This window comes from Aythya fuligula, chromosome 1 (assembly GCF_009819795.1).
Source record: "Aythya fuligula isolate bAytFul2 chromosome 1, bAytFul2.pri, whole genome shotgun sequence".
NCBI classification, from domain to species: domain Eukaryota; kingdom Metazoa; phylum Chordata; class Aves; order Anseriformes; family Anatidae; genus Aythya; species Aythya fuligula.
The window spans coordinates 83811254-83955432 of NC_045559.1; the positions used below are offsets into that span (position 1 = coordinate 83811254).

At 41.3% G+C, this 144179-nt stretch overlaps 1 protein-coding gene across 1 annotated transcript; it reads left to right on the plus strand.

Annotated features, from left to right (window-relative positions):
- Positions 1–9120: 9120 nt before the first annotated feature.
- TBX15 (T-box transcription factor 15) lies at positions 9121–105342 on the plus strand. Its single transcript, XM_032201564.1, has 8 exons — positions 9121–9322; positions 67240–67453; positions 78456–78557; positions 80866–81037; positions 81467–81634; positions 85004–85068; positions 92143–92240; positions 104341–105342. The coding sequence occupies exons 1-8, from the start codon at positions 9121–9123 to the stop codon at positions 105123–105125; spliced, it is 1806 nt and encodes a 601-aa protein (XP_032057455.1). The 3' UTR covers positions 105126–105342.
- Positions 105343–144179: the final 38837 nt, after the last annotated feature.

Below are 144179 nucleotides of genomic sequence, written 5' to 3' on the forward strand. Positions count from 1 at the left end.
CGTGCGGAGCTTGGCTGCGGGCGTTTATTTGGCTAAGGGAGATCAAATGCGAGGAAGAAGCGGGGACGGACCCCAGAGACGCTGGTCCAGTCACTCTGCCATCTCAAAAACAGCACCGGCCCCCCGGGCCGACTCTCCGGTGGTTCAGTGCCAGCGCTGCTCGTCTTGAACCCTGCCAGTATACGGGTGATTTTCCCCCTGAGCAGTCTCTGCCCTTGGTTTGCCTTTCCATCCCGGAGGTGTCGTCTCGGCTCAGCCCCGCTTTCCCTGCAGCCCCCTCATCGTGCCCCTGCGGGGCTGTTTCCCGAGGCTGCTCCCCGCCTGCCCGCTCGGGATGTGCGCAGGATGCTCCGTCCTAGACCCCAGCAGCCCCCGCCAGCTGCCTAGACCGATGGGAGCCGCTGGCACCACGAAAACCTCTCTGCCATGCTGCGGCCGTGCGCGGTCCCGTGACACGGGGAGCCAGGGGCACGGGTGTCCCCCCCGCAGCCTCGGTGGGGAGCTACGAGCGAAGAAATCCTTGGTCTACAGGGGGAGAAGGCATCCCGGTACCGCTAGAGGTGGCCCTCCTCTGGGAAATGGGAGGTGCGACAGCGCTGACCAGCGGGTGAAGTGGCGAGGGAGGCTGGGGGGATCTGTCGGGACCGTACAAAACGATGTGTTTGTTTAAAGGGAGAAGTGGGGCAGGGAGTGGGGGGATAAAGTAGGGGGTGGGTGTATAGAGACAGAAACGAGATGCTGACACTGAGGAGTCGTAGGGAGACATCAACAATTGGTGCCTATAGACCACATCAAAGGACTGCAGAGCAACAATAAAATGCCTTGAAATACTTCTTAATGCAATGTTTGCATTGGGCAAGTCCACAAATGACGCCGGTTTTGCCATCACAGGGGAAAGAAAGCAGCAGATGAGGAGGTTTAGCCAACATTCCTCTGAAACCCGGCTTTAGAGAGAAAAGAGGAGAAGGGAGAGGGAGAGAGAGAGACTTTTATAATCCTGAAAGGCAAGAAGAGAAACCACATCAACGGACAGCGAGCAAATGCAGCAGGGCAGCATTATCAAGACACAGGGGGATCTTAGCAAATAGTCTGATCTGCAACAACACATCTGTAAAGAAGAAAACTTCAATTCCTTGTTATTACGGGGACATCTTTGACTCGGGCTGTCACTCGGCCCTGCTGTTTTAAAAGACGAAGCCACGCTTGTCCCCCCTTGCTTGGGGAGCTGCGGGTACCCAGGGCCTGGGGCTCTTCCCAGCCCCTGGAGAGCTTTTCTCTGGCGGGGCGGCCCACGGTGCAGGGGGGGAGCGGGGGGCAAATGTGTGTGCTGGCGAGGGAAAGCCTCCCGGTTCCGGTCAGCCCCTGCCAAAGAAGCAGTCACACTCAGACGAGCGTTTAATTGCTATTGTGTTTTTTTGTTTTCCGAAGGCAGGGCTCCTATTCCCCGAGCGCGGCTGCAGTGTGGCACAGGCTGGCTTTGGCTGGTTGCTGTGCGGCAGCTCCAGCCGCGCCGATCCCGGCTCACCGAAGCCCAAAGTCGGCGGCAGCACCTCTTGCTCGCCTGCCATCCCCGCACGAAGGATGCGGGAGGCTGAACGTCCTCCTGCACGGACAGCGGGGCCGAGCTCCGCAGCCAGGTCTCCCTCGCTGGGCTCTCCCCCTCCCCTGTCGCCCCCCCCCTCTTTAAAATCTCTGGGCCCTTTCTGTCCCACCCAAATCTCCCACCCAGCCCTCAGCCAGCGCTTGAGTTCCCCAGCCAGCCCCCCCGCTGCTGAAGCCAACCTCTCACGGATCCCCCCGACGGCTGCGCCCACCTGAGGAAGCCTCGGGAAGCGCTCCGGGGCTGCCCCCCCCCCCCCCCCCCAACTGCTGCCCGGGGGGGGGCTTCGCTCTCCCAGCCGCAGGGGTCTCAGCATTTGGCCCCGGTGGTCAGCAGCTGGCTGCTGCCTCCCGCCCGCAAAACCTTGCTTGCCGAGCGCCCGAAGGGCTGCACCGCGGGCGGGGGGGGGGCCCTCTGCAGGCTGGGGTCCGTGCCCCCCATCTCACCCCTGCTGCCCCTGCTCCGGTGCTGCCACACGTCCTTGGTGACTCTGTGCCCTGCCAGCGGGGACGCGCAGGGAGCGTGCACGGGGGCAGGGAGAGGCCTTGAAGCGGGGAATGTCCTCCGGGACCGGCCGCACACGCTCCGGGGTCTCGGGGTCGCAGTTTTGCGGTGATGCCTCCTCCTCCGGGAGACGGAGGAGAAGATAAATCCTCCCGATACGGTGATAGAAAGTGACCCAGGGGAAAAACAACCAGCACCGAGCGGGATTCCCCGTTTGCTGAGAGCCCCCGGCAGCGGCCGTGCTGCCGCGGAGAGGAAAGGTTCGCTCTCCTTTCGTTTCAAAGGTTTCGATCTTCGAATCGGGGGAACAAAAGTTAAAATAATAATAGATAAAAATCTCCCTATTAGGCGGGCAAGCCACACTGCAAACGGTAGAAGCAGACCGCCCCGGGATAATCCAGGGTTTCGTCCCGGATAGTCCAGTCCCCGGCAGCTTTTTGGTGACTGGAAACTAATAAAAAAGGCAATCACAGCTCGAGTAATAATAATAAACCTGGGTAAATTCCGGGCGCGGAGCGAGGTTTGCGGTGCAGGAGGGGAGCCCGGGCTGGGGCCCGGCGCGGCGGTGATGGGCACCGCGGACTTTCCTTTCCCTCCCGCCCCGTCCCGGCCGGCCCCGACGGACCACGGCCGGCCCGTGAGGATCGGAGCTGGGATTTTGGCGTGTCTTGTTTACACAGCGGCCGCATTTCACGTGGAAAAGGACGGAAAGAAGCAGGGTCTGAATATCTAGGGTTGTGCCGCATACGTTGCCCGAAGCAAAGGCCGGGGACCGCTCTCCTGCTTTTGCGGCCGTGCCCGGCGCTGATAGCACGGCGCGGAAAATGCCTACTTTCGACAGCAGAGTGATCACATCCTTCAGCCCCCCCCGCTCTTTTGAAAAGCCCCATTAAAGTCTGTCTAGTTTTAGGATCGGCGCTAAACGGGATTGTTTACAGTATAACACACCATGTCTGAGGTAGGGGAGCGCACAGACCTCTCTTGGTTCAAAGAGCTGTGCCTTGAAGAAAAAACATAATCCCCTTATATTTATTTTTTTGACTGAACACACATTGAAATGCTCTGCGCAGCTCGGCTTTCTTCCTTGGAAAAGCGGACTTCGGATCCCGTCTCGGTAACAAGGGGCCGGTTGTCCGCCTACGGTGCCCCATACGAGAGCCATTGTGTGCGAGACCCGCAGCGTTTCCTGGGGTCGCCGTCTGTTCGGCGTGTGCTAGGTGTGGGGACAGGGGGGAAGGCGGCTTCCAGGTGAGGGGAAAGCTCGCTTGGTCCGTCCCCTTGCAGCTGGGGTGGCTGCGAGGTGCTGGTGGACCCCACGCGTGGGAGAAGCACCGCATCTCCCTACCTACCACAGCGAGTCCCCTGTGCCTGTGGGTTTGGGAGACGAGGTGTGCATGGCGCTGGGGGGAAAAAAATAATAGTAAAAATAAAAATGGAAAAAAAAAAATCCAGCCAAAATTGTAATAGCGGCAATAACCTGTAGCTCTTCAGCGCACCGCCGTGTAAAATGCTGTTCGCTGTCGGCGTGGGTTTTCCCCTTTTTCTTTCCCTCTGCCACGGCGGTAAAGCAGAGCTCGGCCGGGAGCAACTACCTCGGGACAGAAACTTCCTCGCCGGCTGCGCTTGGGCAGCCCCGGCCCCATTCCCCCGACGGGACCGTGCTCAGCGGCGTAGCCGTGCTAAGCCCCCCGGCCCCTGGGAGATGCTCGCCTCTTGGCCCGCAGCCTTCGCGGGGGCCGCTCCAGCGGAAAATCTCCGGTGGCCTGGGGTCGGCTCGCGTGTCCTGGCTCTGATGGTAAATCTGGCTAAAGCTCCTAGGTCAGGATCTTGTCCAGATACAGCCCCGCTGCCGTTTTTTCCTCTGCTTTTTTCCAAGGTTCCCTTACCCTCTAGGCTTTCTCCTCCAAATCCCCGCCAGGGCGGTTTATTTCTTGGGGAAAAAAAAATATATAAAAAAGAAAAAAAAAAAGAAAGAAAGGAAGAAAAACGACCGAACAAACACCGAGGACCGTTCTGAGATCTTTTTTAGTCCCTTCCCGCCCTGAGTACACCTGCAAATGGGGGGCAGGGGCAAGGAATGGGAGGCCACCAGGAAACCTCGGAGACCCACTGCGGATGGGGTCGGGGGGCCAGGGGGGAGAGCAGAGAGGCCGCGGAGCCCAGCCTCCCCTTCCCCTCTGCGCCGGGCCTTCCTCACCCCGCCGTGCCAGCCCTCCTCGGGGGGAGAGATAAAAGTGTCAGGAAGGTAACGAGGTGGGTGGCGAGCTCGGAGGGGCCGGGAGCTGCGCCGCTGCCTTCCCGGGGAGGGGAGACCCCCGCTCCCCCCCGGTCTTGCTGCCCCCGGCCCTGCCCTTGGCCTCTCGCCACCCGAGAGCAGCGGCCACGGGAATTCACCTGCCAAGGGAGACCTCAGCACGGGGCAGGTAGAAAATCTTCAGAGGAAAGAGTAGGAGGGTGGGGGGATTAAAACATAAGGGGCAGCGGGAGCAGCAGCAGCCACCCCCGGGTCGCCTGTGGGGTGGGAGCGGGGTGTCCCAGGAGGGTGCGCCCCGAGGCTGTGCCGGGGACTGCAGAGCTCCGGGAGCGAGGAGCAGGGGAAGCGAATGGGGATTTTTTTTTGTTCGAGCAGCGATAGCTGAAAGCCGCGAACACTCCGAAACCCCGAAAGCCGAACGAAGAGGGCTTGTAGACAGAAAAAAAAAAAAAATGAAGAAAGAAAAAAATATCAGGAGCCTCACTTATCGATCTGGGTTGTTCTGAAGTTTAGGGTGGTAAATACAAAAATGCACGGCTCTTAACCCTGCCTTCGCTGTTCAAAGTTAGTAGCTAGCAAGTCAGAGAGCTCCCTACCCGGGACCTTCGCCTTTGTGAGGGGAACCTGCTTTGTTTGAATTATTCATCGTAATTGCCTATTTCCAAACAGCTCCACGGGGAGGCTCCGAAATGCAGTCAGGTCTGCAATCAGCTCCCGCGAAGAAGCGACGCCTGGAGCTGGAGGAACTCCGGGGCCACTTTGAGCTCCCCATTCCCGTCCCCTCCCGGAGCACGGTGGCTGGGTTGGGGTGCGGGGCAGGCCCAGGGACACGGGGCATTTTGCTGCCTGACGCCCAGGAAAGCTGGCGATGCGCTTCTGCTCTGCCTGCTCTCCTCCTGCCGCCCGGAAAGCAGGAGAGCCAGAAATAATGCTAACGTGCCTTGGGCTGTGGTGCCCAAACAAGAGAGGGAGAAGTCCTGGTAAAATGGAGGGAAAGTAGTGGCTGTTTTTTACAACCCAAGTGTATAATCGGATTTTTTTTTTCTCTCCTGATAGAAAGCAGATAAATTTATGAAGGGAGAGCTAAGAGAATAATTACAGGGTGAAGGTAGTTAAATTTTATTTCGAGTCCCAAAGGCAAAACCTGACATTTTATTGCAAACATCTGGAAGGCTTAAGAGACTGGCATGGTGTTTGTTTAAACACTAATAGAGATTTTTATTCTGTAAAACACAAACAAAGCCCATTTAAAAACACTCGAGACTGTAAATATTTTGCGGTGGTTCAATTCTCCAAGCCTGAGAAAACCGGGGAAACGGGAGGGGAGGGGAACGAATCGACGGCGTAATGGGGGTATAATTATGAATTAGTTAATAATACGCAACAATACCGTTTGTGTAGACCATAAAAATAAATTGCAGGCGCATTTTTTTTTTTTTCGCAGTCGCAGTAAATGACCCCGCGCAGCCCGGGAACATCACCTCGCTCGCGTTTCCAGGCGGCCACTCTGTTCGCCTTAAACTCGCCTCTTACGAGAGAGCCAGCCCCGAAATCCTCCGGTCCGTTTTAAAAGGACGATCGGCGTTGCGTTAAAGTCCAGTAAATCACTCGCTCGCGTTATCAGACAGCATTCAGCCCGCACCCGCTGACTAGTTTTAACATTGTTTTCAATTACTAACTTAAAAAAAAAAAAAAAAAATCCCCTAGATCTGGCTAAAGGACCTTCGATAACGTTTCCCTTGTTGTGCGGCAGGGCTTGAAACTGGCTCCGCTCAGGCTCTGCGAGCAGAACATCTGGACAGCACTCCCACCCCGCAGCCGGCTCCCCTTATTTCTCTCTTTTGCAAATATTTCCATACATAAACAAATATTTTCAGGCTCGCTCGGCGACAACCGGGAAGCAGGAGTGAATGATTTCTTTATAAACCCCAGGGCCTGGCCCTGCGACCCTTGCTCCCGCCACTTTATTCCAGGGAGCAGTTTCCTGGATTTAATGGGAGCTACCCCTGCGTGTGCGGGTCTGGAAGAAAGGCCAGGCAAAGGGGGTGCTTTCTTCTCCAGGGGTCAGAGCGGGATCTGAGCGTCGCGGCTGAGCCCGGGACGGCTCCAGGCCGACCCCAGATTTCCAGCGGGGGGTCACGGGCAGAAAACTCCTGCGAGGGGGCAGCCCCGTCCCTTCCCCGGGCGCATCTCGTCGCTGCCCTTCGCCCCGCTGGCACCGGCAGCGGGCGGGCGAGCCCTGGGGCTGCGGCGGGGAGGGAGAGGCTCGCCCCCGGCCGCCGCTGCCAGGACCGTGGGGAGCTGCCCTCCAGCCCCCGGCAAAGGGATCTGCTCCCTGGGGCCTGGCCGGTCAGGGGGCGTGTTGGCACGGGAGCTCGGTCGCGTTTCTGCTGCGAAGCCTCCGTCCGTCCCGGCTGGGCGGACAGACGGACGGACGGCAGCGCCCGGCGGTAAGAGATGCGAAAAGGGCTCGGGGCTGCTTTAAACCGGCGACCCGTAAAACCACACTTAAACCCGGGAAAATTGTCTTTCTGAGCTCATACATCAGCCCCCGAATTTCGTTTAAATCGCCCTGCCTTTCCAACACCATTTCCTCTCGCTAAAACGCTATAAATAATCCTCTGTTTTCTTGGGCTCCCTTTCTAAATTCTCCCTCCAGCCTCTATAAAAGCCTCCCTCGCCGCCTGTCTCCCAGGCGGGTGTTTCCGAGGCTTTCGGAAATAGAGAAACGGGTTTTTGTTTGGGAGGCACTCCTTCGCCGTGGGACACGCAGCCGAGGGACCGGGGCGAAAGCCGTGCGCCCTTCCCCGTCTCCCCGCTCCTCGGCCGGTCCCGGAGCCCGCTTTAAAACGCGAGCTCCTTCCAAGTGCCTTTCTCTTTCGTTCCCCTCTCCCCCGGCTCTCCGGGCTCCCCTCGGCCCTGCTGGGGGGCACCCCCGTGCCGGGGGGGTGCCGTGCCCTGCGCCGAGCCCTCTGCGAGCGACCTGTCAAAGGCGATGCTCCGGAGGGGAGGGGAAAGGAGCGGCGGGGGTGGGGGGGAAGGGGGGAGTGTAGGGCGGGTGATGGGGACGCACAAAACCTGCTCCTCGGCCTAGATAACGACGCTCAGCTTTCTCGGGATTTCCCGAAGAAATCGCTCCTTTCTCGCCCCAAAATCTCTCGCCCCGGCAGGCTGGGGCCGTGCCTGCGCCACCCCGCGCTTTAGGCCGGGAGGGACGTCCGAGCGGCTCTGCAGCACCCCGCAAACACAGTGGGGAGGCTGGGGTAAACGAACTGATCCCCCACATGCCCCCTTCCCTCCTGTCCCTCCTCTATGCCCCCGCGCCTCCGGGGAGCATTTGGGAGCCACCGACCCGAAATAATCTCTTCCTCAGTCTGCCGTGCGCTCTCTCCCACTTTTCCAGAGTTGCTCGATCCATACTAATTCCGCCCTTTGCTATATCATTATTTATTGTTTATTTTGAACCTCTCTCTACTCGATCCTTGGGATCGATTTAACCCCCGGCGGCTTTCCCCGCTACGTTTTCCCTGGACGGTGTTTTGCTTGGCTTCACGTATTTTTCGGTGGTCCGATCGCGGTGCTTCCTTCCCCTTTCCAAATGCAGCCCCGGTTTTCCTTTTCACTGCGATCCCCCAGCGCCCCGCACGACCCAGGGGTGTGTGAGCAGCCCGAAGGGTTTGGGGGCAGAGCGAACAGAGGGAGCCGAAATGAAATGTTGGATACCATCCAGGCAGCTGCCCGGGATTTGTACCTAGAGGATTTGTTCTCTCTGGAGCTGAAGTTGCGAAAAGAAACGGAGAAATAAATAAATAAATAAATAAATAAAAGACCACGACCCCTCCTTCCAAAGGCTCCCCGTGCCGGTGGTGCCGGGTCTGGGTGTCTGCCCCCCCGCAGCCCGGCCAAGCACCGTGCTGAAGTTTCGCTTCAACACACGCAAAAGTCTCCGCTGCTGGGCCAAACACCGGCAAGCTCTCGGAAAACACAGCACGAATGACGCTTTAAAAACACCCCCAGGTTTTCAAGCCCCTTTCGAGTACTTTTTGTTTGTTTGTTTGTTTTTATATACGTATATAATTTGAGGGGGGTTGGTTACCAGAAGCCCCTAGGAAACGTGGGTGCGGCGGAGAGAAGCGCCGGAGCTGTTCCCTCGCTGCGTTTAGGGCTATGTGCTTCCTAACAGCTCCCCGCTCTTCAAAGAGTTAATTCTCCCGGCCGGTGCTCCAGGACTCAGATGGCCAAAATTCCTAGCCCCGAAGCCCGAGTCTCCCTCCCTTCCCCATTGGGTTGCAGCTTTTGGGTTTCTCCCGATCTCTCCCTCCGATTGGCCGGGGACATTTTTTTTAATTTTTTTTTTCCTTGACAGGCGCACGCAGCCTGCCCAACTCTCGGAGGAAAAAAAAAAAAAAAAAAAAAAAGAAAGAAAAAAAAACACAGAAGTTTGGATCAATCAGAGAGAGACAGAAGGAAAGGGGAGAAGGAAAAAAAAAAAAAAAAAAAAAAAAAAAAGATGAAATCCAGCCTGCAGCCCCTCTGAGCAAGTGCTGGGGACCTGGGCTGTGCACACCCTCCCGGCTCTGCCTACGGAGTATCTGCAGCCTCATGTAGTTCCTTCAGGAGACTGAGGGCTGGTTCTTCTTGGGGGTGCAGCTGGGGAGGGGTGGGGGGAGAAAGAGGCGAGAGGCTCTGCCTCTGGTCCCCGAGCTCTGCGCTCCCAGCCACTGGTTGCTCATCTGCCCAAGGGTCCGGGCTGGGGGATAAGATGAGTGAGAGGCGAAGATCGGCGGTGGCCCTCAGCTCCCGAGCGCACGCTTTCTCGGTAGAAGCCTTGATTGGGACAAATAAAAAGAGGAAACTCCGAGACTGGGAGGACAAGGGGCTGGATTTGTCCATGGAAAGCCTCAGCCCCAATGGCCAGCTAGGGGACAATGAAGACCCGACTCAGTGCCTGGACCTCAACCCCGGTTAGTGCAACTCCTTTCTGCTCTCAGTGCCCCCCAGCCCCTCTCCCTTCCCCGGGCCGGGGCTGCCCCCGCTCCGCCGGGCTGCGGCTCCACGAGAACATCCGGGGCTGGGGGGGGGGGGGGACGGGACGGGATGACACGTTTTGCGGCGATTTCTCGGGTTTTGTTATTATTATCATTACCGTTATATTATTTTAGCTTTACAGGGAGTTTTCTCTTCCTCACCGCGGCTCTTTCCCCCCCCGACTCCTTGATCTCCCGGGAGCGGAGCGCACCCCCCCGTCTCCTCCTCCCTTTCTCCTCCCTTTCCGCGCCTGCAGGGTCGCGGTGGTGCTTCCCGGCTGTCCCGGGACACGCGTTTCGCCCTGTCCCGGAGCTCCCCGACCGGCTGAGTGCCCACTGGGTCGGGGGACACAGCCCCCAAACCCCACCGGGAGGGGACCCGATCCTTCCCTCGGCGCTGGGATCGGGTTCGCCGGGGCTGAGCGCAGCGGCCGGGATGGGGCCGGTGGCGACGGGGGAGGGAGGAACCGGGGCATGGGGAGCAGCGCCGGGGCCGCGGACACTGGTCCGACTGCAAGATGTCTGGGGGGACAGAGCACGAGACTCCCCTTAAAAAAAAAATAAAAAATACTATTTTATTTGAAAGGGAGCCTGTAGCGTGGAGCGATCATTTGGCTGGAGCAAAGCCCTAGAGCTGCTCAGCCCCCCCGTCCCCTGTTCTTTTCTCCCCGGGCTGCCCCCGCCGCCCCCCGGTCCCCGGCCCCGCTCCCAAGCGCTGCGAAACGGGACGGAGCCAGCGGCGCTGCTCCCGCAAGTTGCATTGTGCGGAGAAAAAGGGACTTCAAATATTTCCTCTTTACGTCTTTTTTTATACTTGGGGTGCGGGAGGGAAAGGTCAAGCGATTTTTGTTCGCCACCCCATAAGAGAAAGGGCAGCGGTCTCCTCCACTCGCCCCAAATCCACTCCACCGCACTCAGAGAAGAAAATACCTTTAATATATATATATATATATATATATGCTTATATATATATATATGCTATTTTATATATATGTTATTTTTGCATGAGATTCCCCGCGACATTACTGTACCAGCTGCCTAAAACCCGCCGTGAAAAACAGAGAGATCGACGAGGAAAAAAAAAAAAAAAAAAAAGACTGTTGTAAAAAATCTGTTAAGTGTTTTTGAAGGGAGCGAAAGACCGGGAACTGCGGAGACCTCGCCCCGCTCCGCTCTCAAGGAACGGCATTTCATTTTGCTTGTAACAGCAGCAGCTCTTCCCCGTGCATATCGTAAGGAGACGGAGGTAAAATCTTCCGCCTGGTACCCCTCGCTCAGCGGAGCGACGGGCATGAAGGAGAACGGACAAAAGGGATCAAAATAGCAAACGTCAAATAGGAAAAAAAAAAAAAAAAAAAAAAGCTTCAAAGTGTTCCTCGTCCAAAATCATAAATACACCAACGAAACGACAAAAATCGGCTTTGCAATAACAGAGCAGACAGGCGCATTAGTCTTCCTCATTTTATTTATTTTATTATTTTTATTTTTAGAATCGTTTCTCATTAATTTCCACCCTCTACGGGATATATTTTTTCTTCGTTGATCTACAAGTTTAATTTTCTCATTTCTCCATAAATTCGAAAAAAAAAAAAAGGAACGGAAAACTCCCCTCTGCGCCAGACTGGAGAGCGGGAGAGAATAGCTGCTAAAATGCCTGAAACCTTAGAAAGCAAACGTGATGTTTTTCATAAAGCAAAGGAAATCAAGAACAGTTTGAGAAATCATTTTTTAGGAGGTTGATAGACTTTAAATAAAGTTCCCGACTGTAATTTGCGCAGTCACTTCATTAAACCCAAAGCCTCCGCAGCGTACCTTTGCTGCTGGGTGAAAATTGATTAGCGGCCATATAATGGCCACCAAATTCCATCTTTACAAGACCCAATTAAGAACAAACTTTACACCTAAAGTATTTAAAACTTGCCAAATCTCCAGCGATATGCCAAAAATTGGAAAGGGGAGTTTTTCTAGCGTCCCAAACGATCGAAACTCAGAATCGCTGCTCTGGGTAGGAAATACCACAGGGCTGCTCTTTATGCTGGAGATATTATTGGTACGGGCGGGTTTACAGAGAGGCCCCATGGATCACAGGGACCACTGGAAAAGTAGGGATTGATTTTGCGTGGGAAACAACAAATCGGTCCAGCCCGATTTATCGAACCCTTCCCCAAAACGGGATTTGAACTGACGAGGGGCCGCAAAGTCGAAATTCATTTGCCCCAGGGAACCAAACCCCATCCGAGGAAGACGAAGGCTTCATCCTCGTCTTTCTGCTCCGGGCGTGGAGATTTCTCCCCGGCACGGCTCCGGCTCCTTTGCCACGTCTCGCACGGGTTTCCCCATGCCCCACGGCCGCAGGGAGCAGCGCTTTGCCCGTGGGGGGGCCCGGGAGCCTCCCGGCAGAGGCGAGGGGAAGGTGCCGGGCTGGGGGTGGCGTGGGGAAAGGTGAGAGGAGCGAGCGAATAAATGGCTTAGGTTTGTAAAAAAAAAAAAAACATCTCCAGCACATCCGAGTGATTTACGCCCCGGCCGTGAATCTCGTCACCAGAGCTAACGTGCTGTTTTACGAGGCTCGTTTAAAAAGGAGGATAAGGCCGGATTTTAATCACGTGTGCGGATTTTAATCACGAAGCCGCGGAAAGGAGCGCGGGATGGCGGCGGCTTCAAACCCCCCGACCCCGACCCCGTTCAGGGGAGCACCCCGCGAAGCGCGGCTGCTCTCCCGGGCGGTGGGGAGAGGACACACTTCGGGGGCACAGAGCATAGGGTGGGGAATAAAAATTCACAATTTCTCGCCCTCATGTTCCGCACAAAGGGAGAAACCCGGCGGTGTGCACGGAAACGAATTTCGCTGGTCCAGCCTTCGCATCACTCACCCCATCCTTATTTTTTTTTATCGCGTTTTAAAAAAAAAAAAAAAAAAAAAAAAAAAAACACGCGGTTTACAAAAAAAAAAAAAAACCACACACATTTTCTAGAGTTTTATTTTTGTCGGTCTGCGAAGACATCGCGTTACAAATGGTTTTTCGTTCCGTGTGTCGTCTGAAGCGCCGTTAATCAACTGCCTCGAGGCTTTGCAGAGAGGGGAAACAATCCGGCATGCACGGGAGGAGCTGCAACGTGTTTAGCACAGCCACTCATCCGTAAGACCAGCATCACGTCGAGGTCCGAGAGCCTGAGCGAGCCGCGCGTTGCTGGCAAGAGCGAGCCCTCCGCTCCTTTCCTTGCGGCTCGAAGCTCTGCCTCGGCCCGGAGGTGAGGCAGAACTGGCCGTCCTGCCCTGCCCGCACTCCGCTGCGGAGCCTCGCTCCTCCCGCACTGCGCAGAGGAGCTGGGGCAAGAGCGGGGGCCGGCGGCGGGCCGGGGGCGCCCGGAGGTGCGGGGCTGGGGGCGCCCGGAGCCCTCCAGGCGCTGGAGAGGGCAGGCGCGTCGGAAGAGTGGAAGAAATGCGGTTTTTTGTTTGGTTGGTTGTTTAAATATACATGCTTTTGAAGGTTCGTGTTGATGAACACCTATTTTTTGACCAGTGGCTGCTCAATAGGGAGCGGCCAGGTTCGCTAGCTTCTCGCTGAAGCTTTTGTTGGAGTGCTCGGTGGATGGGGCGAGAGTCTCAAGAGCTGGCAGAGGGCTTTTTGGCACTTCTTTCCTGCGGTGGGGTGATTTGGTGTTATCAATAATACTAAATTTAATACCAAATTGCGGTGCTTGAGACTCACTGATGAGAAATGTTCCCTACCCCCGAGGCGTAAGTCGGAGAGCCTTAGCTTAGTTTTGGGCAGAAATGCTGGAGAAGGGGCTTTATTTACCCGACGCCTTTCTATCAAACGTGCTTGTGCGTGAATTCACTCCACCTGCTGGGCTTCCCTCCCGAAAAGGGGGTACCGAGGGGCAGTATCTGCGCATCCCATGGTAGGAAATGTGAAAACCCGACCCTTGTCAATCCCCCGGGCCGCAGGGCTGGTGCTTGTGCCCTTCCTGGCCGGGGTCCGAGGTCCGGGCAAGTGCGGTCAGCGCTGACCTGGGAGCCCGAGGAGCCACCGGGAGGCAAGGATTTGGCTCTGCGGCGGTGCGCGTCCTGATGAATCGCTGAACTCCTGCCGCTGGGTCTGTTCAGCTCGTCCTGCAAAGAGGTGAACTGCCCGCCCTGCAGTCGGGCGGCCCGTGAGAGAGAGCATCCCGGGGACAAACCTGGCAGAGCAGCAGAGCACTCGAGAAGAGGCGGCACGTCAAACAATGCCTCCCTTTCTTTTAGAGGTATTTTATATCTACACCATTCTTACGCAGGTTTGTTCCATCTGCGGGGAAGGGGAAAGCTGTTATTTCCAAAGACATTTCTTGTCTTTGACAAGAACTTTGGGAGAATCCAAAAAGCTTCTGTTACAAGCAAAAGTCAAGTAATTCCTTACAAACCATCAATCACTTCTCCCTCCTCCCACTTGGGACTGAGCGCTTATATCAAATATCAGCCCGGCTAGCCTCTCCTCAGGCAGAAGTGTCCTGCTTTATCTATATCTGTCTTTAAAGAAAACTGATGCTTTTTTCAGATGGAAAAGTCGAAAGACACCTTCCAAGAGTGCTACTTCCAGGAAAGAGCATTTGCATTGTTTTACAACACAGTCAGTGCCGCTTAAGTCACCCCTGTTCACAGAGATCAGTATTCCTGTTTTAATCAGCTGACTTCTAGTATGACTCTATGCCTGCAGTCTTATGTCTTCAAACTTCGAAGATTTTTTTTTTTTTTAATGTATTTTTTTTTTCTGCATCGTGGTCTAGATTAATAAGCTTACAGTAGTTTAAAAATGTACTAAAATCAATCTGAGAACACTCGGAAAATTTCTGGGTGTATTGAGAACAGATCATATGGCGTTTACATCAGTCCCTGTTGTAAGTAAAATCTGTTCAAGTGCAATTTAAATCACCCCTAGTGTCTGTATTGAGATCCGTAGTTTGCACTGGTGACATAAAATCAAGCTCAGCGAAAGAGGCTTAAGTTTTCTAAAACTGACAATGTTTTAGAGATCAATAGTTTCCCAGACAGGCTAAGCTCGCTAGTGCCTGTTGAGGGAATTACAGGATTTTGTACTTGCTCTTAGCTTTCTGACATCTCACTGAACAATGTGGTTACTTTGCAGTAATGGGCTGGGAAGCAATGCTTAAATCCAGACAGAGAAAGCACGGTGGATTTTCAGGCAGGTGATCAGGATGTGGTAGCTCTGTCCCCCCGGGAGGAGTGATGGTGGGCACCTTGGTGTACGGGGAAGCAGCTGGGAGCTCCGCAGAGCTCTGGTGCCCAGCCTTGCCCAGGGTAAGGCTGAGATTTTTTTTTTTCCTTTCTCCTTTCTTTCTTTTTTTCTTTTTTCTTTTTTTTTTTTTTTTTTTTTTTTTTTTTTTTCCTTCATCAAATAGATTTATGTAGCTCTTTGCTGCTTAGCTCCAACGCAGGTTAGAATAGATGACAACTCCAACCTTCATGCTTGCTAAGCACCTGCTCTCTCAGAATACAAAGTGTTCCCTGTGGCAATAGCCATAGCACACTTTGGTGAAGAGGGCTATGGAAAGATACAGTGGTGTTATGGTAACATTAAATGGAAATCACCTTGGAAGCCGAGTAAGAAATTTTAAAACTGACAGGAAATGCAGTGCCAGTTCAAGTTCCAGCAACAATATTCATGCATCTTTTAATTGCGTATTCTGCAAGATCAGAATACAATGAATTAGTAAATCAATCCAAGAAGTGACAAAAGCACTTGTTACAATAATATTTCCATTTGCCATTTGCTCATTTGAGCTATCTATCTGAAAGTATTGTGAAGATGGTGAAAGGACTGTTCGAAACAAACCCGTGACAATAAATTGTCCAATGTTTGTTGTATATGTGTAAGTGCAAAATTACAGCTGCTAGAGGGTAGGCTGGACATAGCAAATGTCTTGGGTCAGCACACACGCTGATTCACAGCACCAGAGGAATTCAGGGGGGGATCTCCTGCCTGGAGCTGAATCAATGAAGGATTTTGCATGTGGAGATTGAACTAAAAGAAAGTGAAAATTCTTTCCCTCTTTCCCTCTTTCTCTCTTTCTCTCTCTCTTGTTCTCTCATTCTTTATCTCTTCCTTCCTTCCTAGAAAAATTCAGATTTTGGTCAATCTTTAAAAATTTATTTTTATATAATCAAACTGCTTCACATTTTTGAATTATGCAAACATTTTTAACACGGTTCTCCAAAACTCCTTGTTTAATTAAAAAAAAAAAAAAAATTAAAAATGAATTTTAAAATTATTTTGCAACTGAAAAATACAACATTTTGATTTAACAAATAATGAAATCAAGCATTTGGGCATTTTAAACCACTTACTAGTTTTTCTTCTCTTAACAATGTTATTTGCCAAACTCTGCACAAATAAGTTAATTTCTCCAAAGACACATTTTCTCGGTCAATTCACTGTAATAAAGAAAAAAAAGTCCAGCTAAACTCTGGCAGTGTGGAATTCAGTCCCTGTTACAGTGGACAGTTTCACTGTTGTTTTTCTGCACCTGCTCATTCTTCTTAAGGCTTCTATTTTTTTGTGAAGTATAGAAAATAGTCAAGTATTGTTAAATGGACATTTTCAGTGGTGTCTACACATGTAGTTCTTGGAAAAGAGTTTGGGAAGAGTATTTAACCAGCTGGTTAAAAACTGACACAAATTACAGGAATTTGCAATGTCGTAAGACACTTCCAATGCTTTTTGTTCTTAATTTGACAGATACATGATAAATAAAAGAACAAACGCGGGGCAAATCATGTATAGCACATATAAAGGTGCTATATCCTATAGCATTTTTATTGGAATTCACAGCAAAAATAGTTTGAAAATCGCTGGGCCAGAGCACATAGAATAATTATGAATGACTTACAGTTCTGCAACTCCATGCTGTTACTGGACTCACTCTTGACTAGCATGAACATTTTTCCCATGACCAATGAATTAACAAAACCAAGCCTGTAATTTTTGAAGCTTTGGAAAATAGAGAACTGTCTGATCAGAAATCTACCCAAAAACTGAAGGGAAAACTGAAGACACCAGACTGTCTTTGCTTTTAATGAGAGTAAAGAACTGTGTATCAGAGACATCTTAAGAAACTACATCAGCTAGTAGCAGTATTCCTGATTAAGATATCGAAAGTGTTGATTGACTGTGTGGATGCTTACAAAGAGAAAATAATTCTGAGGAAATATAAGGTAATCTTTAGTGATATACGGTGCGCAGGATGAATAGGTCAGGGAGTCTTCAAAAACAGGTTCTTGTTGTTTTATCCCAGAAATGTCTGCAGAACAGTTCTGTAGGTTTGGATTTGCTGAGGAGGAGGGGACCTTGGAAACAGACGGAGAGATTCACAGATGGATTTTTTTTTTCACCAATCTACCCCACTTGACAGTCCTCCATCCCACTGAGGTGATTCTTTAAAAGATCAGTTATTAATTGTGCATAGGTGCTACTGTCATTATTTTTATTATTATCACTTAGTCTAATGAAAAAAATATCCCAGAACTGCCTTGCCATCTCTTTGTCAGCTTTGTATGTAAATGCTCTTTGCACTGGTGAAATGAAAATGTATTTTTATTGTGCTTTAAGCAGTTGTTCTTATCAGGGTGAAAAGGCAGTAGGGGAAGACCTGTTGAGTATTCCCTTGTACCTGCTCAGACCTTGACAGAAACACTCTCGCTGTGTTTTTTTTTTTTTTTTTTTTTTTTTAAAAAAAAGCAGGCTTTGTCTATGAAGTCTGGATTCTGCTGCTGATGCCCTAACTTGTAATAAAATATCGTGCAATAATTGGTTTGGGTGATCCTAAATTTCTGGTTGATACATCCTTTTGCAAATACGTGATTGTTCCTGAGTTTGTTCTTTTATTTATCAAGTATCTGCCAGATTGTGAACAAAGACACTGGAAGTGTCCTATGACACTGCAAAATATAATAATGCAAAGGGTATGTGGAAGCAGACTTAGGCAGTTGCTAAACTAGGGCCTAAATCCTGAAAGATGTTCAGCATCTACATTTCAAAGCACTTTATGGTGCTGACTTTTGAGAGCTCGGCTTCTGTGACCTTGTTTTCAGTGGCATGGAGAATGTGCAATGGCCATGGAGATCTGAAACCCCAGCTTCATTCTGGCTCTTCTGCTCTGGGATGCCCAAGCTGGGCAGTCACGGCCAGAAAGCAACCTCCCCACATCAGAGCTGTCAGGACTGGGATCACTGTGTCTTATGAGTGGGAGCATCTTCTTAATCTGTTGGAATACTGCTACTGTCTGTTAGAATAAAATAATCGTGATTGTGAGGTTAACGCCAGGATGATCACTTCTATGCTGTGGGAGGACCATGTTTTCCTTTCATCTTCAGTTTTCTGTCAAATGTTTGATGGAATGAACGCTGTCAGGCTGGATCAGATAAAGGCTTCTGATTATGCCTGTCTTTGCAATTTCTAAGGGTTCTTGCATTTTTGTTGTGTAATATAATACAGTAGTGCTCCATACAAGGTGGCAAGGGTGTTATTTTTAAACCGAGAAGCTGTTTTTTTGCTTCAGAAAACTTAATCTGTTTATGCTGGAGGGGTGCAGAAAGACCGGAAAATGTAGAATACGACGCATGGCTGTGGGTGCCTAATGGTTTTTATTTCACTTCAGAATTTAAAAGACAAATAGAAGATTTATTATGGTAGGATTTGGGGGTTTCCCTCTGCCAGGCTCCTTGGAGCAAATTAAAAAAAAAGTCTTCAGTTATCATCAAATAGCTCCAGAAAAGTCTCCATCTGCCTAGTGGCAAGGCAGTCATGTTACTCACTTCAGTGCTGCAGAGCATTACCCACACATGACTGTAACATCAGAGTGCTGCTGTGCAGGTCCCTGCAGCCCTGGCTGAGTGGCAGAAAGCTTGCTTTGCCCTTGCGGAGACTGTTGAGATTATTCTGTACATAGCAATTCTGTTTATTCCAGGACTCAGGAAATTGCGCCTGGGCTGGGGAAAGGGAGGGTGGCCGTGGAGATTGCCAGCAGTGTGCAGCTACAGAAATGGTCAATAATTAATAGCTTTTGTGGAAATACAGCCATATAATGAAGCTTGAGGAAAAAAATCCCCTTCTGCTCCTTGGAATGAAAGATTTGATTGTAAGGTGGCATGTTATTAAGAGTGTTTCCAGATTGATTGCTTGAGTAACATTAAGGTGCTGAGCATCATTTATCCAGAGTAATTGGGGAATAATTGATTTTTTAAAAAATGGAGAGAGGGTTGACTACACACAGGACACGCTAGCAAGTAACCTGGTGCAGTTGTAGCCTTTAACCAAAGAGCGTATGAGTCCCAAAAGGGAATGGAAAATGCCTGGGGTGTTTGTTGCCTCTGTCCTCTTGCCGTGTGGCACAAGGGATGTCACGTGCCAGTGAATGGACTTGGTGGCCGCTTCCTTCTAGTACCGATATGTGCTTGTGCATGAGCTTTGCAGGGATAAAATGGTCATGAAATAAGGGAGAGGAGATAACAGCAGCAAAGGAGGAAAAAATGGTAGAAAAAGGGAGTGCTGTTGGGAAGGAGATAGAGAAACAAAGCAGAAAAGGTCAGAGGAAGAAAGGGAGTGTTCAGGGTTTCATTTTCTACCCCAGCAGCTAGCTGCGGCACGAGGAGAAATTAGAGACTTTTCAGACTTACTGCTTGCATGTGGGTAGTCTCATGTTTTCTTCCCCCAAAATATTGAATGGCATAGCTCCTTGAGATGCAATATACAGTTATGGTCCAAAAGAGTTTCTGAAGGTGTTGGAAAGCAACTGAATATATTATACCAGACAAATGCGCAATCATTTGGTTAGCTTAGATATGTAAGAGGCCTGTGGAAAAAGAGAAAACCCCTCAAAGAGGCAGAAAATTTCAGGAAGAAAGAAAGAAAGAAAGAAAGAAAGAAAGAAACAAAAAAAGCTAACACAACCAATTAAGTTTTCTTCTCATGGTCATTGTTCACCATGTTTTGATGTGAAAAAATCAGGCATTTCAGGAGAAATTAGAAAATTAATGCTTTTAAAATAGGCATTTTCCCTTACAGTGAACTCCATAGGAGTTTTCTTTAGAATAGTATTTTAAATCCTGCTCATTACTTTTATTTAGGACTTCAGCCTTTTTATAATCAATATATGTTTCACATGAAATTATTTTAGGTTTACGTTATCTTGCTGGTGCATTGGCTGTACAATATTGATTTTCTTTTTGTATAAAAATCTGATATTTCTGTTCTTTATATTATACACATTTTAATTATCAGCATACAGAGGAGTTTTCAGTTCCCTTCAGAATGTGTCACTCATTCTTGCAATGCTACTTACTATATAGATAGACCTACAGGCAATTTATGATTGCTAATTAAATTATGCGTAGGGCACTTACTATTGTTAAGGAAGTAATTAAACTTATGACAATCAACTACTACAGATAATTCAGGCTCTCCCTCTGCTCTAAATTTCTACTTGTTATTGTGTTTATTTGTGTGTCTTTCCTGGGGGTGAGGGTGGAGGGAGGACGAAGGCATCTTTTTTGTACTGCAGCAGAATTTATTGGAAATGTTGCTCTTTCATGTAGACCGATGAGGGCCTCATAATCTAAATGAAGAATTATGAATAGTAATAAAGTTTTCTTATTACAATGATTTCTAGCCGAATGAAAATATTTAATCAAGAATTGACCCTTAATTATTTTATTTATGAAAATTCAGTCACTTGCTGAGTATTCATGAAAATGTTTGATAGTCCTGAACCAAACAGTTGCTACTCACTATAGCAATGACACAGTGATGTTTGTTCTACAGATAAATGGGAAGGAAAAGCTTATTATTAACATGGTCATCAAATGAAGCATATACTAGTTATTCTGATTTTTTTTTTTTTTTTTTTTGTTTCTTGAAAAATGCAAGTGTTTCTCATTTTTTTTTTTTCAAAAATTTCTCATGTTTTTCAAATTTTTGCCATGTTTTCCCCTTCCCTTTTTCTTTATGGCAGAGTCACAGTCAACATTTTCTGACTTGTCTGAGCCATGACGTAAATCACTTTTTCTTGTATAAATCGGGATGCTTATCTCACATTATTGGTGAGGCAAGAGATGATTCATTGTTAGCATTTGGGATGTTACACATACTTAGGCTGTTGACTATTTGGAACAGCCCAATTTTCTGTTTTGCTTGCGTTTAACATTACTGTAGAGTGTCAATCCACATCGAGGGCTTTTGGACATTGCAGTTGTAAAAAGAATAATATTTTGAAGGTGTTGCTGGTTAGTCACCTTCCTTTAATAAGACAGCATTTACACCAGCCGTTTACACTGTGGTTGGCTAAATTTTTTCCCATGTACATACTGAGATGTGATCTTCATTTAGTGTGCCAGACTTTGCTGCTTTGAGCACAACATGTCAAATGTTCTTAACTCTTCCCTGCTATCTCTGTCATGAGGAGAACGGGGACTTCAACCAGAATTTGTCACTATTCTACTTGTGGGCTGAGTTTGACATCATTTAATAAAAAATTCAAAGGGACCCCTGATGATATTGGAGCAAGAACTCAGAATTCAGCTCAGGGGAAACCTTAAGTGAAGAATGAAGAAATAATGAAAGTACAGATTTTTGAAGTAGAACAGAGGTCTTGTGTTGTTTCAGTGCACAATGAATCATAGGTTAGATCTTCATTTTATAAAGGAATATTCTGTGAAATATAGTGGAAAATTCCTGAGATATGTTTCCCCTTAATCTATCTCAAACACTGGCAGAAAAAACGTTACATCTAATATATCTTAAAAATAAGCAAGGGAAGAGAAAGCAGTAATTTCTCATTTGTGAATGCAGAGAGCAATCTGAAACAAGAGGGCTGAGTCTGCAGAGCTCCGTTATATCTTTCTCTTCATGTTCCTTCTTTGGTTAAAAGTAACAGAATTCCCAATTCAAATTGTTGGCCCCAAATGCTTCCTGATTTAGTAAGAAAATAGTAGGAATCAGTCAGTAATTGAGCCCTGTACATGCTGTGTTTTCAAAACTGGAGATCTAACAGTTTTGTTCTCTTCAATTAGACTTTGACTACACTTGCACAGATACAATAGTTATTTTTTTTATGAGGGCACAACTTATTTTAAATTTTCCATTTCTTTTGTTTTTCTTCAGAGGAATCCATAGATGCCTCTTTTTTTGGGGGGGGCTAAATTCAGCAAACAGCTGAGAACTCTAGCCCATTCTATTATTGTATTTAAATAGAAGCTTAACAGTGGCAATGACTTTTTCCAAATACCTAATGTTACCCATATTTAGTGAATGCAGTTCTCTCTCTTTCTCTCTCTCTCTGATTTCTTTTTGTTAAGAACTGGGAATTTTTTGCATGAAAGAAATTCTTGCTGCACTTACCAGTTCAGTAAAAGTGACTGTCCAAGAGTGAACAGCAAATCATCTGGGTTCACATACCATTTTACTTGTCATACAATTTCTTTAAGTAGTCTGCAAGTCTCTCTATATAGGTAGACTTTTAAATTTTGAATGTATATCTATGTATATATTTGAATCAGATTGTAGGCTAATCATTTTCTGGGCTGAGTAAAGTCCTGGATTTAAACTTTTAACTTATTTTAAACATTTTAGAGATCTCTATCTTTTATGTTCCTGTTTTGTACTTACAGTTTACTATGGCAATAACTATTCAATACTAGTACTATGTTTGATGGCTGGAAGTTGGAGACTCCTACTCTGGAAGAAGTTTCAGGCATTTGGTAATGAAAGCAACTTCCATTTCTTTCCTGCAATGGCATTCATTTTCCTGTGGAATTTGAACACCTGTTTTTGTCTAGGGCAGCAAAGCATTGCCTCGTTTTTCAGTGGGAGAAGCATTGTTTTATCCATCAATTTATCCATTTTAGTTTGCAGCAAGTAACTAAAGTAAGGACCTAGGACATGAATGTCAAACTGTCTGCTGTGTTTGGTGGGAGCCTCTCAGCAACAACAGTATTCCCATGGATCCAGCAGATATATTCGCAGCAGCAAGGGTTTCCCTCAAGGCAAAAGTGGGGGTGAAATTCTCTCTTAGAAGGGCAATTCAAAAAATTCCCCGTGTTAAACAGAAGTGCAAAAACCTCTTTTAATGAAAGACAGATTTCAAGCGTTTGCCTAAGATTATCACTCCGCTAAACTGAAGCAGAGCAGCAGAAATTCCTGCATCATTTACATCCCTTGAGCAAGGCAAGGGCAAAAGCTGGAGGGAAAATATTCAATGGTATGGGAGCAAACAGCTGTGAAGAGGAAAAAGCTATGCTTTTAGTAGCTGAATCTCTTACCAAAAGAAAATAATAGTTTAGTAAAAGCCAAGCTAAGCAAACCGTGGTCTGTGCCATACCATAAATCCTTAAAGGGACACCCTTGACTTGCACTTAAGAAAGCCTGATCTGTTCTGAAATCTTCCAACTTCCGCCAACACTCCCTTTAAATATACTGGCTGGCATTTAAAAGTGTATTAAACTTTAATTTTCTTTCCTGGGATCTTTCCTGCTCCCCTCATTGTGTTTGCAAAGGTGGTTTCTGTTAGCCAGTTTCCTCCTTGATATCTGAGGCCCTGATCCTGCCAAAATGTATTCATGTCCTTCATTGCTGAGAGTCTCCCATTGAAATCACTCCCAGCAGGAAAGGTGAGCTCATATTTATGTGTTTGTAGGATCAGCGCCTAATTGTAGGGGAAATGGAAATTGCACAGAGTTCTGTCAGTGGCACAAAGTAAGCAATACAGGATGTAGAGTGAAATATATTTCTTTAATTCTTAAATTATAGAAACTCTAGATGTGATGTGTAACTATAGAAAGAGACAGACCCTTCAGAGAGGAATGTAATTTTTCATCTTGTAAGTATATAGTTTTAAGCAGAACTAGCCATTAAAATGGTGTGTATCGAAATGATTGTATCTGTGAGGTGAGGAATCAGTTCCTTTATTTTCATTCTGTATTTTCCTTTCAACATAAAACTGTTGAGCCCTTTTGTTGCTTGACGTTGAACACCAGTGGGACCTTGATTTTCGTTCTCTTGGTGTGTGATATAATTTTGCATATTTAACAGTTCTGATGCAGGAACTTAAGTTCATTTAGAAACTGCCAGTTTTTATAAACCTTCCATGGTGGCAGCACAAGACAGAATGTTAAGCAAAGTGAAACTGTGTCCAGTCCTATGTCCTTACTCAGAAAAGTTGTCTCACTAAAGTCGCTGGGAGCTGGAAAATACATCAGCTGCAATTTATGCATTTACTTGAAGCTATAAGCTTAAATTGCATATGAAATTGAAAAAAAAAAAAAAAGTATGATATTGGCATACATGACCATAATGCAAAATTCTAGTCCAGCATACTAACTTTAAACTGTGCCAGAGCTGATTGAGTGTAAACCCGCTGTCATCTGGCAGATCTGGGTACAGACAGTGCACAAAATTACATCAGACCCAACATGACAATCAGCAATAATAGGGGACTGAGATGTTAGGTGGGATTTTTTTTTTTTTTTTTTTTTTTTTTTTTTTTTCCTGTGTATCAACTTGAGATAAAAGCTGAGGAAAGGAGTTTTAACATTACACAGTTTTTGGGCTTCATTTGCAGGAAATTTATGGAGAAATGAAGCAATCTTTATGCCCAGTTGTCTCTTCTAGTGTAGTAGTGCAGCTGTTTTATTGAGAGCCATTTGCAGAACACAGACAAGACGTTAGTATTTAGACCTTGTAAAATAAGCATTTTCTCTGTCTCGGCATGTCCTGCCTAGATGAGTACACAGAGCAAGAAGCTAAGACTGTCTTGCAGCTGGGGTGTTAATTTGTACTCTTTTTTCTTGGTTTAGCCATTGATTTTCACAGAATTTACAGAAATTGTATCCCTTTGAGACCTCTGTCCCTCTGTCAAACTTGCTTGAAGCTGACCAGTGAGTCAGTCTGGACCTGTGGGTCCAGAAAATTAAGAGGAAAGGGAAAACTGGCCAGCTGATGGAACCCTGTGAGCCTCATTTCCAAAGAAATATAACCAAAATATTTGATGCATAGATGAACAATCTCTCCTCTCAGATTTTTCATCCGAGTGTTCAAAGAAGATGCTTTAGGCTAGAGTTATTTTATGTGCTTATGAAAGGACAGTGAAAAAAAAAAGTTTCACACTTCCACACAGCTTTTGTTTGTGCAGATTCATTCTTCAATGTTTAGATCTGAGTGCCACTTTAGGAGACAAAACCAATTGGATAATGCTAGTGCACTGCTGGTAAAAGGGTACCCACTGAGTGTCTGTGACCTTTTGTTCCTGACATAGATTTTCTAAACAAATGATTTCCTTTTTACAATATTTGATCTCCTTTCATAATATTTGGCAAGTACAGAAATAGTTAATGGAGTGCAGCATACCATGATTAGCCATCAAATCAGCACCTGAAGATATAAACAAAATGCCCAAACTCATTACTCCTATTTTAGGTTCTGCAGATTCACACAGATGTCCATAACATGTCCTGCAGATCTGCCCAGATGCATGCCCTGATGGCGAGGGTGAAGGGGGGTGAGGACAGCAAGGAGCTGAGCTTGGCTTCAGGTCCTGCCACTTACAGGCTGCTTGATCTGTCAGCCCCAAGCCAAGATGTATAGGAACCTGTTCTTTTTGTTTCAGGCAGCATTTGAGTATTCCATCAGTGATATATAAATAAGTGATAAGTAAAACTCTGTATGTATGACCCATTATCCTATAACTAAAATGTACTCAAATATGGCGAAATTAAGAATACCATCTGAATGCAGTACTTCAGGCTTAATTTTTGCTTTGAGAAGTTCAGTGTATTAAATTGTATTATTAAAACAGTCTTGAGTTTTACTGAATGTCATTTTAATTGCTTATTTTTTTTTCTGGGAGAAGTTTTGAGTTGTCACATATTCAACTGATGCACTGTAACATTGTCTTAATGTAAACTCAGACAGTCCATTCAGGAACATTTTCCTGGAGATGGATGTGCCTTTACCACTGCTTTGTCCCTTGGGATGCTTTAGATGGTCTGACAAGTCAGAGGGAAATGTTTCCCCTTATTTGGTAAATGCTAACATTTTTCTAATGATAATGCAGAATAAACTTGCATTTTTTTTTTTTTTTCCGGTGGTTTTCTATAAATAGCTAGATCCCATGAGAGAAAATCTCCCTGGCAAGGAAACCCAGATTAAGAACCCATTTACCACATAAGACTAATTTAAGCCCTGCATTAAGGGTTTAGTGCAGTTTGTTGGCTCCTCCATGGAGCACTGGATATGAATTTCACCAGAATATTTATAGATACAACATTCCTCCTTTGTATCACCATCTGCTCACCAACTCTGTTTCTCTAGCTGAGCTTCAGGGTCTGTACCAATGTCAGCGGAAGCTTTAAAATCTGCCATTAAAATAGCAACAACAGCAAAGATCTGCTGTTAAAATAATAGCAACAACATCCCTCTGTGGGATGCTCGGGAACACACGACTATGGACAGGCCTGATCCAGCATTCCTTTCCTGCCCTGGGATCTTTTTGGGGAATAAAAATAAATAAATAAATAAAATGCCTGGGCTGGTTCCATTTGTGTACGGAGAGCTGAAATATGGAACTACTTTCTCCTATTGTCCTTCTGGTTGAACACTAGGGAGAGAGTGGAACAATGCATGGAAATGCCACAGAGGAAATGTAAAGAAATGCTCAGCAGATGAATTCAATATAAACAGAGCTAAAGCCAAGGATAATATTAATTTACATTTTTTTTGTTTGTTTGTTTTCAAATGGCTGTCCATATAATTGCAACTAAGCCAGCTTCCACACCTATTCCAGTTAATGGTAGCAAAATTAAGTTCTTATATTCAATAGCTGTGGGACTGAGTTTATGGATCACTTGCCAAACACACTGAAAACACAACTACAGCTGAGAGCAAGAAAGCAGAATGTAAAAAATGAAAGTAATAAATAGAAGTAAAATATTTTGCTGTTTTGTTTGTTTGATTGTTTTTTACTTGATTGTTAGGGAAAGCCATTGTTGATTGTATTTGTTTGGTCCATGAATTAGTTGGTTTTTTTTTGAGGAGTCTGGGTGGCCAATTATATAGAAGAAGTTGGGAAATGTTCCTGGATAACATTTCAGCACATGTAAGTGACTAATGCATTCGTATTGTACTCTGCAACATGACTTCCTAGAGCATTTTAATATTTGACTAGCATAACATCAGAAACAGTGTAATTCCTGACATGAAAATAGGATCATAGTGGCTAGTATGAAAGAAAAATATGACCACAGTGATCAGTTATATACCCTGAGAAGCTTTACTTTTCAAATTTGATTTAAAACATAGCATGATGCTACTTTAAGAAGGCAATCTAAAATACAGGTTAATGCACCTTGTCAAATAGAAAGGAACTAGGGGCTTTAAAAATTACTTTATTTTTTTTTTTTTCTTCACAGAAGAAGAATTTAGGAAAAAGGGACTAAGTTAACCACAACAAAAGGATGGAAAGGAAAAAAATTCAAGATGAAAGCTGTCTTTGGATGAGTTCCTATCTAGAAAAGTGCACAAGTGACTTTTAACCATGAGAGTTAAATGTGTAACATCAATGGGGTGTGAGAGGTGTCTTTGTGGACCTCTGTGGACCTTGACATTAGTGCAAAGTGTCACACTGCCTGTTGAATAGGTTGCTCCCATGCTATTTTGAATAAGTCCTGCTTTAATCACCATACCCATTAATGTGTTTGCAGCACTTGGCTTTTAATTGTCTATTAGAAGGAAACTAATGCTAATATTCTTAATAGCTGTCATCTGGGTGTGGGATATGGTAAAGGATTTCTTCTCTGGTGCAGCAAGACCTGTGATCTCCCAGCCTAAAAATAAGAAATTCTTTCAGTTTACATGTTGGAATTGAAGGAGGTCTGCTGAATTTGTTGCAACTACTTGATGAATAATCAAAAAGAGTTCTGTGTCTTGTTGTGCAGTCACTATGAAGGGTAAAGCTCAGTGTAGGAGGAAGCATAAGAACTAAATCTAGAGGACCAAGACTGCTATTAGGTGTCAGCTGTATATCAGTAATGTGACTGCATGGAAAATATTAGTGATAATTGATAACTAGTCATTTCAGAACAGCGACCTTGCTATTGGTGGTGTTTAATCTTAAAAACACTCAAGACCCTGCTCAGCTATTGCATGGTATGAATAGACATTTGCAGTTTCATGGCATATTAAGAATATATAATAAATATATATAATATATATATTTAAGAATTAAATAGCAAAAAGTAACACAAAATGACAGCATTTTAAAAGAGAAACTGAATAATGCTCTAACAATGGTGAAGAGTAGTGAGAATACCATCTTTGTAAGAAGTCCTTCCCTGTTGTGCAGGAGTTTTTATATTACTCCCACTACACATTCCTAGAGCACAGTTGGTAAAGCAAATATCAGAAGAAGGTGTGAATTGGTAGTGTTTCTTCTGTAAGAGGGAGAAGGGCTGCTGCAGTTTGTTTTAATCCAAACTGTGCAAGTCTGTCAGCAACAATAAATGGAAATGAACAAGAGACCAAAACAAGGGGGTAAAGTAAGAGATCTCCATAAGATAAGGGAGCCCAATTTATTATTTTTAATGACAGGCATATGGAAGAGACACTTCTACAACAGTAGTAACAAGAAACAGTCTACCATTTAATAACTGTAGAAGATATCATTTATTTTTATGGCAGGTCAAGAGCCCAATCCAAAAAACAGATGAAACTTTGCTTTCATGAACTCAGCAGGCCAGACCCATACAACACAAGTCACTTCTGCAGTTGGGCCTTTCTTTGAACTCAGTTGTATCTGCCTTTGCACTACCAGGCACATGAAGCCTCAGGGTTCTAGGGAAAGAAATCTTTAAAAAATTACTGTTGAGAAAAAGTAAGATGAAAAGGAGAGTGGGGAAGTAGTACAAAGGAAAACAAAGGCAAAATCCACATTCTTGTGGCTATAAATCAATTCCAGTGACCTGAGTGAATTTTCACTTGTTGACACTATGTGAGACTGACCCAGAAAGACAGAAGTATGAAAGCAGTAGCCAACTGGGCAGAACAGCAGTGAGATAGGCATTATCTGTGTAATCTGAGATAAATTCCTTTTATTTTTGTTCAATAAAAGCAAGAATTGCACAGTGCAAGCCATACGGATGAGGTCAGGCTCTGCAGCATCTCTGTGTGCCTATGACTTCCTGTCAGTAATCTAAAAGAGCTTGAGACATGACTTTAATCTGACCTAGCACATCTACTGTATTTTAATTTCTTAGTCTATTAAGACAATAAAGGATCACTTCTACTCATCCTGAGGTTTGGCAGAGAAGAAAAACGGGATGAAATGCCCAGAAAATGTTTGCTGGACAGACCTATCCATTTTGTCAAGGATGTGCCTGTCTGGCTAGGAAGAAGTATCCATTATTAAAACAGCTTATTTGGTCTGCTCCTTTGTGCTTATTCCTGGCCAATTTAAGCTTCTTTCTGTTCAGCTGGTTTCCTAGTATCTCTTCCCTAAAAGTCCAGTGTCTCCTTTTTGTTTCAGATCTCCCTTTCTCTGCTTTTTTCACCATACTCTTAGACCATCTTGCCTACAGCAACATTACTGTTGATAATTCTGTCCAGATGTTGTCTGGCACATAATCTTTAGGCCAGGCACTTCCTAAGATATTTACCTTCCATTAAACAAAAATAAAGACAATTTTTTATTTAGACAACTAAAAACAACACACCAAAACACAGCTACAGCAAACAGAAATTGCAAAACAGAATATTCAAGCTTCATGAAAATATTAGCATGATACAACTCACATAAGGTAAAAATTATGCCTGTTAACAAACATTAAAACACACATATGCAAAATGAATAATTTATTTCTTATATAATATTTTATTATGCATATATAATCATTCATACATAAATAGTATTATTCATTAATGGCCAAGAAAAAAAAGTACTGATTAGGGACTTGGACTCATTACCTCGTGATTTTCTGCCTTTTGTGTATGCAAAGAGTTGAAGTTGTATTTACAAACATCTTACCTTCTTCTGACTCCTTTCTAGAAATGTGGCCTTGATGGTGTTCTCCATCTCTCTTGCCAAGGTCTTCCAGAATTAGCAGGCTGCAGCTTTAAGCGGGAAAGTACTGGTTAAAGGAGGAGAAATGGTATCTTCCACATTTGATCATTTCACACTTAGGGTCTTGCAGCAAGACGAATATCCTCTCTTTCTTCTGCACAAGGTAGATTCAATGTGAGGAGTAGCCCAAAAGGTCCAGGGGGTGTTGCTGCTTGCCACAGGAACTAGGGCTCTTGTTAGGTCCACTCAGAATATTTGGGTTTGGTACAAACCAGGATGGTAGAAAAGAAGCATGTCTCACATGAGGTCCTCCAGTGGGAAAAGCCACCATTACAGAATATATGTTGAACTGTTACTGCTTCAATGCAGAAGTATATTTTATTAAAGTTTTCTTTGAGCAAATCATACTGGCAAGATGAATAGCCTATGTATTCCCCCACTCATTCTCTGTGCTGATGTATCTACTTCTTCATTAGAATTACAAATATTTTCAATTTATTCATTTTTTTCCTTGAGTTCATATATAGCAGTTACTCAGAAGGGCAAAAATGCCAGATGAGAGCTCTTATGTGGTTATTGCTGATGGCTATGACTGATAGAAAAGAGGAATTCTTTCTTTGTTATCACAAATCTCTTCATAAGATTTGACACCCTTTTCAGAAAGAGTTAATCTAAATGGGTGACAGCTGTCATAATGCAAAGGGATATATACATTAGATTGAGTGAAGAACGGTTTATTTCTAACCAAGATGGTAAATGTAAAAAGATGAAGGGAAACTTTTTTTAACTTTTTTAAAATTATTTTTTTTTCCTATTTATCTGTGTATACCAAGGTAGGCCAAATAAAGAACTATAAATTTTTTGTTGTTGTTCTTAATCTCTTTCTTATGCAGCAGTAATCTCAGAAATTTCTTCATGCTGTTCTCATTCTGCATCAATCTATGAATATAGCTTTGCCCACAAGTATAAAACATACTTCAGCTGGGTTCCTTATTTCAACTGAGCTCTGAAATAATATGCCACGCTTTTAGGCCTGTAAGACTTCCCATTGTGGGAGGCCTCAACAGTACCAAGCTGTTGGATTTTGGCTCTGTGTATTGCCAGATGAATTTCATGACAACAGCTTTTCAAGTCTTTAAAGTGATGTCTGGTACACACAAGTAAGCAATGAAATAGGAAAAGAAGGTGAGGGGGTATGTTCATTTTCACATTTTTTTTTTTTTTTTTTTGCCCATCTCAGGAATCTCTGTTCTTGTCCTATTTCTTAAAGCTTTTTAAAAAATCTAGTTTATTTTAAACTTTATATGTTGGACCAGATTAATATCGCATTACATTGTAAAAGACCTGAACTATCCAGGTATCTCACTGAATCTTTAATGCCCAATAGGTTCATATCTGAACTTTTTTTTTTTTTTTTTTTTTTTTGGGGGGGGGGGGGGGGGGGGGGGAATGCAGAAATGCAACACTTTTATCTTGACTAACAATTTTATGTATAGAAGCTGAGCTATACCTGCATGTTTCAAACTATACTGCTTATAAGGCATCCTGCACAGAAAGTTTCACAAAAGGTTATCACAGGCCCTGCCTCTGATCCATCTTCTAGTTGTTTTGTTCTGAGAATTCTGACTGGGGCCTTGTGGCCAAAGCAAGCAGCTCTGAGCTTTTGGCAAGACTTTGTCAACTGTCTTCCCCTTGAAGACATCCAATCCATGAATAGACAAGCAGTAGGATCTTTATCAAGCATAATGCAAATCCTCAACATATTTTCAAAATCATAGTTTTAATGATGTGACTATAAATTCCCATTATATTTATTCAAATACTCTTCTATACCCAGAGATAAGATCTCCAACCTATACCATTTTTAAGCTTTACAGCTCTCTGTGTTTTAAGTTTTTCATTTTTTTAATTGTTCTGGAAGATGGACTCTACTTTGCACAATCTTGATAAATAGGTTTAATGACACAATATTTGGTCATAACCCATCTGTTTCTGCTGCCTCTTTTACATTCAGGATTTCAATAATATTACTACCTCCCATCTGTTAAGTGGGTTATCCAAGAATTCTGTATGTCTTGTGTGATTCTGTAGGACAGAAGTCCTTCAATCGGTTTAGAAGTTGTTGGATTTTGGAGAGTTGACCTGTAGTCAATAACTATTTTGGTCTCAAATCACCCAGTGTCTCTTCTCAACATGTTACCAAATGTCCTTTGCCATCCCTTTAAAGGAATTGTCATATTACTTTTTTTTTTTTTTTAAATTTATTAAAAAATATTTAAAAATTAAAAAAAAAAAAAGTTCACCATCTTTCCCTTACATAGCATTTTTTTTTCTACATTTGTCTTTAGGTTGGCTCTGTTTTACAGATTTGTGGGAAATCCAGTCCCTCCAATCCATTTAGATTTTTTTACAAAATTTTTAGAACTTTTCTGTTTATCTCAGACTGAAAGGGATTCGTCAAGCCCTCTTCTTCACTGGTTCTTGGCTTGATTAAATTTTTACTGGTAACTTTAATATTAATCTTTGCTTTATAAGCATGCCACAGAATTTTCTTATTTCAATGAGCTTAATGTTTTCTGCTAGATAACTGAAATATTTCTTTTGCTGGGGTTATAAACAGAGTTGTAGCCAGTTGAAGTTAATATAATTTGTTTTAAAATACAGTCCTTAAAAACTGTGCACAAGGAGGGAGGGTATTTACTGACTACTTCCAGGGAGATCAAGGTAACATGATTTAACAAGATTTTTGTGACAGAGAACACATCAGTTCTGGAAAATGGATAACATGATTGATGATAATAAGTGAGCTTACACACTCCCTTACTCACTGAATTGATATCCCCTGAGCTATGAGCATTACCACCTTCCAAAATCATCAGAATCTAACAAGGTGACTAGCTTTGTTACCTTCTTCTGGGCAAATCCTGATCAATGTGACCTATCAAGGGTTGGATTTATGAACTGACTAAAATTGTCTGTCCTATCTTCAATTAAATATTCTTAAAAAAAATGAAAAGAAAGGAAATGGAGAGAAGGAAGGCAGGAAGGCAGAGAAAGAAGGCAGGAAGGCAGGAAGGCAGGAAGGCAGGAAGGAAGGAAGGAAGGAAGGAAGGAAGGAAGGAAGGAAGGAAAAGAAAGTTGTCCTTGGGTGGAATGGTATGGAGTACACATTCTTTAAAATTATCCTTCAGAAGTCTTTGATCAGAATATATCTGCCATCTTCAAACACCACTCTTTTAGGATGAAAAGACGATATTTGACTAATAAAACTGCCACTCCTTTTCCTTTTGATGGCTTGAGGAGCAATATGATATCTGTTCTCATATTGCATCTCAAGCAGCTTTCATCATTGGTCTGCAAAGGAGGTTCTTGTAATTGCACAGTAGTGTTATTATAATTTTCATTTGTTTCTCTTTTCCCAAAGCTGGTCAACCATTTAATGTTTAATGATATCATCTGAATTGGTTCATCTGTTCTGCAAAGTTTCCAGCCACTGCTTTTCTAAAATACTTTAAGTATGTTATTCTACTCTGTTGAGCTGATACTTTTATAACCAATTCAATCCTATCCTTTGCAATTGCAGATATCCCGTCTTATTTATGGAAGATGACAAAACTTCAGATGACTTTTCAGGCTCGTTAGTATATGTGGTTTACTTTCTTGCATCCTCTGTTTCTTACTCTGTACTATTCACTTAGCTGCAGGCTAATCATTCTGAATTTCTCCTGTCCATCATCTCTCTCTTAAATGCCCTATTACTACCCTCCCAGATCTCCAAACATATATCTTGTGCCTTTTGGAGTCCTAGCACAATTGCAAAATAGAGTGAGTGGAAATTATTTGTTAGCAAAATGTACTGAACACTACAGTGGAAGGTGCTTGCAAAAGGGGAGCAAGATACCAGGGTCAGAAGGGAATCATTATTTTAAAAGCTCTGTTGGTTTGACCAGCATGCTGTCTGCTGTCCTGCCTGACAGCCTACACAAGTTGCAGCTGTTCGCCTGTGCATCTGCAGCTGTATCTTTCAAATCAAACGAAGGACATGGCTTAAAGCGCTGCCTTTACCCAAGTGGCTGTGTGCCCGGTCCAAGATGGTGTCTCTGCACATTGCCAAGAGGAGGGTGTCTTCTCAGAGTTTTATTTCCTACAGATGGAAGGGGCCTCATCATCCGGGGTAACTTAGCAGCACAAAATACCTTGGGTGTCCCCAAAGCTTTTTCTCTCTTTGAAAGTCAAGGCAAGGAAGGCACCCTGCCTCGCTAGAGAGATTTCTGCTGCCCAGACGGGGGAAGTGCTGCTTGTTATTAAGTCTCTTGAAACTGAGAGCTGTTGTGAAAGCATGTTTGAAAGCAGGATATGCTCTACAGTGATATCTAGGACTCGTAAGAGATTTTAAAAGAGTTTAAAGAGGAAATCGGACCTGATCAAGAGAGTTTGAGGATGGTGATTTAACAGGGGCACTCTATATACTTTGAGGGTGTTGTTTTCCTGTGCATTGATTTTTCTGTGATTCTGAACTAAAAAAATGCAATAGGATATTAAAACCAGAGCTTCTGGAGTATGGTTTAGATGAAATCATGAAGTGGGAGAATGTGGCAAATTTGCCCACGCAAAGCCCCACTATAAGCTTTTGCTTAAAAAGTCACATCAAAGCCATAAACATTGCAAGATGTAAAGCCCCACTAATGTACAAGTAGAAAAATACCTTTCTTTGGTCTTTCCATCTGGGCCTACAGAGGAGAGTATAGGACAAGCTAGAACAATAAATGCTCTGGGATGCAAAGGAGAATAGCAAAGCAACCAAATCTAGGACTTTATGCAATCATTACTCTTGCAGGCTTTGCTGCAGTTTTTTCATACCAATATATGAAAACTACCATGAACACCTCTCCTGTCAACAGAGATTCTCTGGATTCATGCCACTGGTGGGAGAAGGTGAAGGACATTGTAGAATTTGGTCCCTCTGCACTGAAGGCAAAAGAACCTGCTTTATCTCCCAGTTTTATTTCAGCTTTATTTCTGGTTCAAACTCTTGTTGGTTTTGAAGCTCAGAGGATCTCAGTAGGATAACTGATCCCTCCTGTTTCCTTTTTTTGTAGTGAAACTTAAAGAGAGCTTTTGTCTTACTAGCTTTAATAACATTTTTTCACTGTAATGACTCATTATTTTTCATACAAATGAACGCAAGTGTTGTGGTTTCACCTGACAGACGGTTAAAAACCACACAGACATTCGCTCACTCACCCACAGTGGGATGGGGAGAGAATTGGGAAAAAAAAAAAAGGTGAAAACTCACGGGTTGAGATAAAGACAATTTAGTTGGCCAGAAAAGGAAGGAAAATTAATAATGCCACCACCAGCAGTAATAATAAAGTAATATATATATATTTGTACAAAACAAGTGATGTGCAATGCAACTGCTCACTGCCTGCTGACTGATGACCAACCAGTCTTCGAGCAGTGGCTGCCTCCCCCTGCCAGCTCCCCAAAGTGTTATTGTTCAGCATGACACCACATGGTATGGAATATCCCGTTTGGCCACTTTGGGTCAGCTGTGTTTGTTGTGTCCCCTACCAGCACTTCCTTGCTGGCTGGGGCATAGAACAAGCTAAAAAGTCCTTGACTTATTGTGAGCACTGCTCAGCAACAACTAGAGCATCACTATGTTATAAACGTTATTTTTCTTCTAAATCCAGAACAAGGCAACTTACCAGCCACTATGAAGAAAATTAACTCTGTTTCAGCCAAAACCAGGACAAGGGCACAATATATTTTAATACTGAACCTCAAACCTTTTTCACTAACAACAGGGATATGCTGCAGGCAACAAACATTGTGGGCTGAATAACATACTAATGTTATATAAACATAGTGGTTTTTGTAGGATTTTATTTTATTTTATTTTAATTATTCTATTCTATTCTATTCTATTCTATTCTATTCTATTCTATTCTATTCTATTCTATTCTATTCATTTATTTATTTTTTTTCCTGACTAGCTAGTTTATTTTACTGTTTTCAACCACTAAACGATGCTAACAGCTTCCTCTACAATACAAAGCAATATCCACCCTTTCTATATTTGATATTATATGGCATTAGAGAAAATGCATGTTGAACTTTTAGTTAATATTTTCTTTCTCTTTCTCCTTTTTCTTTTCTTTTCTTTTTTTCTTTTAATACTAAGAGGGTTAAAACCTTGCTCAAAGTAGGCCATGAAGGCCCATCAGGGACTCATAAAGAACTGAGATGCCTGTAGCTTCATGGTATCTTAGTACGGAATAAAGAATGGTCTTTGGCCCTAATGGGTTTCTTTGTTATTTTAATGAAAATCCAAGGAGATGTACCTACCTCCTAATCATAAGAGAGAGAAACAGTTGGGATGCATAAGAACCAAAGAGACCATTAGATTGTTTCATTACCTTTCCATGTATCACAGATTGCAATATCTTAGTCACGTTTTTGTTTGGCTAAAGAGTGTCTTCTAGAAAAGCACATAGGCTTCACCTGAAAACTTCAGAAACTGGGCGTTTCAGCACAGAAATAATTCTCTTCTATTTCGTGTTTTATTCTGTAAGCATATTTCTGCACTTTAATAAACTTGTCCTGTCGTCCTTTGGTATGTGAAGCAGGCAGAGATCCATGTATCTTTCTCTGTAATGTATTTTCTCTAGACCTAAAGTAATTTTGCTCCTTTTTTTTTTTTTTTTTTTTTTTTTTCTCCATCCCATTAATTTTTAAAATATCTTTTAGAAAATTTGTGCACAGCACTACATACAGTATTCCAGAAGTAGTAACACCATACTGCATTCATGATTAAAACTACCTCAACTTCCCCTTACCCAGTTTAAACATTGTTACTTGGTTTTGGCAGAGTATTTCATTGTGTGTCTACAGTGTGTTTCTTGTCACTGTGACCCCAAACTCTTTCCAGACACAGCACTGTTCAAAACACAGTCTTCACTTGGTAGGTTTGGCTTTCATTCTTTGTTCCTAAATATATAATTTAGCATTCGCCTGTTTTAGCATACCCTATTTGACAAGATTTATATTCCATCAAATCATGTGATATAGCTTTATTTATATCTTCATTCTTTGGTTGTTTTATGAATGGGACCCCTTACCAGCTTTAGCATTCTTCTGCCCAGAAGTGATACCAGGCTCGTCATCAGAGACACTCCTCTCATCCCATTCACTGAATACCAACACTATTCTAGTCTTTTAGCATTCCCCTGCATTTGCAAGATTCATTCAAGTCCATCACAGCAGGCCAGAGATCTCTTCAGCCAAATCATTTAGAATTGTTGTGCACAAGTGGTCTCAGCCTGCCAAGTTGAAAATACTTATTCCTAGGGGACTGATCTGAATTTATCTAGCATCCTCCTCTGTTACTAATAAAAATAAATGTTCTTCATCATTTTTAAATGATGTAGCCTTACTTCTGAGTCCCAGTCATAAGCAATTGTTATTTTGTATTTATAAGTGTATCTGAGTGTGTTGATCTTATTAATTCAACATTCTCAGTTTTATAGGCTATCAGCTAGTATTTATTGCTGTCTTCTGGTGAAGAATGTTATGCCTGTAAATTCCCTGATACATTTAACACTTACTTACTAATGCAGACTTCCTTGCTGGTTTTGGCTAATTCACCCTTGACTCATTCAGATAATTTAAAACTCTGGCCAAAATCACCTCCTTTGCCCATTGCTTCACTTATGCTATCTGTTCCTATGGACTCTTATTTTTTTTTTTATTTTTTTTTTATGTGCAAATCCAAATTGTAATGGGACATTAGAATGAATCACTTCTAAATACAAATACCTGTGCAGTTCTAACCAGATTTCAGTCATGCCTGAGAACTTAATTTGACCCTTAAACTATTAACCACAAAAAGTGTTAATCTTCTGCCCTGTCCCTCAAGCAAACTATTTTTATGAAAGTGATTATCTGGATGGAAGCAGTCACACCTGCCATCAGGAAGCCTTGGTGCATGCTAAGAGTTTTCTGTAATACTAGAATTGCAGCTGCTTCTGGACCAGGGGCTCTCGGTCCTGCTGTCATTCATAGGGGCACAGGGCTTTCATTCTTTGCTCCTGCACATGCACTGGTGACCTCGGACTGGCAGTGCACATCACCCACGATGTACAGCAGAGTGCTGCCTCTGTCTTCAAGCTCTGGAGGAGATCCTGATTGCTCAGTTTGCAGAACCAGAAGTGGTTTCTGTAAGTTTGAATTATTCTTGAGTTTGCTTATCCTGCCTGCCTCAGTGTGTCTGGGCAACAGTATCACTATAATTGCATATATTTATACGCCCGTAGGAGGGAAACATTATTCTTCAGGGTCAGTGTTAGAGGAAGATGACAGAGGAAGAAAAGAAACAGGGAGAAGGTTCACTTACAAGTGACAACCACCTGGGGGATGCATGTTCATTTTGGTCAGCACCCCATCAGAAGGGGAAAAAAAAAAAAAAGCAAAAAACACTTTTGGGGCAATAGAAATTATTTCTGACATTCAAAGTCTTTAGAAGTATAGAGACTGGAGAACTGCAACTACTCAGCTTAGAGAGAAAAGATAATAAGGTACCAAAGGAAAATTCTTGGTTCTAGTAACAGCTTCTAACAGAGGGAGATAGATTTAAGAATAAAATTCCTGGTGCTTATAGCAGAGATCATGACTGAACTGGGAGACCCAGGTAATTCTGCAGTAAAAAAAAAAAAAAAAAAAAAAAAAAAAAACAAAACAACAAAACACCATAAAATGTGCATAAAACATGGACTATTTTTTTTTTTTCTTCCTACAAGAAGGGGTTTAAAATGTGGATATATAATTGTATGAAATGTGAGTGAATTCTGAAATTCAGTGTGCTTGCTCTTAACCCAAGGGCAATTTTCTTTACTTTTCAAAACTGGATGAGATATGGTTCAGCTGTTTGTATGGGCAAGCTGAGGGTTCAGTAAGCAACTTGCAGGTCCTACACAGCAGAAACAGCAGTCTCCCTCCTCTGGAAGCTGCAGCTGCAGCAGGGAGTAACTACTGCTGATTCTCCTTTTTCGTAAGAGAAGGCAAGATCTAGAGTAAAGAAAATGGGTGATACCAGAGCACCCCTTGCATTATTTGATTTGAATGAGGTTTGTGTCACTGCATATGAATATACGTACATTTTTGTGTGCACAGAAAAACAAAACATAGGGAAACAAGTAGATTTTCTGAGTTTGTTTCCTTTACTTCTTTAAAAAGCAAATACTTCCCAGTTTTCTTTCATGAAAAACACACCTCAACAACACACTCCCCCTCACTCCCCCTTTTAGAAATGGGCATATGTCTCAAATGCATTCATTTCACCTTAGAAAACAGTATAATGTAAAACTGATCCAAATCATAAGTTTTTCACAACACACATCAGCATTGCATCATAAATCATGAATACAGCACAACCTAGATCTTTTCTTAACTCCCTTAGCTGTTACAGCCACTTATTGCAGCTATAGTGCATAACTCCTGTAGCATAAGAGATGAAATCCTTACGCTACCAAGAAAACTATAAGGTTCCCAAGTCTGCCAGAGTGAGTAACAGTGGACAACAAGCAGGGCAAAAGACAGCAAGAAAGATCAGGAAAAAAGTTGGATATCCAAATGTCAGGAGTGCGGGACAGCAGGCACAAAAACCTAGATGTGGATTTAGTGTGATGCATGGCCGGACTAAGTCTGATGCCTTCTGTAGAGAAATCATGCAGGCACGATGCATGCCCAAAGGGATTGGTACGTGGGAAGTATTGTGGAAGTGGTAGCCCAATTTATGGAATTCATTGACTGCATGGGGACCATCAGAACATCAAGTGATTCTGTCTGGAAATCCCTCCCTGCTGTTGCATTTCCAAAGATCCTTGTGACCTAGGCAAGGAGTGACTTGTGGATGAAATGACCTGTTTTGGCAGCTTACCACCTTGCGGTCTTCTTCTTTGACCTGTCTTCCTTCTTTCTGCATCCCATGCATTTAGTTCATAATTAGTTATAATCACCACAAGAGGTGACAGGATTTAAGAATTCTTTGAAATAGTCATGGTTAAAGCAGTGTGTTTGTGGTACAGTTTTGGGGTTTATTTTTTAATATATTAACTAATTTACATGGAAATCTCATGTAAATTGTCTTTAGAGATACAGCTGGTAAAATCAGATCAGGGTCATCTTAATTCTCAGCCCCATAAATGGCTTAATGAAGTTCAGCAAATTCCTTTTAAATTAACAACTTCATTTAGTTCCGTATAACTTCCCTCAATGTCTTTGTATAGACACTCCCTTGCAGAGGCTTTCTTGTAAAGATGATAAGTTTTAAAGCAGCATAAATATATATATATATATATATTTCCAGTTTAAATCAGGTTTCTTGAGGTTGGTTTAAAAAATAAGGAGTAGATTTAAGGTAAAGGGAAATAGAATACTCTTTACATATGTTGGAGAGTTCTCTGTAAAGTTTAATTTTGCCTTGTCTATTAATGTTAGTTATATGATTTTTTTCTAATAAATCCTTTCTAAAGCCAAAGGAGGGATTCTTCAAGTACAGATCACATCCAGGCAAACTTCTGGTGATAAAAGAGGGGCTAATACAAGCAAGATAAAAACCTCCTCAGAATTCATTGAGGCTGGAGGGAGGAGGATACATGAGACATTCATCAGAAAGCCCTTCTATTGAAAGTGCATTTTACTGTTCTGATGAAGGATCAGAGGCATGAAAATCACTGTAATTAACATGTACAGAATTTTCATGGTGAAAAAATAACAAAAAAAATATCATACACTTCATATAGAGGGGTACAAAAAATAATGTAGCCAAAAATATAATGGAGAAAAGGGGTTAAGAAGATGGCAGAGCAAAATTACTCCTGTATGAGGAAAGCATTAAGAAGGCATGATTTGTGTCATATTGACTATGTAAGAGTGAATTACAGAGCAAAACTAAACCTGAACTGCAAATGTGTTCTGTGCTAACTATACCAATAGTTGCTGATGTATCTAAATTGCATGTCAGTTTTAGCTAATATGTTGCTAATTTTTTCCTCATCTATTAAATTGTTTTTCATTTTCTGGTGCCCTGAAAATATCTCTGAATAGAACCTTGTGAGTATATGAACTTTTACCACAAGCTATGCGGGTGGTGGTACTAAGAATTCTGGAGTAAATTGCTTTTGGCTTGAGGGATTCCAAAGACAATGAAAAGCTTCTTAAAACAAAATAAAAAACAACAACTACAATAACAGAAACAACATCCTTCCCCCCCCTCCCCCCCCCCCCAAAAAAAAAAAAAGTTTGACTTTTGTTGGGGAACTGACAACAGGACCTGGTTATGGGAGTCAATCCCCACAGAAATTTGGCCAACGTCTCTCACTGTCCATTTGCAACATGCATTGGAAGAGGAATGGGTATCTTATCACTGGCAGCAGCATTTGTGGGGAACACAAAGTGTAAGCAAACTGTCACAAGTTGCTCTGCAGGACTAAGTCACTGCTCCAGTCTTCCAAGACAGAGTAGAGATTGAGGCTGAAATCCTTCTGCCCTCCAGAAAAGGAAGAATACAAGGGAGAGCCTGCCCCACCACACTGTAGCTGGGGAAAAGAGCATGATGTTGGAAAAATAGGAAAGTAAGAGTTGAGAGCGACGCTGTGCAACGTAGTGCTCATGTAGATTTTCAGAACAGAATATTTTTTTTGTCAGCATGCACAAAATAACTTTAATTAGGAGTACAAGCTATTTGGAATAACTGCTGTAAAGAAGTTGTGCAGGGGCTTAAATCCATATTTAGCACCTGGCCTGAGCAGTGGGTGGGGAGAAATGAAGGGAAGAAACCCTGGAAACTACTGTGAAGCTTCTCTTCTGAGTCCCCACAGCCCCTTTTCTAGCAAGCAGCATCTGAGGAGACCCTGCTGGCAGAGTCCCTGTTTGTTCTCCTTGCCACCTTTGTCTGCTCTGCCACAGGACCCCACGCAGAGCCGGATTGTGCACGTCTGCTCTTGGGCTCCTTTTGCACTGAACAAGCCCAGTGATGGCACTGGGTGGGGAATTTTGCCCTCAAGTCATGAAGCGTGACATTTGTGGTTCACCAAGTCCTTCTGAAATCAAATTTTTATTCCTGATGCCTCTCATTGCATTGTTTCTTCTTGCTGCCTTTCTGCTTTGGTTTGTTATTTTCATTTGGTGACCTACCTCAGCCAGCATTTCATCAGCCTAGATAATATCTGCTGTATCTATCTTCTGTATGGTCAAGGAATTCTTCCAGTATTTTGTCTCTTCTCCTGGTTTTACCTGGATGTTATCCAGAATTTTATGGAAGGTGAACTCCCCACCTTACATGCACTAGCCTTCATACATAGTCCTGAGGTTTCCCTTTGGAAACTGAAAATTGAAAAATGAGGGCAAAAAGCCTCCTTAGAAACAACTTCCTCAATCAATAAATCATGGCGCACATTTTCTGAAGCTGCCTGTGGGTTATTTTGGAGCAATAACCTGAAATGCTTCATGTGCTTATTTGAGTTGCATTGTGTTTTATATATTTCTCATTGTTTGCATTAAAACCTTGTTCTAATTGAACACAATCACACACAATATACGGACAGAACACCGGTTAGACATTAAATCCTAACAGGTCTGAGCTGACTTTGCATGCAGTTGGGTGAATTGCAATTGCAAATAATTGTATAGCCAAGATACTGTTCAATACTGAGAATTTAGACCACATACTTCACCTCTCAAATTCTCCCTTCCTTTGGTAAGAAAAAAGAAAAGGAAAGGAAAGGAAAGGAAAGGAAAGGAAAGGAAAGGAAAGGAAAGGAAAGGAAAGGAAAGGAAAGGAAAGGAAAGGAAAGGAAAGGAAAGGAAAGGAAAGGAAAGGAAAGGAAAGGAAAGGAAAGGAAAGGAAAGGAAAGGAAAGGAAAGGAAAGGAAAGGAAAGGAAAGGAAAGGAAAGGAAAGGAAAAATTGTGTTGCTAAACTACGCCTTGCTTCTAATGACATTGCTCCAGCTGCAGGAATCTGATCAGCGAAAGAGGAGGAGGATGGCTGCTGGCCATTTTTGTTTTCTAACGTGCATGGGTTGAAGAAAGAAGAATCCCTCATGGGATTTGATTTAGATGGTTTTGGCAGCTGTAAATTACTCACAGCATGCTGCAAAGTTTGTGCTATGAGATATTTTCAGTTCCGTTGAATCTCATGCTAAAAAAAACTCTCACTAACTCAAACAAAAATAAGGCAGCAGTACAGGAGATCGCCTTTGGGCTGACTTGTGCTTGCCTGCTCCATAGGAGGAGTTGCTGGATTCTCTGGGCTCTCTGCTTTGGGAACTCTGAAGAAATGACAGAGAATGGCACTGAAATGCTGAATTTTACTGCTAATGGCAAAGGAAATGCTTTTCTTCAGACTTTGGGTTACATCAGTGTACCATTACAGAGAGGACTGTCTGTTTATATCAAGATTATGCTTGCATACAGGTTTTTACTGGGATTGGGGAGTAATGACTTGGTACTTTCTGAACTGTTGTTTACTTCTGTGGTTATGCCATGAAGGCCATTTCAGAGTGATTTTTAGTCAGAGGGCAGAACTGCAGCTTATAAATTTTACCTCTGCAAATAAGCAAACAAATAAACAAAAATGTGTGCTAAAATTACCAATCTGTTGTAATTTGAAGAGCACTGGGTTCAAATACCTCTATTTTGTGGAGAACCAGATCTTTTCTTAGTCTAATTTATTTTTCTTAAAAAAAAAAAAAAAAAAAAAAAAAGGTGTTTTTGTATCTTCCTACTTCTACTGATGCAGGAGAGCTTCTGTTATGAGAGAAGTGAGAGAGATTGCTTTCCCACCAGGAAAAGTGTTGCTGCAATTGCAAGAATAAAATCCATTTCAGTGGAAGGAACTCAGCCGGCCAGATTACAAGGTTAACACCCCACCACCACCAAAATCAAGAGGAATAGTAACAAAAAAAACCTTCCCAGATTTACTTTGCTGGTAAATTGAGAAACTTAATGGATTGAAATGAGGAATCATTGAAGACTGGGGAACACAGGTGCCCTTGCTGCCTTTGTTTGTGTTAGCTTTTCAGAGAAGTCATGTTTTTTCAGGACATTTCACACTAACCAATGTGTGTCCACGTAGACTCCCCACAGCAGAGCAGGGTACCTGCAAGATCATGTTATGGAGGAAAGTGAACAAGAGCTGCTCACCTTTCTCTCCGTCTGTAGGATCGTTTCTGGTGTCTATTCTTACTCCACAGTGTTGTTGTCTTTCCTACATCACTGTGTGTAAAATATTTTATTATGTGGGAATACACAAGACATTTTAGGAAAATATATGGACATGATAATACTGATATTTTTGCAAATGTCAGTACAAAAAGGGCTGTAATCATCAACATGAAAAAGGGAATTTGACATATTTTCCATTATGAATAATAATTATAACTCTATGACAGGCTTCTTCTTTTAAAAAGTTGCATTTTCTAAAGAAACACTATTTCATCAGCATTTTTGACCACCTTCTGTCATAGTTTCAGTTTACCATCACTTTATTGTGTGGACCAGAACAGCAAAGTCAATAAAAGTGCTGACACTGTGTATTAACAAATTCGGGTTCAGGAATGTCCAACCTCCCCATTGCCTTCCTTTTCTCAGAGGACCCCTTTCTGTAGGAATAAATGCACACACGCACAAATCTTTGCGGTTGGGCAGCAGACGACCAGCCAGCTTCTTGTCTTGCTTGATGACAGGAACTTTGTGTCATGGTCCACCAACTTTGTGTCATGGTCCATCCCCACCTTCCTCTCCAGGCAGCAGGAGGAGGGACTGCAGGAGAAATGTCACCTGATCCCTGCCTAATTCTTCCCCAAGCTTAGTGAAAATAAAGTCATATACATATCTCACATTTTCCACTCAAAGGCAGGGCAGGACTTCTGAAGTTATTTTGGTACTGTGTTATATGGGTAGCTACGTGGGGTAAGCAAGGCCACTGCATTTCATGCTTCTGCACCATGCTGAAGGTGCTTGGATAAAGAGATCATTTGACGCATCCTGGAAATTTCAGTCACTATCTCATTTTGCAAATGCTCCTAAACACTTCTACTGAGAGTTCCCAACTGGTGCAACATGAAGATGTGTGGGGCAATTATGAAGCCTGGTAAGGCAGCGTGGTTACAGGCTTCTCTTCAAGAGAAAGATGCTTCAGGACCATGGGTCCCAGACAAGCCTTCTCCTGGTAGTCCCTCAACATGTCCATGTTCAGCACAGCAGAGGTCAGTTCTGGGTGCCAGCATGGTGCCAGTGGGCTCCCATGTAGGGACTGTGAGGGAACTCTTCTGAATTGCTCCTCATAGTTTTTCTTCTGGGCACAGAGATTGAAGAAGGGGAAGGCACAATATCCAGCATCCAATGCTTTCAGACCAATGGTATGGCAGTGGTTTCATGCTGTCATTTGTTCTCTTGCACATTTACTTTGTGTATGTTCCAAATAAATCCATAACTGCTTCTACCTGAGCTTCCACAGGACAGTAGCTAAAGTCTTGGCTTTGTAGGTTCTCTGCAACAGCCTGCTAACTTGAGACTGGATATTACACTGGAGAGCTTTTCTCCTTTGGTTTGCTGTCTCTGTAACTGAGCTATGACCTGTGCAAAAAGACAGCATGATGGAGAATGATTATAAATCTATAGTGTCACTGCAAATGAGGAAAAATACCACCAAAATTGACATATATAACTGTTATGATTCAGAAGAGAACCGGACTACTTCACACGGAGTTAAATGTATACAGAGAAATACAGCGGTGGGTTAAGATTTGAGATTAGAGGAGTTTCATATATTTCCTTCATAATCCAGCATATGTGGCTTTATGTCCATCCTAACGTCATTGCATGTATTGTGCAATGTGGGAATCCCATGAAAGCATAGAAATTATACTTGGGGAACTCTGGGAAGTTGTTCAATCTATCTAGCAGTGTCAGTCATTTCTGAATTTGAGCTTCCATAGTTTATTCCCCCTTTATGTTATGTCTTCATGTTTATATGTCTTTCTAAGGTCATTATCATGTCTTTATGTTTATTTTTCTTCCTTGTTTGAGCTAAGCTTCTGTAATGTTTTTCTGTTGAGCTTTTTTACTTTATTTTCTTCTTTTAGTGGCTTCTTCCCCTGATATCTGTAGCTTTCTTCCAGTCTCTTGTGCTTTTTCCTCTTTCTTACTTCTGTGCCATCTGCTGTGTTTCTACCCATTTCCTCTGAAAACCTCTAGACTTAGAAAGGTCTTAAGAGATTATTTATTTATTTATTTATTTATTTATTTATTTATTTATTCTCTGTGTGTGTGTGTGTGTGTGCAAGCCAACAGATCTCTTAGTGAAACCTGTAGTCAAAGTCTTAATTTCAGTAAATAGAAAGTATCGTAGTCTTCCCTGTGCAGGAGAGGTGGCTCCTAATTTGTTTAACTTGGCTTCCAAGCCACATAGGAAATTCTTGAGAATGTTTTCAGTGATTCAATTTGTTGGTTAGCAAGTCTGCAGTTATTGAATTATTTTGTGTATGTGTGGGCAGATTTTCTCTTTTTGCTTTACTTTTTCTTTATTCCTTTCTTTAATTATGTCTGCATTTTTTTTGTTTTGTTTTGTTTTTCTTTCCCCTCGCCCCCCATCTTGTTTCTTCCACCCTTTTTCTCTTTGTATTTTCCTTGCCCTTATTGTCCTTATCATACTTTGTTTGCTTCATTTAAAAAGTGCTCCACAGAGAGAGTCACATGACTGTAAGGAACAGGTTTTTAAGATATTAAGTATCAAAATGGAGCATTCAGTTTAGGAAGTTTGAAGGTTATGTTAACTGAGACTGTAATTGTGTTGGACCTAAAATTTACCTGTGCTTCTCCTGTAACGGCCCCTGCCAGATGCTCTGACTTTAGGAGCAGAGCAAGGAAACTTCCCATCTCATTTCTTTGCTGAGTGCTCAGGTAGCCTGCAGCCTTAGGCAGCATCAGCAGCTGCCACTTGCTGTTGCTTATTGCAAGAGACTGGGGAAGAGTGTGAAGGGACATAGGCTGGGAGGAGGATCCACTACCCAGGCTCCTTCTGTCAACTGTGGCTTTCAGATCACTTTCCCTTTGGATCCTGTTTTGTTTTCACACCCAGGAGAGTCCTGTGCAGGGCAGGACATCCTGAAAATGTATGGATGCAAAAGGTATTGAGTAAGTGCCAGCATTAACAAGGTGAAGCTGCTGTGTGAATATATGGCAGCTCTATCTCCTGTAATGCTGATAGTGATGCTGCAAGCATTGAGAAGGTTTGTGCAAGTTCCCACGTGTTGTCAACAAGCCTAACTCTGCCTTCTGTGAGAAGGTTTTGAGTTTACACAGGAAAGCAGTCTGGATGATGGTTAATGTTAATAGATTTACTGTTACTTGGGAGGTAGCAGCTGTGAATTAATCATAGCCCCCTGTGAGGGAATGGCTCAGATTTGAGCAATTCTGGTAAGTGTGATTCAGCGTGGACTTCTTCAGGACACTCTTGGCACAGGCACAAAGAAATAGTCCTGACTGGGTTTTAAGGTCATTGCATGGAAGTAAATGTGTCTGTTTTGCTGCTTGGGAATGTGAAGCCCTAGTGGAAGTCCTCTCAAACCAATGGTGGGCTAAAATAAGTATGAAACTGCTTGAGCTCATTGAAGAAGCCAGAATATAATACTTCTCTGTGACAAATTCTGCGTGGAATTGCTCTAAGTCGTATGCAGAAATTAAAGCACTTACTGGAACCTGCGCTAAAACAGCCTGTGTTTCTACAGGGGTTTTTGCTTCCTCGTGGTTTGTACTATCAAGGCAAACATGTTGCCTATAAAGTTTGAAAGCTCTGTTCATTCTTAGGCAGACTGTGTTGGCCTGTATGGTTGATTTGTATGAAATTTTTTCTCAAGAGCTGTACATTTCTGCCAGATTCATTTGAGTGCCCTGCAAACCTTTGAAATAAAAAGCTGTGGAGTATTTGAGTGCATAAATAAATGGGAGGAAATCGCAAGCAGTAAATCACCAGGAGTGCACAGACAGTATAAGAATTGTGAAAGAAATAAAGTGTGAAATAGCAATGATACTGTTAAAGATATATAACAAAATCAGAAAAACAGTAGGTCAGGTGCTAAGCGGCATGAAGGCTGCTTTGCTCTACTCCAGCAGCTGAATATAGCAGTTAAACAAACATTTTATAGGTGGAGGTACACATACTCTAGTTCCTCTGAAGTCGAGTGCTGTGCCACTCTTGCTGTGAGTGTGAAATAGTAGTACACAGTCCTTTCATCGGCAGTCTACAGGACTCATTCAGTGGGTCAGTGTTTGGGGATGGGACAGAAGAAGTATTCACTGCAGTAAGGTTTTCGTGTTTGGAGTTACTGCTCGATTCCCAAGTTCCTCTGTACAGTCTTGTATAAAGAGAGAGGGGAAACCACAAAAGGATGCTGAAGTCTGTGGAGCATCTCCTGACTTACTCGAGGCAACTCGGAAGTTATTCTCATCTTTTAAATAAATTACCTCCTGCAAGAAAATAGTGGTTTTACATCAGTTTACAGGGAAACGGGCATGAAAGGCAGAAAATGAGTCAAATCTTTAAGCTTAGTCTCAGCTCTGCCCCCTGGTGCTTGTGCACTACAGTGTGACCCCAGAATCACGGTGTCACTTGTCAACTGATGAGATGAGGTGATTACTTTTTTTTTTTCCAGCTGATCTTATGCACTGACACTTGCTTGCATACATGTGTGTTTATGGAAATGACAAGTAAACTAGGCCAAAAAAAGACACAGTTGTTCTGGTGTAAGCATGGCTGTGTGTAGGACTGTGCTGAGATAACTTTAGAATATAATTACAAGTGGTATTGTTATGCCAGAGGATTTGCCCCATTAGATGACACTGATCAGTTCAGTAGGTGATCATCGTGAGCACAGCAGTACTGTAACTAATCTCATGGGTTTCAAGTCCTTATGGTATAGTCAAGTCTGAAGGAAGAGCTGAAGGGTGAGTAATGACCTGGCTGTGCAAATGTTTCTTCTCCTGTGCAAAACGTGTTTTAAAAATAGGCCTAGACATGCTTTCTGAGCCCCATAGCATGCTGGAAATAAATGTTGGCATTGACTCGTTTAATGGCTTCTGTGGATATAGAGTGAGGACAGAAAAGGTTGAGTAGGTCCTTGAGAGGTGAAGATTTTTCATATTGGTATGGAGTTATAGAAAAGGGGAGTAGAGTGAAGAGATGTGATGCAGCAAAGGGATCAGATGACAAATGGAAGCTTATCCTTGCAGTGGTGTTGTAAACAAATGTAACTGCGGCAAGACTGTGTTAGGTCCCTGGAAAAATGATTTTGTAATAAGCAAAATGCCAAAACTAACAAAACTTATGCATTTATTATTAAAAAAGGCAAAGATTTTGCTCATTCAGCATCAGTTTCACAATGCGCAGAAAGGTTACTGACTGTATGTGTTTTTTTTTTTTTTTTTTTTTTTTTTTTTTAAGAAACGAATTCAGAGAGAAAATACTGCTTAGAGCCTTGCAAAGAAATTTACTATGCAGGAAACCCAGAGGAAACTCCAGCACTCCTTATGAGCCTGGGTCTCACACCTCTAGCTATGAGTAACCTCTGGTAATGGCTCAACACATATCTCACAGGCAGGGTGGGCACCTGTCAGAGTTGGACATAAATTGAGGTATCTTAGCAATGTTCAGTCTCTTTTTTTTTTTTTTTTTTTTTTTTTTATGCAGTCTTCTAGAATGAGAATTACAGATGAGGGGTTTATTTTCATTTAATTATCTTCTTATCTAACAACCATTAACATTGTGTATTATCCTCTGCAAGTTGACTTACACATGACTTTTCTCGAGTCTTATGGCATTGTGAAAAGCAACCGAATCTTCAGCTCAGATGGTAGACCTGAGCTTTTTTTTTTTTTTTTAAATCTAGAGGTTTCCTTTGAACTCTTGACTGGCAACCTCAACAGGACATTATTATGCTTACTTATTTTGGCATTAAGTACTAGACCAGGGATAGAAACTAAAAAGTTGATGCCTTCTATCTTCTACTAGCAGATTTGTTCTTAGGTTATTGCAGGAAGTAGTATTGGTCCATGCATATAAATGTAGCAACATCCTTCTTATGTAATGCTCTCACATCCATTTTGCCCTAAGACTTATATAAAAGTGTGTTTAAGTATAAACTTTTTGACTTTAGGCCCTTCTACTCTTTCCTTCCTCATGAGTTTCATAGAAATGTATATTTATGTTTTAAAAAAAAAAAGTGTAATATTAATGCAGTAATTATTAGCTTTTCCTTCCTTCCTTCCTTCCTTCCTTCCTTCCTTCCTTCCTTCCTTCCTTCCTTCCTTCCTTCCTTCCTTCCTTCCTTCCTTCCTTCCTTCCTTCCTTCCTTCTTCTTTCTTTTCCCCATAAATATCTGAATGTTGTGCTAGGTGTTTTTGTTTGCATATGTGCAGTGTCCATTTAAGGTTATGGATGTGGCAAACAGTATTTGGACCTGAAGAGGATGCTGTCGGTTATGCAGACAAAATGGAAGACCATGTTTGGTAGGCTGTTAAGATCTCAGCTTTGGTTTGGTCGAATTCTTTCTAGAAAGCTAGTCTCAGTTTTGAAGATAGAACATTAGCATCAGTAGGCCTTTAGGATGTAGCTAATGGGTTGCGGGGTCTTAAATCAGCACTTCAAAATCTGTATAAAGCCCAGTTCAAAGGGAGTAACATTTCCTACATGCACACTAGTCCCTCTTTATGAGGACTTTGATGAGTTTCAGTTTCTCCTCCTATTTCACAAAGCAGTTAGCCAGTCTTGTCCTCTGAAGTGGAGATGCTCTTTTTCTGTGTGCTTCTCAGTTGCCTGGTTCCAGGTAGACACTCATATAGGAGCTCCTACCAGGGCCAAAATTGCTCCGCGACAGATGTGGAGCCTACAGAAAGCTGTTCACATGATAATTTCATGAGGTAGTAAACTATGTAAACTATGCCACTGAAAAGTTTCAGAGAGCAAATTCTTAGGGTGAATTTTTAATATACCAATATACCTTTTCCTACTAAGTTTCTCCGTGGTTCCTTCTTGATAGTACTGAGACACCTACTGGGTATCAGGGCAGAGAGGTAAGAAGCAAGCTTGTGGTGGGCCTCAGAACAAAGCTTTGTTTGGACTTGCTGAAGTCTGTTGAGCAGGACTTTGAAGTTTTTGTATGAGTTTCATAAACGAGGGAGAGCCTTGCAAATCAGCAAATAACTAATGCCTTTATTGAATGGCAGGAGCAGCTGTTTTGTAGCACTCTCTGGTATACATTCTCCTTTTCTTTCTCTGTGTTCAGCTGACAGCTTTTATTGCTGCATGATGTGTTTAGGTGCATGGTACCATGGGAACAGCATGATGCCATTACTGGCTGGTTGTGTAGGGGTGTGCTGCAGCATGAAGTGGAAGAGGGAGCGTTGTGTCCCATGCTACTCGCAGAGAGGACCATTGTCTTTCCTGGGGTGTGGAAAAGCTCTTTATGTCAGCCTTTATGCACAAAGGAGGGAATCACTGTGGCTCAGGTTTCACTGAGGGGGACAATGTGTGCTGGATATGTCAAGGAGTGGGGAGTGCTCTGCCACCTCCCTCAGGGCAGGAAAATGCAGAATGGCTGCTTGCTGCTGGAAGAAGAGACCTGGGCTGTGCAATTTTTGAGGGTGTGAGGGTAGATGAATGCAGGGGTGGAGGGTGGGATGGAAATGGGAAGGGCACCTCAGTTTGTTCTAGCAATATACTTGCTTTGTGCTCTGAGGGACTTCTCTGAGTGGAAGGTTCTTACCGATTTTTTGTGATTTCCATTCAGTATAAGGTGTCCTTTACTCAAGAAAACAAAACAAAACAAAACAAAAATCAACTAAACCAAACCAAACAAGAACAACAAAAACAAACAGACAAAAACCTTCATCATGCTTGCTACCTAAATAATACAAAAGCCTCCATGGCCATGGCCATCTGGTGATGCCTCTTAATTTAGAAACACCAGAACTATTACACAAAGTATGTCTCATGAATGTGACCTTCTCGATTCCTCCCACGCAGTAACCAGTGGAGTCCATTATTCTCCAGCTCTGTCTTCCCTGCAAGAAAAGCACATTGTTACAATAAGACACATAAAAGGAAGTTAAGCTATCTTTATGTAAAATACTTGCTGTAATAGCGTTGTGTGGCTTTTGCCCCCGTTGCAGAGGAAATCATACAGAGAAGGGATGTAACATTGTATTTGCTTTGCTGCATTCTGGAGGAAACTTCTTGCTCCTACTTTCCAAGTAGGAGGTAGACAAAGTGCATTAGTTTACCTTTCTCTAAATATCCTGACTTGTTTTTAGCAGCAAAAAGATACCTGTGGCTGCAAACCTGGCATTTTGCAAAGACACCTTGAGATGCAGCCATGAAAATAACCATCTAATTTCAGCCAGACACATTTATTTTATTTTGTTTTGTTTTGTTATTGCTGTTGTTTGTTCTTGTTGATTCTTTTTGCTTTTGCTTCCTCCATGCCCCAGTAGAACCTATCTACATTGCACCATATTGCTAGTGAGAAGCATTGTGACATCCTGACTGCTCAGAGCTGGGTGAAGAGGGAGTTTGCAGATGGGCAAAAGGCTTTTTAGTGCTGGCTTCTTTACACCTAAACATTGTAAGATTTAAACAAAGAACAGACCCACCAGCCAGGATCTGGGTACTTCCTACAACAAAGGGAAACCTCTTGAAATAACCCCACATTTCACTATTTTGTTCTTATGTTCCTCTGACATGAAATGGAAGTCGGCAAGCCAGCTGCTGAGATGGGTTGCAAGGTCCCTTCTTATCTGACATACAAAGCAGAAAATGATCTGATCTGCTTGAACAAGTCAGACGTGCAGCAGCAATAAAAAACAAGACTGTCTGATAAACACCATAGAAAGGGGGAAAAAAGAATTGTATCGCATTAAGGGCATTAGCCTGGTTGTGAAAAAGGTGTAAGGTACAGGGTTGCAATGGTTTCTGAACTACCCTTTCTTTAAGCTTTACATCATTCAGTGTCAACAAACCAATTCCAATAAACTATCCTAACCCAAACTTCTTCCTTCTCCTTTCTTACTCTGTACATTTGTTTAACTTCTGTTTTATCCTTGTTTTCCTCCATTCCCTCCCTCTCTTTCCCTGCCTTCCATAATGCATTTCACCGAAGAGCAGCCCAGCTGCTTCTCAGACCCCACTGGGCTCCAGGGTGGAAGTGGTGGGTCACAGATTTGCTTTGAAGCATCACTGTGGGGCTTCGTGACTGCACTAGGAAAGGAAATTGCTACCTCCTCCTGTAGCCACATGGTCAAGCTCAGCAGCATTAGAGACAAGCTTGGGCTGCTTTTCACATCAAATTTTACCACACAAGAAGAAGGTGGTGGAAGTATGATTGAAGAGAAGGTGATGAGATGGGGAGGAAAGTACATTGTTTTAAGACTGTCTTTTCCTTCTCTCTTCTCCATAAAAACTGATGGATCTCTTATTGTAGTTTAGTGCTTCTCTCCAACCACTGCATGCATTAGGGGAGAAAGGGCTAAAAGGAACTTTTGAGACACAGATGACAGCATTTCAGTGATAAGGAGGACATGGGAGGATGCACAAGAACAGCAGAGATAATAAATTGAGTGATGAAATAATATGTTTAGAGGCCTGAAAAGAGATGCAGTAATTGGCTGGCTGTGCACTTATACTCCACTAATAATGAAACCTCAGTGGCAGTTAAAACTCTCCTTTTCCTCTTTGCTCTTCTGAGACACTTATGAGCTGACCAATAAGACAAATCTATAGCAACACCTGGGAAGGATGTGAGGGATCATCTGCATATCAGAAAACCATGCCTTTTTCATTAAGATCTTTCAAAACAAATATGCTAAATGGTAACAAGCACTCATAGGATTGGTAGATATCAGGATTCTTGGTGTGTTAGTATACACAGTTATTGTTCCACCTCTGGGCTTATTATTTTGAATTAGTGAAATATTTTTTTTTTTTTTGGGTGTGACGGGAAACTAAGCACAGGATGAGTTTCTCAGTGTGCAAGCTCTAATGCTGGACTGCAGGGTGAGGCCAAAGGCCAAACACTGAATTTTCAAAGGCTCAAGAAGACTGCAAAATCAGTGCATTATCTGGATATCTCTTAATTAGTGAAATAATTATTGAAATTATCATTAAAACTACCCTTAATTTTCATAGTTAACAGCACAGTGAGATATGTGGAACAAATCACATCATTCAGAGCTGATATTCCAAGATGCCTAGAATACTGAGAAGTTGCTGTTATATTGGACTATATTCATTTAGCTGGAAAGGATTTTTGCAGACTTGAGGCCTGGAAACTTCATTACTTTAAACTCAATCCTTGAAGGCTAAAGTAGAAGTTAATGGAGACAGAAATTCTTGTTGTTTTCTTCTAAAAAAATAAATTGAACATTTATTTTCTTATCTGTAGTTGACATAAAACATTTTGAGAATATTGAATTTTTACTTTCTGCATGAAAACTTCATCCTCATTTTCTCAGCTGTATTTAAAAAAAAAATAAATCAGTAAAATGCATATTTCTTCTCATCTGCAGTAAGATACAGCCAGCTATTTCCACTGTGAAAAAAAGAGTAACTTTTTTAGAGAGAAGATGGTTGGGAAAAAACTCAATAAACTCAAAATATGCATATAATTTTCAAAGTGTAGTACATGCTTTTAAAGGTTTTAAAAGAATGGGTTCTGAAACAGTTTAGTTCTGCATGGTTGAAATTGTGTGGGTATTCATACACACAGAAAATTACTATCCCTGTTTGTGACATCCATAAAGGATACTATCTGAGGTCACAGAAGCCAATAGGTTATTATGCATTGACATTGGTGGTGGGGAAATTGGGCAAACCTGAGACCTTCACAACTTCATTGCTTCCAGACTGTGTGCTGTCCAGCCTATTTTGCTGTAACTTAGAGTTTGTTGAGAACATCACAGGGGAACATTCCATTGTTTCCAGTCCAGAGAATTTACATCTAAGCAGGCAAAGGTATTCTGAATTAAAGTATTTTTAATAAAATACTAACCCAAACTATCAGAAGATCTTGCCCACATTCTCCCTGAATATATCATTTAGGTTAGATTTGGATGAGAGACGCAAAGTAATACAGATTGGAAATTTCCAACATCCAGAAATTCTGAATAATGAAAGTACCAGTTTTAGTGCTAAGCAGTGGGATGTTTTTAAGTTAATTTGTATCGGGATGTTTGCAAGTGATTCTTCATTTCCTTTTATCAGTTTTATTCTGACATGACTTCTAGCCAGAAAGTGGAAATGTGAGCCTCATAGCAGGTAAGGTCATGTAAGCACATGTACAGGTATGGCTGAGAAATAAAGAGGTATATATGTATGTACATTATGTGCAACATCTGTGAAGTGTTTATGTCAAGAGCCATTCATACCATGTTATTCAGAAAGATTAAACGTGTGCTTCAAGACTAAGTGCAAGTGCTTGGTTGTATTTCTGCATGTGTGACTGTGAATGCCAGGTTAAGAGCACATACTTCTTCCAGTGAAGTGGAAGAGGTTATGCACCTCTTTAGTGCACATATAGATGAAGTGTTTGTGAGTTTTGTAAGGATGAATGGAGTTCATGGAGTTATTACAGCCAGCTTGTGACTGCCAGATGTTGGGATGTGTGTATGCATGCATGATAGTGCATCTGTTGTAGGGATAATAGCATATACACATGGGGGACAACTGTGCAGTGTAGGTGTTATTACTCTTGGGACCATAACTTCAGCAGGCGTAAATCAGGGTGGCTCAGTGGAAGTCAACAAAGTACAGCAGTGTGCACTTCCTGGAATCAGTAAGTTTGACTGCATGTAGGGGTTTTGATGTGTGGGACTGCGGTTGGCAGAGTATGTCAGGATGTGACTTAGGGAGTTTGGGTTGAAGACAGTAAAAGAAAAGGGAAAAAGCCAAGCCACAAATACACATCCAAGGAGCACGGATGTTAAAGGAAAAGGAAAGACTGCATGAACTTATTCTCCAGGATAAAACACCAATTTTGTGCTGCTACTTCCCCATGGAACTACATAGAATCTATGGGATTTTAGAATAATTGTCTTCTACAGAACTCAGTTACTAGCAATATCTGCATTAACAGCCCATGCAGACAGAGAGGATTAGATCTTCTGGGTGAAAGGCTTGGTGTTCAAGACTTGATATCTGTGCTGTATGACTTTTGAGGAGGGTTAATTTATACTGTCTCTAATTGTTTTTGTGGACAGGGTGCAAATTAGCATTAGATGCTTTGGGTGCTTTTGAAGGACCTATTTTTGTTTAGATTCACCCAGAAGGAACTAATATCATCTGCTCCAAGACTACTCCATAATGTGAACTGAAGAGTAGTGACTGGGAATGATCATGAAATTGGCTTCAAAACCATTCTCCTGATCTGAATTGAAATATTAGTGTAGGCATACACTCCCACAATGATTATAGCCTCTTAAAAAAAGTCTTGGTCTTTCTTTGCCCCTTTGGTGTTCTTTACCTTTAGTATTTATGTGTGGCAATCATTTATAAGCCATCTTTATTTTGGACATTTAATTCCTTAAATTGTTTCCTATGAAAAGAAATATGTTTAGTCCCTAAAACTTATTCTGCCTGTTTTCTTAACATGTTGTTTTTGTTGTTTTTCCCACATTTTTTTTTTTTTATGAGCAAAGTACTCAAAAACCATGCAGTACTCCATCCTGATTCTCCGCTGTGTTTTGCGAAGGATAGTTGCCCACCGAAGGCTTGACTGGGAGATGATAATCTATGAGTGTGGGTGATGTGTTTTGTGCTACCTCACAAGGTGCTCAGATGGGAGAGATGAAACTTCACCTTGTTTTCTACTTGAGCAGTGCAAGAAACTTTATTTCCTTTCTCTTCTTTGCCTCCAAGCTTTTGGTGCAGTGGAGCTGTGGCAGGCCTGAAGTCTCTCTCAGCCATGACCTTGTTGCGCTGTGGCTCTATTGGGGAACAGATTACACTTGCTTTTGGGTCACCTCTGAAGTATTGTCTGGCATTCTGGGCATGGGCATGAAGCCTGTGTTTATCTGTTCCCTCTCCCTTCCTCTTCTTGCCTGTCTGTTGGACTGAGGAGGAATGTAACTCAGTGTCTCCTTCCTCTGCCATACATGAAAGGGCAGTCTCTAGCTACAGGGTTTCTTTACATTTTGGTTGCTAAATGGAGCCACATCTTGGCTCTCATGGAATTGTTGTCTCTGTATGCACTGCACAGAATTGCATGGGATTATTTTGACTGGTCAAATTCCACAGTATGGAAGTCAACTCATCTGCCCTCTCTTACCCCAAGGTCACTTTTGGCATCCCTTTACCTGTCTTCTACCAACTATGGCTGCTGTTAATATGCTGCTTGTATCTGTCTTTCTGCTTATCTCTGCATCAATTTAATCATTAAGAAGTTCTTAAACATCAGGAAGAATATGTTTATCACTTGTAAAAAATAACCCAGGTTCATTGTGAATAGTTCAGTGAAAACATCTGGTCACTCTGAGGAAGTGATGAAAACAGTGAACAGAATGCTAGGTTGCAAGAAATATCCCTATAAAGTACGATGAAAATACTATAATTTCTGCTATGTGAGCCAGTGGCAGGTCACTAACTTAAAAGCCAAATGCATTTTTAAGAACCAACCCCATACACGTATTTACCTGTCTCTGTGTGTATCTAATAAAAATAGAATGGATTCAGAGAGTGGACAATTAAAATAGTAAGAGCTATGGAAGTACTCCCTTATGAATGAAATATTGGATTATGGTTGAGAAGTTTAGATAGAGTGTAATCAGAATTGCACTAGGGCAGATATTGTCCTGGAGTGCCTGGAATAAAGTCTGGTTCAGAAGGAGTGTGTGGGTGGATAAGTGGTCTGAAAGAAAGCTTGGATAATGTAGCATGTGGATGAAAAAAATGAGTTTAATGATTTGTGGAACTATTACAAATCCAAACATCGGTTCAACAGAACCAGTCTGCTAATTAGTTTTCCCAAAAGAAAATTCTAGATTGTGCACAAAGCAAACAAATTAAACTCTAAACTTCAGCTTAATGGAGCTGCATTTTGCAAAACCATTTCCATGGAAATTTCCTAATTATTTCCTTCTGAAAGGCAATACAAGAAATACATAGAGTGGTATTTATCTCATTATAACACTGGGGCAAAAGGACAGTCAAACTAAAAAGGCAATGCATTTTTAAAGTGCAAAAGGACCCTTTCTCTTCTTCTGTGCATAATTACACTGTGGAACTCACTGCTGTATGATGACAGTGCCAGTAGCTCAGTAGGACTCAGGAAAAGATTGGACATTTCTCATTATGAAGTTGCCAACTGGATCCCTGATACTGCTGTCATGATAACCACCATGGTATAGGGAAACATATGTAATGTCTCCTTCTCTGTGGTTAGTAGGCCACAAAATACCTTCAGCTAGCATATATTTAAAATGTTAGTCTTCATTTATTTTTTTTTTTTGGTACTATATTCATACCTACAAAAAAGATGTTGATACTTTGGGGACTTCACAGTCAGTTTAGATTTCTTGGCAATATCACATTGGTCTCAGAGAGAATTGACACCTCTGAAGCATTAATTCTGTGTGCTAATGGTGCCCTGAGCAGGCTGGGCACCATTAGCCATTTTTTTTTTTTTTTAAACAAATGATTTTCTCTCAGTCTCTCTCTCTCTATTTCTCTCTCTCTCTTTTTTTTTTTTTTTTTTTAATTTTTTCCCAAGCCACAGAATCCAGAAACAGGCTGTCCCAGAGCTTGTGCCGGTTCCCATCAGGGAGGGGCCTGACCCAGGGCTAAGATCTAGTTTCAAACTCCTGCACAATTTGTGGTTATTTAGGGCCAACATTTTGGTTTAGGCTGGTCTCTAAACATTTGTTGTATGGTTTTATTTATAAGAATAATGACTCTATGTTTACAGGCTGCAGCATATAATATACCTAATGCCTGGTCTCTCATGTTTTTAGCTCTCCCTAACTTTCAAGTGCATTTTCACTCTTTAATTTTACACAAACTTTTGGACATTGGCCAGACAAATTCTTTGTAGTGTATACAGTTTAGGATCTTGGCCAGATTAAAGTTGTCATCGATTTCACCTCCCTCTTCTTTTAATAATCCCACTTTCTCCCTAGAATTTCTTATACTTTTTTTTAAAGTTGCCATTCTCTGTGCTCTTCTGAATTTTATTGAATTTTGTGCTCTTTTATATTATCTATTGATTTAGCTGAATTGTATTTCTTTTCATACCTTTTTTTTTTTTTTTTTTTTTTTTCCATTTTATGAATGGCCTTTCTGGATGTTTGGTACTGAGCAGTCTTCTGTGAAGTTGTGCTGTTTTTTTCCTGTCCTAAGGAAATACTGAGTGACAGCTGCAGAGAATCTCCTCAGGGACTTTTAGGATTCTCTTGGTTTCTCTATACCAAAATTTCAAATTACGTTTTCTTCAAAGATAGTCTGAAATACTCAATACCTAAGCTAATTTTTGTTTTCTAGAAGACAATAATACAGCAACATATGCCAGGTCAAGTTTTGTTACCTACTGGTGTTTGTTCTCCTGATAGGTGATTGCCAGAAACCTTTGCTGGAGGAAGGTTATGCTTATTGAATACTTCTAAGCAAACAAGATAGCTCAATCCAGAGATAGGAGAGTTAATAAAACAGACTTTTTTGACATCCATTCAATGGGATATTTTGTTTGTAATGGACAGTCTAAAGCACAGACTGACAAGTTGTTGGCAGTTTTCTTAAGAGAATTTCTTTGGACCGGGTGAGAAGTATTCAAAGAAATCCTATGCTGTGACACTACTCAGAACAGTCTTGGTCACCTAGCTTACACTTCCCTAATTAGAATTTATATTTGTCAAGGATGACTTCAGAGCCCAGCAGCCAACATCTCCATCCTTAGATGATCAAGCTTGAAACTGGAACTGGACTTTTGATTACCTGGTCCTAAACTGCATGTGGGCAAAATATGCTTTATCTCTGTATCCTAAAAAACAAAAACAAACTTACAAACAAAACAAAACAAAACAAAACAATGGATTGTGATATTAAAAATCACTTTAAAGTTTAACTGTGACTGATGTTCCTTTTCCTGGCTGGAATAAGAATTAACTTTAGAGGGTGAACCCCCAGGGCTAAGTGTACTAGTAAACTCCAGCTGCTTTGTACTTCTTTGCCAATACTGAGAAGCCATAAACCCAATTTAACTTGCTGGTTAAACCAAGTTTACAGCTGTTTTGCATTGCTGGAGTGTAGTAGAACAGTCAGAGCATACCAGTGAATCACGGTGATTTTTTCTTTGTTGGGGCTTGTATCCTTTTTTGAGTCTTAATTGGAATAAGCCAAGGAAGAGGCAGTCTGTTCTTGGCAGCATAAAGTCAAGTTGATGCAAGACTTGCTTTTAGAGCCAAAGCCACTGTGTTTTTTGTCTTTGTGTTTGCTTTTATAGTCTTCTACTAGTAGTGCTTGCCATAGATAAACATATATATATGTAATTATTCCCTGTCATACAGGCCTTATATTCAGTCTTTATTTCAGTAAGGAGAGACATCAGCTTGAGTATATTTCACAAGCTTTGCTGGCTCAGGTCATCTTATGAAAACACCTTTTAAAATTATGATTTAGAAGGATGAAGAAACCTTTCAGGTTGAAATGCCAGAGGAACTCTTCACTTCAGAATGAGCTTGTCTTTAATAGTTTTCATTTTTGACCACATCAGGTTTCTTTATTTATCTATATCACAATTTCCCATCCATACAATTAAAAAATAATTATGTCTTCTAGCTTCGACTTTGTGTGTGTGCTTTTTTTTTTTTTTTCCTGATGTTAATGCCATTTTGTCTTGCTGTGGTTTCACAAAAAGGTCTTAGGCTGGAAATGAATTATTTGAATACAGTGTTAGGCTGTCTGAGATTGCAATGTAACATTAGCATCAATGAAATTCTCAGTTTGGACATGTTTGTACTGCCATCAGACCGGTAAATCCTGAAATTCATTTCAACTTGTGATCAATAACATAATAAAAAGTTAGTATTGTCACTAATAAAAATGTTACAAGTTCTAGCTACTCAAAGAAAGCACAATTAATATGGTAGGGGAGGTGAAAGACTGGAAAACAATTCAGGGAGATAAGACAATATGTAAGGACACCTGCAGAATTATCTTTGTGTTATTTGCTTAGTGCACCATGTGCGTATGGTTAAAATCACCCAGAAATAGTTTAGAATCATTTGCCTGAAGCAAATATTATTGTTGGACCACCTGTGTAAAATGCAATCATGTTAATCTGAATAGTTCTGTTGAACCCCAGCCTGCTTCACCTCTGCTGCTCCTGCTGCCTTTGCTATTGCACAGCTTCTAGTGTAACTTTGAGGTTACTGGGGGCTTCACTTAGCTTTCACCCAAGTGTTAGTTATAAAGGAGAAGCCACCTGTATATGTGAAGTCATTGCACCAGCAACCACCACATCATGGCCAGGCCAACCTCCACTCTTCTGGACTGCTCAGACTTAGTGTTTCTACACTTTTATTTCCATAGGATTGTGATATTTTGTATTCAGATTCCAGTAATTTCATACTTCTATATGTATAATTCCCACGCTACTGACTTTATTGGGTGGCAGCAGCATCTGCAAGAGCAAAGCTCTCTAATATTTCAGCTGAGTTCATAGAAAAAAAGTGTCAACCCCCAATTTTTTTCTGGCTCTGCATGTCCGTGATTTTGTACCATCTCTGTAGGCTGCAGATACTGGTTGCCAGAAAATTGACTGCAGGAGTGAGGGAAGGACCACCTGTTGTACTGAATGTTCACAAACCTTGCAAACTAAAATAAACAGTTGAAAAAAAAAAACCTCTAACAGCTTGTAACAGCTGCCACATTCCACTCAAGAGAAATCTTTATGCTAATGGAATCTGACAGGATCTACATCAGATATCTACACATAAATATGGGAGGGGGGGAACTGAGAGAGAGAGAGAGAGAGAGGGAAAGAGGGAAAGAAACAGAGAGAAAGAGAAACAGAGAAAGAGAATAAGACTTTTGGGCTTCTCTGGGTAGGTGGTATTTTATGTATATAAAGTTTTTGTCATTGTTCTCACTCTTGTAGTTTACATTCTTTGATACCTTGGAGTAAAACATGTGCTGAGTGCACGAGCTGCATGATATGGTCAAGGACTAAACTGAACTCTTTTTGTTTTAGTGGTTAAATATGGGGCACAGTATCCCTGCTGTGTTCCAGCTGCAGAGAAAATTCTGCTGAAGATCCAAGTATGAAGTTGCTTAGAAAATTAATGTCTTTAATGTCTCACATACCAGTTTGCCTCCTGTACCAGACTGATGAAGATAGAGGGAATTCACATGAGGAATACTAGGCAGCTGAACTGTAAAAATAAGGCAGTCAGTAGCAGCTTACTGCTTTGTATAAGACAGCTTTTATCTCAGGACACATAGTGTTGGAGCAGGAAGCTGATTGGGGTTATTGGCCATCGTCTTGGGACACTCAGCAGGGATGCTGACCTTAGAGTCACTATGCTTTTGAGAATGGTGTTTTCCTTCCTATCTGCCAAAAAGAAGCCTGGGAATTTGTGGAACAAAAGAAATCATAAGCTGATGGTTCCCAGGGTGATCTGGAGATAGCAGAAATGGGAAAAGGATTAAGAAAGAAAAATCTGAACTGGCTGTTCCTATATAATCTCAGCAATGGCCACAGTATCCCTGCAGGCTCTGAAAGTGACCCTAGGGTCTTGTTGATAGACTCCGAGTTGATGAAAGTGCCAAGAAATTTCTGTTCCTCTAGGTTCAGCACTATTAAACTGCCCCAGCTGGATATGTGGTTAGTGAGGTAACAAGAGATAACAAGAAGCCATCCAACAGGGCAATAGAAAGGGAACAGCCTTGAACACAGTGGCAGTGAGAGAAAGCTATGCTTCAGGTCTTAGAGAGTTATTTTGAACATTTCCAAAACCTATGAGACTTCTCCCCTAACTTTTTAGTAGTGTCACAATAGATAGTTTGAAGCTCCTTGAAATATAGTGCCTGCTAGAACCTGTCTCTTTTTGACAGATCAGGTCAAGTCCCACAATCAAAACTATCTGGTCAGCTTGTTTGTCCAGCAAGCTGCCTGTAACAAGGGGCAATATTTTATAAACTTTACTCTGTTTCACCTCTGAGGAGAGTGATATAGTCTGGAGGGGTTGATCATTGGCATTCTTCTGTGATCAGAGGATTGTTCTCCACACAGACCAAAATGGCTGTGTTTTCTTCTGGCTATGCACAGAAGAGCAGAAATAAATGACAGAAACATCAGAATAAAAAATATGTATAAATAAATTAAAAAAGAACCACCAGGAATGGAAATGGGTAGAAGTTTTTGAAAGAGATGTATAACAAGGGGAAAATGAAAGTGGTAGAGTGATGTGAACTGCTCAGTCAGCAGGAGCTTGGAGATGTTCATCTCAACAGCTATGGGGCAGCAGAAAGGGTCCTTCTTCGAGCATTCAGGTGAGGGGAAGGAGCTGGTAGAGAAAGGTATGTAAGATCAGGAGGTGGAAGTTCATGGATGCCCATAAAATCAATAAGGAACATATAGACCTGAGAATATTTCAGTTGAAAGTCCAGTGTAATACTGTAGCTTTAGAAACCTCAGCTGCATCTACTCCCATCTTTGCTAATTACAATCAGTGGAAGAGCTTGGCTTTGGAGCATCCTTTTTCATGGACTGTACTGTATCCTAGCAAGAGAAAATGATAGAACTATTTTAAATGCCATTTCCCTAACATATGCCAAAAGTGACAAAGTTTGCAACCTATCACAGCACCAGAGAACCAGAATTCCTGTGGTAACAGTCAGAAGATGTCTCCTAACTCTGAAGGGAATCGGTCCATGTTGGTTCTGCATTTCCCTATGGCTAGACTTTGGATTCAGAATATGGTCTTTTTTACAAGGCACTTTGTCAAGGAAAGTCAAAGAATATTATCTTGTCCCCTTGTTCCTTTGGAACCAGAAGAAGCTATAGAAAGCTTCTTCATTTTTATTTTTATTTTTATTTTTATTTTTATTTTTATTTTTATTTTTATTTTTATTTTTATTTTTATTTTTATTTTTATTTTTATTTTTATTTTTATTTTTATTTTTATTTTTTGGTTTTGTTTTGTTTTGTTTTTGTTTTTGTTTTTGTTTTTGTTTTTTATTTATTTTTTTTTCTGTTTGTCCTTCAGTTGAACACAATATGTAGTAACAGCCACAACCTGTTCCTCAGTGAGTTCACAGACAATTTATTTATTTATTTATTTATTTATTTATTTATTTATAACTTCAGAAGCTATTCGTTATTTCCCCCCCTGCTTACACCAATGTAAAATAGAAGTAGTGCCTTTGAGTTTAGTGAAGTTGCATCCCATTGAAATTGATGCATGAAGAAAACTAAGCTCCAAGTTTGACTGTCAGAACAAAACTCAAATCTTCTTCCTGTCTTGCTTTATTGCAAGTGCAGCAGAGTTGCTTGAGCTGGGCTAGCTGCCAGCCACCACAAAGTATGAGGCATTGAGACTGGGTCACTCTGCACCCCTCTGCATGTTGCTCACTTACAGATGTTGCTGCCTGTCTCTTCATTAATTTTGAATCCTAATTTACATAGAGACTCCAGTTAAGAGACACAAAGCTACTGAGATTGAACTAAAAGCAGCAATCCTAGAGATTCCATCTCTTTCATTTCCAAAATTGGAATAAAAAGGGGTACTTGCTGTTCTGAGCATTAATCCGGCAGTAATTATAGATAACATTTCAAGGCAGAAAATAATCAAGCTTGGAACAACAACAAAAAAGTTTTTTTTTTAATATTTTTCTTTATTTAATTTTATTTTCCCCTCCTGTGTGTGGTACTGCATGGTTGGGTAGATATTGATATATTAGTAATTAGGCAATTCCTTTTGCAGTTATTGGCTCATGCCAACATGGCAATTCATATTCAAGGATGTGACTCTCCTTTCACTTCCATCATTGTTAAAAAAGTCTCCTAAGACTGCTGCAGTCAGTTTAGTGATATCAGCATAACGTCAGTGAGAGGGGATTTAGGTCTGTGATGTTTAGTTTTCTGCAGCATGCAATTCCAGTCAATTCTCAGGGATCCCTGGGACTCCATCCACATGCCCATTTTGAAAGGCTGTCTGGGAAATGCTGAAATGATTCTGGGACAGTATCTAGCCAGGTGCCATCTGTTGGCCATTTACTATACTACTTCAGAGGACATACAGAGTTTGTGAGTGTCTGAACCAAGCACGGATGGTGTAGCCTAAAATAGTCTCTCTATATGAGAACCCTTAGTTGAGTACATCATTGCAGGAGGAGGACTCCATAATGGAAGCTTTTCCCTAGGTTCAGTCTCTTCAGACCCTCATGGTAGTTTACCTTCACCTTCTTAGGAGCTTAAAGAAGATATAAGACAATTGTTAACGATTCATTTCATGAGTAATCATACAAAAAGGTCTTAGAGTTATTTGAGAAGTATTATCTTGCTTCTTCTTAAAGGATAGAGTGATTAACCATCACTACAAAAACTAATATCCTTAGTGCAGTGATACATACTCAGGCTTATCCCCTCCAACCCTTTGAGGAGGAATCATTTGAGCTAGAGAAAGCAGGTAAGTATCACATTGCTCCTGCATCACTGGGCTTCTTATGCAGGCACCAAATATCTTAATGCCTCCTTAATCTCAGATTGATCCTCTAGCTTGTGGGCACAGAACCCCAGCAGGTTATCTCATATTATCTTATCTTATCTTAGATTGTGTGTTTGATATCAGTTTTGGATGGAGTACTGGTCTCCATGTAATAGTCCTCTCTTGGTTGGCTACTCTTTAAAAGGGATGGACTTCTTACAGCTTCAGCCCATCTTAGATGTCAGTGGGAGACATAAAGGACCACATATTCAAAAAAGGTTGAGAGCAGTGTATACCAAACCTTTCTAATGTCCTATAGAATTTCTACATTATACATGCAGAAACTTCTTGTCAAAGTTTACTGAAAGTGTCCTTCAAGCAAGTCAGTTATGCAGTGTCAGATTCTCCTAGGATTCTCTAGAGGATAAAGGCTTCCTGGTGGTACTCGGGGCTGTAAGTTTCTCAAATATCTTCAGCCAAACAGTTTGTGTCCGTGCCATTGCAGCAGTACAAATTTTCCAAAAACATTCCTACGTGGCAGGATTTGGGGCTTGGGGTTCTGCAGGTGACACCTTCACCAGCTTCTTCTTAACTGTGGCACTCTTCACTAGTGTGCAAGCTGCTCCAGGAGATATTGTCTCTCAGAAACACTGTAAATCTGAGACCCAACCTGCATGACTTCAGGGTTACTGGACAGTCTCTGGCACTTGTTTGATATGGAAGAAATTTTGGCTGGGGTGATTTCACCACATTTGTAGCATAGATTGTTACTTTTTATCTTCCTAAGTTTCTGTATGATAGCTGTTCTATTCATTCACTGTATTTAGGTGATCAATGAGGACATTCTATGGCATTGTTTCTGTTTTTGAAAGCTACAGAGCTCTTGATCCATTTGACTGCGCACTTCACACCATTTTATTGCTCTGTCAATCATCTATTCAATACTGGTGCCAATTTGTTAAAATTCAAATTCCAAATGTAAGTGCATTGCTTTGCAGAATGTATTGTGAATAATGATGTAATTCAGGTGTGCACCCTGTTGCAAAGTAGCATTACTATTTGCAAAATTCCACCATAGCCCTATCATATGAGATCTAGGACCATACATATATATATATATTTATATATATACCATACCTATCTAAAATACATATCTGAGAGATTTTGGCAAAGAAGTGGCTACCTGGCTCAACACACCTGTGCTTTTACAGTAGTCCGACCTCATTTTTTTTGTTTGTTTGCTTATTTTTTAAGCAAACCATTCTCTTCTTCTCCCCCATAGAGGGAGGTGGTTGTCTCATGTGGTCTTTTATGTGGTTTGCTTCAATTACTTTCCTTGGTAACGTATTCCATATGTTTACTATCTTTCCTTTTTGTCCTTCAGTAGCCTAGAGCATATTCCTCACCAAATGCTGCATGGTTATTTTCCCAGGAAATGTAATTTTTCCAAAAAAATATTATAAAAGCAAATAAAACACATTTCCAAAATGGTATTGCCAAATAGCAAAATAGAAAATGCTCATTATTTTTGATGACAAGAGTATTAAAAGGGGAAAAATATTTAAACATAACCAATTCTTCAATAGTAGTGTGGGAGGATGTTCAATTACATGGAATATAGTTTTCCAGTGAGACAATTTAATGTTGGATTAAAACTATGGGTTGAATTATTATTTTTTTCATTTTTTTTTTTTTTTCCCATCTATATTTTGTGCTCTGTTCCTGGCATTGTGGTGGTGTTTGTTGCTATTTATATTTTATGTTGAGGGTCTTTTTTCAGCTGTTTCTAAAACTTTATAAAAATGCCAGATGTCATATTGGAAACCCAAAGACAAAAATCAGCTCATAAATCACAACAAACCATATATATATATATATATATGTATACCAAAGCCAATTGTACCATTCTTCAGCAGTTCCTTTACTGGCTTTCCTCTTCCCTCCCTTTTCTACTTACAGTAGGTAGAACCACAGTGTCTTACCTGGTATGTTTATTTTACAGACTCAGAGCAGAGCACTGGGTCAGACACAGAGGTGTTGGCAGAAAGGACATCCTGTTCATTTGGCTCCCATTCTGACCTTACATCTGGTGGAACAGGTCCTCAGCCTCCTCCACCTTCATCCATGGAAGAGATCCAGGTAGAACTGCAGTGTGCTGACCTGTGGAAAAGATTTCATGACATTGGGACAGAGATGATTATCACGAAAGCAGGCAGGTAAGATATCTGGCTTTCTGTCTAGATAAAAAAAAAAAAAAAACACTTTTTTTTTTTTTTTTTCCTTGAGGAAAAAAGAAATAGTTTTTCTTCTTGATATGTCCATGGAAGTAAATATGGGGAGTGGGGGGTGACTGGGGAATGGTCGTCACATTTTCACAGCTGTATGTCCTACCATCTTTTTAAGGATAAAATAGTTCCATATTACTACTTAAATCAGTAGCTCCAAAGGAGAATTGGCAGCTGCAGGAAGTAGTTGAGGATAGACTCTCCTTAGAGCAAATAAAACAGGAAATAATCATTGTGCTGCTAGCTGTACTGAATTTTTGTTGAGTTATGAACTGGGAGAGAGCCATTTGATTTTCCTTTCAAGTTCCCATAGCACTTCATGAGCCAGTTGATTTAATCTCATGCCTAGCTTAATTCAAATTCACCTTTGCACCAAAGGAATGTCTTCCTGCAATTCTAAATAGATAAAATGCTAATGACTTCCTGTATCAAAAATGTGCAAGTTTAGTGTTTCCCTCTGCTCTTGCAACTAATCTCATGCCAACTGCAGTTAGGAAGAGCCACTAATAAACCTTTTTTTTTTTTTTTTTTTTTTTTTTTAATAAAACTCACTGCAGTTCTTAGCTGAGAATAACATCCTCATTGCTCTCTACTATTAAATAATGGATAAAAATCTGCTCAGCAAAACACAACTTGAAGAAAACTGAAAATTTCTAGATCCCTCAAGCTATTAAAGATCCCAAATGGTTTAGTCATGTTTGCATTAATGTAAAGATTCTTACCTCCACCCAATGAGATTTTAATTCCTAATAATCTTGTTACGAAGAAAGTCAGCACCATGGACAGGGCTGATTAATGAGAGTAAACCATGTGGCTATCACAGGAGTTTTTCTGCCCCTTCCGCAGAAATGCAGAAGGCAACTTTTCCATAGTTTTGTGGGGAAAAAAACAACCTCAGTATTTGATTTTTCATAATTAAGTTTCATGTCAGTGATCTCAGAATTTGCCAGAGCTGCTGGACTTGTTTTTTTATGTTCTTGTGAAGTGGTCACTAGTGTTCAGAAGCCCCAGGAAGTTCAGTTAATTTGAGGAAAGTTTTCTTGAACAAACAACCCAGATATCCCCAAAGATTATGAGAACCAGATTAGCTCCTGGTTTTGTAAGTGCTGTCTTATTAGAAAATGAAACATTTTGAATCAATACAGAACGGGCTGCTGGTTTTGCCTCAAATGGAAAAGGCAAAGAAATAATTATACTTGCTGTTATCTGACATCTTTTCACTAATGAAGTCAAAACAGAAGGGAAGAAAACTACTAATTTTCATTTTTCTCATAGAGGGTGAAATTGAGACCCAAACAGGTTAAATAATCTGTTTAGCATCATTAAATATGACACTGGAGGAACCAAATTTATTGGTTCTGAGTTTGTTTTCATAGAATCATAGAATGGCTCAAGTTGGAAGGGACCTTAAAGATCATCTGGTTCCAACCCTCCCACCATAGGCGGCGATGCCACCCCCTAGTTCACGCTGGCCAAGGCCCCATCAAATCTGGCCTTGAACACCTCCAGGGATGTGGCATCCACAGCTTCTCTGGGCAACCTGTTCCAGTGCCTCACTGCCCTTACAATGAAGAATTTATTTCTAATGTCTAGTCTAAATCTATCCTCTTTAGTTTAAGACCATTCCCCCTTGTCCTATCATTATCTACCTGAGTAGACAGTTCTTCTCCATCTTTTTTGTAAGACCCCTTTATGTATCAAAAGGTCACAATGAGGCCTTCCTTGAGCCTTCTCTTCTCCAGGCTGAGCATACCCAGCTCTCTCTGCCTTTCTTCATAGGAGAGATCCAGTCCTCTGATGATCTTTGTAGCCCTCCTCTGGACTTGCTTTAATAGGTCCACTTCTTTCTTGTGCTGGGTGCCCCAAACTTGGACACGGTTCTCCAGGTGGGGCTTCACAAGGTCAGAGTAGTGGGGGACAATCACCTCCCTCCTTCCTGTTGCCTGCACTACACTGCATCTGAAAATGAAAAGAATACATCGTTACCTGCTGGATTAATTATAGTTCGTTCTCTTACAATAAATGGAGTGTATAGGCTTCAGAGCAGCATAAATATCTCAAAGCCCATCAACACCAGTGCACAGCAAAATATCCAGAACCATAGAGATATGAAGATCATAGAATCACAGAATCACAGAATTGTTGAGGTTGGAAGGGACTTCTGGAGATCATCTGGTCCAACCCCTCTGCCAAGCAGGGTCACCTAGAGCACATTGCAAAGGATCATGTCCGGACCGGTTTTGAATATCTCCAGAGAAGGAGACTTCACAGCCTCTCTGGGCAACCTGTTCCAGTGCTCTGTCACTCTTACAAGTAACCAAAAAATTTGAAACATCAATGCCACTGCAGTTTTACAAATTGTTCAACACGCCTTCTCACAGAAGCCTTGAGAGTATTTGCAGAGGTTTTAGAGAAGGAAGGATTTATGGAAGAAAAACAAAACAAAACAAAACAAAACAAAACAAACAAACAAACAACAAACAAACAAACAAAAAAACCTGAAATATTCTGGGGAAATACCAAATAATTACATTAAATACTTTGGATCAGTACAAAAAAAAAAAAAAGAAGAATTTCTATTAGGTCTGCTTGGTACACACATATGAAAAAAAAACTATATATTTTCTTATAAAGTTTTTAAAAAATTGCAATACTGAATAAATTGCTGTCTTTTTCTTTTTGTTTAAAAAAAAGGAAAACATTTTTGTTGAAAATTTTCTTCTGCTGTCTTCAAGCTATAAACCACTATTTTGTTGCTTGGAACAGTCTCAAGTATGTATTTTGACACTTGTGATATAAAACTATTGTTTCGACATTTATGAATTGAGACGTTTCATGTCAGCAATGGTTCATGGAACTTGTCATGCATGCTGCCTTTCTGTTTGACAAATACAGTTTTCCACATTGCATATCATCATAATGAACAATAGATACATATCCCTAATTGCACAGTAATAACAGGAAGCTGATTAAAAATTATTGTGAGATGTACTTAGTTCCTTCCATGTGGGAACATGATGAACAACAAATCCAGTTAACTGCAATTCCAATTCCATTTTCCTCATGCTGGGAAAAATGCTTTCATTTAGTGAAGAAGCATCTCACTTCATATTTATATTCGCTTCCCCTACCTGATTTTTTTTTTTCTTCAATTAGTCCAATATAAGATAACTTTGTTTTAGTTTTCTAAGTTTTGGCTCAAATATTTTGATTTTCATGCTTTTGAAGAAAAGTCTACAAGCTCTGGGGAAGGCCTTGTTTAGTTGCACTTTCTGATGAAATATCTAAGTCTATATTTTAGCCACCTTTCAGATATGTTTAGCAGCACATGTTAAGGAAGACAGAGACATTAACTTTATTTTAAGAAGTCCAAAACAATATATATATATATATGTAGGGAATAGATGCAGGGAAATATGTAAGAACTGTAAGAAATTATTTTTTCAAGTTTTTTTTTCTTTAACACCATTAATGGCATTCTCAAGTGCCAAGCTTGAGAGCATTTACAAGCTCCAGTCTTGACAATTTTTCCACTTATAAAAAAACTTGTAGCACAATACAGAGCTTAACTTACTGAGCAAATAATATATTAATTACAAACCTAAATCATATTCTTTCTCCCTGAAAGGAGATGTTTGTTATTACTTTAGTCCTCATGGACATCAGGCTCATCACTGGCTGCCCACACAAACTCTATGTTAGCTACTAAACATACATATATTTTTCTGTTTGATGGTATTCTTCTCCAGAGGTTAGATTAACAGTATGGGAAGGGATTTTTTTCTGCAGACCATGTTTCTTATTTAACTATCACAAAGTTTAATGATTTAGCTACATAGTACATCTACTTATTTGTGACAGTTCTTATAGATTAAAAAAATATATGCACTAGTTAAAAGTTTACCTTTTTTTTAGTTAAACCTTCTTTCAGAGAGGATGTGTCTGTGATGGGTGAGAGATATCCAGCAGTCCTGTTTCTCTCTATGGGATGCATGATACATGATATATCCAGTAGATGAGATTGCATGATTTCTGGCAGAGAGAGCTGAATTGTTATCTCCTGAGGATTTCCTATTATTTACTGAAATAGAGATGTACAGCTTCTTTGCAAATTTTTCCTTCCCAAGGGAACAATTTTCTGTTCTTGCTGCTTTCCCTACAGAAACCCTGTCTGAGTCCTGCAAGGCCTTCTTGTTTTCAAGGCCTTTATAATTACAGACTCAGTTGCCTATGACTACAGCTGCTCCTTAATTTTATGTGACTGGTAAGGCATTGTTTGGCTCCTGCCTGACCTCACATTGTCTTTTTACTCTTACTGTTTAAATCTAGTTTCTAACCTACGTTCTCATTTCAAACATATTTCTGGAGCTATATCCTGCTTATGTTCAGCATACTACACTTCTTAGCTTTCAAACTCCCACTCCCATTCACATTTAATACTGCTTCATTTTTTTCTTTCTTGATACTGTATTTATAGATGTCTTTTTTTTTTTTTTTTTTTTTTTTGGTCTGTTTCTATAAACCTGTATTTTTTTTCTGTTTTCATAAAGTTCTCTTAGAACTTTTTCCTTCTTCCTTTCTATCAGAACTCTGTTATTCAGAATTTAATAAGATTCTTCTAACAAGAGTCCTTTGTTCTTTGTGCAAAACATGCAAATGGCTTTTTGTCAGCTGCAGTGCATTCAAAACTGCAATCTCTTTTATCTATTTTTTTGTTTGAAATGCAGCCTTAGACTGTACAAAATAAAATGAACTCACCTTAAGCCCCAGGTCATACTGATTTAAAGCAACTATTCCTAAAAACATATTTAACTATTTTTCTCTACTCTCCTCCACCATGCATTCATGCTTGCTGGCAACATTAGCACAGGAATCTGAATCCCTCCCCACATTATCTAGCTAAAGACCATGATCATCTGAGCTGCAGCTCCAATAGTTAACTGCTGACAGAAGTGCTGCCCAAATGAGAAAGAAATGTGCAATTATTACTGAGGGAGGGATGCACTTCCACTACAGTGAATGTTTGGAGTACTGCTCTGGAAGGGAAATGCCACCTCTTATGGAGATGATTGTGACTGAGCACAGAAACACAGACAGGAGGTATTCCTCTGGGACATAGGTTCTGCTTGTAGCAAATTCAGGATTTCTTCTCAGCAATGAGGGAAATGAATGCATGAGTCTTATCAAAGTTACCATATCTGTGCTGAGGGATTGCTCAAACCTGGGTGCTGAGGCCAGGCTCAGCAAAAACAGTGGGGATAAAAAAAAACACAACAGAGTGAATGGAAGAGGTGGCCTTGCTATCTCCTGACTCTTCAGTGCCTCCTGATAGGTTAAATGGTATTTTGACTGGAGTTTCTTTCCCTCCCAGAAACTATGAGCCAGAGTTGTTTGAAACATGTACTTAGGGCTGTTTACACTACTGAATGGCTGTTTTATTTCCAATGGAAGGAAGAAGGGAAGGGCCCCATGGTCCTCTTCAGTTGAGTAAAAACCAGGGATTTTGTTTCAAAGCTTTGTTGATACTAAAGGGACTTGTGGAGAGGACTTCTCAGAGCAAGGGCTGGCAGGATGCAGCTACCAGACTGTTGCCCAGAGGTCTTGGCCCAGTGGATCAGATAATCTTTCTCCAGCTTCTAGAAAATGTCCCTTTGGGGAGCTGCTGGGAAGATCTGCTGGACTGCTTCTGCCTTATAATAATCCTTTTTCTCCCAGCCTTGCATCAACTTTTCCTCTCAACACTTCTCTACATATTCTCACACTGCAGAGGGAAACAAGGAAGCATTCTTGTCTTCCCTTCCATTCCTGTCCCTCACTTTCACTTCCACGGGTTTGTTTTTATAAATAAATATACATTTGGCACCAGACATAAAGACAAGGAAATATGAGTTATAAAAATAGCTATAACTTCAGGTAACACTGTAAATTCAGGTATGTTGTAAACACTATGCACACTTAATCTGCAAGCCTAAATCAGCCTGAATATTTTTCAGAGTTTCTTAATCCCATTTTCTTATGACTGGGAAGTGACTAATCCCTCTGTTCGTGTCAATAAGTCTGTACCAAAAGATAAACAGTCTTGTAGCACAATTGAAGAACACATATCTTCATTTTATGGTTTACATTTAGCATATGTCACCCTTAGGCAAATTTAATCCCATTTAAGTTAAGTTTTTGTTTACATGGTATGTAAATCATTAAGTTGAACAGTCATGAAAGCTATAAAGTAAATTGTGTTGATCCTTTTAAATTGTCTTCTGACTTTAGCTCACTAAACTGTCTGTACAGGTGTATTTCCAGTGTCTAAGCAGCTTTAAGGAACTGCAGTTGCATTTTGAGACAACCAGCCAGGTATCCATTAATGTCTTATCACCTAATGAGTGGTGCCGTCTCAAAAACTTAACTGTGAAACAGAGAATGAATTTATGTTGGAAAGGATACTTGGAGGTAATCTTGCCCATGAGCCCACTCAGAGCATGCCAACTTTGTAGACAGATCCAACTTGACAAAGGCTTTACATATGCTAGTTCCAGGGGCAGGGTTAGGGGCTGTCTCTTTTGAGACTCCTAAGTGTGAGAAACTGAAGATTATTTTATTGGGAAAAAGAATACAGTTTGGGGATATACACATAAACTTTCTCTGAACAGTTTCCTTAAATGAAAACTATGATTTCATGTTAAATGAAAAGTTTCAACAAGAACAAAAAAAAAGCTGATTGCTGCAATTTAATTTCTTTCTATCTCTGCAAATTCACAAACATGGTTTTTAAAATCATTGCACTACCATGCTAGCAATTACTATTTTAATGAAAAGATCTATATGTATCATTAATTTTCTTTGCTTTCAGAGTTTAATAAACCTCTTTCTCATTATGGAAGAAATAAGGGATTGAGTAGGCTGAGGCACATGTTTCTTACAAGAATGCTTTTTAAAACTCTTCTAAGTGTTTCTAAATCAATTGAAATAACTTATTTCATATCATGTCACATTTCCCCTAAATGGGTACTGTATATATGTGTACAGATTTCCAGCCTAAGTTTAGGAAGATTGCTTTCCTGCTGAGTGGTAAAGCTGATATATAAATAACTTGACCATCCCAAACTGCTGTTGATATAAAACCTCCTCCTGAACTGTATCAAATGTCATCATGTGTTCCCTGTGAAAACTAACAGCCTTCGTGTCTGAGCTGTTGACTATAAAGATAACTGATATTTTTCTGGATGAAAGGTTCTTGACTGTTTATGAATACAGCCATATTCAAATGACCTGAATTCCTTCCAGACCTTTGAACCCTCTATTTTCTATAGGGTTGGTGCCTAGGGAGACAAAGAGTCAGCCAACAGAAAACAGAGCACCGGGACTTATCCCAGATTCCACCTATGTCACTCAGTCACTACTGTTTATCTCTACGTTTTCCATTTTCCCCTTTCCACACAGAAGTGCTGCTGGAAACCAGCTGTGATAGGTTCAGGTCACATCCTTATGTCAAAGAAACCTGAGTTACGTTTACACCCACAGAAAAACAAAACCTTAATTTTTTAGAAAACTTTAAAATACACTTAAACATTAGAGAAAGCAGTGGGATTAGCTGAGCACTCTCTGATCATTTTAGAGATTAGCCCCTAAGCCTGTTGAATGGTCTGTGGTAATCTTTTACAAGCTATTTCATAAGCAAACAACCCCATAAGCTATACTGAAACATTACACAGGGTTGCAGTTTTGGAGAGAGCTTCTGGGAACACACAGTGTTCAGTTTTCCAAAAATAGTACACAGACTTAGACCCAAAGAGACTCAGAATTAATCCTGGATTTCTCATCAACCCTCTGAAACACGACCTACCTCTTAAGCTTCTCCCAAGCCACCTCCATCCAATTAATGAGAGCTGGATTGTAAAATGCCACATCCTGTACCCATTTGGCTTGGTAGATTTAATGAGCCATTGTGGTAGAAACAAGGTAATGTCCTCAAGCCACTGAAGACTAATCCATTATTCCTTTCTTCCCCTCTAAATTGTTCCTCTAGCAAACTCACACCATCAGCTATACAAATGTCTGTCTTTGAAAGGTTTCTGCAGACAATTTTTCTGACAGTTTTATGTCTCTCATAACTCTGGCTAGTGATGTGCTGGCAGCTGTGGGGTGATGTTCTTACTGCCCCCTCGATGAATGCCCTTTTCCAAGGCAGATTCAGTTACTAATAGATCAGAACTTTGCTTCTCCATGGCCTGAAAAGGAAGAGCTATGGGCAGGGTGAATGCTGAGTGTTGACCTCCTCCTTCCCACCCTGTTCTCCAAGTGGTTGTATGTGGTCCAGATGGGAAAGAATAATATAACTTCTCATGGTTGCATCCTTTGAGTACATTTTTGAAAGACAAGTTTGGAGATGTTCACAAACTTTCCCATTTCCTTCCTCCAGGCTGTGTCCATACTTTGAGAAACAAAAATGTTGGGAGGAGATGTAAATCTTCTCATACATTTCACTACTCTTTGCTAAATAGAAGGAAAAATGTCGTGACTGTTCCTAGGGAGGCCCCCTAGAAACAAGAGACAAAGATTTATTGTACACTTTTCTGGATTTTTTTCATCATGAATTTAATGATATTTTATAGTAAAGAATTTCTTCCTAATATCCAATCTAACTCTACCCTCTTTTAGTTTAAACACATTATCCCTTGTCCTACCACTAAACTCCCTGAGTAAGAGCCCCTCCCCATCTTTTCTGTAGGCCACCTTTAGGTACTGGTAGGCTGCTATAAAGTCTCCCTGAAGTCTTCTCTAAACTGAATGTCCCCAGCTCTCTTAACCTCCCTTCATAGGGGAGGTGCTCCAGCACTTTGATCATCTTTGTGGTCCTCCTCTAGACTCTTTCTAATAGATCCATGTCCTTCTTGTGTTGGGGGCCCCAGACCTGAATGCAGTACTCCAGGTGGGGTCTCACAAGAGCAGAATAGAGGGGGAGAATCACCGCCTTCGATCTGCTGGCTACACTTCTTTTGATGCAGCCCAGGATATGGGTTGGCTTTCTGGGCTGCAAATGCACATTGACAGTTTGTATTGTTTTTCATCCACCAATACCCCCAAGTCCTTATCAGTAGGGTTGTCTTCAATATACCCATCTCCCAGCCTGTATTTGTGCTTGAGATTACCCCAGCCTAGATGCAGGACCTCACACTTGGCCTTCTTGAAATTCAAGAGCTTTGCTCTCAAGCCTGTCAAGATCCTTCTGGATGACATCTCTTCCCTCCAGTATGTCAACTGCACCACACAGCTTGGTGTCATTGGCAAACTTGCTGAGGGTGCAATTAATTCCACTGTCCATTGCACCAGCTAATTTGTTAAACAGCGCTGGTCCCAATACTTATCCCTGAGGAACACCACTCATTACTGATCTCCACTTGGACATCAAGCTGTTGGCCACAGCTCTTTGACTGTAACCAACCAGCCAATTCCTTACCCACTGAATGGTCCATCCATTAAATCCATGTCTCTCCAATTTAGAGACAGTGGAGACATGGGGTACGTGTCAAATGTTTTGCACAAATCCAGGTAGATAACGTTGGCTGCACTTCCCCTATCCACCAACGCTGTACCTCCATCATAAGAAGGCCACTAGATTTTTTCAGATATGATCTTCCCTTAGTGAAGCCATGTTGGCTGTCACCAATCATCTCCTTATTTTCCATGTGCCTTAGCTTAGTTTCCAGGAAGATCTATTCCATGATCTCGCCAGGCACAGAAGTGAGACTGACTGGCCTGTAGTTCCCTAGGTCTTTCATTTATTTATTTTTTTTTCCTTTTTAAAAATGGGGATTCAGTCATAGGAACCTCACATCAATCATGCTTCCACCACGTCTCCATAATGTCAATGGGGTCATAGCCCTGCAGGCATGTGTACATCTCTAACTCCTAACACATGACATAAATGATTTACTCACCATGCTGGTTGAGGAGTATAGAATGGCATTTATATTATTGGCAACCAGAGGATTTTGAAGAAGAAGAAATTATGGCATAGCTACATCAATACTGATATATTTTGATATTAACATTGTTCTGGGCTATTGTATTCTGAAATAATTGTCTAGCAACACACATCTCTGGAACAGTGACCAATACACAGCACAGCTAAACTTGTGCTCAGACAAGAAAAGAAAGGCTGGAAACTAATTTTTGCTGGTGAAAAGTTTCATAACTTACCTATCAGGTGAAAAATCTTAAGACAGAACTGGATCATATGTCACAGAAAACACAGCACTTAAAAAAGGTTTTTCACAAAATATTGACTAGACTTCAAGGAAACCATGGTGATAATGCCATTGTTTTTGTTAAGTGTGAAATGTACGCCTAATAAGCAGATTCATTTAAGGGACTTTTTTTTTTTTTAAGTATCTGTAAGCATAAAAGCAAGAGGATCTTTCAGGATGATGGTTTTGCTTTCTAGCACTACCAAAGTCCATACTGAAATGTGAATTTCTCAAAAACACAGAACAAAAATGATTCTGCATTTAGTATGACATGAAAGCATAATTCTAGATGGAAAAGCAGAACCAAGAATGTATACTGCCCATCTGTGTACTGAAATACCTAGAGAGGAGGCCTGACCTGAGGGACAATTTGTGCGGAGTGTAACAGAACTGTCTGCTACAAGTCAGGAGCAGAGACTGCTTGACTGGGAGTGATTATTGTAACCCACAGGTTGTTATCCTGCTATTCCTTTTCTTAATGGAAAAAAAAAAAAAAAAAAAAAAAAAAGATACGTAGCACCACCAGCACAATCTTTGCTAACTACACCGAACCCAGAGGCCCAGAGGAGTTATGCCAAGAAGTGGGTTTTGTAAAGTAGCATGCTCCTGGTGTCAGAGAGGGGTAAGAGCCCCTTCAGCTTCTTTATTCACTATTTTCTTCCTTATTTCTACTCTTCTTTTTTTTCTAGGAGAATGTTTCCAGCCATGAGAGTGAAAATTACAGGTTTGGATCCCCATCAGCAGTATTATATTGCCATGGATATTGTGCCTGTGGATAACAAGAGATACAGGTAAGCTTTTTAGGTGTAAAGATAGAAACATTGTGATGGATCAGTGTCAATGAAAGCATATGAAAGATATATGCCATTACACACTATTGCAAAGGTATGCTGGAGTACACTCTGTTTACACCATTAATTGATTTGACCAGAATTGTAATACAAAAAAAAAATACAGAGGTTTAATATACTGTCTTGCACATTTGGACTGTTATCTGAGACTGATACACCTCTAGGTAGACAAGGAATTGGCTGGTTGGTCACACTCAAAGAGTTGCAGTCAACAGCTTGATGTCTAGGTCTTGATGACCTGTGAAGAGTGGTGATCCAGTGATCTTCAGGGTTCTGTACTGGACCAGTGCTATTTAACATCTTTGTCAGTGACAAGCACAGTGGGACTGAGTGCACCTTCATCAAGTCTGCTAACACCATGCTGAGTTGTGTAGTTGGCACACTGAAGGGAGGGGATGCCACCCAGAAGCACCTTGACAGGCTTGAGGCAGGCTCATGCAAAGCTCTTGAAGTTCAACAAGGCCAAGTGTGAGGTCCTGCATCTAGGCTGGGGTAATCCCAAGCACAAATACAGGCAATGTGATTTAGATTAGATATTAGGAAGAAAGAGTGTGGGGAGGCACCAGAACCAGTTGTCCAGAGAAGACGTGGATGCCCTGTCCCTGGAGCTGTTTAAGGCCAGATTGGATGGGGCTTTGAACAACCTGGTCTAGTGGAAAGTGTCCTTGTCTAAGCCAGGGGCCTTGGAACTAGATGGTCATGCTCTATGGTTTTGAATAGTAATCAGATTTTAATGGGAATTTATTAACAACACAATTAACAATGACTGTCTAAGAGACCTGGTCACTGGAGTCCAGATCCTCTAAAACCACCTACCTCAGCAAGAAAGAATGGGCAAGTGGACAATGAACAAATGGGGGGTACCTCAGGTCTAGCCTGAACAAAATTGGGTAATTTTTGTTTTAAAAGCATTTACTGTCCAGCACAGCAGCAACTGGGATTGAAGATCCTGATCTACAGCATGGAGCTGTTGGGAAAACCTCTGGTGAATTGCCACCACTGAACTGAAAGATGGGATGAGGAGATTTCTCTGGTATTAATGGGATCTGCACCATAGAAAAATATGCTGGAAAACTCATGGTGGTCTGCACCCCAGAATACTATCCAGACAGAGGTGTTTTATCTAGACTCATTAAAAGACTCTTGAGAGCAAGTCTTTTCCCGAAATAGTCTTTACTGTACCAAACTTCAGAGATTCAAGAACTATGCCTCAAATGCTAAATATTACTTATTTATATATTATTAATTTTGCTCTCAGATCATCCAGGAGGTTTCTCAGGAAAGTGACTTTCCTGGGAGGTATCAGGGTGGTACCTGATACTCAGACATTTTTTTTTTGTCTCCCTTTCAGTATGGTTCAGTGCTAAAATTGAAAATGTGTATATTGCCTTATACTTTGTTTCTGTCCTTGTTAGCTTATTCAGCCACATCGAACAAGCTAGCACTGAAAGGAATGGATTTATTTCTTTGCATTTCTTTTGAAAATACAGGAAATGAGTCACTGTTTGTAGGTAAGGACTGAAATAGCTTCACAGAGCTGAGTAGAGACCCAAGGAAGGGCAGTGTAGGGCACGACCTAGAAGTGTTAACAGGACTGTTTGTGAAATACCTTAAGCTGAAGGAGCCACAGGACAGAAAGAAAAACAAAATCTCCAGAGAAAGCTGTAGGAAAGTAATTTGTGGCACATATTGGATGGTTAGGTCAGGAACACAAAAGATCTTTTTTTTTTTTCCTCTAATCCTTACTTTTGCAACACTAAATGGAATTTCCTATTTTGTGACATTTTAAATGAGAAATTCTGTTTTATCAGTTGTTGTGGTATCCATAGGATTTTGTCCTGTCTGGATGAACACATGTGTTTTATACACTCTGGTATGGCATCCAGTGCAGATTTCCAGAAATTATGGGGCGTTTATTAATATTTTCAGAGAGGACTTTGTTTACTAGTATTCTCTAGCCTCTGGCTCAGAGAGGGTTAAGGAGTTGAGAAGGCACATGTGGCAGAGTTTTACAGAGAAAATAACTGCAAAGGTGGTTTTAATAATGAATCAGGTCTGAACAAGTGGCTCAGGGGTAATCTGGCTTTCATTTAGAAGGTAGGAGGTTGCAATAAAGCACATTCCCCCCTGACTGCAAATGAGAGCTTGAGGTGTGTGCGGTAGGGTGGCAGGGGAGGAGAAGCCCTAAAATTGTTCCTCTAGTGAGTGAGTGACAACTTTCCTTAGCCATCACCCCTTTTCCTTTCAGGTATGTGTACCACAGCTCCAAGTGGATGGTGGCTGGCAATGCTGACTCCCCAGTGCCCCCAAGGGTTTACATCCACCCTGACTCACTGGCTTCTGGAGACACTTGGATGAGGCAGGTGGTCAGTTTTGACAAGCTCAAGCTGACCAACAATGAACTTGATGATCAAGGCCATGTAAGTTAGAAGCTAATTTTAGCACCTCCTGCCCCAGCTTCCCTCATCCCGGACTGAGAAGGATGCTGCTCTTGCTCTAATGCTCCTCTGACCTGATTGCCACGCATATCTGTAGATACTCTCCATGGCTGAGCTTTTTTCCCTATTTCAGTGCTTTTCTTTAAAATGTTGCTTGGCCCTCTAAAGCAGTAAATCCCCGTTCTCTCCCGAAAAGTCCACTTTGACGCAGCATCTGCATGTGGCATGAACTTTGTCTCGTATGTACTTGTAAGACAAGAGTAACTTCTTTTGCATTAGCCCTTAATCCTCCCCTGCTTCCTCATACTTCTGGATGTAGTGCAGAAATTTTAGAAAAACAAACAAACAAGCAAACAAACAAAAATCCCACTACCTCTTCTTCCTCCTCTATTTTTTTTTTTTTTCCTTTAGATAATCTTACATTCAATGCATAAGTACCAGCCCCGTGTTCATGTCATCCGAAAGGACTTCAGCAGTGACCTTTCTCCTACAAAGCCAGTTCCTTCAGGAGATGGGGTGAAAACCTTCAACTTCCCAGAGACTGTCTTCACCACTGTGACAGCCTACCAAAATCAACAGGTAAAGTTGTGTGCCTTCAAGCTCCTTTTGTGTTGGGTGTTCATAAAGATATCAGTGTGTTCTTTGTGTTTGTGAGACATTAACTTTTTCTAAGAAATGTAGCTCAAGACATGAGCTACATTGTCCACAAGCCCACTGTGGTTTTCTTTACAAAGAGAAAATGTTTTTCTATGGAGTAGTCAATAGACATGAAGTATCTAGCCAGAAAACCATCCTGGAGGTAAGGTGACTGATGTTTCTTCCCCAAAATAACTAGGTGAGAACATCCACAAAGAGGTGCATTGTGTTCACTTTTCCTTGCTGCTAATTTTCCTTGTGGTACAAACCCCGGTGTCCTGACTGCACTGTGATTTTATGGCAGTACCACCAGTCCAGATCCATTATCTCACAGAGGAAAAAAAAAATAAAAATATATATATATATATTTTTTTTTTTTAATTAAATGAAGGTAGAAATCTTAAAGAAGAAGAGTGTCATCAGTTTGCTGACAAAAAAAAAAAAAGCCTTTGAATATAAGCAACAGCAGTCTATCTATTGCACATTAAATGAAGTTCTCATGCATAATTCAGATTTGATTCAGATCCTGCACAGTTTCCAGTGGAGAGTGTTACTGTTGACTATAGATATAAGGAAAAGTTATTGCCGCAGTGGGATCCTATCTGCAGAGGCACTGGCTACTGATCTTTGTGACTGATCTGCCCCTTTTCTTGAACTAGACTTCTTTGCACCCGAAATGTAAATTTAGTCCACACTAGCATTAGTTTACAGAATTCCCTGTCTATCCCTATCTTCTCAAAAGAAAATATATCCTTAAGAGGAAAACAGTTGTCAGGAAAATGTGAGCATTTGAAAATGTAAGCATTTGAGACACTAGCAAAGAAAGAAGTTTGGGAAATGGTTTGTGTGGATTACACAAGTTTACTCCCTCTTTTCCTTCAGTGGCCTCTTGAAAGATGTCCTGGTCTTTGAAGGACATGGCCTGCTTCATTGTTTCTATAGGAATTGTACATGTTGAGATACCCACATAATCACACATTACCTCTGTACATTTCCCCTAGTCTTCACATCACCTCTGCCATGCTTTGGGCTCAGCACGCTCCTCTTATCTTGTTTGTGCAGCATACTCTCTATCTTATCCTCAGGTGAGAAGTGCCATTTCACACAACCCATTTCTCTTTCTTGCCATCCTCCTCCATATGGGGGGTTGTGACAGCATTATAAGTTTTGTGTAAAGGATTTTTTTCCCAGCCATTTCAAATAAAATCTCAGTTGATGAAGCTTTTTGCTGTGTTAATAATGTAGTGTCCAGTTTGAGAGCGCAAGGTATTGTCATGAGGTGGAATGATGGCAGAAACCAGCTTGGAAGAAGAATAACTTAACAAGTCTGCTAGGAAAATACATTATGCAGTTTTCTGCCACAAACTCCACAGGAGTCTTGAATCAAAAATAGGGAGGTAAACATTTCTCCATGACAGCATCTGAGCTTCTGGAGAATGCCCTCATGAGTTTGGTGGACATCATTGTACTTGGTATTCTTGGACCAAGCCACATCAAGTGAGCTCAGGGCAGATTGTCATGTTTAGTCAGTGAGTGGTTATAGAGTTTGTATTTTGTTACATATAAGAGAGAGCACACATGCTTATGGTGCTTCTGTGACTGCTTCAACCTAGTCCTAATTTTTTCTGAGTCCCCCTGAACTGTCTTTAGTCAGGATCCAAAATGGAATAAATTATTCAAGTAGAATTAAAAAATATTTTACTACAATGGTAGGTTTGCTGTCATTGCAGCATTTTGTAATTTTTTGCCCCTCCTCTCTCCTCTCTGATACAAATACTGAAGAAACTTTTAATTGTAGACCAGACATGGAAAGAGGATAGAGAAAGGATAAAAAAGGACAGCCTTTTAAAGTCTGTAATTCTTGCCTAATAACCAGATCTATAAGAGAAAATTCACAGGTAAACAGTAGGATGCTAAAGGAGAAATCTCTGTAAGACACCTTACTGTAAAAAAAGCACTGAATTTCTTTTTTTTTTTTTAATTTTTTTTTTTATTTTTCCCAAAAAATATTTTGGGGTGGTATTTTTATAACATCAGTAAAGGAGATTCTGATAGGTTGGAAAAACTATTTTATTAAAAATAAATTTAAATCCCCTGAATCCACATGCATGCCCTCCAGTGGTTGTAAAACTTTGCCTTACTGGGAGAAGTGTCCCTGGAAACAGTCATAAAATTTTAGCAAATTCACCACAGGGATTCCCTCTGCTGTAACTCCATACTCCACAGAACATATCTGTCTCTGTACACACAAGTCCCTGGACAGCTGCAAAGTCAGGCTAGCGGAAATTAAGTTCACAAATTAAGCTTCTGCAAAAATAGGAGCTGCATTCCAGATCTGAGGCTAATATCCAGGAGTAAGGGTTTATTCCGACAGAAGCAAACCACCTGCAAGTCTACTTCAAATCAGTCTGTATCAGACTTGTCCCTTTTGAGCAGTTTCAGCAAAATCACCTTAAATGCAACATGATCTGGGGCGTCTTGGTCCCTTTTCACCCCAGAGGCAGAGTATCTGGGACGAGGCAAGGCTGACACAGGGAAGGTGTCATGCTGTAGCAGGTTAAGCAGTGGCCAAGGAAGAGCACGATAGCACAGGCTGCAAAGTCAACATATCAATACTATTTTCCATTCTTGCCAACATGGAATTTATGCTAAACTTTAAAGCAGGAAGGAAGATTCCCCCCGCCCCCCAAAAAAGCACTAAGTCTGGCCATCTTCTTCTTTGTTTAGAGGAGGGGAAAAAAATGGTTTCCAGACCAGAAAACTCTTGAAGGGCCACCCAGATGCTGAGCAGAACAACAGCTGTGCACGTGACGAGGTGGCCAGCTGCTGTCTTTTGGAGGCTGTAGCCTGTGCTTTGCTCAGCCTTTTCTCCTCAGCGTTGTTTGAAGCTCCATGAGTGCATCCAGCTGCTGGGATTTGGGAGTGTTGGGAGTGCTGGGATATTGCAGATACTAGGCAAACCTGAATAGTATGCCTGCTTCCTGAAATCTGTGACAGTTGGGTTGTAGCTCTGAGGGTTTTGTCCTAGGTCCCCTGTGCTTCTCCCTCTGGAACAGCTTTTCAGTTCCAGCACCCAGTGGGTTCTCAGAGCCCAGAGCAAAGACTTGTTTTCTAATGTGGCACCACTCATTTTCTAAATGGATAATCTGGTCATGCACAATGGAAGGGTGACTTCAACATGAATCTGGTGCAAAAAGTGTGGAAGATAGTTGTGCAGGTGGCTTCAGAAAGAGTTGTCATCATCCATAATTGTCATTTGTTGAAGAAAAAAAAAAAAAGAGATTAATTTATTTTCTTTTTCTTCCTTTACAGATCACCAGATTAAAAATTGACAGAAACCCTTTCGCTAAAGGTTTCAGAGATTCTGGGAGAAACAGGTAAGGAGAACTTGCGTGTCCTTAACAATCTTCTTTCTTTCCCCTGATTATCACACATGGAATGTACGTAAGGCCAGGGAATGTGTTTTTCAGTACTAAGTCAGTTTTACAGGAGCAGGTTGCTACAGACTGGTTCTTAGAAGAACCAGAAGAGCTGTTTCACTTTGTCTAACTGTCTAAACAGTTACAGGATGTAGCGATGGCTTCCTTAGAAAATACTTTTCAGGTTATCCAGCTGAACTGATCTATTTCTCTTCACAAGTCTCCTCCAGTGCTGCTCTTTTCTCTGCCTGGAAGCAGAGGGAAACTTTGTAGCTGTATTCCTAAAACCCCAAGAGAATATTTTAGATACTCTTAAACAACATACCTGTCAAGATAGCATTGCTTTCCTGCTTTACAACGTTGTTTTTTTTTATGTGACCATGTATTTTTGTTGTCAGATATTTAATTAAATATTTGCTTTTACCTCTATATCTTTTCAATAATTGCTACTATTAAGGTTATTTTCTTCTGTATATGTTTTGCAGTTTTTTTTTTTTTTTTTTTTCTGAGCTTAATAATGTATTTATATATGCTTATTTCTATTATTGCCACATTCCTCTGAACTTTTCCATTTGTTGTTTAGAACATCATTAAAATGTTCTTTAGCTTCTCTGATAAGCTATTAATACATGTATTACTGGTATGGCACTACAGTACACATTATTATAGCATTAGGAAAAATGAAGGAACTTGTGAAGATACTGAAGTGTTTCTCAGATTTGTTGTTGTTGTTGTTAATAAAATGAAAAATAGAGGTGGAAAAATGGGGGACCATAGACTGGAAAACAAATAGGTCTCAAGATAATACTCTGCAAAATATGGAAAGTCCTAGGAGAGGGGTTCTACTTTTTTTCTTTCTTTCTTTTCCTTTATGCAAAATGCTGTCTAAAAGGCAGATTTAGTTGTTAATTTTCACAGGAAAATCCCAAACTTGGACCACAAATGCTTACTTTATATTAGAAGAAAAAATAACTTTCTGAAAATAACTTTCTGATAGGTTTCTGGAATAAAAGGGCAACAATGTTCTAGTGTTGAACCATTTCAGTTTTTCTCTTGTGATGTCAAAGTTTTTCACTTTGTGTTGCTTAATTTTGTCAGTATTTTTATGAAAAGATTAAGTGGAATACCTTAAATATTATTAGAATAACTTGTATTTTAATGACACAATAGTAAAGCAGGAACTTTAATTAAAAAAGCTTTTGTATTATTAGAAGACATTATGGTGTTATTAAAAAAAAAAAAAAGGAATAAGAAAGCCCAAGCAAAAAGTTTCAACTTTCTCTGCCATTCATGACTCCAACAGTGTTCAACAGATCTAAATATTTCAGTTTTACAAATGTTGTGGGCATCCTTTAAATCAGCATGACGAAGCCTTTAAACATTAAATTAATGATGAAATTAGGCATATATGACTACATTACAAGAACACTAGGGTTGTAAAGCAAGGCTCTGAGCATGCAGACCAGAGTGCAAATTGTGTGTGCAGCCTTCATTTGCTGTCCCCATGGGCATTATAATTCAGCTTTACTTGCATGGTCCTCTTGAGTGCTTTCACCAGGACTGCTACCTCATTCATGGTTTGTTATAGGAAGCCTTCAGTGAGTGGGCAATTCCCCCCAGTCACACATTTAAATAGTACGCTGTCCATGTTCACAAAGAGAATGTCCTGACCTAGGCAACTTCCTAGATCAGCCCTCTGTTCTCATCTTAAAGCAGCCATGTGAAACGACATTACCACCTTCATTTAATCCCTGCTGTATTAGTTCTGATACATTGGTCACATGTGCCTGTTCTCTCCTTCCCTGTGTGGGGGAAATAGCATGTGCCCCCTGTACAAGGTCTTCCCTGTGTGCAGATGCAGCTGCCCTGGAAGCTGCGCTTAGAAGAGGGATTGATGCAGTTCCAGGTACATGGTGGGCTAGATGAACATGGAAGGCATTAATAAGGTCCTAGCCCAGTGAATTTGGACAGTTTCCTGAAAAGGTTGGGAATTACTGATCTTTGTAGCTCATTGATTTAAGAAAGGGCAGGAAATTGCTACACGGCTGCAGCTGTGGGGAGGGCTCAGTAAGGCTCTCTGCTGATGTAAAGAGGAATTAAAATCTTTAAGGTATTACACATCAAAGAGAGAAGCCTGAGGCTTTCGGAAGAAAAAACAGGCAGAGGTATTTGCAAGCATATATAAGCAGTCAGACGCCTGCCTCACAAGCAGTGGTCTGGCTAAGGTTGCACTGCTGCTGTCAGCTAGCAGAGGACACTGTAACACTCAGCTGCTGCCTTTAAAGAGGACACATGTATGTAGGTGTACACATAGGAGGGAGAAAATCATTAAGATCCAAGCTGTGTGTTGAAAGGCTTCACTAAATGTGATTTTTCTTAGCTGTGCTGGATGGTTCCTCTTCCCCTAATGAATTTTTAATCTCATCAGAATTGCTGGTCAATTACAGTAATCATCAAGATGCTCTGCAACTTCCTGCATCCTCACAGCTTTGGTCAGCTACAGAGCATCAGAATGTAGCTGGAGAAAATCCCACTGAAAGTTTAGGCCTCCTTTGAAAAAAAGAAACAGGGTAATTTGAGAAAGGGACCGTTTGTGAAGAAGGGAAGTGGTATATATGCCCAGGTTTTCTGTATAAGCTTAAAAAAACAGTGTGGCAGCAGTAGGGGCCACAGAACACCTGAGACTGCTCCAGGGCATCCCATCCCAGCCACACTGGTCTGCTGAACCAGAGCCATGGTTAGAGTTTGCTAGCAAATTAAAAAGAAGATGCCAAAACTGGGAAAAACAAAGCATGATGGGAGAAGAGGAACTCTTGGGCCATTTCTTCCCTAAGACATTGCCTGTCTTCTTTGTGGTGAGGCTTTTCCATGAAACAGAGAAGGATGATTTTCCTTCACTCATTTCTTATTCTGATATTGTTTCACTCTCGTTGCCTGATGCAGAAATTATAGGGTCGTACTGTTTATAAAACTAATTAAGACTAACAAATGTTGTTCAGCAACTTAGCTGTCAGGCTTGGTGGGTTAGGGAGCTAGGCTGTGTGAGAAAGCCTAGTCTGTTACCTCTTATTAGATGAGGCATCTGTAAAAGTAAAGGAAGAGACCTGATCTTGGTGGTGAAAGGATACCTAGATAAAAGAGATACTTCTTTAAAGGGGCAATGTACTTACAAGCCCGGTATTACTTGTTTGCTTTCATGAACTTCAAGAGATTGAGAAGCAGTGTTTTTGACATATGGGGATCAGCTAGCCAAATGTTTGGGTAGTGGGGGTGCAGGTTTAATGCCAGATCCTATTTTTGGAGGCTGAGTAAAGTTCATTTGACAGTGGGATGCTTAGGGGAGCTCCTTATCCAGGAGGAAGCCAGAAGGGGCAACAGTCTGGAAACCCAGCAGGGTGATGGAAGAAAAAAAAAAGGAAGCTGAAGGCAAGCAACAGCATTTTCCTTTCAGATGTGGGCAGCTGAGGTGAATAAAAGTTGTTTGTGTTGGAAGAGCTTTTAGAGCTTTTGTCTAGGGTAAGAGAGTGAGGAGGATGCTTGGAGCCAATAGCTTGGCTTCCCCATTGAACTATGAAATGATGACCTGAATCCTGCATGTAGCAGGAATGGCAAGGTCGGCCATATGGGATGGATTATGGACATGCACAGATAGCTTGTACATCTTTTTTCATTTTTCAGACAATGGAACTGTTTCATTTATTGCCTATTATTAAAACTTTATAGCACTAAAAATAAATTAAAAAAAATGAATGAAAAGGAGAGCAAATTTTGGATACCTTTTAAAGGACTGACCTTATTAAAATAAAGCTGGCAGTGAGTCCTCTTCTGATACTGTTTTACTTCCTTCATAAAGATGGTGTGAGAGGGGAAGCTTTATGGCCTGATAGACAGTTTGAAGTCAATTTTTCAGTGCAGTTCTTTGGAAGAGAAAGTGGATGCCACATGGATAATGTTCAGCACACTTGGTACCAGCAGCTCTCACCAAAGCCCAAAAGAAACTGTTAAGATTGCTGCTGAAGAGTTGCAAAAATAGTTATGTTAAAGTGGTGTGCACTCTCACCCAATAAGTTTTTGTACAGCTGCGCTTTCCTTTGCTGCAAGACTCCATTAAATGGGGTGATAGGTGCATAGCAGGTCAATATATGAGGCTGCTGACTCTTGGATCTTGTCTGATCCATGGAATAATCTGAAAGTTCAATACATATGTGTTCTGCTCAGGTAATATTTCAAAAACACCCAGAACACTACTTCAGCACAAAGGAGAAAAAAAAAAAAAAAAGATAATCTAGTTATAGAGGGGCTTAAATTTGTGTGTAGGAGAATTGGACATAACTTTGAGCTGTCAACCATGCACTTGGGGTGTTTTGTCATGTACGTTCAAGATGTACAATTCTGTGCACGCTTCTGTGGGATCGAAGGGCTTTTACTTGGGGAAGGAAGAGTGAAGAGGTGTCTTTAAGCCTGCTGTGGAGTTTGGCGGCCATTCTTCAGGTAGTGGTGGCTGTAGAGCTGCCCAGAGCATTGCAGGGCAAGCTGTGAATCTGGTGAGGCTGGCAGTTACAGAGGGGATGTGGGGGACCAGGAGCCATGTATGTGTCACAGGGACTGTTTTAGACCTGCTACCCTGGAGGTCCAGGAGTAGGAGATGGGTCCCAGGTGGCATCCCTCTCTTCCCTGGCATCCTGTGCAGGAATAGAAAGAGCGGAGTCTGATCCCTGAAAGCAGTATATTATTTCTCATTTATTCTTTTCTCTCTTCTTTTATTATCTCCTATTTTTTTTTTTCATTTTCTTTTAGAAATACAGTTCTCTTCTGAGAACTGTATTGATACAAGGGAAAGCTGTAGACTGAGAGTTAGAAATTTTAAGTTTGAGCTGTGAATGATGCAGGCTCGAAGAAGAGGCAGGGGCAATAGCTTATTGTTTCCCTAAGTCACAGGGAAACAGCTTTTTTTTGTTTGTTTTTTGTTTTTTGTTTCCCTAAGTCAAAAGGAAACAGCTTTTTTTGTTGTTGTTGTTTTGTTTTGTTTTGTTGTTGTTGTTGTTTTTATGGGAAGGGAGCAAAATCATATACTAGAATTATTTAGGCTGAAAAAGACCTTCAAGATAATTAAGTCCAACCATTAACCAGGCCAAGAAGTTTAATGATGTTTGTATCTATTGTTTTTACCTATACCCAAAAGAGAAAGGTGTATTTATATCTCCATCTAGATGAGAACAGAGCTACAAGTCAGCTGCTGGTGCAGTGCTAGGCTACGTGCACAAGGATTCATGGTTGAACCAGACTGTGCAAACACTGGCTTCAGTGAGCTGGCCTCTCTGCTCCCCTGCACCACCCCTGTGGCAGATGCAGAACAGCTGGATTTGCAGGGCTGGAGCTTTCAGCTTGCATTTCAGGACAGATTACTCATTTTTAACCATCAAGGCTGATTCTTTCAGCAGTCGATCTTGTTACATTGACTTGCTCAGGGCATTTTATTCTCCGGATTTTTACGGTAACAGAAAATCCTCCCCCGGCATTTGGGCTGGGGTTTGTTTCAAAAGGATGCAGATTGGTACCCGTCTCTTCCTGGTTGTGCATGTCAAGAAGCAGCCGGAGCCTGCACATGTGCGGCTTCCTTATGTGGGGAGCACAGGAAATCCTGGGGGTGGTACTGGTAGTCTGAAGCTGCTTCTGCACACAGAACCCAGCTTAGCAGACAGGCTCACGCTCTGCACTGCCTTGTCTCCAAGCTCCATGAGCTGGCAGAGGCCACTGTATTAACTAAATAGTTTTGTTGTAATGTGTTCAGTGCTAGTGTGAGACTGCTATGCAGAGATGTCTTCTGTTTCTACTTCTAACAGCTTAGCAGCTAATAAACACCATGCAACAACCTCACTTCTAAACCTCCTCTTAAAATACAGAGTTTGGTTTGCCAACTCCAATGTATTTAAAGCATCTGAGCTTCCGGGGAGACTTTGGAAAGTTAACTGAGTGAGTAGAGGCACGTGCAGAAAGACATTTTCAGAAGCAAAAGGCAGCTCCAGTATCAGCTCAACATCTGATGAGAGGCTCTGGGGATGTTAGAGACTTTTGCATTGAAAGAGGATATGTTCTCGCATTTGACAAAGCATCTCTAGTTGTGCTAAGCCCATGCAAGGGCTATAACCTCCTACAGGAAAAGATGCAGGGAAAGGCAAGGAATGGGAAACAGAGCGAAATTCAGTGTCTGCAGAGAAGAATCTTTCCTGGGAAGAAGAGACAGTGTGTTGTCTCATAAAGAACATGGGGATCTTCTGGTAATACACTTATGTCTTCAGTGAGCCTGTGGAGTTAGACACTTCAGCAGAGCTAACGTTCTGCAATGAAACAAACAAACAAAAACAAAACAAAACAAAAAAACAAACCTGAGACTCCAGACCTTTAAGAGGAAAACTTGTTCTCACTTGATTTTTGGCTTTTTCTCTTTGGTACCTTATCTACAGTGAGTTAGAGACCCGAAGCAGAGATGCCACCAACCTTTTTATGAAAAGCCTCTTACTTATTTCCAGTCAAATCCAAAACCAACAAGACTCTCTTTTGGACGACTTCCAATAGCACTTCAGAACAGTGTCCAGAAGCGGGAAGTGACAGGGAAAGGCCATTCACAAAAATACTTTCGGGTTCTGTAGGCTGGATCCCCAGTCTCCCACATTTGCATGTATGACAGCTTCTGTCCATAAAGTGTGGAAGCCAGTTCTGTGAAAAAGTGTGCCTTGAGGAGCTGGCTGTCACCTCCCAAGCAGAATGAAAATTTAGGATCCTTTTAAAAAAGAAAAAGCCACTGAAAAACTGTTAGGAGCTTTTGAAATCTTAGACTGGGGAAATGTTTTTTTACTCTAGCAGCCAGCACCCGTGTGGGAAGGCTTGCTTGCGAAATTCACAGATGCCACGGTGGCCTTTTAGTGGCCACTGGCAGCCTGTCAAGCAAGATGAGAGCCCTCCTTCCCTGGTGCCAATATCCTTGCCAGCTGATTGATGTTCTTCTCTCCTTACTTTATTTCCATTCCACAGGACGGGACTGGAGGCCATCATGGAGACCTACGCCTTCTGGAGGCCCCCTGTGCGCACCCTCACCTTTGAAGATTTCACTACCATGCAGAAGCAGCAAGGTGAGCGTACAAAGGGCATGCAAAGAACTGCACAAAGAGCCGCAGAAAAAGCAGGGGAAGAGGGTGCAAGAGCAGTGATCTCTCTTTGTGCTGGGGGCAAGGGGTCGCATGCCTTGTTGAGCTCTTGATGTCTGTGAAAGGACACAGAGCAGAGAGGATGGATGTCAGCTAGGAAACGCAGGGCAAGCTGTACGTTGTAAGGTGTGATGCAGCTGCATCACTTCCCTGGTGTCCTCAGAGCTCAAACATGGATCAGGAAGGAGCACAGTGTTGGGTGAACCAGTACACATGCATGGCATGAGTTGAGATAAGCACAAAAAGAGCAAAGAGAGACAGAGGCAATGTTCCAGCATGTCAGGCATGTTGTTCACCATTTACAATTAGAGTTTGCCATTTAAGTGGGAACCCAAGAGGAAGGAGTGTATGTCCTCTGGAAGCTTCAGGAAACCAGAAATGTGCCCTGTACACATCCCCCCAGGATCACACTGCCTTGCTTTCAAAAGCCGGGGGCCTTGCTGGAAAGACTGTTAGAATGAGGCTGGGAAGAATTATTGGGTAGGCCAAGTATTTTCCAGTTGTTCGTACTGTGTCTTTTCATAGCTTCTGCCCTTTGTATCTCTCATTTCTTAAACAGGGCTTTCATCTCTAGTTTCAGGCTGCAATACCATTTTTATTTTGTGCTGATAGGATTTACCCACTGACTTCACTGCAGTTCTTTCTAGTTCAAAACACGGTCATCACTGTGAGCAGTGTATTGGTGCAACATATTTTTTGCTTTGTTTTGTTTTGTTTTTTCTTTCCCCCAGTATAAATGCAACAAAAGAAACAAACCCGAAGTGTCTTTAGATGTGACACCTGTGAGGTTAAAGAGTCAAAAATAAATGGGTGCCATGTGTAGCAGAGCACATTCTGCAGTCTCTTCAGCTTCAGCTGGACATCAAACTAAAGCTTTCCTCCAGACCTTGCATCCACCTGGGGATGACATGGTCTAATCCAGAGAGAGGCTGGGGGCTGCCCACTGGGCAGGCAGGATCAGGAGAAGATCCAGCACAGCATGGGGCAGGAGATATTTTAAAGAAACTCAGGGGAATGTGTGGAGAGGAGCACTTGTGGTGGGGTGTAAGGTCAGAGATGGGTTAAAGAAGGGATTCAGAAAGGTTTTCATCACCCACCTAAATAGAAACATAACAGCCTCTCCTCCTGATCACCCTTGCTGAAGCAGCCTCCCTCCTCTGGCAGCTGGCCGGCCTGTCTCACCTCCTATTCGGGCTTGCACAGCTCCCCTCCCCTCCCTTTGGTTATCAGATAACATCCTAGTGGCAAGTCCAGCTCTTGCTTACGTGGTAAGGTAATATTAGGAAAGGAAAATATTTAATGTATTTTTAGCTTGTTTTAATATAGTTTGGCAGCTGAAAAACCAGGAAGCAAGCCAGTACCATGTGACCAACCAGAGCAGTGCAGACCACCACCACTGCACTACAGACCACTAAGAATAGGGCAGTCCCTAACTAAGGTTGTGTCCACAGGTTGGTCTCAAAACTTAATAACTTACTGAAAAACAGTGCTCTTGAGCTTTGCGTTTAGCCAAGCAGAAGAACCTTAAGATAATGCATCAGAAATACTCCCTGCATCACAGTGCTCCCCTCTCCAGTGGCTGCTGTGCCATGCTGACCCTTGGTCTCAGCAATCGGTGCAAAGCCAAAGTACAAACACACCTTATTTTAATACCTGACTGCTGGGACAGTCACCAAAGGCCAGCACAAATACATGAAGCCTAGCTGTGTCTGTCTACTGCAACTCAAGAGGAGTGCATGCTTACTGCAGTGAGTCAAGATGAGAGCAGTAAAAATGGCCATGTGCCTAGGAAGAAACATTAAAAGACGTTTAGATGTAGAGCTTAGGGAAATGGTTTAGTGGGGACTGTTAGCGTTAGGTCAGAGGTTGGACTCGATGACCTTGAGGTCTCTTCCAACCTAGAAAATTCTGTGATTCTGTGATTACCAATGAGAAGCAAGTCATGGTTATTCAGGCTGGAGAGGGGATGGGGGAGGATATCATAGCACTGAAATAAAAGCTGCCTGTGGTGGACAGAAGAAGAAGTAACAGGCTCCAGTTATATGAAGTCTAGTGGAGTTCTGGAACAGATTCCCTGCAGGGACTCTGGAATTCAGCCCTGATTTTCTATGGAGAGTCCCCCTTACTGTGGTAGGAAAAGTGATGCTTTCTGGGGCAGAAGCTTGGGACTTTAGTAGTATAAATATGGTGACTTTGCAGCTTTCCAGATGGATTTTTACATGCTGAGGATTGCTATGGATTCTTATCTTTTCCCCTTTTGTATTTTTTTTTTTCATGAAATAAAAAGTGTTATCTGCCTTTTCTAAAAGAGTTTTGTCAAATAAATCTGATTTGATTATCTGACTTGCTTATTAGAAATAAATGGTGTGAAGGATTTTTAGAGAACATTTAACTTAATGCCACATGTGCCAGCTTGAAAAAGTTAGCATTAGTGTATTTGAAGAAATGAGTGGCAGGCTGATCTCAAAGCTGACGAATAAATGTGAAAGCTGATGTTAAACATGAAAACACCATCTGATGAGGACAGTACCAGTGTTTCTCTGCAACGACTATTTCCTGGACTAACCGATCCAGAACCAAATAAAACTGCATTTGCTAAGAAGTGCAAATCTCATAAAGACTGCAAAGTCATCAGTAATGATGAGGACAGGGGTATGAAGAGCAATAGGGATTGCTTGGTAACCTGCACATATTCAAACAAAGCATGGCTTTAAGTTCAGCCAGATACAATATCAAGTGTCTAGGAACAAAACGTAGGGTGTACATATCTACTGAGTGTGCTGGAAAGCATTGACACTGACAAGGATTTGGAGGTCATGGTGGATAAGCCACTGCACAGGCGAAGGGATAATGTATGTAACACTGTGATAAAAAGGGACATGCAATCTTTGGTGTAGAAGGAAAAAAGAAAAGTGGGAAGAAGTTGGGAGACAATTCCTGGCTGGGAACTAATGTTATAATTCAGTGGAAAGAAAGGTAGAATAATGTGTTGGCTAGAGAATATGCCTGAGAATGAAAGCTCACTTTGCATAGTTAATCAAAAAGATCAAGAGCTAAACCCTCATGGCCTATATTATCTTGCTGAGTAAAGAATATGTGTTAGCTGCGTGTCACTCAGCCTTGATAGATTCCTGTAACTGAGGTTTCCATGTTTTTATAGTGCAACTTTGGGAAACACTTCATTCAGGTGACTCCGATTTTTCTACTGTAATTGAACATTCATCCCTTTTTATGGAATGTAATGAGATAAGCAGAATACAGTTCTTTCCCATCCACCTTCTTAATATAATTAATTGTTTTATAGGTTTTTATGTCCCTACTCCGTGCTTCTCACAGTGAATAGAGCCAGTCATTTCATTTCTCTTCTATTGGGAGGTTTTCCAGGTCCTTAATCGTTTCTTTAAAAACAAGTCTGCACAGAATATTCCAGATGCAGCCACATGATACAATTATCTAAAGGTATTATAATTTTTTCCACATTACCCTTTCTCTTGTTAAACATGCATCCTAGTGTTTTGCTCATTCACTTGGCCTGAGCTATATGTTGAGCAAGGGCCACAGCAACACAGAGAATTGATACTCGGAGCACTGTATGCAGCTGTTTTGTACAAGGATTAAATAACTTTCTAATTTACACAATGATAAGTTTCAGCTGCCACACAAGCCGGAGAGCCTGATACCACAACTGGTAACACAGATGTCTGGTGTGGTGGGCACTAGTGGTCCACAAACTTTATTCCCATTTCTTACTGGTGTAGCCAAGTGCATCAGCAAGCCTCTGCAGGTCTGTGGTCATCACAGTCACTGTGTTGCCCTACCAACAAGGAGAATGTCATTTCTGTCAGTGAACCCTCCTGACCTGAGCACCAAACCTCTCTTTTGGAGCATGCAATGCAGAAGTCATCACAGGTTTACTAGAACAAGCACCACGTTTGACACAGTCAGAGCAGAGCTGCAGCCAGTCTGTATAAAAGTGCCCCCAGACAAAACCTTACAGATGATCAGAAAACAGCAGTTTAGGAGAGGCTGACCTTCTGGAGAATGATGTCACCCGCTCTGCAGTCTACTACTTATTACTAGGGAAAAAGGGGGCTTGGGATTATTGAATACACATGGCAATGAGATGTGGGGAAAGCCAAGAATCTATTAAAGTCTTTAATTGGAATATATTTTCAAAATTTAGATTGAACCTCATCCAGATTCTCATTATTAAAAATACGTGGCTCAGTTTCTTGATTTTAACAGGGAACATTAAAAAAAAAAAAAAAAAAAAGAGAGAGAGAGAGAGAGAGAAAGAATGGGAAAAAATAGGAGTTCCGGTAACTCTGGGTTGTGTCACTTTCCAAGAGTAAAAAGAGCCATTGCTGGCTCCTATATGATATACAGTTTCCCACAGGATGTTGAGATGAGCAGATCACTGTCTGTGACTATAAGTTTTGCCAGGACATAGAGACTAGATAGACACTGTGACAATACTAGAACAGTGATCAGTATCCAATCCTTCCTATGAAAGCTGATGACTTGAGCAAAAACTAAAAATAAAAGTTCTGGTGAGAAGAATTGCATCCTAAGTAGGACTTCAGGACAAGTATGAGAGTCATATAATGTGTTATATTGGCAGATTTACAGAACATAAAATTTAACTTCTCCATTAAAACACTGTTTTGATACATGTACACCAAATCCACAAGAGTCAAACATCTTAGCTCCAATTGCTGAACTCTCAAAGCAGCTTTTCTTTCAAGTGGGGTTTCCTCACTTGCCTTTGCTGATGCCCTTCTACCGCTTGCTTTCAGTACATTCAATCTGTTCTCCATCAAGTTGAGCATCTCCATTGATCTTATCTTGAAGATCTCAGGTAGGTAGGCCACCCATTAGGCAGTCTGTAAAATCATTAATGGCTGTTAAGCTTAGCATATAAAGCTTGAAATATGTCTAATAGGGCAGAGCAGAGGCAAAGAGGGGTGTGCTCCTCTGTCATAGGAGAGCTCTTGATGTCTCTGGTAGGATACGGCAGCACATGTGTACAAACTGGCATTTGAGCACAGCTCCTACTGTCTTCCTCTGAGAGAGAACATTGTAATGCTGCAGTCTCATGCCAACAAGGATACACGCAAAAGGCTCCCTCTCCTCCATGTGGAAGAGGTTCACTTCACCTATTTGCTTCTGGAAAACAACAGTATTTTCTTGTAGTAGTGGTCAGTTTGGACAGACCTTAAGGCTGCATGATGTATTAGCAGATGGTAGACATAATCTGAGCTGATGTTGCTGCTTTTCCAGCTTCTCTGTCTATAAACATTACCCTATTTCTGCAGGCTTCGCCACTGTCTTGCCAACATTTGTCTGTACTGCTTGTTACTCATTTCTCCTTTGGTATATTGTTCTTGTTTGGCATAGTGTTCAGAGAGCTGCCCTGATTGCACCCATCTGCAAACAATACCACAAATGCACAAACGTGTTGGTGTAAAGTGGAGGTAAGCCTGAGTCCTCCAGAACTTGACATCAGAGGCACTTCAAGGCATAAAGATCTTTTTGGCTTTGTCTGAGACCCCAGATCCCCAAAATAGTGTCTCCTAAGAGAGTGGAACTGCTGATGTCAAAGGAAGCTGAAGAACCCATGAATGCATCTGTTTGGCCACTTGCCTCCTGACTGCAGCAGCCATCAGTTCTTTCAGCAGTGCCACCAAGACAATCTGGATGCTTCTTCCTTTTTGAAATCAATTGTGAATGGTCTAGGCTATTGGCAGGGGTCAGATGTATGGGTTTGGTCTCAATTATCTTCCTGATTCTTTTGACCTTGAAGAAGAGATTGAAAACAGCAGTTGTTGCCAGAGTTATTGGGATGGAGTGCTGGTTTTTGCTGCATACTTCACATGGCTAGTATATTGCCTCATTTAAACAAAACAACAGGGAACAAATGGTTCCAGCTCCATCTTGGTAGAAATGCAGACAGTTTTTCTTTAGGGAAAGGGTGTTTCTGGTGCTCCAAGATCTCATTTTTCACAGTGAAAATAAATTAAAATACCTTCCCAGCTGTGCCATGAGTGTCTGTGAGTCAAAGACTGTGCTACTCCATGATGACGTGAAAAGAGCCTGAAGCAATCTCTTATTCCAGGGAGGCTTTTACCCTGAAGCCTAATTATTGATGCCTAAATCTCTATTATTCTATGAATGTTGATCAGATTTCACATGAAACTAAGGAAGGCAAAGGTAATTTGAAGGTTTGCACCATTTCTTCAGAGTGGCATGTTATTTTGTTAAAAGTAGAATATGGTATGTGCTCTGAACTTGACACAATGCCATGGCACTTTTTACTCTATTTTTCTACAGAAAATTTGATCCACTATGCTTCCAGGGTTTTATTGTTTTTTACCATTTTTTTTTTTAATTTTTTTATTTATTTATTGTCTAATGTGCTGGAGCTTCCAAGGCCTATGTTGGACCAAAGTGGACTCCACCAAGAATGGAGGAAGAAGTTCTCAGTTCAGTTTACTTTTGTTACCAACAAAGGAATCGCCATGATGTCGGTTAATATCAGCTGCAAAGTTGCAGCATATTCTGCAATGTTCTTTGCTACTGTAGTGATTTTCTGAAAGGTGTGTGTCATAAGGAGTCCTTTTCATCATCCTTTTTAATTCAATGACATTTTCTGGGGTAGCTTCCATTCTGTGACTCACATATTAATGTCTGTGCTCAGATGATAGTTGTACAGGTGAGAGACAGTGCTTGTTTATCACTGGTGAGCAATTTTCTCTGCTAAACTGCGGGGCTCATCATTCTCCAGTCCTGATTTGTCTATATCTGAAGAAGAGAAACAGGAAATATTTCTGTAGGAACTGATGTTTAATTCACAAAAATGGTGTGTATGCTGTTCTAAAGCTGTCTACGCACAAGACAAAGTCACATCCAACAAGTCTTCTGAGACTGTGTGGAGCAGACCCCACAAACTATATTTATATGAGAAACCATTGTGCTAAAGTTAGCCTGTGGGGACTTGGAAGGGGATGTTGTCTCTCTTGGGAAAACCCTCTTGGTGCTCTGGATATAAATGTGAATTGAAAACAGAAATCCTGGATTGTAACTTTTCATAGTGTTTGTCCACATTAGAAAAAAGTGTTGCTTTTCACCATTAGATCTTGAAAGTATTTTATTTTGGAGAATGTCTGAGTCAAGTCCTATCTCTAACTTGCTGACTGGTCAGTTTGTATTGCAGAATCCATAACAGCTAAAGAGAAGTAAAATATAATTCTCAGTTGTTCTAGATTTACCATTAATTCCAGTGATTCCCATAATTTGAGGCAAATTTATTAAAAAAAAATCCTTCTCTATGATTTACTGAACTTTTTTTTTTTTTTTACTGAAGTTTCCTTTCATTCCTGTCTTTTGTCCCATATAATACATATTTTCCCCTTTAATTCTATTGCTGTAACCATTCTTTCTGTGAGTTATATCTCAAAGAAGTACAAAGCAGTCTTTATATTTCCCCTACCAACACAACAATTTAACATGCGATTGCTTTTGGGTCTCATTTGAGCCTCTTAAAGATTTTACCAGCAGTTTCATAATTTGATAATTGGCCAAAGGCTCTAGAGAGAAAAAAGGCAGCTACACTGTGAAGACAGAAATGGCTCTCCTTCCCCTGGAAGAGGGAATTTTTCAGTCCTTGATACTGGGAAAAAATGACAGGAGACTGCAGCATGTTATGTACTTGGTGGCCCTGCCATTCCTCAGTGAGAGACCTAGGAGGAGACATCAAAGTTGTTAGTTTTCCAAAGTGGTTACAGGAGAACTCAGAAAGTTTAGTGGTGGCATAAGAAGGAGGACTTTTCAGTCCTTCTAAGGCTTTTAGATTGGAGCTCAGGGAAGACAGAAATGGGAGGAAGACCTCAGAGTGTCAGTTATGCTTGCAAGGCAAAAGTTGTCAGAAAATGTGGAAGCAGGAGTGGCATCTGATTTGGTGGTGTTTAGACACCTGGAGATGCAAGTAGGCATCAACCAGGACTGAGGAATGTGATGCATGAAACAGGACTAAATCCAGGCTAGTGCGAGGCCTGGATCTTAAAGGACATGAGATCAGTTGATTTATAGTAGCTCCCTCTGGCCTCATAATCTATCAGTCTGTCAGATCACCTGGCAATCTGCACAATCTCTCCTTTATAACAATCTCAGATTTCCATCTTTGGACAAAAAACTTCATTTTTATTCTTCCACCAAAGGTACAGGAACTTGGAAGATGGAGAGAAAGATTTGTAAGCTATACTTAGAGTGCACACACACGAGTACACAGAATGGGAAAGGAATTTTACTTCTTTGTTCAAATTCATTTTCCTGCATGCATACCACCACATTAATTTACTGCTGTGTCCAAGAGTAGAACATTGTGAAAACCCATGAAGAGTTGGGTTCTCCTATGCTTTAGAAAAACACTTTATGTATATGTACATGTCCAGACATTTCAGGAGTAACTTAGGGTACATCTACATGGGCAGGCTCCCCTGTCTGTGCTCCATGCTGGCCAGACACATGCCAGCTCCCAGCCAGCTCCATTTGGAAAGCTGGAGAGCCGTATTAGCATGGCTCTGTGCCCAAGTGAATATAAGCTGCCTCTCAGGAGGGCTTATTAGCTCAAGCAAAGTGCCAGGAGGAGAACTGCAAGCCAAATAAATGACTAGTAGCTCCAGCCCCTATCCTGTACCATCAGGTGCTCAGGCACATGCCTATCACATGGTGAAGATACCAGTAGGTCAAGTGTGTGTCAGAGAAGGGGCTGTGGTTCCTCTAAGGCAGCACTGATGGCTCCCAACTGTCTGGCCTTCAGGCTATGCCGTGCTCACATTTGGGGGGAAGAAGATGTTGGGGCTGAGGCTGTGTGCCAAACACTGTCCCGCTGGGCTGAGTAGTCTCCAGGCTTTAAGCTGGCCATGCTGAACCTGTCACCCACATCTGTAGACCTGCTAGGCTAAAGTAGCTCATACATGGAAGCATGCTGAGCTGTTTAAGAAGCATTTGCACTCAGAGAGAGAATCACTTTGTACATGTACTTTGTAAAATCCTAAAGACAAAGCATCTTGGGGTTCCCACCCTTGTTAGAAAGTTATGGCACAGGCTCTGAGAAACCTCAGCCACACCTGTCCTTACAGAGACAGGGAATGCTGAATTATGTCTGTCTGAGTCCAACTGTACCAACAGCTGGAGGCAGCTGATGCAGTCAGATAATGGCAGTGATCAAGTTGGAGTAGGGGACTGAGAGGCTAACTCAGCTGAGATGAGCAGCAGCCAGGTGTTGCATAGCTCCCTGCGAGTGGTGCTAAAAGGAAAGCTCTTTACCCAATGTTTAGATTTAAGAGTTGTTCATAGAAGGCAGGCTAAACTGACCGGGTTCACTTGTTCTTCTAACTGTCTGGGCATGTGTGCAGTTACCTGCAATCAGCTGAAGGGCAGTGATTTTTCAAACTACTCTAAAGCTCTTCTGTGCAGTTGCCTGATGAGACTCTGCTGCTGTACAGGGCATGGCCTTGATGTAGCTTCAGCTTGTGCTTGCTCACCTCCAGTGCACTAGGTAAGGACTTCATGGACTGAGAGTCCCTGAAGGGAGGAAGCTCTGCAGATGATAATAGGAACTGATGTCTGGAAATATTAGCAAGGAAAGTACACTGTGGTGGAGTCCAAAGTATGGTTTATATGCACCTTTCAGACAAAGGAGGTTGGGGGTCAATTGACTAGTGTGGTGTCATTCATATGAGAAATCCCAGATAATTTTCCATGAGCAATTGCTTCAGACTTCCTTGGCATTGATGCTCTCCTTTTTACCTCCCTCTTGCCAGAACTAAAATAGACTTCATAATGAAACTCCTTATGTAGGGGCACACATTCTCTTCTGCCGACCCTGTTGCAGTTTTGACTACCCATAGCAGAGAGACAGGGAAAAAGGCTAAAGGAGGTACTCTCTTAACCTACCACAACAAAATTAATCAGAGATTATCTGTCAGAGACTTTAAATTAATCAGGGAATTGTACCTTTTATAATCCATACACAATTAGAAACACACAAAACATCTTCGGACTCTGGAGTTATAATGCAGTAGCAGGCTTGAGCATTTCAGCATTGTCAAGAAGAGAATATAGAGAATTCATGATGATATTTGAAATTTGAAAATTTCTTCTTAATTCTACCAGAGATTTGACACAATGTTTCTCTTTTAGTCTTCTGATGTAAAAGGCAAAAGAGTCAGCAATAAGTATTCATCCCCGTGACTGGTAATGGGAGTGACTACTTTTGACTTAGGAGCACAGAAACTTGCATTTTCTTGATGCTACCTGTGTCACTGCAGCCAGTCCAGGCTGTGCTTACCCAAGGCTGCCTTTCTTCTTTTTTACGGCTTTTGTTTCAAAAAAAAAAAAAAAAAAAAAAAAGAGAGAGAGAGAGAGAGAGAGAGAGAGAAAGAGAGAAAGAGAGAAAGAGAGAAAGAGAGAAAGAGAGAAAGAAAGAAAGAAAGAAAGAAAGAAAGAAAGAAAGAAAGAAAGATCATTAATTTCTCAAAGCTACATTTTCACCCTAATGACCCATTAAGTTTTATCTTAGAAGTGTTAGAAAGAATCAGATATAATTGTCATCACCATATAGTGACACAGAACCTGTCCTTCTAGTGTCCATCCCAACCATCACCCCATCTCCTTTCATCACATAGCATTGTTCTCAGTTCCTCCCCATTTTGCATCAGACCTAGACTGGTCTCAAAATCCTGCTTTGCATCCACAAGACAACCCAAGATAAAGTTGCCCCTTACTTTGGACCATCAATGTGCAATTTCTGCCTTGGTTAAATTCCAGTCACCCACTCTTTTCTAAACCCTTAGTCTCTCACCTGTCATCCTCTAGGCTTTCCAAAATGCTGCCTTACCAGTTGTTTTCCTAGTTACACTCATACTACTGATCCACTAGTCAACTCACTTCACCAGAACCTCTTTGCTCCTTTTACAAGAATCTTCAGTGTTAGTTGCTGTAATGCAGAAATGGAAGCTCATACAAAGAGAATCATTCAACTGAAAAGAAAAAAGAAAAAAGAAAAAAAAAAAAAAGTTTTACACCAGAAAGCATCATTCCCTTAAGCAGAGAACTGATTTTCCTGGTTGACCAGAGAAACTTTCTCTAACTCATAATCTTGGCTGTAATAATCTCTTCTCAAATTCAGAATTGTGACATCATCTTCTTCATATCACATACTTTCCATGTTACTGGCGGTATTACATACTATTGTTTTCCCCAAGTAAGAACATGTGAATGTCCCTGCTGTGCAAAATAATTAACTTTACCATTTGTAACAATAATGTATTTTTATATATATATAGAAACCACAGACAAGCATATACATCAATATTTTGTTAACATCAGTGATACATCATATGGAATCCATTTTAAAGTTAAAACATGAGTGAAAATCCTGACACATCCCCTTCATTGGCTCCGTGGAACAGGCTATAGCTTGAAACCGTGTCCATTCATTTTAGTGTTACTTCTGGCTTAAATCAGTACCACAGCATCACGAGCCATCCAAGAAAGCTGTTGAACAGTGTAGAAGTCCAACATGTTTTCAGTCACTTCCTGCCACAAGCCCCCAGAGCAGATGATAAAGCATGTTTGTAGTGGGGCCATACAGTCTGCTGACTGGTGGTCTTCCTGGAGACCAGGAGAGGAGACAAGGCAGATCTCTTGACTGATGGAGTTGTACTTCCTTGCAGATTTCCCCCCTGCTTGCAATGCTCTGTGGCTTGCTTGCTTTCCTCTCCTATTTTACAAGGAAAGAAAACCCCATTGAAAAGCAAAATCATAACAAAAAAAGCAGCAGGAAAGACCAAGGGATGCTATTAATAAAATGAAGGCCCTTGCCAAGAGAGCCTGAGTTTTCCAGCGGCCATTTTACCACCCTTGTTTCTTTATTAAACTAAGCTGTTTCTTAATGAGACTGTCTTGTTTTGCACATGTGATCCCAGGCTCTGAACATACTCCCATGTGTTTTGTTTTGCAGGAGGCAGCACAGGCACCTCCCCAACAACCTCCAGCACAGGGACTCCGTCACCCTCTGCTTCCTCTCACCTTCTCTCTCCATCCTGCTCCCCTCCAGCCTTTCATCTGGCCCCAAACACTTTCAACGTTGGCTGCCGGGAGAGTCAGCTCTGCAACCTCAACCTCTCCGACTACCCCCCGTGTGCCCGAAGCAACATGGCTGCCCTGCAGAGCTACCCGGGCCTCGGTGACAGCAGCTACAACCGGCTGCAGAGCGGCACTGCTTCTGCCTCACAGCCCTCCGAAACCTTCATGCCTCAGAGGACTCCATCTTTGATCTCAGGAATGCCGACTCCTTCTTCCTTGCCTAGCAACAGCAAGATGGAGGCCTATGGCAGCCAGCTGGGGTCCTTCCCCAGCTCCCAGTTTCAGTATGTCATGCAAGCAGGCAACCCTGCGTCCACCTCCTCCTCCTCACACATGTTTGGTGGCAGCCACATGCAGCAGAGCTCCTACAACGCCTTCTCCCTGCACAATCCCTACAACCTCTATGGATACAATTTCCCGGCTTCCCCAAGGCTGGCGGCAAGCCCAGAGAAACTCACCACTTCCCAAAGCACTTTACTCTGCTCTTCCCCGTCTGGGGGGGCTTTCGGAGAGAGGCAATACCTTTCAACAGGGATGGAGCATGGGATGCACATGATCAGCCCCCCCTCTGGCAACCAACAGACAGCCAATGCCTGCGACAACAGACAGTACGGTGCTGTTCAGGGCTCCTCATCACAGATGTCTGTGCACATGGTCTAACAAGCTGTGCCTCTCCTTGGCATTGAAGGCAGCTGGACCTTCATTATTTCCATGGGTATACCCACCCCAGTACCTTTTTGCCTTCAAACTTATAGAGGAACTAATGTTGTAATAATAAATAAGAACACAACCATCTAGATATGCACCACCAAACCTTGTGGAAAGCTTCCACTGACAGCCATTGCAGCTTGTTGTAACCCAGGGCCTATGGAGCTGCCATCAAGTGTCTGCTCTTCCTGGACATTGCAGAGAGAAGGGCATGACTTCGTGAGAAGCTGGAGTGAAGCAACCAAATATACAGTTTATGCATTAACTCTCAGCTAGTGTGAGCTCTTGGTGTGGAGGGAGCTGTGTCCTCGTGTTGCTTTCTCTGGGTGTTGAACAAAGGCAGTCTCCCAAGATTTTGCCCTCTCAAAGCAGCACTGCTCATGAGGGGCCAAAGCTTTAAAGGCCTTTCCCTTCCCGAACTGTTCCGCACTGCTGGAGCCGCTCAGCCTGTTTCTGAAGCCATCAGTGGCCTGTGACCCCTTCTCCTACTGTAGCACAGGATTGGCACTGCTGAACTGGAGCTTCTCTTCCCAAAAAGGTTTCTGTATTTTTGTGACAGCTGGTTTCTTTGTGAGGGTCAAGCCTACCAGCACTCAGCCTGCAGACAGAGATGAGAGAGAGAGGAGAGAGAAAAGTTGTAACTTCTAAGTGAACCTCAGACATAAGCAGAGTTGGAAGCTTCACACAAGCATCTTTGGAAAGATGCACAGGGGGAGAGAGAGCTCAGCTCTTGTTGACATTACCCAAAGGGATGCATCCAAACCAAAAGAATGACAGCCTCTGTTGGAAACATGTGTCCTCTAGCACTCAATTCAATGGGAGGAAATTCTCCAGACTGAGCTCACAGGGAAGAGCAATGAGAAACGAGAGCTCTGCTCTACAGCAGTACAGCTGGCCTCCCTTACCTTGCATGCAAGAGTTGCCATAGAAAACCATTAGCATTTCAGTAACAATGAGGTTGAGTATTCTCCAACCTCCTGCCTGCCATGTGACCTCTGTTTAACCAAATAGAAAATAGATCACCTTTCGACAACTTTCTTTTCTGTTTTTTTTTTTTTTTTTTCTTTCATTTTTTTTCTTCAAATCCTTTAAAAATAAGAAAACAATTGTAGCTTGGTGCAAGCTATGCATTTAAGTTGTGTGAAAATGCAAATACCAAGTAACAGAATACAGATATTATTGAGATTTGTTGTGAGGTGTTGTAGATAAATGTATTTATATGCCTAGTGGGGGAGTCAATATTATGAATATAAAAGAGGGCAATAAAAATGGTATGTAAAATATGTATGAAGAAAAAGGTGTATAAAGATTTGCCCTATGCACGGAACTCTGTTTCTAAGTGCCAAGCACAGAATGCGCTAAATAAATCTTTGCAATTATTCCCTTTGTGTTTTTTCCTTTTTTTTTTTTTTTTTATTTTTCTTTTCCCTTTTTAATTTTTTTTCCTAACAATGAGGCTTCCTTGATGGTCTTCTAAAGACAGACATTTTCAAAGTACTGCCATGCATGTTTACATCATAGAGGAAATGGTACAAAATTATGAAGTCTAGGTACAACACTTAAAGAGAGCACAAGCATGTACATGGATGTGTGTTTGGGAAGTTGTAAGCCGACCACTCAGGAGGAGTGTGAGCAGTCAGAAATACTGCTTGGCAGCTACCAGCCCAGAAATCTGTTTACTGGGAAGATTTCACTAAAGCTATGATACGTTACACAACTGAAACCCCCGATACAGTTCACAATCAGACTTCTTTTTTTTTAAAAAAAAAAAAAAAAAACACAACACTTTTCAGTGACCTGATCAGCTTCAGAAATGAGCAAACATTCCCAGGGAGTTCTATTACAGTAAAAATTCTGTCTTCTCATTTTTGTTTTTATTTTTTAAATCGAGTGCTTGGGATATGTAAGGTGCCTGCCTTCACAGGAGTGTGTCGTAAGGACGGCTAGAGTTGTTATCTTAATTGTTAAACTCTAAGAAAAAGCACTTCAGAGCCATTTTTCACAGTTAATATATAAAAATGATAGTTACAAATAATCATATAATTTTTATATCATTTAAGATGTAATTTTTGGGTATTTTTCATCTTTTAATTTGCACTGCATTTCTAACATGAGATTGAGACATTAATACTGAAAGCAGTAGGGGAGCTGAAGCCCCACAGACCTGGCTGTAAGAGTTATGACTGTAGAATTTACAGTTTTCCTTGTGTCAGTAAACTTCCTTTCTGAATAAAAAGAAATAAGAATAAAAATAATAATATAAAAAAATAACAACACCAGGAAGGTAGAAAGATCTTGAAAGATAAATTCTGCAACATTTCTTCATTTTTATTTTTACAGGGGAAAATAAACATACAAATACCATTCCCAGTACTGTGCCTAGTCTGTCTGACTGTATTGTGGTTTTTACTGTGTCTGGTCTGGGAGGCTTCAGAAAAAACGCTGTAGGGACTTCTCATGAGAGAGAATCCATCCCTCCCCTTGTTTTCTTCTGTTTACTCCCAATAATCGACTTTGGATTTAAACTAGAAACAGGGTGTTTTAAAACTGTTGTAAAATCCTTTCAGAATCTTTCACAAATACTCTTCATTCTGTGCATTAAATTTTACTGTGATTTCGTGTTTGATTCTATCCTGTGGCAATAATTTCTACAGTTTAATTGTAGCGTGAACAAATAATTCCTTCTGCTGTCTACGTAAGAGAGTCATGTATGAAGGCCATGACTGTGAAAGGTTTCATGACCATGAATCCTAAAGATAATGAATGATACACACATGCAGATCAGGAAGTTCTCTGCTTCTTCTCTCACAACCTGAGCACCAAGACACACTCAGTTTTTCAAAATAGCTTTTCTTTGACCCATGAAGTTTTTTCTTTGATTCCAGTGTCTGTTTGGAGATGTGGTACCATGGGCACATATAAGCTTGGCATGTGGCATGCAGGAGAGTTTTTTCAGTTATCATATGGCATGGTGTGGCACCTGCAACCGTCCTTTATTCACCCTCACTTCTTCAGGACTTTGGGAGGAGAGGGAAAGAACTGTTCACTGATTAACTGCTGCCTCACACTGGGGCTAGGTCATTAGTGAGGTGTACCCTGCCACATCCAGACTCCCTCTGAACAGACAAAACTAAAGAAAATTTTAGATAGATTTATAAAACATTTGGTCTTCTTTCAGTATCCATTGTTTTATATTTATGTCATTACAGTCATATTGCCTGTTCTCTTTGTTTGGCTCAGTCTTTCAGAGCTTTCTAACAAATTTTGCTAAAGCTGACTTTTACAGCTTGGTTTCTCTTACAAGTGCAATCAGCTGATTGAGCTGTTTGCTCAATTCCTGTTCAAGTGGTAGAAGCATTTTTTAACTTTGAAGCTGTTTATGGAATGACCTGATCTCCACTGCTAATGTTTTGCTGTGATCAAAATATGTAACAAGCAACACCAGCATGCTGCTGGCAGTTTATTACTCAAGTGCCTTCCTTACACCCATCTGATTCACTGCCTTTCAGCCTAATAAGTTAGCTGAAAAACTTTCTCATACATCTGGATGGTGCAGCCTTTTGAGTATCACGGAAAGAAATCATACTGTTCAAGACCAAAGTATTGCTTTTTCATATTTATTCCATTTAAGTCTTTATGAGTAAGCCTGTCTTTCAGCTAATAATAGAATGTGATCTGACCAAATTGAAATCCTTCTCAATATCAAAATGTATGTTTCTAATCTTCATTAAAACAAAGAATGAATTCCATCAAAAATAGTAACTTGAAAAAGCAAAAGACAGATGTAGGGCACAGCCTTCAATATTAGCATGAAGAACTAGACTCCCAGTTTCCATGCATTTTAATAGGAACCCACTGGGAGAGCTTTAAAATTGTCACCTAGACTCTTCAATGATATAATCCTTCAAGGTATTGAGCAGGCTGTCCCTGATCCTGCCAAGCTCTTCAGCATGCTGAGGTAATGTTACTCTGTCCAATTGCCTTCAGTACAAAAATTACAGACCTCAGGGTCAGTGTTTATTGACTGTATTTACAAATGTTTATTTATTTATTTATTTTATTTAGGTCCTATATAGCTATGTGACGTTAAAAATAAGACAGCTTAGTTATTTTTTCATCTTAGTATATGGAAGATGTGTTTTGCTGACCCAGGACCAGAACATTCAGCATCAGGACTGAAACAGGATAGGAAAAAAAGCTGAGCAAGGGTTGTATATTCTGTGATGTAGAGTTATAACGCAAATATGACTGTGTGTGAAAGTTACACTAACTTTCTATGAGGATTAAAAACAAGCTAACATTGAAATGGGAAAAAATATAAACTCTTTCCTTGGTTGTCACTGAATAAAGCAAAAGTAGAGCAGTGTTCGGAGTGCAGCATCAAAAATAACAGGCTAAAGCACATTAAAATAAATCACCTAGTGTTATACACAGGTGCACAAGTGAAATCCTCTCAGCATAACTCTCTCCTGAATAGACAACCTGCTTAAAGCCTCATCAACCCCCAGAAAACTTGCATGCACCCCCAACAATTTTCATTTGTTAGACACCAGAGGATCTACCAAGAGGCCAAATACTGCAGAAACCAGAGGTCTTTATTCCACTGCTCCTGGGTTCACCCATTTGTTCTCAGCCCATGCAGGCTTCTGGCTTCCAGTGCAGAAGGGAAGTGTCTGCATCTCCCAGTTAGATGCTGCAGATTTAGAAGGCAAAACATCATGTACTTATTGGAAGAAGAGCCCTTTTCTAAAAGTCCAATCCAAATGCCAAGAAACATAGTGGGAATATCTATGATAGGAGATTCCTCATCCTACAGCACAGGTTGTTCCAAATGCAAACCTTGCAAATTGTTACAAAAATGAAGAGGATAGAAGCAAAAACAATTGCAGCGGGTTTGTAAGCAAGCCTTGAACACTTATTTAGCTCCATTCCTTAACACACTGACAGGCTCAGGACAGAAATATTACTGTGAGCACAGTCAGTGCAGCTGTGAACATTGCACTCCAGTGCAACATAATGTTCTTGGAGGAAATGTGAGTGCTGTGTACTCAAGCAAGACACTCAGGGCACAGACATTAAAATAAATTAAGGTACACAGTCTGTGACAATAAATTAAATATACTATGGCAAAAATTACAGCAGATTATCTTCCAATGCAGTTGATTTATTGCATACTACTTGAAGCTTTACTGATGTTGGTAAGGGATGACAGACAGTCATTTGCCATAATAATAATAATATATTCAGATTTTTGTTTTTGTTTTTCAACACAGTTAGAAACATTCACCCAGAACATGTTAGACACTATCCTGCACTAGCAGATGAATTTTTTTCAACATTGCTTGTTGGACATCATTCTAAACAAAACAACAAGAACATGAAAGTGCACCCGAGGGCTAGGCAGAGGAATTCCTGAGCATGCCAATTATATGCTACAGGAACACCAGGAGTGCAGCTATAAGAGCAGTGACAGAACTTTGTGAGGAGGGTGCTGGTGTGGTTAAGGGATTATTTACTATAAATAAGCCAGTTCCACCCAAGGAACAGCTGACTCCTTCAGCATTTTTTCTTCTTTAGAGAATCAGCCTCCAGGCCCAGACATTTTGGCCAGGTCTCTAACCCAGCATTTTGAGTCCATTGACAGGACCATTTCTAAGACAATCACAAATACATGTATTGCTCTGCTGAGAAGGGATTTGTATAGCTTGCTGTTGGCCCACAAAACTTTTGCTGGGATTGTGGCTCACTCAGTTTTCTGAATGCTCCTTCTAGTTTTTCTGTAATTGTTATCTAGCAACCTGTATAGAACACAGTCATGGTCCCTGAAACTCTCACATAGATGGTGTGAGCAATATGCTATGTACACCTCTTTAAATATTAACTCCTGTCCACAGTAAAAATCCCCAATAATTCTGATATGCCTGAAAGGGGGACTAGACTGGAAAACAGCAGCTTATATTGCTGCATGCAGTTGTCATTGTTTTGTGACAGCCCAGTGATGAGCATTGCTCCTGTGCTGGATAGTGGTCAGCATCAGCTGATTCAGGGAGGAGCAATAAACCTCCACATCAGGGTTAATTGTGCAATGGTCTATCTCTGGAACACCGAGCTAGTCTTTTTCTGTCTCAATATGGAACTCATTGCATGCTGTGGGGGAGAAGGATTAGGAGCCTGTGTAATTTTACACTGGTTGAAGTTCCTACAGATGCTGTTCTTATCCCAGTAATGTTCTAAATTTGCAGAGCATTTTGAAAGCTCTGCCATTCAGCTGGATAATACCCTTCTCTGCTGATATTGAGTGACTTCTGTGGGCTCCTCTTGGACACTTTCACATACAGGGCTCTTGATAGTTCATGTATCCCCTTGAGCATACTTCAGGGCATTATTTCCAGCTGACTGCACTCAGCAATACTGCAGAGACCCAGAACTGACCTATCTGGGCCTGCGAGCAGAAAGCATTAGCCCTTCTTTTAGGACGATGAGGAAGCTGGTGCTGATTCAGGCAAGGCTGCCCGTACAAGTTCTTACAGTAGGTGCCTTCACTAAAGGATGGGTTTCCCCCTTCAGATCACACCAATGACAGTCCTTGGGACACACTGCAGCACTCACTGCCTTCCCAGTATTTCCTTTGTAAGAATCAGGACATCAGGAGGGGTGACATGGTTTCTAGTTTCTTTCCTACCTGAACTGTTTTATAACATTTCCCTTAATGTGCATTCAGGTAATTGCACATTAATACCATTGCATTTTAAGATGGTGTTACTGGCTCAGAAACGAACATAAAGGAAAACTGCAGCCAATTTGATATATTAAATAAATAATATGGTCTAGTGATTGGAGCCTTGATGTAATTACCTGCATCTGCCTCTCCCAGTAAAGCTGAAACAAGCTGTGGTGCAATTAACTCAGCATAAATTTAAGTACAGCCTGCCAACACCATCCAAAGCAGGGCCAGCACTGTACTCCACAGTTTATATTATGTTGCTATGCAAAGATCTGTATATGGAAATATTAAGATTAGTTAAAAGGAAGTATGAATGCAGATGTGTGTATAAAAAAGAACCAGAGAAGTACAAGAGCACAGATTCAGATAATGACCTATACTGATTGCCAGGGACGTGATCAACAGCAGTGAAACTGGTAAACACTGAGGAATGTGTTGTTTTCACCAGCATCACAGCACCAATGACTTAACAGCAGAAGACCTGCAATCTGGCCATGGAAGGATGGCAACAATGTTACTGCACACTGTGTGACTTTTATATTCCTGTAAACCAACAAGAAGACAAGCTTTAATAGCAAGCTACCCAAAATGAGGAAGGAGAAGATGAAGTGCAGCAATGTCATCTAAGATTTATGATGGGTATGGCTTCTGAAAGGTGTAAAAGACCTGTCCAGAAGAAAGCCGGAAGATGAAAGGAAGGTTCAATGGTAATCATCCCTTGTATGCAGGTGATTCTGCCCATAATACTTAGAGGTGCATGTGTTGGAGCTCATGAATCTGGTGTGTGAGTTGGCAGTGTTACCTCCTTTAGAAAACTAAATAAAAATCAATTCCACTTCCATACACTTTTGTGCTCAGTTTTGTAACATGTTTCTACATGTAGTATTATCCATAAAATACTTCTAACTTCTTACTTTTTGAATATTATGAAGATGGGAGAAGTCTCAAACTTTACAGAAGATCAGAAAATATCAACACCAAGTTTTAGTGAACTGAGTGGGGGAGGGGGGGGTAAGAGAATAAAAGATTATACAAAAGGAGGTTGTTGGTCTGAAGAAATTTACACAGAAAAGAAAAATAAAGTGCATTTATCAAAAATGATAAAGAACTAGTCATACACACATAGGAAAAATGACAACATAGAATCTGGAAGAATGATCTGTTAGTAGCTCAGATATCATCTATGGATAACACATAATAAACTATTCTTCCTCTTGAATGGAAGATATGAACTAGTCCAAAGGAAATGGTGATTCTTCAGCTTCTGACTACAAAAATAAAAATCATATCAGCAAAAAATCAGCCCTTGAAAGCAAACATTCTCTCTGAAATCAAAAAATATGATTTATTAGATTTTTTGTATTAATACTCTAAACATTCAAAAAATAGGAAAGAAAGAAAGAAAGAAATAGATAAAGAAAGGGAGAATGAAAGAGAGAAAGAAAGAAAGGGAGAATATCAAGTAAAGTAGCTTGACAAGCCGAATTTAGCTGTGGAATTGTCACAGCTCTAAAGCTCAGGAAAGTACTGCAGGAGTGGTCCTGGGTGGTCTGTGAGCTAGATGCCCAATGCTAATGCTGTTTTCCACTTCTTAGTCCAAGAGTTCTACAACAGAAGGAGCAACATATAGCATCTATGACTTGCTCCTAAGAGGAAAAGTGAGGAGTTCACAATTTCTCAGAGCAGCTGAGATGCAATTGAGCTTGAATCCAAACCTAAAAAATTCTCTAGGTTCATTCATCCATAATATCTATGTTTTTTCTTCCTTCAGCTGTTGCCACAATTGTGCCGCTGGGGGGTTCTTTAATTCAGTTCTCCACTGCTTTTATCCATATCTCCCAGAACACTAGCAGCTGCAATATAATGAGATTATTTATGATTTCTAAATATCATCTTATAATGTATCTCCCAGGCCAGTAAAGCAGCAGCCCAGCAAAGCTCACTGAACCAGAGCTGCCTGTAGCAATCCCACAGTGTCCAGCCATTCATTTCCATTTCCTGGCTTTTCAGATTTCCTCCTGGATTTTTTTTTTCACAGCAATAACAGAAAGAAAAATGTTATTGGCTGCTGGTGTTCAATCCCCAAAGAGGTGTAGCAGCAAGAACCTCCTTTCTAGGACTCTTTTGGTGGCACTAAGCAGAAAGAAGTTCTGTCCTTGATGCAATCCCCACACGTGGAAAGTGCTGTAAACTATGGTGCTTCCTGACCCAGTTACCATTGAATGACAGTCTGCAGTGACAAGAACGGATGTGGTCCCACAACCTTCTGGCCTGGTCTCAACAGCTGGCACTTCTGACTTTTGTGCACTTTTCTCATCCACTCTAGGCCTTGTTCTGACTATTCCATGACAGCCCTTTTAGATAAGTACTTACTTGAGGGTGAACACATTTCTAATGCTGCAAGTACAGATTGCTTCTCCTTCAGTGCAAAAATGAGTTGACTGCTTTTCAGCAAACTAGTTCAACATTAATTTTTTAATAAAGATTATCATGTAGCAAGAAAACTTAATATAGATTTTCTATTAAATTCTATTTTATGGTGAGCAACTTTGAAGAGGCTTTTTGCTGCTTTATATAGACAGAAAACTACCTACATCCTCCTGTTTGCAATAGTACTTGAAAATTTTTCCTCTGCTTTCAACAGTCATAGCACTTAGAGGTTTTAAATAAGCAATCTCTGCATCTTCCTTGCTTGTCAAGGCAGCATAGCCCATTTTACAGACCATACGAAAAGAAAAAAAGATTTGCCTAAGGCCATGTATACTCTATGCCAGTCTCTACTCCATTTCTTGCAAGACTGTAATCACTGGTAAGAAGCGACGACAAAGGTGTACTGGGGTCTGGCTGGAATGTTAACTTTCCCGGCAGCAGCCCATATAGTGCTGTACTCTGTACTTGTAGCTGGAACAGCAGTGTTATCACACCAGTGTTGTGTCTACTGCTGAGCAGCAGTGGCACAGCATTGGGCCTTTCTCTAACCCTCCTAGGGGGTGGGCAAAAAAGTGAGGAGAGAAACATCACTAGGGCAGCTGACCTAAACCAATCAAAGGGATATTCCATACCATGTGATGTCACACTCAGCAATAAAAGGTGGAAACAGGATGAAGAGAGGAGGGGTGGGCTCTTGTTGGGAAAACGTCAGTCCTCCTCTCGAACACCGGCTACATGCGTTGAGGCCCTGCTTCAAGGACGTGGTCAATCATCGCTCATTTGTGGGAATTAGAGAGTAATTTCTTTCCTCTGCACTTCCATATAGCCTTCATTTATTTTATTTGTTTGTTTTCCTCCCTTCTTTTTATTTTTTCCCTTTCCCTCTCCCTTTTTTCCCCTTCCCCTTTTAGTTCCCTTTAGTTAATTGTTTAGTTCATAATAATCTTTATTTAATTATTATAATTATTTCCCTTTAATTAAATTATCCTTATCTCAACCCGTGAGTTGTTCTTGCTTTACTTCTCCCCTCCTCATCTAAAAGAGGGGGAGTGAGAGAGCGGTTGTGGGGTTTAGCTGCCCAGCACGGTAAAACCACCACAAAAGGCTCCACCTCTGCCAGTTTGGTACTGCGTTAAAAGTAATGTTGCTTCATTTATACTTCCAACACTTAAGTCAGGTGGGAGGAAGAGACTGTCACTGCTGCTTGACACCACCAAGGCATTGGTAGTCCAGGCAGTAATTCTCATACTATGCTTGCAAACAACACCCATTGTGTAAGTGCACAGAGAAAAGACAGTTGTCCAAACAATATGGTGTGGAAACTTGGGGAAAAGACACGTTTGAAATGTAAAGGGTGCTTGCATTAAAGTAAGGTGTGAGAGCTTAGGAAAAGCCAAATTTAAAAAAAAAAAAAAAAAAAAAAAAAAAAAGTCCTTTAAGTAGCCAAATTAAATAGACACAATGGGGCCAATTTTGCCTCCCAGGCATTTCATAAGCCCCACACCCCAGAGTCCAGGAGGTGCTGAGGGAGAGCCATGTATCCCTCCAGGTCTTATTTCACTTGGCCACATGTAAAGAACTTTAACTCTTTTGTGACCTGCCTGTTTCTACAGCACTCATATCTTCTCAGTTTTTTGCTTTATTTCTAAGTCAGTTTTGTCCTTTTTTTTTTTTTTTTTTTTCTTTTTTTCCTGGGGGGGGTGTTGATTTTTTAAATGCTTTTAAGACAAATAACTTCTTTCTATTTAGAAAAATAATCAGTAGATTCAAAACATAAAGTCATTTCAGTCATAGTATCTTGGAGGAAAATAGATACAGTATTTTGGAAAGAATTTGAAATGAAAACACAAAGCCTGATGGGATTTAAATGTAGAAAACCAAAAATTCAGTCTCGCCCCCTCTTTTCCCTCCCCTTATTCATGAAGTCACCATTTCTCATCTCACTGACTATGGCATCTTGCCGGGATCCAAAGGCAGCCACCAGAAAAAGTGTACTTGCTGCTCTGAGCACAGTTGAGGCAGGCTCGAACTGGCCAGGAGAAAATAACCAAAGTGGTTTCTTGAAGCTACCAGAGAGAAACTTTGTAGAACTGGAAAGAACAGATGTGCAGAAAATGCAGACCACTTTTCTTGTCCCCTCAAAAATTTGATGCGTAAGGGAGACCAGGTGAAAATGTGAGAAATAGTGAATTTGCACAGACATTCAGCATTGTTGCTTGCAAAAAGCTTACTTGTATGTGTATACAAAGAATGAGAAGGAGGAAAAAGTCCCTGCATGCTTGGCCTGAGCCAGGCCTCTGTTCAATAAGCTGAACTTTAATCCAAAGTGCTTGCAAATACTTTGTTGCAGCAGGTTGGGTATTCGAGGAGGGAAGGCTGACACCGCTGACATCTCAGCTCTATTCCTACTTCTCCAGAAAACTATTTCTGTTATAGCATATTTCATACTATCACTGCTTAGACCTCCCCTGCCCCTCAGGAGGCAGACCATCGTTCAGCCCTGGCCCTGTGTGAGCAGCACCTGAGCTTTGCATCCCATGTAATTCTCATCCCTCCTGCAGAGGAAGTGGCCACTCTGTCTCTGACACTGCATTGACCTTGTTTAGCTACAGGTAATTCCCTTTTTTAAAAACAAATTGTGATCCAGTTGGGGAAAACAAGAGTGTGAGAGGAGTAGGGTTTGTGAATATTTTCCTACCACTGTAGGTTTCTGTACTGGGTCTGGCTGGAATGTTAACTTTCCCGGCAGCAGCCCATACAGTGCCATACTCTGTACTTGTAGCTGGAACAGCAGTGTTATCACACCAGTGTTGTGTCTACTGCTGAGCAGCAGTGGCACAGCGTTGGGCCTTTCTCTAACCCTCCTAGGGGGTGGGCAAAAAAGTGAGGAGAGAAACATCACTAGGGCAGCTGACCTAAACCAATCAAAGGGATATTCCATACCATGTGATGTCACACTCAGCAATAAAAGGTGGAAACAGGAAGAAGAGAGGAGGGGTGGGCTCTCGTTGAGAAGACGTCGGTCCTCCTCTCGAACACCGGCTGCGTGCGTTGAGGCCTTGCTTCAAGGACGTGGTCAATCATCGCTCATTTGTGGGAATTAGAGAGTAATTTCTTTCCTCTGCACTTCCATATAGCTTTCATTTATTTTATTTGTTTGTTTTCCTCCCTTTTTCCCCTTTCCCTTTTATTTTCCCCTTAGTTAAATTGTTTAGTTCATGGTAGTCTTTATTTAATTATTATAATTATTTCCCTTTAATTAAATTATCCTTATCTCAACCCGTGAGTTGTTCTTTGCTTTACTTCTCCCCCTCCTTATCTAAAGGAGGGGGAGTGAGAGAGCGGTTGTGGGGTTTAGCTGCCCAGCACGGTAAAACCACCACAGTTTCTCTCTAGAAAGCTGGACCAAACTCAGGACCTCCTGGCCATATTAATGGCTCCTACTTACTCTGTCACGTCTTCTTGGACAACAGTGGCAAAGTGAATGCTCTAATTCATAACAGTCAGGCTTCAGCACAATTACTCTCAGTGTACGTTTCCCTAAGATGTACATGCAAACCTAAGATGAAGATCCAGTCCAGAAATGCATCCTCATGACAATTTCTTCAATACAAGAAAGAAGGAGAACCTATTACCAAGAGAAATTTATGCCTGTTAGAAGGAATAATCTGTTTGTTGAATTTTGGCTTTAGAAGTAAGTTGCCTCCAGGGAAAACTGATGACTTTAAGGGTTCGGAGCCAGCTTGGATAGATAGGTTAGTCTGAAATAGCAGAAAGGCTTTAATGTGTGTTTAGCATCAAGCACATTCCTAATTTCTGTCCATATTAATAGGGATGTCCATATGCCAAAGCCCACAGCCAGACAACTTCTTCAACTGAGTAAAAGCACATCTAGTACCCCTGTGCATGTTTTCCTCATCTCATGCAGCACCTTCACAGAATCACAGAATGTCTGAGCTTGACAGGGACCTCTGGAGATGACTTGGTTCAACCCCTCTGCTCAGGCAGGGTCATCTAGAGCACATTGCACAGGACTGTGTCCAGGCACCTTTTGGATATCTTCAGGGAGGGAGACTCCACAACCTCTCTGGGCAACCTTAGCTTGAAGCTGTGCCATACACATTCTGGAACAGACAGTGGTCTTTGTATCTTGGTCTGCAGCAGTCCCCAGCATCTATGAAAGACAAATCCTTTGGTCTTTATTATTTTCTCATTCTCTGCTGCTACTTTTGTCTGGAATCATATGGAGGTATTCAGGCCTACAGTGACAGTATTTTCCTTACAGCTTTTGTGGGGATGTGGGGATGAGCACAGAGTGTCTGGTTCTGACACTGACAGATCTCACACTGCTCCCAGGGAGATGCCCAAATGTTACAAAGATGAACCATATGGGCAGCCCCAGCACTTGAGACCATTAATAGGAATTTTTAAGCAACTGTGATTGATGGGGTAGCTCTTACAAGTCTAAGATCAATGAAAATGCAACTTGATCTTTTGAACTCAACTCCTTAATTTTTTTGTTCCTTTTTCTGCAGAGAATCCCATAAAACCATTTATGCACAGACAAAAGCTGTCTGGGACACTTCATGTGGATTTGTCATGCATTTTCCTTTTGCTCCCCCCCCCCACCTCCATCCTGTTTGCAGTTTCACATGCAGTTTGGTTTTGAGTTCTTTTCCATGATTTTCACAGGTATTTGAAGATCAGATTTTTATGTACTTGTGATTGGATATTGTCTTGATTCATTTGAGACTCATTATTTTTTCTTTCTTGTCGATTCAATTAATTTACCCCTCATTATAACCTAAACACTAGGGAGGAAAAAATGGTAGGAAAAAAAAAGAAAAAAAAGAAAAAAAAGAAAAGCAGAAGTCATTAGGTACAGAGTAAAGGATGAACAACTTTCAGGAGAAAATGAGGAACCCAAGAAAGGAACAAGAAAGAGGACACACCCTCTAAACATATCTAACGAGTCTTGAATTACCTGATATTGATATTTTCCCCTCAGTATTTGCTGACACAAATCCACATTATCCAGAACGGCTTCGTCTTTCAGCATTTTCTATCAGGCTCTCAACTAACAGAGCAGTCATTCCCAGTAACTTTGTATTGATCTGGTCCTCAGCCAAGATGGCAACAACTTTCCAACAGCCAGATGCTCCCAGAAACAAAAGCCCCCAGGAGTCTGGCAGGCTGCTTATAGATACAGGAGAATGAGCCTGGAAAGGTAGACGAAAGGGGCAGGTTCTTGGAAAGGCGGGCAGGGAATTAGGGAGGGGAGTGAGAGTGACATGAAGAGCTGTTGTTAGCTATAGTCACAGCTGGGGATAAACAAGAGAGCCCAAGGAGTTTGAGGGAAGAGGATGCCAAAAAAAATGCAGTGGGCATGGGTAAACTTGAGGGAATGCAGAGAGAAATGCAGAGGCAAAGCAAAACAGAGTGGTCCAGAATGAGGACATGAAAATCAAAGAGCTACAGAGGAGAGGAGGGGAGTACAGCAGTAAGGAAATTTGTGGAAAAGGCTAAGGAGGAACTATGAAGAGGTAAGAGGGAATGCAGTATGAGTGGGGTAAAAGCACAAAGACAAAGCAGCAACTCTTCTCTCTCCAGGGAAGAAAAGATCAGGAAATGGAGCCCTTGTTTTATGTGGGATTGACAGATGTATTTTGATCTTGAAACAACCACATACAAGTCAGAAGCTGGGAAATTGTCCCTTTGGGCAAGAAAATGAAGAAATAGGGGAAAGCAATGAAAGCTGAGTGTTAGTTACATGATGCTTAAACCAATGTCAGTGCAAAGGGGATTTGGAGAAGGAGTTGTAGGGCTGGTACAGACTCCTGGAATAGTAGTGCCTGAGGTGGGACATTTTTTCCCCTCCCCTGACTAGCTGTGGGCCTACACAGCTTAGTGCACGGCTCAGAGTAGGTAAGTTCTAGCACAGTTTTGGGACAGGGCAGGAAGAGTAGATGATCTGTCTCCAGAAGCCCCTGTTTGAATGCATTTTCAGGAGTGCACCAACCCTTAGCTGAGTAATACTTTACTAATAGTAAAATGGGGAGGACTTTTTTGCTTGACTACTTGGCAGTGGAAGAGACAGGCCCAGCACACTCCTTGAGCTCCTACAGACTTCTGGGAGAAGGTTAAGCAGCTGCTAAGCAATGGGAAGTATCTGTGCACTCTTCAGACCTCAAGCACCCCAAAGTGTTCAAGCACTTTGTTACCTTCTGGTAGTAGGCACACATCCAGTTGCTGTTGCGTGAAGCCTGGATACTTTTCTCTTTAAAGGAGGTCTTCAGTGGTGTCACACAGATAATTGGGTGAGTGACTGCCAGAGCTATCCTTTTTTAGCTTCTGGAGAACCCAAACCTCTGTTTTACAGTTCATACGTGACAATGTGGTATCCCCAGATATGCACTCACATTAGACAGGTTCTTCCATTAAAAGCCTTAATGTTTGCAAAACGCAACACTCCCTCACTAAAAATATTACATTCATTTAGCTGACGGTAATGACTCAGACATGCCTTAGGCTCTGCAGTGTGCCAGTAACAATGCTACTAACCTGAGTGGTTTGGACTGTAGAGTCTTTTCTTTGTAACTAATACATGTGATTAACATTTTCCTTAAAAATGGTCAGCAGAGCAGTGAGACATTCCATGTTGGCAGTGTTAAAAATTGGAGCTATGTCTCCAAGGAGCACAGGCAAGCTAACCAAAGGCAGGGCCAGCTTCTCACATCCACACAGGGCTCTGGCCACACAGCTTGGCCTCACAGCCAACCTGGAGTGACAACTTGAAGTGAATGTCGAGCTCAGTCTCCACGACTTTTTCAGATGCTGGCTGCAATTACTGAGGCTGCCAAAAGCCACAAGAAGTCAGCCAGATAGCATCACCACATGCTGGCTAAGCTTGTCTCTTACAAGTATCTACCAACTGGAACCCCTTTCATTGCCACCCTGCTGCTTTTCCAGGCCAACTACAGCGCAGGGCTGAGCTTTAACAAGAGACCCAAAACAAGCAGTCATTGGCCCAGCTCACCTCCCTTTGCAGTTTTCCTCAGCTGGGCACTCTTTTTCCCAGGTGAATATTTGCTTTATTGAAACAGCAGCCTGGTCTTGCATAGGTTTTCCCCATTGTGCGCATTAGGGAAAGACTAAATGATTGCTGGGAAGTTCCTTTCAACCTTGGTCTCTTTTAGCTTTTGCTTTTTTCTTTCTTTCCTATCATCTATTCTGCTTCTAAAACTCCCTTGAAAATGACACTGACTCTTCCAGTTATAGTTGCAGCTCTGGAGCTCAGTCAGCCTTGTTGATCCCTGCTGCAAGTGACAACACTTCTCACTGTCTTTTATATATCAGCTTAACAGCCTGATAACAACTGGGCAGGAATGGATATTCCTGGCACTCCAAGTGAGTATACTGTGCAAAGCTTGAAATATGGCACTAGCTGTATTTTTCTGTCTCTTGATCTTGAGCTGTTACCTTCTGATTGCTTCAAAATTACTCATGAGGTCCATATGTTCCAAATTAAGTTTACAGCTGAACACTCATGGTGCTGTAGATTACTTAAAGGATTTTAGGCAGAGTCTTAACTTTTTCCCATGTGTCTGCACTCTTCTGAGACATTTTAGCAGGAAGTGAAATGCAAATTTTGCAAACTACAGAAATGTTTTCATCAGCTGAGGATTTGAATCCCACTTCCAGGTTCTTTTAATACTTTTAGCAATACACTTTGGGTAATGCAGCTATAGAGCAATATTTTTGTGGAAATCTTAGGCCCCTCAGCAGCTTTTCTCCATTTTTGTGCACTTGTTCAACACTGAGATTGTTCTGCATACCATGGAGCATGTTTACAAGGTGTTTCTTAAAAAACTATGGTAAGCATCTCATGGGACATTTCTATTATGTTGCATTCTATAAGTTGTTATGTGTACACAAATACCCATTTTGAGCTCTGCCTGGCAGAGTAAACTCTATCATCAGCAATTTTTTTCCAAACCATCCCAAGAGTTTCTCTCCAACCCCTATCCCTAGTCTCAACACCCCCACATTTGCTGCCCTGGCCCTGTACTACTGGTCCACCAGCTCTGCTGCCCATCAATGAATCAATGCTTGTGCATTCTCCAGAGTACATTTGATGAATTGCTGTTAAATAGCTAAATATGGGTCCTGGTGTGCAAAGAGCTACTGTATTTCTAGACTGAACAGCACTTTCTCAAGGCAGCAGCAGCTCCATCTGACAAGAATGTAGGTGACACTCAAAAGGCAAAAAGTACAAGTATTGGTTTCTCTGTTGCCACTGCCCTAAAAACCTGGCCTACCTACTGGTTTTGGGAGCTGCACCATTGTTCTGAAAGTCACTCTTGCACCCTGGAATTTTCTGTGCAAAAAAATCTTTTACCCTTCCCTAGGTCTTCAGTCTTTTATGCATGATGCCCCACTATTCCCAACGGATGTTCAAAATGCCTCTAGCCCTTGGACTCTCCATTTTACATTTTGGCAAAGGCTGGAGGGTTTGCCAGTGGTTTTGCTTTCCCAGCATGAGCCAAACATGCCTGCCAGATTTCTCAAGAGGGGATGTAAGATTTTCCGATTTCTAAATAGGCCAATGAAGCATAAAAATATCAAAAAATAAAATGAATGTGTTTTATGAAAGGATTCTCTGTTGTCAAGGAAGGAGGGCTGGCAAACACCTGAAGGCGCCGGGAACTTTTCTCCTCTGTGACCTGAGGCTCTCGGGAAGTGACCTTTACCAGCCAGGAGACAGAGGAATGCAGTGGTGCCAAACTTCCCCTCCTTGTGTTGTAGAAAACTTAATGGAAAAAACTGTAAATATTGCAGAATGCTGTGAATTGTTACTACAGATAGAGACATGTACTGTGCGTTTATTCTGTGTAACTCTTTTTTTTTTTTTTTTTCATAACAGTTAACTACTGTACAACAAGGAAAGAAAAGCCAGAGGTGTTGTGGTTACAGGAAGTACATCGTGTCAGTGGATTTGCATAGTATTTAGAAGAGTTAGAGTTACACTGCAGTGACGCAGTTCTACAGCACTTGCTAATTCCCTCTTCTTCCCAAATACTTCCTTCTGGCTCCCACTCTCATTTGTTTGAACATAGCTGGTCTGTTATTTCCTTCTCTGAGTGCTGTGCAGTTAGTGGACAATTGCAGTTTAACACCACATTTAACATCCTGCAGCAGATCCCATGCTGACAGTGTGTCCAGATGAGGGTCCGCTGTCCCCATCCATTATCACACATGGTAATCCAGGCTTTTCCAATGGTAGCCCTGGACTTTTGTCTCTTGCTGTCAATTTCCATCTCCCTTTCTATGTGAAAATGTTGCTCTCTGTCTGTGCATCTATTCCAGTAACTTCTGAAAGATGGGTCTTGAAATCCCTATTGGTTGCCTAACAAAGCTGATTACGAAACATTCCCAGGAGAGCTCATGCCATGGTCATCTCCAAGTCAGAGGCAGGCTTTATATTTGTTGGATTTCTGTCCAGAGTTCAGGTTTCACATAGGTATCACCCCACATCCTTACACATGTGGCAGCTTGTTACTCTGCAAAGATAATGATCAGAAGAAGCAGAGCTGTTGTATCATCGTCTGCTCTGATTCTGGTACAAGGGCAAGGCTTCCGTGAACTGTCCAGCAGCATTGCAGGGACGACCCTGGAAGACTCCCTGGAAATGCCCTTTCCTCTCTCCACCTTGAGAGCTGGTTTCAATTGCCCCCCTTCGTGGCAAATGGGAGTAGAGGTGGTGACATCAGGCCCTTCTTGGCAGCTCCCTTTTCACAAGGAAACATGCATTCAATTAGAGGATTTTAATTAAAATACTTTTCTGTAGCATCCTGTTTCCAGGCCCTGCTGTAAATTTAACTTGACGTTCTCTCATTTAACAGGTGGGTGAGATTATTCTGAGAGCTGCCAGATGGAAGAAAGCAGAAACAGGGCTGGCTGTTGAGATAGAATAATGATGAGAGGAAGAGAGAGAGCAAAAGCAAGGAGTGGGATACATATCTGCTGCATATCTGTCAATATTTACTGTGTAACATGCTATCCCTTTCTGTGATTTTTCTTCACTGCCATATGCGCATGACTTCTTAAATTTCTTTTGAAGGATATAGGTTGCAAATCTGGGATCAGCACAGTTGCATTTGGTTTCCTTTCCTGTTGAGTTGGAGCAGTTCAGGAGTAACCACTGAATTACAATTGATGCAAAATTCAAAGTACCCCCATCCAACTCACAAAAAGAAAGAAAACACCCCTCAGCCTTGGAGTTGGGAAGCAGTGTAGCAGCTGTGAGGCTGCAGCAGTAGCCGTAAGAGTGGGCAGCTTGCTAGAGATCTTTGCTGTGGCTGCAGCTGTGTCAGCATCAGCTTCCAGATGCAGTGGGTTACAGGGTATCGGAGAGAAGAGATTTCTTTCCAAAAGGTTAATACCCAGCAACTATCAGAAGCAAAGATGAGGAATGTAGAAAGCTGCTGGCTGGGAGTCTGTGAAGCAGAAAGTCTGGTGACAAGTGGTGTCTAGGAAAGAAAATGAAAGGGAGAAAGAGAGAAAAAGGAGAAGGACATTCCAAGGAGGAGAAACTTCAGAGAACAGGGAAGGAAGAGATACTAGGGGTAATGGGGCATAGGCAGATGATTGAGAAAATAATGAAGGGCACAAGGAGAGGAGTAGGGATGAAGGGGAATGAAGACCATTATACTCTCTTTTTACCCTTGAAAGCAACAAAACATAAAGGAATTCAAGACCAGGCTGCAAATTAATGCAGGAGAGTGCCTGCACTGATCTCCTTCCACTGTGTTGTGGAGGACTGTAGCAGGCTGACCCATCCACTGCATGGTGTGTATCTCTAGAGCACAGCACAGCAGACGTTACCTGAGCCAGTACAGAGATATGGTACAAGTAAAGAGGATATTTTAAATCCACAGAGACATTGGGCACTGCTGTCCTAACTTATAACAGTAGTGCACCTAGTCTCACTCTTGCATTGGTGGCCTGGACAAACTGTTTTCAAAGTTGACTTTTGCAGAAGAAGGCTTAGCAGTTTAGGTGTTTCTGGGAAAATAAATAAATAAATAAAATAAAATAAAATAAATAAATAAAAATAAAAAAATCCTGGCAATCTCTGCTTTTCTTGTTTTCATTTGGTAAAAGCTGGTATAGGCTCTGACTTCAGAGGTCTGTAGCATTCAAAACTATGGATTATCTACTTAGATTTGCTGTTCTAACTCTAAAGGCCCACTGAATGAATCCACAGTCTGTGTGAACTGGTTGTTAAATTGATAAACTTGAAATTGCCCAGGTAAGCGCTACAAGTCCTTATGGTTTCCCCGCAGCTAATAGGATTTCAGCCAGAGATATGGTAAGTCCAGTGAGGACACAAGAATATTTTGTGGAAATGCAATCCCATAACCTTTCCCTAGCATGGAATATAAAAGTACATGAGCATATTATACCTACATTTCTGATTAGATTTTGCAGTATCATTGGCAAGTACAGCTTTGCTTTAGTTTAGCAAACTGAAATATTTTGACAGAGACCAAAACCAAAACAGATGTTTTAAATTCTCCAAATAGGAAAAAAATCTTACATAAAACAAAATCCTATTGAAAAAAAAAAAAGAAAAGATAATTGTTTTTCATTGAAAATTGGTTCAGTGGAAGGTTTCCACCAACAGCCACAGCCTAGACATTGGTACAAACTGAAGCTTACATCAGAAAGTTGCCACACAAAATCAAGTGCTTTGGCCAGCAAACATACTTTTATCAGTCATGATGTAATCACTCTCTAAAAAGAGATCTTAATTTTTTCCAACAGGATCTGCTCTCCATATTATTGCACCAATGGTCTTTAATTGCATCAGTATCCTTTAATTCTTTACCAGTCATGTCTCATACAAGTCTTTCCATATTTTCCCTGGGACTGATTCCAGGCTAATGTGCCTGTGTTTGCTTGAACAATCCTATTTATCCTCTTGAACACAGGAACAACAACTAGCTTTTTTCATAGTCATCTGGAGCTGTCTTAGTGTTCCAGGACATGTGAAATATTAACAGGAATTGCTCAGAGTGCTTTTCAGCAGATCTCTTCTAAGCTTCCTGGTAAAATGTACCTGGTCAGTGGACCTTAAAATGTTTAATTTTAGTAATTGCTTAAAACCTTCTGAAGTTACTCTGGAAAGTATCTTTGAAGATTCACAAGGAAGAATGGCCCACCTGGCTGGCTGCTGAGACCTCCTCTTTATCACCGATTTGCTACATGTTGCCCAGCTACTTTTGCATGGAATCCCACAACTTAAGCCTGACCAAATGTCGTGGTTTAACCCGGCTGGCAGCTAAACACCACGCAGCCGTTCGCTCACCCTCCCCCCTCCCTCTCTGGGACGGGGGAGAGAAATGGAAAGTGAAGCCCGTGAGTTGAGATAAAGACAGTTTAATAAGACAGGAAAATAATAATAATAATAATAATAATGATGATACAATGGTGATAATACGAAAGTAATAATAGTATGTACAAACAAGTGATGCACAATGCAATTGCTCACCACCCGCTGACCGATGCCCAGCCTAACCCCGAGCAGTCCGGCCCCCTCCCCCCGGCTAGCCACCCCTATATATTGTTTAGCATGACGTCAGATGGTATGGAATACCCCTTTGGCTAGTTTGGGTCACCTGTCCTGGGTCTGTCCCCTCCCAGCTCTTACTGCACCCCCCAGCCTGCCCGTTGGCAGGACAGAGCAAAGGCTGAGATGTCCTTGGCTTAGTATAAGCACTGCTCTGCAACAATTAAAGCATCGGGGTGTTATCAGCACTCTTCTCATTCTAAGCCAAAACACAGCATTCCACCAGCTACTAGGAAGAAAATTAATTCTGTGCTAACTGAAACCAGGACACCAAAGCCAAGGACAAGCCTCAGACGACACCTGTGCCAGTATTTCTGTGGTAGCCAGGAACTGATCTACACACACAGGTGACAGCCCTGCAAAGGGCACTCTTTACTGCAGAAGAAGTTGAGACCCTCTCCAAATCTATGCCAGCATGATCTTAACAAAGTCCTCTTTGCACCTCAAGTCAGTGATCTTCAGCAAAGTGGCACAAGATATCCCTGGGCATCTAAAGCAGAAGTGCTTTGGAGGAGAGATCAGTTCTCACTCAAAGAGTAGTCTTTGACTATGGGTTGTTTCTCAGGCTTTATGAAAAAGCAAAGCAGGAAAAAGTTACTTCCTTCCCAAAAGCCAGAAATCACACCAGTCACACCAGAACATGTCTGGTCAGCTCAACACTGAGGAAAACTTTGTTAAAACCCAAGTGAAAGAAAGAATTTTCTGACATTTCTAAATTTCCCCAGAATACCAAGATTGGTGAAAAGAGTATGATTCAGGAAGCTCCTAAACTACTTCAAGAATCTTCATTGTTTAATTTAAGTAGTTTCTGTCTTGTACCCTCCTTCGCAACAGATGATAAACTTTTTACTCCATCTATATATCATGTTTAATAAAACCCATTCCCTGCTTTTTCTCTGTGGAACTGAAATATAAAGGGAACTGAACACCTTTGACTTTCCAGTTTTGCTGTTAAAACTACCTGAATGAGACCAAGGGTTTCTTCTCCTTTATTTATTTTTTTCCTAATATATTTTTAAATATTCTATTTAAAGCAACTGGTCATTGACTTATCTTTCACATATTTTTGATGTATAAATTATATTAATCACCAGCTACTTGCTACACTTTCTTCATGTGACAGCTTGTTGTTTCATCACTGCTTTCAGACAGTCTTTTAGCCAGTCTGATTTCTATTCAGCTATATTTCCATCCATATCCAACAAAGTAGCATTTTATGGATGCACATGAATATGTGAACATTCATCTGGTAAGAGATCCACAAAAGACTCCAAAGCTTAGCTAGGTTTTTCCATGTTTTCTAATCAGGAATACTTACAAACATTGGAAAATGGCCTTTGGAGTTTTAAATAAAAGTTTAATTACTCTTTCATGTGATTCTGTTCACACATACCAAATACACTTTTGCAGTCATCGGTGTTCAGGCAACCAGTAACCCTTAGGTTAGTTATTAACTCATGGTCCAGCACAAAAGTTGGTACTGAGTTACCTCATTCCAGATGCAGGGTAGTGTGTGTAAAGAAATTACCACTTTTTATTTTTAGAAGCTCTCAGAAGTTTTGTCAATAGTAACACGAGTGGTCCAGCAAACGCTCCCCTGGTTCTTCACCGCCAGATGCCTGTCATTCTCTGTCCTTAGTGAAACTAGTTAGACATTTAGCCCACATACATTCAAATTTTGTGATTCTGAATTAACAGTGACTCTGGAGGACAGACAGATTCTCTGGTGTCTGGAGACACAGTCTCTTGTCTGCTACCCCTGCTGTACAAGTTATAACCATGAAGCATAATGTCCACTTGGTAAGACAGTCATCCTGGTTGTAAGGTCTGCTAGTTTTTTTGGCTCTAGAACTTATGTAGCCAAGTTTGGTGATTATCTCATAAACAGGTGGACCACATAAATATTCCTTTCATTCATGCACATGGTGGTATATTAGAACTTGGACCCCATCAACTGGTTAAAGAAAAGTGCCTCAAGGTCTTTACAAGTTCATGCTGCTACTGAGTGCACAGTCACCTCAGGACAACCATAACCATCGTGGTCCAACTTCACACCTTCACACTCATCACTCTCCTTTGTATACAGATCTCTCCCTGTCATAAAAGCTCAAGTGGACATGACTAGGAAGATTTTCTATCATTTTTAATGTATGAATGTGAGTTAAATTATTATTATTATTATTATTATTATTATTATTATTATTATTATTATTATTATTATTATTATTATTATTATTATTATTATTATTATTATTATTAATGTGAACACAGGTAACTGTAGCAGCATGGCCTATAGGATTAGTTACCCACAGGGCTGCCCACCAGGCTGCCCACAGCCTGTTCTTCAGGGTATGGACTCTTTTTCCTGCTGCAGATCCCTGCAGACCTCTACAACTCCCATAGCCTTGTTTTTTCTAAGCAAAAAAAAAGGGGGGGGAGGGGAGGAGGGATAAAGTGATTTAAGAAGAGTTAATGCTCCTGAACAGATGCACCAGCAAGAGATGTGACAAAATGTCAAGTGGAATGTGCCTGAGGGGTTGGAATTTGGCCGTGGATGTAGCAGATGAGTCCCCAGGATGGCATGTCCCCCAGAGGCCCAGCATGCTTTGGTGACAGCTGTGATTTTTATGGCCCGGCTTCAATGACAGTTTGGGAGGGGGCAGTTCTGCTCTGTTCTGACAGGAATTTGGTTTGTCATCAGATTCTAAAATCCCTCTGATTTATGGCATTAGCCACTGCTGGCATTTTACTCAGATGCGTGTCCTCTCCCCATTCCCTGTGAAAAAGAGACTAGCAGAGGTTAAGGTGCAAACACTAATGTTCAAATTAAACTAATTGTGAGGAAAAAGTAAGTGGTAGGTCATGAGGTGATAGGAAGCACTGAGAAAGAGAAAGCTCCAGAAATTGCTCATTAAGAGCACTGAAAATGGACAGCTCTTCCTCAGCCATCTGGACACCAACTTTTCTGCTAACTTCTGTGGTCCATAATCTGACAGACTGATGCATGATGCAGGGAATTAAAAGATAACAAAGATCTATCCATTGATATCATGTCCCCTCACATTTGCCAGTAACAAAGTTACCTCCAAGAAAGGTGATCTGTGAATGTACTTGGAACAAGAACTTTAGGAAAAGGTGTCAAATGCCTCGAGCCACATAGGGTAAGGGCCATGTCAGCACAGCAGTCCTTAGCTCCTCAGCTCCCATTTGGTTTGACCTTGGTGTGCATTTCTGTGGTCACTTAACACCCAGCAGGGGACCCACGTGGCACTTGCAGACAGTCATTTAGGGTGCAGGTTGCTTCTGTTTCCCTCCTGGATTTTCTGACCACTTTGTGTGTGTGTGTGTGTGTGTGTGTGTGTGTGGTAAGATACAGATAGCACAAACAGTTCCCCTGCTAGTCAAGACCCCCACTCCCACCAGCATCAGCATTTAATTCACATCTAAGAGAGGAGGTTACAAAATAAGGTAGGTCCATTCTAGTGGACCTCATCAGTAGTCTTCACAAGCTCTGCTATAAATGTGGCTGCACACGCCTGGAGACTTCAGGGATAGCTTTTCTTGGAGATGACAACTGAACAGTGAAAATTACTGGATAGCCAAAATGTGTGTGCTCTGTGGGATCAAAATTTGCTCAAAAGGAGCTGAGAAGTGGGGATTCTTAGTATGGCACCTAGGACTTTTCTAGCAAAATACATGGATTTCCTGCTTGGAGCATGTGCAGATGCACCACCATTTTTACCGTTCATCTTCTTATCCTTAGGACTTAGGCATCTACCTCTGGCTTTCCTCCTTATATTCTGCCACATGGCATTTTTATCAGTCTGATAAGAAGTTCCTTCCATTCCCACTTACTCAAGTTCTTTTTATATTTGTAAAGGTTCATCTCACTAATTCTTCAGTGGTCTATTTTTTTTTTTCCAGGAAAAAGGTGTAAATATACAATCTTCTATTGTAAATTTCTAAAGTGGGTAAAAAATTAAGAAAAAAAAAGACAAAAAATATATCAACTCATTTTTATCAAGTCTGAATTGAATTAGTCCCATGCTTATACTCCTCATTGAAAGTTATCTAGCCGCAGGGTTTTAAAGATAAATGCACTTATTTCCCCACAAATGGTTAAAGAGGTTTTACATTAACCTTCTCATAAAATTGCTTGAGATATTTGGTGAGTTTTAATTTGGACAGATGGGGAAGAAATGCAAATATTCCCCCCAAATAAAATAAGCAATTGGAATAAATCAAGCATTTTTTTTCACCAAAATTAAAAAGCCTGGGAGAATCATAGTGGAGCAACAGCAAGAGGAAGCTCAAATAAAGCCCTTTCCAGGGAAGATGCAGGGGACTCAAAGGGTCCTCAGGAGGTCTGTCACAGTTCCTGGGGATGGAAGGGGGGGGGTAAATAAATAAATAAATAAAAAGCCTGAACTAGCTCTGAAGTCGAAATATTCCAGTTCAATTTCCAGATACAGTTTGGGTCTGTTGAAAAACTTCATCTCAGTGATAAATGTCAGACAGGTCAAAGGTCAGTCAGGATGTCTCAGTACTTCTGGTGTGGTGGTAAAAGCTTAATAGTTTTGTCATACATCCATCAGGATGCAAAATATTTTTTAATATCAGAATTTTCTGGTAAGTGGGTGCTACAGATTTCAAACAGCAAATTACGCAGAATCATTTCTTTTTCTCCATTTGCCATCACAGCACTCTAGTATAGCACTTCTCACAGGTTTCTCTATATGAGACAGGTATGAATGGCAGTAAAAATCTAATCCCAAGTAACTGTTCTGCTTCCTTTATGCTATTTTAGGTTATATTCCAGTTGCCCACCCTAATCTAAAAATGCCTAATCAGATAGTAAGTACTCCCTAAAGACCTTGGGATCCTGCATGCGATTTGCGGACAACACCGAAACAGGTAAAGTCAGTGCCACATGAAATAGGCAAATACATTTCTTATTAATAGCATAAATATTTTTCCTCTGATTTCCAAGTGATGAGATAAGTAGGCACAAGCCATCTGTTTTTCTTAGTTAGGGGCAGTAGCAATGCTAAAGTGCAGACTTTGGGCAAGATGACCAGCCCAATTAATTGCAGGGAAAATAAAGGACCAGCTCAGTACAACTGCTAACAAAATCAGAAGGCATGAATCACTGGTCCTAGAGCCCAAAAAAACTCCTGGACTCCACATCCATTTGAATAAGCAATCAGAATTTCAGTACCATCTATCTGCCTCCAGACTGCAATACTACAGATTTTTTTTTTTTTTTTTTTTTTTTTTTCCCAGAGAAATGTTTTCCAGATTTCCTTTGCTTTTACTTCTTGCCAGTGATACAAATACCACAAGAACAGTCTATCTCAAAGTGTTCTGGCAAACAATTCAGGTGTTGGCTAGGAATCTAATGCATATTGGCTACATTAGGCTTTTATAATGTGTCAGCTAACCCCTGATAGCTACCATGTGGTGATAACGATTATTCAGTCCAAGCCCTAAACGAGATGGAGAAAGCGCATGTGTAAAGAGGGAATCCATCTCTGCAATGATGTTCTCATTCCTACACTTGCTGTAATTCCTGGAAAAAGGATGAATTCAGAGGCCTGGACTGTTAACACTGAAATAAGTCCCATACTTCCCAGCCTCATATTTATGGGTTCATCATCACTATTTTTCACCGCTATGTCTTAATCTTTTTTTTTTTCTTTCTATTTTTTCCCCCAGCTTGTGGACCTTGAGGAGAGCCTAGCACAATTCACATATCTCTGTAAAACAGGTAATGGTCACACAGTTCACTGGAGAAAATTGATTGTGTCACAGTGAATGAACTGCTGCTGGGCCCATCAGCCTCACTGAAGTCAAGGTTTGCACTCAAGTGCCGCTAGTTTGGAGTTATGTGTCAGGTATAATTTAATACTGGGAACCTAGAAGTATCTGATCACGCTTTGGAGAGAGCCTAACTACTCTGTTCTGCATGTCAAATTAACTACCCAGTAGTGAGCTCCCCCAGCTAAATGATCACCCGTTGGCCAGCTGCCACACCACAAAGCTCCCCATACAACCGTCTCAAAAATGGAAACTTGTTATTCTGGAGCTGCCCTGTGAATACTCGTTCTGTCAAGGCTGGAGGGAAATATTTGGGGCAGGCAGGCTGAGAAAACAGAGAGGTGTTGGGTGTCAGAATTGATTTAAATGGGCTGCAGCTTTGCACAGGAGCACTGGAGCTCAGCAGCCAGAGGATGGGAGGTAGCCAGGGCAGGGGGCTCAGGGACAGTAGAAAGTGCACTAGAGATAAGCCTTGAATGCCCAAGAGTTTCATTTGGTTGAAACAACAGAGCACTGTCTGTTCCCACATGATGTGTGAGGCCTTCCTAATTTTCACAATCATTAACAGGTAACTTCTGCATTTACTGAACGACTTCCTGTGCACTGCTGCTGGTAAATCAATAGACACGGCTCCCTGGGGACCCTTACAGTCCAAACTGCCAGGGGACCTGATAAGTATGAGAGTGACAGATTCAGCCATTACTTGTCAGCTGTGGAATTAACAGTGTCCTGTGCTGCACAGGCAGTGACTGCTCATGAGGCCTCCCTGAAGATCTTCTGAGGGTGTTGAGCACTTCTGGGTGCTTCTCTGCCAGAGACCCCTGTGTCCCTAAAGCCTCTGCCTTATCCAAAATGAGGGTGTGTTGTGTAACCTCTTTTGGCAGCCTGTCCTACTGCTTTACTGCCTCACTGACTGAGCTTCAGCTGCCTGAGAGGTTTTCAATGCTTTTATGCCACCAGAAGGCAGAGGAAAGAGAACATATATAGGAGAGATGACAGAAAGTGTACCACTATAAGTCAACTGTTTGTTCTATAACCTTTTCATTGGCCATGGGCCACCCAAATCAGATCACATCAGATAACATAACACAACAACTTTACACAAGATGTTTTCAGACTACTGGCTGCTGTCACACAGATGCCATGAAGGCAAACTCACTAACTTAAATATAGGGTGAAGTGTAGCTGCTTATGCACTGTTAAGCAAAGAAACTCTCTTCTTGCTATGTGCGTTATTCCAAGGGTCAGTCTAGGGCACACCACCCTGTTCCCTGCTTTCTTCCCTCAGGATGCTAGAAATAGACCATTTAACAGGTCATTCTGGAGAGAAATGTCTTTGCTGGTGTAGATCCATCACCAAGAAACACCACTCTTCCTCTATCCTCTGAAAGCCACATACTTCATTAACCCTACAGGTTAAGCATCTGAACACTAGGAGTGACTCTGATGATGCCAACACAATCACAGGAAAAGCTGACCAGGTCCACAAGAAACATGGTGAGATTGTTGCACACACAAAACCACATCGTGTCATGATGAGCTAAAGCCTACAGGGGTGAAAACTGAACCTTTGTTCTTCTTCTCATGGTATGCTGTCCAACACACAGAACAGTCAGAGAGATATTCTTGGAAACAGATACATACACCTGCCATTTTGTTCAGGTGGACCTTGACCCTATATGACTATTTTCTTAGCCATAATATGATACTAATTCTTCATGTTTTTCAAATTGTTTTACTTCCCCAATTTCCAACATCCATTGAATGTCACCTCCAGTCTATGATATTTAATCTGAGCTGAGAGATATTTAATCTGAGCTGAGACAAGTAACAGGAACCCTAGATAAATATGTTAGTTATAAATATAATTAAATTTTCTTCCAATTCTTTTCTGAAACTGTTGCCAGGCTTGGCAAAGTTACCTACATTAAATTGTTTCTCCCCTACCTTGCACTGAGCCATTTCCTTCCTACTCAAACTAGTTTTCCTATTCTGCTGCCTGTGGTCTGAAGTGCTGAGCATTTTCAGTAAGCTTTCTGGCTTACTCCACTTCACAGGAAAGATCCCTTGCTGCAATTTTCTTTCTCCTTTTGATATCCAGTAACATTCCACACAAGAAATCCTTCTAAAATCCATTTTGTGTCAAGACAGTGTAAATCTAGTTATGCATTGTGTTATATGTCACTGTAATATGTGTATATTTGCTTGCAATAATAAACATGTCTGTCATAATTTATTTTACTCTGCAAATGCCAACATGCTCAGCTCTCTGTTAATAATTCTGCTGTGCACAACCTAGCATAGGACAGCCTGTCACCCCATAAACAGTTGAGCTGGTTTAGTCTTCTTTATTACATATAATTTTTAGCATTTATAATTACCTTGGTTGAACCTTTTCAAACATGTCACTCTGCAGGGTCAGTGAGTCTACAATAAGAGTGCCATAAACTTGTCAGATTTTCAGCTTTAGAGATGCCCGTCATTCCAGGCTTGATGTGGCATCTCTGATAAATAATTTGCTCAAAGATCTCTTCTGAACTTGGAATAATACACAGATGTGTATCATCATTAGCAACTTCTAATCTGGTCCAATTCTTATGCTTGGGCTGGCAGGGTACTCAGAAAAGATGCCCACATATCATCCAGGGCCTCCCAGAGAATGTGGATGGTCAACAGGCTTGATAAGGCCACAGTATTAAGCAGACATTGCCACCGGTATGTAGCATGCAATGGATTTAAATCACATCAGAGGTTTTTTTAACGGTCTCTGACATCCTAAGAGATCTAGACATCTTTGCTCCTAATGAGACATTTTGTCTGTTGGCAGAGATGTTAACAGAAAGAGAAAAAATCTGTAGCTGAAGGGTGTTTATCAGCACTTCTTTCCAGGGAGAAGCATTTTCATACCGATGAAGAAGATCTAAAAACAGTAGACTTTTGTTACAACTACTGAAGGTACACTTATCCCTAACATATCCTGAATTTCTCTGTGTTGCTCATTCTGCAACAGGAAGTCTAATACTACTTACAAAGGCATTTCCAAAGTCTTAGGGCATTTATGAGTGTTTTTTAACTACCGTTTATAAGGCATGTTTGCTTTTTCAGAAAAGCTTTGTTATTTGCTGTAGACTCAAAAGGGATAGCTGACTATTTGATGAGATGTTTGGATTCATTTTGTGCGCTGTATTGGGAAAAACAAGTTCTCTAATCTCAGGGCAGGCCTGAAGAATTCAGGTAGCACCTGAAGGTATGCCACAAAAAGGCTGATAAGAATTGCATGTTAAAGGTAATAAGGTTGTAGGGTTTAGAACAGAATGGCAAACAATGTTATGTGAATGATGTTGAATTTTTGAAAGATTTCTGTAGGACTCTTGTATGATGACACATCCATCAAAAGGTTAAAACAGAAGAAGCAATGAATTCTGCTTTGTTTGCAAAATGGGCATTATGTATTGTGTGTTAAAAATGTTTTTTTTCTTGTACTTACTTCTGTAAGAATATGACAATTGTCATACCTGGACCAAATAGGAGTAAATGTGCCTCCATAGCCATGTCTTCAGAAATACTGTGCATTTGTTATGGACCATGGAACGATGGGAAAATGCTCCTTCCCTAGCTTATTCCAACAGAAGACAACTGGTTCATACGATCCCTTTTTAGAAAGATTATTTTTCCATCCTAACATAATTATTTCTCATTCACTATGTAAACATCCAGATACTTTTGAGTCTCGGTTCAACCATTGACCCAGTCATCAGTTGTCAGAATGACCACTACAGATTCATTATAAACCATGTTAAAAAATAAATAAATCATTAGGTTTACTTTCTAATCTGATGCTAGCAATTTCTAAAATTCACAGATGCCCTTTGCTATTATTAGCATTTCCTCTCTTCCTACTCTTTCTTTCTACACTGAAGCAGTTTTGGTCTTGTGATTGCATATGGAAGTCTGTCATTCTTGCAAGCATTTTTGTCACCTGACACAAGCCTTGTCCAAGAGTTAGTTGGAGTTGTTCTTTACCTGACCGGTTCCATCTGTGTGGCCACAGCCCAGGTTAGGAGTATGCAACTAAAGCAGTATCCTATCAGATCTGAATTTGCTGCCGTGTCAGCTGTGACATTACCAGCAAATTCTCACATTGTTTCATTTGATGGAACAAAATGCAAACAACTGGAAGACATTTCAAAAACTGCTTGTGATTTTTCTTTTGCAAGTGTAGAGTACAGCCTATTTTGAAATCATAAACCCAAATACTGTCAGAATTCAATCACTGTCAAATTGGTGCAGCCAAGCTATGTTGTGTGTATGTTTATGAACTTGTCAGTTGAATTGCATTAAGGGATTGGCTATATCTCTGCCTGCAAAATCAAATCATGGTATTGAAAAATGAATAATTCTCCACCATCCCCCCAGCTTGAAGAACGGCAGATGAGTTTCACGGGTAGGTCAAAGTCACTGTCAAAGTGTGGCCTTTCATGGTACATTATTGGTCAAATATCACCTCCTTTTCTGTACTAACAAAGCAGGCTCCCACCAGAAACCTGAAGTTTGTCAGCACTGTGTTTGGGTTTCAATATATTCTTTATAAATAAAGATCCTGTGGGACATTAAACTCAATCTCCAAGGAAAATTGGCACTGAATATTATCTGCATTACAGTTGCTTTTTTATATAGTATGTGGTAGGCTGTGAAAACCTAGATGTATTTCTGTCCTTTGAGAGGGTTTGGTTCAGGTAAGTTGCAATGCTGAAGAGGGAGGGGAACAATTCTTCCTTAACTACTCTATTTATCTATTCTATCTTAACTATCTATTTTGCGTTAGAGTTTTATTGCATACACTCAGCATTGGTGCAGATTGCAAATTCAATTCAAACAGTTGGTAAAGTAACTAGATTACCCTACACACCTGCTCCTGCCACACAAACAGGTACAAGCGTACCCCTTCCCTGAACCACTGCCTGGAGGTGTTCAGTCCTCAGACACAGATCCAGACCAGAGCTGATCTTCACAAGACAGAACCAAGGACCTTTACAGAAGCCTCTGTTTCTTTCTAAGCTGGCAGATTGCTCACTCCATCACAAATGCAGACCTAAAGTGTACCCATCTGAGCAACTGAGAGATGTCTGTCAATTTCCAATGCCACAAACTAGCAAGCTTTGATGACCCATGCCTTCATGTTCTGAGAGAAACAAGAACAGTGGCTACAACATAGTCTGCATCTTCCACACTGAAAAGTGCTTAATAAGAATATACTATGAGTTGAAGTTTTCTGATGTCTCCCAGCAACAGGAGTGGATAGTCCAAACCCATACAAGAGCAGACTGAATCATAGACAGACCTAAAAGGAATGTTTACATTCTTCCCACTTGGCTGCCAGCCCATCCAGTGTTGCCTCTGATTCCCCTGTAAGCTGTTTAAACTTGGTGAGGGGTACCAAACACCACACCTGTCTACAGAATGGCACATATACTCCTTCACCCAGTCTCCCTGAATTAACTAGCTTTTTCTTTTTGGTTGTTTCTTCCAGACTTCAATCTCTTACCTCATGGAAGGAGCTCAAGTACCCTACTGAGCCTGAGTAAAATAAAGGTTTGTGAAGCTAATATTAAGGGGCTACCAAGTTTCTTGCTATTCAAAGCAATGGCCTTAGCAGTTGCTGAACTGCTGGGCACAGTGTAGAATGATTTAAGCTTAGAAAGGAAATTTTCTATTCTGTAAATCTGATGCTTACTCTGCATCAGTACTCCAACACAAATCTATCACCAGGTCTAAAGTTCTTTAACAACTCTGTGATAGGTGAGGACACAGAAATTCACATAAAAGAAAAACATTGCTCCGAAGTCTCACACAAAATATTTTGCATGCCTGTCCCTTTTTTGGCCTCTTAGTACCTATCACCAGGATGAGTAAGGTGGCTAAAGGCTGACAGTTTGAATTGTCATATCCCTATTTTACAGATTTCTGGAGGCCATTCATATATCACTATGGTCTGAGGAGTAACAGGAGATCCTTCCATGGTGACATTTATTTGAGGCACAATCAGAACTTTCATGGCCTTCCAGCATAATCCAATATCCTTAATGAATGCTGCCCTTTCCTTCCCCCAGAATTTCCAGGACCTGTCCCTAAGAGCGTCATCCAAAGGCCACTTTCCTCTTAAAGAAATAACAAGGCTGAAATTGTCTGTTGCTGTGATCACTGAGAAGGCATCTCATGGCTACATTCCTGACTAGCCTCGGCAGAGAGCTCTTGTTCAGTTTACCAGGAGAAGGCCAGCCAGTTCATGAGTTTCTTTCAGGGATATGATGTTTCTGTGTGACCTTGCACACCACAGAAACTTTCCCATCAGTTTCTCCAGAGATCTAACTCGAAATATCCCCTGAAACAGCCCCACTTCAGGTGCTTGGAGAGCACTCACAGCCACACCATGCATGTTCCTCTTGGGATTTACAGTGCCAGTGCCCCAGACTTTCTCATGAGGACCAAGGTACTCATTGTCTCCGTGGCCTCCCTGCAGGTCTTATCTGGTCACATTTCTCAGTCTCCTCACTCTGAATGTCCTTTCTATAGCACATTTTTTCCCTTCTTTTCCTTCTTTTTCTTTTTTAATTTTTTATTTTTATTTTTCAAAGTGAGATCTCCTATCTTATAAACATCATCTGTACTTTTTTGTTCTTATGTGTTACTATGCTGCATATTTGGATGTATTCACATATATGTTTGACTCTTTTCAGCCTAACGAGTAACCCAGTTTTTTTTTTATATCTATCAGATGTACCCATCCTTATTTACTACATTATAAAGACTGTGTGATGAGATAACTTAATTAGGAATACTTGCTGTACTTGCTCTGAAGTCATCAGCACAAATATTTAACAGTAAGGGTCTAAAATCCGACTTCTGTGGGACACAAATAGAAAAACATATCCCTTCACTGAAGAGTCCCCATTAGCAAATACAATTTTCAGTCACTTTTCTGGCTTCTGGTTTGTTTATATGTGCAATAGTGTCTTGGCACAGCCCTAGTTTTTAATCAGAATGCAAAATATTTTTAAATCACATCTTGCAAAATCACATCTTGCAAAAGTTGAACTCTACATTAACACAATTAGATTTGTCAGCCAGGAACACAATCTTTCAAATGAACAATGTAATTGAATCCCTTTTCCACAAGTTTCATTGACTAATATTCATTAAATTTCTGTACTTTGTTTATTGATTGTGTACACTGCTATTATTCCATTGCCAATATCACCCCCAACTGACCTATAACTTCCCATAATAGGACATTTATCTCTTTAAAATGTCAGCAGACTAGCTTCTTAATATTTTGCTGGAATTCTTCTAGTTCCTCAAACTTGAGAAATTAAATCCAGTGCCTCAGAAAGCTTCCTGATCCACTTAAAAAAGTATCGACTGCAAGTTAGCAAGATCTTCTGACATTAAGATTATTTCAACTTTCATAGTGTTTTACTCAGCCATTGCCAGACCATGGCACATCTACCCATACAGTACCTTTACAGATCCTTTTTTGGGCTACTTTCCCAGGAAGCTACTTCTATGCTCCTAATATTGCAAAGGCTCTTGTCTCCTTTTCAGAGGAAGATAGTGTTTTTAGGTTTCGGAGGTCTCCGCAGTTTGGCACTTAGTAAAATGATCATGACCAGTTTGACAGAGATTCTTCTCATGATGGTCTTTTTCTGTGCAAAATCATGGCCTACAAGGTTAAACATTCTCTGAGAAATTCCAAATTCTGAGGGGCACATGTTTAGCAACACATCAAGAGTGAGATGTTTCATATTTTTTTAATCAAGGATAACATTTTTTTTTCTGTGTTTTTATTTTTATTTAAGTTTTATTTATAATCAGCTGACAGAATGTAAGTATTTGGTATTAGCAACACAAATACTCAATAAGTAAATCTGCATAGGTTTCTTAGATTTGTTAAAACAATCCAGCTGTCTGAAATGTTACTGTTTTTGGGTGTAGTACAATATATGTATCTTCCATATGTGCTAATTGAGTTTTTGTGTGTGCATCTATTAAACCACATCTGATATCAATATATTTTGCCTGCTTTATTAATATGCTATCCTTAATGTTCTCATTGTCCTTTATCTTTTCTCTTCTTTTCTTCACTGCTAAGACACCACAAGTTCGAGAGACTGATTCTATATGCCAGCCAATCAAAAATAAATAAATAATTTACTTTCTTTAAGTATTTTTTTATTATTTATTTTATTTTTATTTTTAAGGAAAAGCAGTTACATGTAGCTATATTGTTTTTCTTAAATCTCTTATACATGTTGCCAACTATGTATGCATCTATCCAGGTTGTCTATCCATCCTCAGTAACCCTTAGTGGTCTACTTGATAATTGTGGTTAATTGTGGTTAAAATCACTTTTCTGACTAAAAGATCAGAAAACGTAAGTCATTCCTGTTCCTGCTGCACTATAGATAGTCCATGAGACATGTCCTCCTCCTTAAAACTAGATGAAGAGAAGACATAACACTCCCTTTTGAAAGCATAGCAAACGCTAACACTCAACTATGTCAATATAAAGGTCTGTATTTTTAATGCTCCCTTTTTCAAAGGCTGGTAACTGGGAGTTATTGAAAGTGTTCTTTAAAATTGCCTTTTTCATAATAAGCATGCAAAATTGCAGAGCAGATGGAGCATCTGAGGAATCCCTTGAGCAGGTCAAGCAGTAAGTGCAGTGCCTTTTTTAACAATGAAGGTGACGTTCAAGAACCATGACATTACCTTGTATGCTTCAGCCTGTCTCATGCTCTCTCAACCTCTTCCTCTCTTTTTTTGCAGTTGTCAGTTCTGTGCATGTAACAGGACTCCACTGAAGCCATGCAGCACTTTCCATTCTCCCCAGAAGCGTTATTGCACATGCTCTACTGGCTCAGCTAATCCCTGTGTTTCTTGAGAATGGAGGTCACCTCCTGAGAGAGGAGTGAAGGGAGATTCCTCCTCCTCTGTGGAGATGCCAAATACAGCAACACATGGAGCCAGTTGGTGCGAGTTCATGAACAAACTGTGACACATAAAAAACAATCTATGTAGAGGATGTTCTTTCCTGACATTTCCAAGTCTATTAAGTACAAAGTGACTATTAAAATACAAAATCCAGACCTATGTAATTCTAAGGCTGCTACAGGGTGGTAACAAGATGAGGAAGAGAAGGGAGTTTGCTGTATAATCATTTCTGATTCTAGGACAGATCTTCTTTCCTGTTTGTTTTCACATGATGTAGTACAAAGGGGAAACGACTGGCCTCCCCTTAATCCAGGTATATGCAACTGATTTATTGGCTTTCTGTATTAGCAGCCTCCATGATCCCTTTCTGCTCTGGCAGTGTTTTGAGAATATGTCCAGAGTGGCTTTCCAGCATTTTACATTGACGTCCTCTGCGTGTCAATGTCAATGTTGAGATAGTCTTTTAAATAAACACAGATACAGACCATCCGAGGCTTTGACTTGAATGAGAGGCTATCTGTGGTGTGCTCAGCTGGAGTGGTCTGGGTGCACCAGCAGAGAAAGAGGACATGGCATGAAATTGACTTCAACTTTCTTGGATCTGATGTTGACATGACCTTTAAGAGCATATGGTCAATATTCAGAGAAAAGGGGAAGCAGCTGGCCGTGCTTCCCCTTGGCCATGTCAAGGTCATGAGCAACATGGATAGGTCTCTGTCTCTGGGCCAGCTGAGGGCAGCATCCGGAGTTCTCATTTATTTTGTTACTGTAGACCTCACTACTTCTGCTGGTAAAATGAATCTCCTGCAAAGTCTTCTAAACATAGGCCTGCAGCTTCACTGCAATACTTATGGGTACTTAATAGGACAATTGATCTAACACAGTTCTCAGTTACACGTAGTTAACTTCACTGTAACTAGAATTGTTCCCTCAAGGACATTTGCTCTCAGAGAAGAGCAAAGACTGGGCTGAGGAATTCTCAGCCTGAGATGTATGCATTTTCTTCTGGAAGAGGCAGTCAGGTGTTGTGCATAACCTTATATCTTCTTTTGTCTGAAGTCTGGATCTGCATAGTTTTGTGACACAGTCCTTCTGTCCCTCAACAGCCTAATGAAAATAAATAAATAAATAAATATAATCACTTAAGTGAAATGTCCCTTAAACCCAAACAAAATCACTATTCTGCTCTTTTGCTATTATTCAACACACTGCAAACAGTGTCTAAGCTTGTTATTTTCTTAGAGGTACTGGCTGTTCTTGCCTGTTCTCTCTGGCTGCACTTGCTGGAGAACTAAGTTTGGCAGAAACCATTGTGAAAATCTGATCTTAGACCTGCCATAGCACTTTTCAATAAAGAGAAAGTCTTAGCCATGGTGTCCTGGCTGAGGCCAACCCAGGTAATAGCATACTAGATTCTTGTAGTTCCATGCAGTTTCAACCAGCATCAAGATTCTTCAGTGCTGCTGCAAGGTTTTATGCCATGCATTCTGACACAGTCCATAACAAACTATATGCTCCATCATTGCCTGAGCACCCTCTCCGTAACAGTCTCTGCCTTCTTTCAGCATCACCCCAAGATATGTCACTTTTCTATGCCTGAATAGATTTAATCCAGGACCGTAATGTAAATATTTTTCAAGCTTTATGTCCTGTGTTGTGTGCTGATGTAATAAAGACCCTTACCAGAATGCAGCTAGCAGGAATTGACTCGCTAAAGCAATCGTGGCTCTGAATTTCCTAATATTTTGAAATAAAAGTCTTAACTTTCATGTTATATCATTACTTTGTTTTTCCTTAGTTCCACAAACATATTTTACAACCTATCTATTCCTGTACTTCAGTTCCTCTGATCTACCGTTTCTCATGCCCTTGGTGAGACGGGGAGGTTTCAAGCTCTTAGTGAAATTCACCAGATTCCTCTCACGCTCCTGACCCAAGTCACAGCAAATAATTCTACCTAAATGGCAGGTCACTGGTGGTTGTACTACATCAGAAACTATAGACCATACTGTTGTGAGGGGGAAAAACACTTAAAACCTTCTAGGTAGGACTTATTAGACAGTAAAATTGACAAAGTTTATATATGTCTTGTTCTATAGAAAGTTCTGATATCAACATTTATTTTGGACCCACATCTGGACAAAATGTTGGAACTGTAATATTTTTACTGAAAGCAAACTTGTCCTTTCTCAGAAAATGCTTAGTTTCAGCTTGGTTCAATATAACTGTGTGTCCCTTGGAACTGCTGCAGTGCCTCATGAGGGTGATACATCACTTTTTTCAGTTGACGAAGTTCCCAGCCAGCATCCTGTGATGTTTTGTGGCCATTTGACTCTCAGAGTACATTGCAAAAATTTAATGAGAGAGATGGTTATGATGCATTATGGGAGTAAGATGTCTATAAATTACAATG

Bases quoted from the DNA above. Each gene is read 5' to 3' on its own strand.
- TBX15 (XM_032201564.1), top strand. From the start codon at position 9,121: ATGAGTGAGAGGCGAAGATCGGCGGTGGCCCTCAGCTCCCGAGCGCAC. The intron at 81,038-81,466 runs GTAAGTTAGAAG...TTTTTCCTTTAG, and splicing joins AACTTGATGATCAAGGCCAT to ATAATCTTACATTCAATGCA. The intron at 92,241-104,340 runs GTGAGCGTACAA...TTTGTTTTGCAG, and splicing joins TACCATGCAGAAGCAGCAAG to GAGGCAGCACAGGCACCTCC.